Source organism: Phaseolus vulgaris, chromosome 9, assembly GCF_000499845.2.
Source record: "Phaseolus vulgaris cultivar G19833 chromosome 9, P. vulgaris v2.0, whole genome shotgun sequence".
Classification (NCBI taxonomy): Eukaryota; Viridiplantae; Streptophyta; class Magnoliopsida; order Fabales; family Fabaceae; genus Phaseolus; species Phaseolus vulgaris.
In genome coordinates this window covers 10,025,980-10,170,158 of record NC_023751.2, presented here as the reverse complement: position 1 = coordinate 10,170,158, position 144,179 = coordinate 10,025,980, and the positions used below count along the sequence as shown (strand labels likewise).

Sequence of the window (144,179 nt, the reverse complement as noted above, 5' to 3'; positions counted from 1 at the left end):
CATTTTCTAAGGTGAACATTTAGCTTTAAAAGATAAAATAAACAACTTCAGTCATTAATAGAAAACTAATTATCAACACTACATATCTATATCTATCTATATTTATCTCTCTCTCTGTATATATATATAATGCATAAACTATAATTTATCAATAATTAAAATTATTTAGTTTTATAGTAAGATTCCAATAATTTCTGGAATTTTTACTAATTTAATATAATTTTATCTTTTAATTATTATAAATTATGCTATCACAATTTATCTTTTTTTTTAAAAAAAATAATTAGTTTAATAATTAAGAGATAAAATTTCATGAGCTAAAAATTCTTCAACTTTTAGTGTGACCCGAGTCACAATCAAACTTTAAAATAATTTGGTTTCTGAATCCAATCACTAGATTCTAGTAAACTCAAATTCAGAAACATACAAAAATTGTCATTGCCATAACCTCGAAAATTCCGACTAAATGATAAAAATGAAGCACAAAGTTTACGTATGAGTGTAGATGACGAGATAACAATAGTATTTTAGTTCATTGCCGAAGATTGAACAAGAAGTTATAACGTGTACATCATGTTAAGTTTCAAAACAATGAAGACGTAATTCTTATGTATTATGTTAATCTTTTGTAAACTTGTTTTGAAATAATATTTATATACATAAATTGCTTAGTCTTAAAATAATTAAAAGAAACTTTAAATTATTGTTGCTGAAGACAAATCACAAACCTTACAAGAGGAAAGTGATTGACCATAAAGGATTGGCTCCCACCTCTCACATGAATCAATGAGTGTTGGGTGCAATCACTTACCTCATCACCAAAAAGAAAAAACAATCATAACAAAACAACACAACAAACAAAAAATAAATCTTTAGTTGGTTTAAAAAAATGAATACTAGAAAAGAATATTCACTTAACCATCATTAGTTGTTATTTATCAATCCTAATTTTTTATTTAATGAAATTACTCTTAAATATTTTTTTATTGCAATTTTACTTTAATGATTTTTTATTCTTAGTATCAAATTTTAATGAAGGATGGTGTTTTTAAAAAAAATGAAATTAATGTAACTGAAATCTGCTAATTAACTTTTCTTAATTAACGTGCATTGTTTTTTTTTTTAAATAGTTCACACTAAAAAGAATAAAAATAACAAAACTATTATTTCATTTATGTGTACCTCATAAAGTCAATAAATATTTGGAGATATTGTTTACAGATTTTTCTTGATATGAGTTTCTTAAATGTTTTTCTCTTAACCTATCTTTATTTTTATTTTTACGATACTTTTATGCATCAAAATCTAGTGATTCTGTTACATGTCCAATTTTTTATACACTAAAAAAAATCATGAAATAAAAATTATTTTTAAAAATAAAAAATAATTAATTGTTATAGGGACTAAATTAGATATTAGTTTAGATACTAAAAAAATTGATTTCTAAATTAAATGGTTTCTAAATTGGTATCTAATTAGCAATCAAGGTTTTTGCTACCAAATTTAAAATTTAAAATTAGTAGTTAAAACTTTGGTAGCTAATTAGATACCAATTTAAAAACTATTTAACAATAATATAAACTGATTTAGAAATCATTTTTTTTTTAATTTCTAACATGATCTCTAATTTAGTCACTATAACAATTAATTATTTTTTGTCTCTAAAAATTGGTTTCTATTTTATCATTTTCTTGTAGTGATAATAAATCATCATACTGTTCTATGTTGAACAAGGTTTTATTTGTTTGAATTAAAGGGAGGTGGAAAATAAAAAAAAAGAAAAAAAAAGAGTGAGCAAGAAGAAAATTTGTAGCAAGTATAATTGATGTAGTAATTTTTATTTTTGTATATATAAATTTTAAATTAAAATAAAAAATATTATTAATCTTAATAAATAAAAAAGATTCTTCTTTAACTTTTGGAGTGATAGATAAATACTTTAATAAATAAGTGTTAGGAAAAAGGCAAGAAATTAAGAGTAGGTAAGGGATTAATTGAATTCATAAACAATTTCAAATAGGGAATGTTGAGTATATGGACAATCCTATTATAGGAAAATTCTACATGAGGTAAACACTTTTCCCAAGTTTTTATATTTTTTAGAAATTTTCATAACACACGATTCATTAATCTTGAGGTGATCCTAAAAGTTAAAAACAAAATATATATTTTTTAGCATACCAAGAATAAGTTGATCATCCCTACTAATAGTTATTTATATGTTTTGTTTGAATATAGGGTTAGGGAAAATAAGTGTTTACATAATCTTTTTCCACCACATTATCTAGGCATATGCAGGACTAGAAGTTATCCACTAAACGTTCTTTAACAAAAATGGTACTCACTTGAAAAGTTACCCACACGTATCCTTGGGAAAACATTTTTATTTTTTAGGTTTTAAATTTTAAATAAGATAATTTAGAAAATATTATTTAAAATATAACTCAAATAAAAATTTATCAAAAATTATAATCCAAATAAAATTGTATCATAAAATGTTAAGAAAAAAATTATTTGTTCTGAAAATAAATTTAAATAAGTTTGCCCCGTGAAGTATAAATTTAAGTAAAATTATACTCTTTTAAAACAATTTTAATTTTATAAGTATAAATAAAAAAATGAATCCATAAAATCAAGCTGTAAATAATTATTCAACTATTAATATTTTTCTCATTACTAACTAGATTTTCTGAGAGGTCTAACCGAAAAATTACACTCAAAAGTATATATATATATAAAAGTTAAATGTAAAAAAATATGTATATATATAAAATAAACATGGTTACTGTAGCAATGTCCAGCATGATAAAACCCAAATTAATAGGCGTGTGTTTAAAAAGATATTAGGTACAAAAAGAAAGACCCAAGAAGGTTATGAGTCCAATAAGAAAACATTATAAATAAGAAATCATTCTAAGAGGTAAGTAGAGTGACTTTTATCTGATAATTACATCAAACTGATTCTGACTTTGGCATCAGAATGTCTTGCAGGTACACATACCCAACCATGAGAGGAGACCGAGAGGAGAAGCCGAAAGGTGCAGTTGATCCAGTCCAGGAAGCTTGTCAAACTTAGGTTCATCTTGAAGCAGGAGTTAAGAGTTCAACCCTAAAGCCCAATCCAAAAAATCAACGTATTATACTTGAAGAGAAAGTTTCTAGACCCTTTATAGTAACACTAACTTTACTTTTATTACTTAATTTAAGAAATATGTATCATCAAATGAAAACCACATGTAGTAGATTTCTACATCTTAAAAAACATGACAATCGTAATTAAAATAATCACATTTATTTTCCATAACCATCCACTAAACGTAACTATTCAATATATATTGTGTATCGGTATGGGCGAGACCGACCCCTGGTCTCCCTGATCGAGACCCACCTGGCTGCCCGAGACCTTAGAGACTTGGTCGAGACGACCGAGACCAGGGAAACCTGGCCGAGACCTAAGAGACTTGGCCGAGACGACCGAGACCGGAGAAGCCTTGCCGAGACCTGAGAGACTTGACCGAGACGACCGAAACCTGGCCTACCTGGCCGAGACCCTAGAGACTTTGCCGAGACGATCGAGACCAGGGAAACCTGGCCGAGACCTGAAAGACTTGGCCGAGACGATCGAGACCAGGGAAACCTGGCCGACGGCCGACCCATATTACCGCTAATGCTCAAACCAAGGTCAGTGAAGTTAATTTGTCATTAACAATTAGGTAATACAAACCTAAGGAGGGTCCACTCCGATAAACGCGCCCAACAAGGTAGGCCCATTAGAATAATATAAATAACACACATCCCAAGGAGTAAGGTATGTCATTTATTACTGTTCACCTACCTGAGAGCTGACTACCCGCTTTACTGACTTGAGCGTCGAAGTGCCTTCGTAGGTACCCCCACCATCTGGTGTTCACCCGAGATCGAGTGCCGAAGGAGAAGCAAGAGGACGAGAAGAATCCCAACTCATCACCCTACAACCTGACCGACCAAAGGAAAGAGAATAAGACTTCAATAGTTCTCTAGGTCCCATCTCCCTAGTAGGAACAATTGGCACCCACCGTGGGGCCGAGAGAAACTAGTTGAAGGAAAAATGTAGATGGTCTCAACCAGAAGCATTGAGAGAATGACCGAAGCCGACCAGATGATGCTACTGCTGTCTCTCCAGAGAGAGATGACCGAGATGAGAAGGAAGACCGAGGAGGCTGCTCAAAGAAACGAGCAAGAGCTACAAGTTCTCCGTAGGGAAAACGAAGAGATGAAAAAGAAGCTGGGAGAGGGAGGACCTTCTGCCATACCGACGAACGTTGTCGGCAAGTCCTACATCTCTCCCCCCAACCCAGACATGGCCGAGGGGACGAGAGGCCGACCCCCTCCCCGAGAGATCGAAATGGACGACGAGTCGTGCCTGATAAGGTCCACCCGAACGACCGTGACGGCCGACTCGACCCACCGACATCCCTTTACCAACACCATCATCGAAGTCCCACTGCCTGAGAAGTGGAAGGGTTTCAACCGAAACCGATATGACGGGTCGACTGACCCGGACGAGCATATGGATGCTTACACCACCCATATGAGTCTTTTCACCTCGGATGACGTTGTGTTATGCCGAGTGTTTCCCACATCCTTGAAGGGAGCAGCCCTTAGTTGGTTTACCAAGCTCTCACCCAACTTCATCGACAGCTTTGCCACGCTCGTAGCAAAGTTCGAGACCTAGTTCGCGACCAGCCGACCGCACCACCTAACCTCCATCGCCCTGGTAGGCATCCGCCAGGAGAAGGGAGAGTCGCTGATAACCTTTGTTGATAGGTTCAGTAAGGTGGCAATGAGCATCCGGAATCTGAACCCGAACGTTGCCATGCACCACATGCTGACAGCCCTGCGTCCGGGGCCCTTTGCCGACAACTTGTGCATACAGTCGGCCGACAGCCTGGACGAGCTGAGGAAGAGGGTCGCTAAGTACATGCAGCTGGAAGAGCTCAGAGAGTTCCGCAACCAGGCCCGCACTGAGGCCGGCGGGAAGAAAAACAAAGAAGAGAAAGACCGCTAGGGGTGGCTGAGTCAAAGAAATGACCGACGCCAAGATAATCGGGATCGGTCAATTCAGTTCTCAAGATACACACCCCTGACAATCGAGAGGGGGAGGATTCTGGACGAGACTCCCAACGCTGAGTTGATCCCTCCTCCAAAGAAAGTGGCCAACCCAAACAATGTCGACCGAGGAGTGTCAGGCTCTAAAGGATAAGATCGAGGAACTTATCCAAGCTGGGCACCTCCGCCAATTAGTCAGGAACGGCCGAGACGCACCCCGCCAAGCGAATCCACCCAGGCGGACGAGGTCACCTCAACGTGGTCGAAATGACCGGGATATCAGAGGCGACCAACAACCCGCGAGGGACAACACCCCAAGGGAGGTCGATAGGAGAGGTAACCGAGAGGTTATCAACACTATAGCCGGTGGTTTCGCCGGGGGAGGAAGCACGAACAACGCCCGGAAGAAACACCTACGGGCGGTACACCAAGTAAATGCGGTGGCATTCCGACCGAGGATGTCACTCGTCACCTTCACGGATGAGGACTTCAAAGGCGTGCATTACCGCCAACAAGGTCATACTCAATGAGCTGAAAAAGCGTCTGAGCAAGGCAAAAGGCCGATGGATCGAGGAGCTGATAGAAGTACTCTGGGTGTACAGATGCACCCCAGACTACCATGCAGGAGACACCCTACAACCTGACATATGGGGCCGAGGCCATGATCCCGGGCGAGGTGGGCGAGCCCACCATACGAAGGCAGATGTTTAACCTCACCCTAAACGAGGAAAGTTTAGCGGTCAACCTCGATTTGGTAAGTGAATTTCGTGACAAAAGCATAATTCGGGGCACCGCTTGAAAGATCCGGGCGTCAAGGCGATACAACACAAAAGTCCGGTCGAGGAGCTTGCAGAAGGCGACCTAGTCTGGAGGATGCGCGACGATGCGAGAAAAAATGAAGGCAAGTTCTCGTCCAACTGGGAGGGACCTTTCCGAGTCGGAGAAGTCGTAAAGGGGGAACTTATCACTTAGAGTGGCTTTTTGAGAAAATTGTACTAAGGACGGCACGCACCTCAAGTTTTATTACAGCTGAATTAACTAAAGTCACACACTCTTTCCTCACCCTACCAGGGAGGTTTTGACGAGGCGTTTTCATCAAAGTACTAGCACTGTGCTCCTGCAACCCTTGGCTCGGTCTAGATGAAGCCTTAACCGGCATACCCTGCCAAGACCGATCAACTAGGTTTGGTCTGGATGGAGCCTTAACCGGCATACCCTGCCAACACCTCTCTCTCAGCTTGGTCTGGATGAAGCCTTGATCGGCATATCCTGTCGAGACCAACCCATTAGGTTTGGTCTGGACGAAGCCTTAAACGATATACCCTGCCAACACCTCTCACCCGACTCGGTCTGGATGAAACCTTAACCGGCATACCCTGCCGAGACCGACCCATCAGGTTTGGTCTGGATGAAGCCTTAACCGGCATACCCTGCCAACACCTCCCTCGGCTCGGTCTGGATGAAGCCTTAACCGGCATATCCTGCCGAGACCGACCCATCAGGTTTGGTCTGGACAAAGCCTTAAACGGCATACCCTGCCAACACTTCTCTCTCGGCTCGGTTTGGATGAAGCCTTAATCGGCATATCCTACCGAGACCGACCCATCAGGTTTGGTCTGGACGAAGTCTTAAACGACATACCCTGCCAACACCTCTCACTCGGCTCGGTCTGGATGAAGCCTTAATCGGCATACCCTGTCGAGACCAACCCATCAGGTTTGGTCTGGATGAAGCCTTAACCGGCATAACCTACCAACACCTCCCTCGGTTCGGTCTGGACGAAGCCTTAACCGGCATAGTCTGCCGAGACCGACCCATCAGGTTTGATCTAGATGAAGACTTAACCAGCATACCCTGCTAACACCTCTCTCGGCTCGGTTTGGATGAAGCCTTAACCGGCATACCCTGCCGAGGCTGATCCATCAGATTTGGTCTGGATGAAGCCTCAACAGGCATACCCTGCCAACACCTCTCTCTCGACTCGGCCTAGCCGAAGCCTCAACCAACACACCTCCGGCTGAGACCGATCGATACACACCTAAGTTAACATCGTAACTTGGCACAAACAAACTCACACACAATCACAGGTAATGGCCGACCGACCATTCAACTTGTTCGATTAAACAATCACAGTTAATGGCCGACCGACCATTCAACTTGTTCGATTTAAAGCAATCACAGTTAATGGCCGGCCGACCATTCAACTTGTTTGATTTAAAGCAATCACAGTAAATGGTCGATTGACCATTCAACTTGTTTGATTTAAAGCAATCACAATTAATGGCGCCCATTAGAATAATATAAATAGCACACATCTCAAGGAGTAAGGTATGTCATTTATTACTGTTCACCTACCTGAGAGTTGACCACCCGCTTTACTGACTTGAGCGTCGGAGTGCCTTCGCATGTACCCCCATCATCCGGTGTTCACCCGAGACCGAGTGTTGAAGGAGAAGCAGGAGGACGAGAAGAATCCCAGCTCACCACCCAACAACCTGACCGACTGAAGGAAGGAGAAGAAGACTTCAATAGTTCTCTAGGTCTCATCTCCCTAATAAGAACATATTGTAAAATTTACTTGCAAATGTCAAGTAAAGTCAAATCTGAAAGACACATGAGAACAACACAACTTAAAAAAAATAAAAATCAATTTAAGTAAAAATCACACTGTTCAAGACACACAAAATTATGTAAAATGAATGAAAAAAAAGTAAGCAATATTTTACGCAAAATATTATCTTTTTGTTTAATAATTTTCTCTCTCAATTTTGTTGCACTTTGACATCTAAATTTTTAAAAAATTCCCCTAAATATGTTATTTTTGCCTACTTGTTCTTTTACTTTAGTTATATGTTCCCATACTTTAATATTTAAGGAAAAAAACATTCAAACTCACTTCAACCAATATTTTATGAATCAAACACGTGAATACAGATGAATACAGTACATTGTAAAACTTTCACTAAAAAAATTATTAAATAACCAAAAATTTAGAAACAAAAGTCACTATATTAACTATAATCTATACTAATTTAAAAATTTAAAAAATTATTTATATTTAAAGTGATTTTTATTATTAATAAATATTTATAAAATAATTTTAAAATTTGTATATAAAGTGGGTTTAGATTTAGAATTTTAACGATAAATATTTTACATTCTAAATATAAAGTAGTGAGTATCTAAAATCTTAGAATTAATGGTTAGAAAATAATTTAAAAATAATTTTATAAATTTTTATTAATAAAAAAATTACTTAAATATTAATAAATTTTTTAATTTATAAAATAATTTTTAATTTAATCAAATAATAACTAATTATTTTGAGTTTTAAAATTATTTTTTTATTTAATGATTTTTTTTTTGTAATGTTTATGAAATAATTAACATTTTGATTTAACAAACAACCAACAAGAAAAATAAAAAAATGTCCGAACACCTGATTAAAATGGACTCTAAATAAAAATTAGAAACAAATACAAAGGCTGAACGGGATAATAAATAGATCTCATATTCAACGTCTCAAAATTTAAGGAAATTTTTTAAAAACAAGATAGAAAATCTTATGGGATAAACAAAAATGTAAAGAACAGTGTCACAAAGAAGGATTGATAATGTCAAGTTGAGAATAATTGACACACAAAATAGGAATTCTTTAGTAAGAAGCTAGGGAGGTTCAACACAACAACCACGAGAAATCAATCCTTACAATTGGCATAAACTATTTTTTTTTATTCATGTCGACTACAACTCTAAAATTTCTTTCATTTATAAACTAGGTTTCCCATAATGAGTTCACTAAGACTTAAATGATCACTATTGTTTAGAGATTGTGTTACGATTATTTGGTGTAATCTAGTGACTTTACTTATTGATATTGGTTGGATAAGGTAATTTCGGTACTTGAATTTCTCTAAGCAAGATAAATAATTGGTTAGGGATTACTACCAAAAACTCATTAAATAAAAATAAAGTTTAAAAATAAGAAATAGTTAATTATTATATTAAATAAATTAGATAATATTTTAGAGATAAAAAATTATTAATAATAAAAACTATTTTTTTAAAATAAAAGCTCATGTTAGACATCACTATGCAACTTGACATCTCAGCTGACACCTCAAGTCACCACAATCATTTGTCATCGCATGAAAAAATATTATTAAAAAATAAAAAAATATGAGAGACTAGACCAAAATATATTAACAAAAACGATACATAGTTAAACTATACATATTCATAAAGAATTCTAAGAACATACTAGATGGTAGCCTATTATACAAATGAAAACATTCTCTATTAATAAATATTAAATTAGCTAACTTATTAACACACATTCCCTTCACGAAAAATATGAGTAATCTAAACATGATTTTCTCACAGTAATTAAGACAAGTATTTTATCATTTACTACTTTACATATTAATAATTTTTTTAATCTTAAATATTATTTAATTTAATTAACATAGTAATTATTTTTTATTTAATGATATTTTTAGTAAATATAAAGTTTTAAATTGTTTCTTTAAGTGTTAGTCATACCCCATTATACTAATATATATTTATCTTATAAAAAATAGTCAACTGTACTAAAATTTCGTTAAATTTTATCAAATTACACTCACAATTATTGCTTTAGTTCCTTATAGTGATATCCTTTAAAGGAGTGAACGTGTATATAAAATGAGGTCCATGTATAATATTTTTAAAACTTAAAAGTTCACATGTGTAATACTTTTAAATCAAATAAGATATTTGTGTAAAATAAAAATAAAAAATTTAAATGTAATTGGGGAAAACTTCATAAGGTGTAAATAAAATTTATTTAAAAAAATTATTGTGCCTTACACTCATGTTAGATAAAATTGCGTAGTTATCTAACCGGATTATAATGTAAAAATTGTCAATAAAAAATAATGTAAAAAGTTAAAAATGAACATAATCGGTTACTTTATAAGAACAAAATGCAAAATGCAACACACAAACGACATGAAATTGAACAAACTAAAAAAAAAATAACAAATAGAAGGAAATGAAATAAGTCTATATGTCTAAAAAAATAAATAACAAAAAATAAAATTAGGTTATTTTAATTTGTGATGGCGGGATACATGGATAAAATTAAGAGAAGAAAATGTTCACAATAGTTTGGATAATTTTGAGTATGTGAAAGGAGAAATTGGAAGGAAACAAATGGAAAGAGAAATGAACAAAATGTGTGAATACATTATAAATGTTGTGGTTTTTTTTATCCATTTCTATTCGTAGGATGTTGCTTATAGAAATGAATAATACTCTCTTTTTAATATTTATTATCGGTTGTTATTGTAGACTTTGTCTACTTTTCATAAAACTAGACCGTCTATCCTTTATAAAAATAAACTATTTACTTTTTGAATATGATTGATTGTCTAGTGTTTTTTTTTTCTTTTATTGGTTTATACCCTGCTTTTCCTTCAGGTGATTTTTCCTGCTACTACAATTTTTCTTCTTGACAAAAAGTGCTACTCTACTCATCCATGGATGTCATGTTTGAATATGGTATTAGAGCGAATTAAGTCTCCATTTGCTTCCGTCGTTTATTCTTTCCTTTTCTTTATATATTAGGATCATTTTTTACTCCTCTTTTCTTCATTTTGTTATCATGAACAACATCATCAAGGATGTTATTTAAAATGCAATGAGTCCTTATTATCTTCATGCAGGTGAGAACCCTTCAATGGTTTTGGTTAGTCTGCAAATCAATGGTCATAACTATCATTCATGGAGTAGAACTATGAAATATGTCTTAGTATCTAAAAACAAGTTCAAGTTTGTTGATGGCGACATAATGGTTCCATAATAAAATGTACCTCTTTATGAAGCATGAGAGAGATGTAATATGACGGTAATCTTATGGATCACTCGTGCAGTCAGTCCACAAATAACATAGAGAAACATATACATTGATAATGCAAAAATTATTGGGAGGATCTAAGATAAAGATTCCCTAAAGGAGATCTTTTTAGAATTTTAATATTCTTCAAGAAATACTTTCAATGAAGAAAGGTGAGAGAAATGTTCCTGAGTTGTTCATTGATTTGAAGATATTATGGGTGAAGTTTGAATCTCTAAGACTGATTCCACAATGTGTTTGTGAAGTTAAATGCAATTGTGATTTTATAAAATTTTCTTCTAAATATAACTATTCTGAATATGTGATTTGATTTCTTTAAGGATCTTAATGATACATATGCTACTATCAAAACACAAATTCTTCTTTTAGATTTGTTGTCCATTGATAAGGGTCAAATTGTAGTAAAATTCATAGATCATGTAATTTTTGTAGAAAATGTGAAAACAAGTGAAAAATATACCAAAAGCTCTCAAACTCCAACTACACCTAAGACAAGGAATAAAAGAGGAGATAAACATAAATCTTGCAGAAAAATTAAAAGAACAAGAAACAAGGATGGAGCAAAAAGAATCAATCTGACTAACATGAAAAATGGCTAAGTGGGTTGAGTGCAGATAACAAGCTTAAAGAAATCACAAACTATACTTTGTTTTTAACATTCACCGTCTACTATTACTGTACATCGTCTACTCTTTGTAAAATTATATCATTTATCCTTTGTAAAGATAGACCATCTACCCTTTGTAAAAACAGACTGTCTATTCTTTCCTTGCTTGTTTCTTTTCTCTATTATCTCATTCCTTTCTTTTACTGGTTTATACCCTGTTTTTCTTTCACGTGATTTTTCATGTTAATGCAAATTTCCTTCTTGACAAAGGACGCTACTTTGATCGTCCACGAGTATCATGTTCCAATAATAAATAATGTGATGATAAACGAAGAAATAGGTAGAAGGAAATGTAAGACTTTAATTACTCCTAACTTTACTAACAGAAAAGCCTCTTTTTTGTGTGTAAGTGCAGGGCAAAAGGCCAAACAACAGAAAAGCATAACATAAAATATACATAACATAAACTCTGACACTGGAATCTAAACAACTATAGAGGTCATTAAGTATCCTCTAGCATAATCCTCATACCTTCAAACTTGCAAGCAGCAAAAGATGGCCGAGTTACATATATGTTACTACACTCTACTTTCATCTCTTGTGTGTGTGTATATATACACAAAGTGCTTGTACAAAGCTAACCTTGAATTCGAATTAACAATTCAAGTGAATCATTCGTACCCTTAGGTTTATCTACCTAACTAGAGAGAACTTCACTTGGTAGCTATGGATTTGCAAAACCAGGTTTAGAAACTTTGTTGGGGAACCAAAGACCAAACTATATTCTTGTCTTTGGCCCCGCACCTAAGGCCATCTCTTGACAGAAACGATATCAAGAGACGAAATCAAAGATATCTATAAACTAGTACATAGTATATAGCATCTTTGGTGAAGCAAAACCTCCCAAACTCACATATCGGACTCTTCAATTTCTGTTCTTACAACAAAACTGGGAAATGCCAATGTAATATCCCTGCAACATGGGAAGGAGACATGCATTAAAAAAAAAGTTTTCTGAAATTCCAGTTACTGAAAAAATAAGGTTCATGGAGAACGAATATACTAACTTCAGATAAGGAAGAGTCATATTCTTTATCAAGGATGGATGTTTGGACACAAATGCTTTCCACTCATCTTGATCGATCTTTCCATCACCATTTATATCAGCATCACTGAAAGTCTGTGGGTAAGAAGGTAGACAACAACGTGAGGAAGGCCAAGTTCAGAGGGAGCTCATCTTAGAACTTAGAAGTAACAAAAATAAGGTAAACTTTCTGTTTTGTGAACCTTGTCCACAATGCTTTCAATCATATCATCTGAAAGCTCAAGATCCGACTCGTGCAGAAGTGCCAATACCATCTCCTTCAACTGCAGAGATAAACCAGACCATTATGCTAAACAGTGAAAGCAATGGGTTGATGTAAACTTATACAGAGCGAGCATAAATATATGTATCTATCTATGAATATGGATAAAGCTAAAGAAACATAACGTAACATTAAATTAATAACCCCAAAAAAAGAATTCAAATTGTGATTTTAACAAGGAAGGAAAACCTTACCTCTTCTCTTTCAATAAACCCTGTCTGCCTCAGATCATACAGCCTAAAAGCAACTGCAAAACCATTATTCCCAATTTAAAGAAAGGTAAGTATCTTGTGGGTGACTGAAAGCATTAATCAGTGCATATACTTAATATAGGAAAATCCAAGACTAGAGGAAAAGAAGAAATTAACATGAAATATTTATGTTGTTGGAAGGTCAATCTTACAAGTAATTTTGTCTTCTAAAGGTGCATTTGGGTGAAAAACTCCCAATGATCGAACAAATTCCCCGAACTCAATGACCCCATTGCGCTTGAGATCAAACAAGTCAAAAATCTGTGGAGAAACAAATTTGAGTATGCATCAGAATCAAAAGAAGTTATATGACTGTAAATGTAGAAAAAAATAATACATCAGATAAAAAGATTTCACTGAAACAAGTAAGCAACTTCGGATACTGTAAGTATAGCACATAGTCTCCATGAACTTTACGGTCAAATAATCTTAAACTATAGAACATGGATTAGATTTACAAACCCTATCTGCAAACAGATTTTTCTTGTTTTTATTCCTGAATAGTGCCAACTGGAATTCTTCCTGGAATGCAAGATGATCAAGAAGTAAATCATCAGAGAGATTACTTAGGTGTCGACTTTAAGGACATCTCATCCAAACACTGGAAAACTTAAATGCCTAACTTACCCTGTGAATAAGATCATCTTCAATAATTGAATTGCTCAACTTCTTGTAGAGTTCATGCAAGGCTTCTACTTCACTAACAGTAACTAAGAAAGCAAGAAAGAAAGATTCTTTTTATCAGCTTTGAAACTTAATATTGAAATCATAAAGAATGACGAATTACTCATTAGGAGGTTTCAACAAATAGTTCTGTTAGAATCTTATAAACCTAATAATTGAGGATATTAGGATTAAGTAGATTGATTATATATCCACTGCTACTGTATTTATAACATTCTAACAAGTTGTATAAAATATAAACACTTCGAAAGTTTGTGATTATAAAAACTTTTTCTATAAACATTTCTGTTCCTTTTATAAACAATTAATTTAGAATTTCCCTGACCTTGAACTATCCTTTGCGGAAAACATAAAACAAAAAACAGAGTAAAGAAACTATCCGTGGCAAAATGAGGTACTGCTGTCTACGAATTGCATGTTAACTGTATATAAGGTGAAGAATCAGATTTCAATACTTCGATGCGCCTATAGAAAGTTCTACAATATTGAACAACAGGGCCATATTTTTTCAGACATGATCATTAGATTATAATTTGTCAAAATCAACTATCAGTAATTAGGAGTAATCTGCGTCAGTGAATTTGGAAAGTTTCAGATTTTGTGCTTATTCTGTATTGTACATAAAAAAAATGATCAAGTCTCAGGCAAACTAAATCATAAATTGAATAAATTTACAAAATTGAAACTGGAGATGAAATGCCCCTAAGAGTTTAAGATCAGTGGGTTAGTAAAAGGACCTTGATGGTTCTTAGCAGAAACCAATCGAAACTTGAACAGCAAAGCAGCAAGGATTTACCATTCAATGATGGATCATGATACTCACAGGGTGTCTGAGATGCAAGAACGGTGGGTTCCTCGTAACCTGGTGTTCCGGTTCTCTTTGAAGTTGAATAGCAGCAGCCCATTAAAGAGAACTGCAAAACTCTCTTCCAAATTCTTTGACAAACGATGGATTCATTCCAGGGAAGGGCCTAAGTTTTAATCACATTCATCTTCAGGTTCAAGACAATTCACTTGTGATTGAAAATTGGACAGAAAACATACATAACATAATTATATAAATTTTTACAACCATCCAATGTAAATTAAAAATTCAGCCACAGATAAATTGCGTGAAGTTGACTAGAACTTTAAAACAAAAATATCTTAATTTTACTTTCCAAGTTTTCAAAAATGTCAAATCAGACAAAGGAAGAAAAAACTAGCCTCTCCTTGTGTATTTTGGGAAAAAAAACATCAGATAAAACAACTCTGATGACCCAAACATGCTCTTAGATTCAATGGACAGATCAATTTTTTACCCTTCTTTGTAATATTTCTTTTCAGATCTTTTAACGCATTTCTCTAGTCTCGAATATAAAAAAAAAAAAAAAAAAGAAGATGAACACACACTAATTAAAAAAAAAATCTAACCTACTCTTCCTTCAACTTGATATTAAGAATAACATTTTTTTGTTTTTATTCAATACCGGATAATAGTCAACTGCTCTCAAGAGTGAAAAAAACTGTAATGAAAACATCATAACACACCCCCAACATGCATATTTTTAATACACTTCCACTGTCTTAATTTTACTTTTGAAAAATTTAACTGATGGCTCAAATTCTTTTTCCAAAAGGAAAAGGACATGAAAAACAAAAGAGATAACAATCCATGTTCTCTTCGTAAAGAAGGTATTTAAAAGCCATGAGAGGAGCTCAAATCAAAATCAAAATAATGAAGGAAATAAAAAAATCAATTCTTACAAATAAAAAGGGAGGTGGTAACCAAAATCAATGAGAGAACAGTAGCAGCTCGCTGAGTCGTATTCATTCACTTTCTATATTTTTCCAAGATCGTTTATTAACACTTGAAATAATTTTCAACTCCTAGTAACAGAAAAAAATAAATTATATAAAATGATAAAAAAAAAAATTTAATATAATATTTTAAAAAGAAAGTGCCTAAAAATTATTTATATTTAATCTTGACCTCCTTTGAGTAGGCAAAAAATGGCAATATACTGAAGGTTGTATTGTAGGTGACGAATCTGACGAGCATATACTACAGTTAAAATTCTAAGTTAATATTAAGTAGTGGTGTATCTCAACAGTGGAGAAATGGAGAAAGAAGAAAACAGGGAGGAAGAGATAATTTAGAGGAGACTAACCTGTTAAATATGTTGGAGTTGAATGAGGATGAAGATGGCGCAGGAGAGAAGAAGTTGTTTGTGAGGTTTATTTATACTTGAGATGCAAATTCACTTGGGGAGTTGTATATTTTATTTATAATTAATGAACCACCAGACTATAGAGTTTTCTTTTTTTCCTCCTATTCCACCTGCTTTACAATAAGTATGCAAAACATCCATCAACTATTTAAACAAAAAATACTTTCTAAAATGTTGGATTTAAGTTATAAGCCTGAGATTAATGTTTATTATATCTATTTAATCGATTTGTTATTGTATTTTCATGATAAATTTGATTTCTTAGGACAAATTTTATGGAATAAAATCATTTTTCACATGTTTGTATTTGATTTCTCACTCGATTATATCATAGAAATTTTCATCATATTTAGATTACTTTTATGCAATAATCATTAAGTCAAAAGTATCTCTTTGCTAGTACTAATTTTTTTATATCACATCCTCGTAAAAGAATGTATTTCAATCGATCACATTTTATTCAAACATAGACAACCGCTTAAGTGATGAAACTTGTTGTTTGAACAATTAATTTAACACTTCCAATAATAAAGAGGATTTTTTATAAGAGTTTTTGTTTATTCAAGTTATAACTTATTGTTTAAATGATTAAACATGTTACTATATTAACTAAATTATATATTATTTTAGAAATTAAAAAAATTATTGATATTTAAATTAGTTTCTATGGTTATTTATAAACTAGTTTCTAAATTATTATCTAATTAGATATTGAGATTTTAGTTACCAACTTTAGAATCTAAAATAATTAGTAACTAATTAGATACCTGTTAGAAACTATTTTATAAATTTTATGAATAATATAAACTACTTTAAATATCAATAATTTTTTTGTCTCTAAAATAATATTTAATTTAGTTAATATAGTAATTAATTATTTTTTGTCTTTAAAATTAGTTTTTATTTAGTAATTTTGTTACCGTTTATGTTTATTCCACCAAAGAGCACCTCCATTAAAAAAACTTGGAATCTTAGAAGAATGAGAAACCTTATCCTAAGGAAAAAATTTCTATTAAGTTAAACCTTATTTCAACTATCCATTAGCTCACAGCTCTATAAAAAAAATAGTTTAAAAAGAAGTTAGAATATTTGAGATTATAAAGAGATAAAAGGAAGGAGGACGAAAATATTTTAAAAAAATAAAAGAGTTGAGATTGTAAAAAGATAATAGTTTTAAATAAATAAATAAAGAATTTATAAGTTTTATAATGTAATGTAGAAATACAATTATTAATGTTCGTCAACTATGAGCTTTCAAGTTTCAACTTTGTCGTCTAATACTTGTAAAAGTATTTCGTTGGATGAAAGAGGCAAGGATATTATTTAATGACGTTGAAGATCTTTGTGCGGAAAAACATGAAAAGGGAAAAGGGAAAAAGGAGAAAGGTAGAAAAAAAGTAAGAAAAAGAAAAAATGTCAAAAAAAGAAACAATGAACAGAAGAAAAAAGGGAGGTCACAGCTGTGCAGATATCTACAGTGATAGCTTTTTCATTTTCATATTTGTATTTGATTTAACAACCACTATAAAATCTATAATACTTTTAAATTACTTGTTTTAATTTTATGACTAAGTTAAAACACTTTAAAATAAAGGATTTAAAAAAAATCACCATATAGAAATTAATGCATAAAAACTATAAAATTCCACCAATATAAATTCATAACATATACTCAAATTCTCTATCCACTTTCATATATTTTCCTCTATTTTCATATATTTTTATTTTAATAATATCTTTTTAGTATAGTGGGAGTAAGATTTTTTTTCTTTGCTTTTAAGTGGTAACTGATATTAGATATTAATAATAGATAAATTTTGTGATATTTTAAAAAAAAATAAATAAAGTATACTTAATCTTCTCACCAATTCTTTCACATTCTCAAATAATAAAACTATTATGTGAAACCGAAAATGAAAAAGGATGTATAAAATGTTAGGTGTAACTTTTTTATTTAAAAAAACTAATGTTATATCTCATTTAAAATTATTTAGAAAATAAAAAAAATTAAAATCAATTTTTTCAATTAATATAAATATATGAAAAAGGAATTTACGAAGCTTATATTAATGAAGCATATATTAATAAGTCGACAAACCCATAACTTGTATAAAATACTCAACTATAAGTGTTAAGGAAGTCAACATATTGCCGCAACTTTATAATCCGGCGTTCAAAACCTAAGTCGAAATTTATATTTTAACCTAATCCATAAATTTAAACTTTAAATTAATATATTTACTAAATAAATGTCTATTGGAATTATTTGACCAAAAATGCCTATTAAAAAGTTTCTCCGACATTTAAACAAGTTATCATATGTTTTATTATTTCACGACAGAATATAATAAGATCGTATGTGCTTGAATTCATCAACCTGTTATTTGTACTTCATTTGACTTTAAAGATAATTAAATAATAAAATAAACTTATTAAAAAATTCACGATATCTTCATATCTTTAGTTGATCTAAAAGCATATTAATAAATAAAAGTCTATGGACTGTTTTATGTTAAAAAGTTAATTAAATTCATTCATTTATACTCTAAGCTCGTCTGACTTTAAAAAGTTATATGGAATATGTAAACTGAATTAGGCGAGTTTATTTAAAAAGGGTTTATTTGTAAAACTTAATCCGAAAGCTATTAAAATAATAAAATCTTAATTTAATTAAATTATAACCATCTCATAAATTTTAATATTTTTAATTAAATTTTTATTAAAATATTCATTCTATTAATTAATTAAAATAATTTTAATTTTTATTAAGTATGTTCCGTCAATTACAATTCATTATTTTTATATTTTTGTTTTTATTTCATTCATCAATTTAATTATTTTATCTCAATTTTTTTTTCAATTTACTATAATCTCTTTATTGTTTTAGTTCTAATAATACTCTTTTTTTTAGGATAGTGAGGATAATGTTTTTTTCTTCCTTTTTAACTGTGGTTGTTTATAATAGTTGATGATTGAGGTAAGTTTTGTGATGTTTTTATTGATGATGATTGTATTTTTATTTGCTTATTTTTTTTATTTTTTTGAAAATCACAAAACGTGAAAAGAAAATAACAAGGTGCAAAAATAGTATAAACCTAAAAAAAAAATCGCACTGAGAAATTTCAAATACAACGAATTTTCTCGTCAACCTCTTACACACACTCAAATTTTACATCACGTGTTCAATCTGCAGTTGAAGAAGAATGGAGGTGTTACACCTAAAAGAAGGAATGTATGCAATTGAAAGGAATGTATTGATGCACGATGCAACTCAGAATATATTTCATTTAGAATTATTTAAATTTTGAGAAAATATTAAAATTTATTTTTCACAATTAATATAAATGAAGAATGAGAATTAGTGGAGAGAGAATTTAACTTCTAAATATTGCTTTCAAATTTTTGCCGCGTTTCATATTTTATTTAAGTAACAGATTTTATTTTCGTCCATCTAAAATAGTTAAACGTTAGTTTTTGTCACTCCAAAAAGTTTAATTAATTTTGATAGTCTAAATTTAAAATGTATCGGTTGATAGAAATATTGTTATATATTTCTCTTACTTTTTTTAACAATATATCTCCTTCCTCATTAAATTTACACTCCAAATACATAATCATATGTAAAACTTCCCCAAACCTTTTGGTTGGATACATATAAATAAAATATATTAGTTTAGCACCCGTAAATTATCCGGACTTGTTTTTTTTTTATATGTATAGGTATGATCCTATCTCTATAACAAAAAAAAAGAATAAATGTTTAATTTGGTATATGAGATGTTATTAATTCAATTATTGAATGTTTATTTTAGTCTCTAAATATATAAGACTATTTTGTTTTTAAAATATAATTTTATGAATCAAATTATGAGTAAAATACAAACTATATTTACCACAAAACTATGATATTAGGGATTAAATTCACAATGTCTCATAAGTTCAACAATGTTGTATTTTGTGTGTGTTCAGTTATGATTCATGATATTCCTAATTTTTTCCCATTAGTTTTTAATGAGATGAGATTGATGATATTTCTTTTATAAAAAGTTTTCATGTTAGACATCATTATGCTACTTGACATTTCAGCTAGACTAATACATCAAGTAACAACAATCATTTGTCATCACATGAAAAAAAAATATTATTAAAAGATAAATAAATACAAAATACAAAAATATGGGGGACTAGATCAAAACTCATATGTTAACAAAAACGATACATAGGTAGACTATACCTATTAATAAAGAATTCTAAGAATAGACTAAATGGAAGTCTATTATACCAATGAAAGGATTAATTATGAATAAAACCTAAATTAGCCAACTTATCCGCACACGCATTCCCTTCACGAAAAATATGAGTAACCCTAAACCTGATTTTTTCACAATAATTAAGACAAGTATTACATCGATTACGAAGCATACAAGGAATATTTGTCCTAACAGTAAACACAACACAAACCAAGGTAGAGTCACATTCCAGTCAGGCATTAGTAAGACCCAACTTTTGAGCTTCCTCCAAAGCATATATAACTCCATAAAATTCAGCAACCAAAGCAGTCTGAACGTGAAGAAACATAGATGAAATTCCAATAAACTCTCCCATACTTCCACGGAAAATACTTCCACAAGCGGCAAGATCTCGATAATTACTCTTTCTATTTTGTAAGTGTAATTTAAGATAATTGGTTTTGGAAAATCAAGAAATATCACTACAACAAAATCATGAAATATAAACAATAATTAGTTGTTATAGTGACTAAATTAAAGAGAAACAAAAAAAAATGGTTTCTAAATCAGTTTCATTATTGTTAAATAGTTTCTAAATTGATATCTGATTAGCTATCAAGGTTTTTAACTACCAATTATTTAGATTTTAAATTTGGTAGCAAAATTCTTGATTGCTAATTAGATACCAATTTATAAACCATTTAAAAATAATATAAACTAATTTAGAAAAAAATATTTATTGTTTATTTATTTTACATAATATATTGTTTAATTGTTAAGAAACATTTATGCATATTATAGGTGATTAACATAAGATTAATTTTATTTAAAAAATATATAATAAAAGAAACAATTAAATTTAGATAAGACAAAATAATAATAATAATAATAATAATAATAATTTATACATCTATACCTATATATAAAGGAAATTTCTCATTATAACCGTTTTTTTTACGTAAAGTTTTTTCGATTTTATCCTTATTTAATATATCTCATTTTATTAGTATAAGGAAGTATTTTGTCATTTTATATGAATTACTTAAAAAATAAATTTATTTTTAAATTTTTAAATTAATATTAATGTATCCGGTCTTTTCTTAATTTCTTATTTTAAGCCAACAATGTAACAGTGCTTTTCTTTTTAAAAAAAGACAGAACCCTCCCCTTGCACGCTTTTTTTTTTTCTTCTTCTTTTCTTCCTTATCTCCATCTCTCTCTCTCTCCATATTCTCTTATCTCCCTCTCTCTTAATTTTCTCTTCCAATCTTCATCTATTTTAGAATCTGATCGGACCACGTTGTAGCTGGCGAGTTAAGGAACATTTTTACCCGATCAGATTTTTAAACAGAGTAAGTTCATTTTTACTCTAAATATCCTTTGTTCTTTGTTTTTCCTTAGAATTTAGTCATCAATATTGGTGGGGTCAGTTGAGAAGTTTAATCCTCTCAACTTATTCTACTCTATACTGAATTTTTGTTATGTTTGGATAACTTGCATTAGGCCCGTAAATCTTGAAGCTTATCCAGACCGTGGGAAATAAAATTCTAAAAGTTGCTTGGAAAGCAAGCAATTGAGGTAAGGGAAGCTAAATTTAATTTTTTAATAGCACTCTAGGATAGAAGATCTGAATGCGGAAGGGACGTGGTCCCAATATTCAATTTTTCATGTAAGGATGTTGTGTGTTTATATATTGGGTTGTTTGTTTGTATATTATTTAAATTTAAAAATATTATATTTTGATGATTTAGTATTAAAGTGTTATCTTTTCTTATGTCAAATAGACTTTTGAATATTGTGGATCACTTTTTGAATGATATTGTATGATGGAATGATATGGAATTGAATTCATACATTTGGGATAATGTATGGACTGATGTTTGCTGTGTATTAAGTATTGATGCCTATGTGGTAACGATCTCCGAGCTTCACTGATGATCTAAGTCACATAGACTAAGATATCAGGTGGTGAGAAGCTGATGGGGGAGTTCATGCACACCGTGACATATGACATGCACAGCTTGGGTTGTATTGAACTTATCCTGATCCTTTCTGTTGGATTCGCTGGTAATCTTTAGATCAGGTGTTAGTCTCTGGTAGGACTTACTTAATACGGGTCTTCCGGAAGACGTTGTTTGTTGAATATTCTGGATGTGTAGATCCATGTGAGATCTATGTGATTGATTTATGTTGGGATTTCAAGAAGATTGAATAATTGAGAAATTGGCCATGTAATTTTATTTTCTCTTTTAATTTAATTTCGTATATTATAAAATTTTATTTTCACTAGCTTACCCTTTCTTTTTGTGTTGTGTTTAAACTGCGATGACTGTACTATGTACACGAGCAGATGACCATACAGGTGCAGGAAAGCCTTAGAGGTTTCAGAGTTTTATTTTGAGTTATGGATATGTAAATATTTGTATTTCTATAAATCCTAATCATGTATTAGGAATGTTTTGAAAAACTCCAAGTTTGTATAGAAATACGTAGAACTTATATTGAAATATTTAGATGTTATTTTCTGGGGTGTTACATTTAATGGTATCAGAGCAGTTCATCCTTAGGATAACCTGAGGGTAGTGGGTTTATTCTGTTTCTCCTGCGTGTAGATTTTTGTTTAAGTCTAGTCTCAAGACTTAATTAAAAGTTTCTAATAAGATGTTTGACAAAGTTGTTTTTCTTGAAATCTTGTTTATGTTCGAGTCAAGTTAATTGTTATGAATAAAGATGAAAGTATTAAGAATGAAAAGAATCTTGATAGAGTGGTGAGGGTGCACACTCATGACTAGATCAAGATTATTTTCTATCTTAATTCTAAGTAGCTAGAGTACATTTTAGAGATAAGTCTTGATTGGTTTTGTATCTATTTTGTGTGATGATTTCTTTTAAGTTAATTTGTCTTAAAGATGTAGTTGGAAATTTTTAGTAATTTCTAACCCAATTCTTTACGTGCTTAGTAGATGGCACGTAGACCACCTACTCCTCCTCCACCAGTAGATATGCCCAACTTAGCTCGGGCAATAGAGATGATGGCAACAACCTTGCAACAACAGAGTGCTACTATGGCACAACAACAACAAACTACCCTTCATCAATTAGAAACTACTAGATTAGCAGCTGAAGCAACTCAGCTTCATCAACAACCTCATACCTTTAGTCTGGAGGATTTTCTGAGACACAATCCGCCCATATTTAATGGCAAGGTAAATCCAGATGGAGCAGACCAGTGGGTGAGAGACATAGAAAGAATCTTTGAAGCTACTCAATGCCCTGAAGAGAGAAAGTTATCCTATGACATTTATGTACTAACTAAAGAAGCTGAATTCTGGTGGATAGGCATGAAGCAAAAATGATGGAAGACAGAGGAGAAGATGCCACTTAGGAGAACTTCAAAGTAAGATTCCTGGAGGAATATTTTCCTGACAGTGTCAGGTATGCAAAATAATTAAATTCATGCAGTTGGAACAAGGAAATCTTTCCGTCACTGAATATGCTACTAGGTTTAAACACCTAGCTAGATTTTGAATGGAGTAAGAATATTTTTCTTTTAGATTAGAAGAGAGAACATAAAATAGACCAAGAATAAATATTTTAATATTTTAAGTTAAGAAAGTGTGTGTATATATATATATTATAAAATTAATATATTTTCATTTATTGAAAATTTTATTTTTCTAAAATGCTTTGTTTAAAAAAAATAATAATTATATGTTTATGTTTTTATATATTAGCTTTACTATAATGAAGGTTATCAAGACTATAATAAGACTAGTTAATTAGAATTTTAATCAAATGAGTTTTTCTTGTTTAATAAAGATTTGTGATCTTTGTGTTATGTGTAATAAAGTTTTTCTTGTATGTAATATGTTTGGAAAAGATGAACTTGAGTGTGTTAAGGTTTATAATAATACTTTTAATTTTCTGATTAAATGACGTGGGATAAAGTGAAGACTTCTTTCACTTTCATATAAGATTATAAGGAAGTTTTAGAGGACGAAATAATATTAATAATAACATGTAAAAGAAATTAATTAAATTCGTAAATTAAGTTATATAATTAAATTTCTTAAATTTTTCTACTGGTCTCTTTAATGAATTGGATTATATTATAAATGTTTCATAAATATAAAGTGAATATTAATTTATATATTCAATTGATTTATAAGAAAACTATAATAACTATACTTTTTACAGGAATATATATACGTATAAATATACGTATAAATGTCGAAATCATATCTAGAATTCACCAAATAAATTATTACATAAGCGACATCTAAAAAAAATATTTTTTAATTCTATTTTTATAAATATTTATATTTATACATATATGATTATATTTATATATTGAACTACTATAAACTTTATACAACTCTTTAATGAGTTTATAGTAGCGTGGATAGTAAAGTTTTGGGATGTTAGAAATATGTTTTTTTATTTATTAGATCTAAAGAAGAATTGTTAGAAGAAATAAAGTATTTATGATGAATCAAATTGAAAGAAAAAGTAATGAGGGTTTAATTTCTTTTGGCTATTCCCAAAAGGACTCTATTATTTTGCGGAATTGTCAGTATATGAATAATTGCTTAACGAGTCAGAAAATCGTGGATATCATATTAATCCTACTCTTTCCATGGTAGTGCGACTGTAGTTTGATTAAAATAAATTAAGAAAATGAATAAAAAGTTATTATATTTGTGAAAGTGATAACTTCTATTACTTTAATCTAAGTTTCAGTATTATAATTCAGTATTTAATTTATTAAGTTTAGGACAGATTGTTTTTTATAATGTTAATATTAGAATTTGTGTAACAGCGTTAAAAAAAAATACAGAGCCCCCGCACAAATTCTTTCTTCTTCTTTTTCTTCCTTATCTCCATTTCTCTCTTTTCATATTCTTTTCTCTCTCTCTTAGTTTTCTCTCCCAATCTTCATCTATTTTAGAATCTGATCATACCACGCTGTAGCTGAGGAGTTAAGGAACATTTCTACCCGATCAGATTTTCAAACAGAGTAAGTTCATTTTTACTCTAAATATCCTTTGTTCTCTGTTTTTCCTTAGGATTTAGTCATCAATCTTGGTGGGGTCAGTTGAGAAGTTTAATCCTCTCAACTTATTATATTATATACTGAAATTTTGTTCTGTTTGGATAATTTGCATTAGGCCCGTAAATCTTGAAGCTTATCCAAACGGTGGGGAATAAAATTCTAAAATTTGCTTGGAAAGCAAGCAATTGAGGTAAGGGAAGCTTAATTTAATTTTTAATAGCACCCTAGGATAGAAGATCTGAATGCGGAAGGGACGTGGTCCCAATATTCAATTCTTCTTGCAGGGATGTTGTGTGTTATATATATTGGGTTGTTTGTTTATATATTATTTAAATTTGTAAAAATATTATATTTTGATGGTTTAATATTTAAGTGTTGTTTTTTTTTATGTTAATTACGTTTTTGAATGTTGTGGATCGTGTTTGGGATGATATTGTATGACGGGATGGTATGGAATTGAATTCATACATTTGGGATAATGTATGGACTGATGTTTGTTGTGTATTAAGTATTGATGCCTATGTGGTAACAGAGATCTCCGAGCTTCACTAATGATCTAAGTCACATAGACTAAGATATCAGGTGGTGAGAAGCTGATGGGGGAGTTCATGCACACCGTGACATATGAGATGCACGGCTTGGGTTGTATTGAACTTACCCTGATCCTTTCTGTTGGATTCGCTGGTAATCTTTGGATCAGGTGTTAGTCTCTGGTAGGACTTACTTAATACGGGTCTTCCGGAAGATGTTGTTTGTTGAATATTCTGGATGTGTAGATCCATGTGAGATCTATGTGATTGTTTTATTGTTGAGATTTGAAGAAGATTAAATAATTTGAGAAATTGATCGTGTAACTTGGTTTTCTCTTTTGATTTAATTGTGTATATTATAAAATTCTATTTTCACTAGCTTACCCTTGCTTTTCTTGTTGTGTTTGAACTGCGATGACTGTACTACGTACACGAGCAGATGATCTTACAGGTGTCTGAGGATCAGAAGAGTTTTAGGGCGTTGATTATGAAACTTATATTGTAAATATTTGTATTTCTATATGTCATAATCATGTATTAGGAATGTTTTGAAAAACTTTATGCTTGTATAGAAATAAGTAGAACCTGTATTGTAATAGTTAGATGTATTTTCCGGGGTGTTACAATTTGTGGGTTTGAATAATTAATTTGTAGTTAAATTATTAAATTTTACAAATTAAATTATATGGATATAAAATTTCAAAAACTAAATCAACCTAAACTTCTAATTTAGGATGAGAAAATTGAACTACTTTTTTTTAAAATAAAAGCTTTCATGTTAGGCAGTTCAGCTATGTTGACACCTCAAGTAACAACAATCATTTGTCATCGTATGAAAAAAATATTATTGAAAAAAAAAAATACAAAAATATGGGGGACTAGACCAAAACTCATATATTAACAAAAATGATACATTAGTAAACTATACCTATTCATAAAGAATTCTAAGATTAGATTAGATTAAATGATAGCCTATTATACCAATGAAAAGATTCTCTATGAATAAATCTTAAATTAGTCAACTTATCAGCCCACGCCCTTCACGAAAAATATGAGTAACCCTAAACCTGATTTTCCTACAGTAATTAAGACAAATATTTCATCGATTACGAAGTATCCAAGGAACATTGGTCCTAACAGTAAACGCAACACAAATCAAAGCAAAATCACATTCCAGTCAGACATTAGTAAGTCTCATCTTTTGAGCTTCCTCCATAGCATGTATAACTGCATAAAAATCAACAACCAGAACAGTCCGAACTTCAAGAAACGCAGAGAAAGTTCCTATAAATTCTCCCATACTCCCACGAAAAATACCTCCACAAGTTGCAAGACCAGGATATCCCCTAGCAGTCCCATCAGTGTTAATTTTAACCCAGCCTGGTGAAGGAAACTCCCATCTAACAGGAAGAGGACGAAGAACTTTATCAATACTAGTATTAATACTAAAAAACTTGATCACATTGAAATCCAACATATCATTCTTCATTGAAGTTTTAGACGAATTACCCACTAGATGAGTTAAATCTTTAATAACTGAAATTGCCATAAAAACCTCAATCTTATCCTGGAAACGAGCATATGTCCTCATACGTCATATCATCCGAATAGAAAAAATTATCAAAGCAAGCTTAATCAATTTAATCAAAGGACTAACTACCTTTTCATTTTTACTTTTTATTGAATAAAAAGTTTTGGCAAGTTGATCTTGGAGGTTAAATAAAGTTAAGAGAAATGTTGTAAAACTAGAGAAGCAAATATGTAATTTATACATTACCGACTTGTGCGTGAGACTATATATTATGGATGATCCGATAATAGTCCGATAGCGGGTGACACAATAGGCACAACAAATTATTGCTATAATATATTCTAAATTATTTTGATAGCATATTAAGAAATAGACTTTAAACCTAACTCAACTTTATAAAATTGATTATAAGATGGATTTGCACACCAAAATATATATTGTAAAATATTTTTATCTATAATGAATTGGATGTAGTAGGATTTCCAATTGATAATTGCTTAATAAATTAAACATTATGCTATATTTATATTACAGAGTTAAATGCATCACATCAATTTTAAATATTTGAACTACTTTTGTTAACTTTTAAGGATGATGTGACTAATGAAATAAGGCGTCAATCATGTGTTATCTACATGTATATGATTCAATGAATCATTCATTTCGATTATCATAATATTAACTAAAAGTATATATTTATATGACTTAAAGTTTTATAAATTTAGAAGGAGCAAAGTTTGTTATAATAAGTATTGTAAACGTGAACCATAAACATTAGGATATATAAAGAGAAAAAGAAAAAGAAAAAGAAAAAGGGGGGAAAAGAAAAAGAAAAGTGTTTTATGATAAGCGAATAAGGAGTAAGTTTGAACCATACATAAATTATTAAAATTTAAAATATTGAATAATTATATCACTGATTAAAAAAGCGCATAATTTTTGTGATATAATATTAATCATTATGCAAAAATAGGTAGAGTTGTGATCATCTAATATTGTGATGACATTTATATATGACAAACAAAAATAAGGTAAGCTTTTATTTCTGAAAATTTTGGTGTTGGAATTTTTTTTAAGAATATAAAAAATTATTTTTATGATTCCATTCATATAAATTTTTTGATTGAGCAAACTTTAAAAAAAAATCGTTCCTTTAGCTGAACGAGATTCTTCAGGAACTTTTCTTTTCAATTTCGAACAGTATCTACTATACAAGAATGTATTTGATTGGAAAAATTACTCAAAAACTATAAAAATCAATCAAACTTCTAAGCCGAAGTTTAAAACAATTTAATTTAACAAAAAAATCTTGATCAATTCCAATTATCATATTAAAAACATAATTGCCCATTCCTTCTACAATTCAAGGCACACGCAAGAATTCAATTATGCACAAGCGTTGAAATTATAGATTTATTTCATCACTCATTGACTTATCCATTCTCATAATTATTTACAAAATATCAATTCAAAACTCATGAAATAATCAATTCTTAAAGCATAAAACAACTTAGAAGTGTAATCAAATCAAACTAAATTTTTAGTTTACAATCCCATGTCCAATCCAATTATACGTTCTAACTCAAACATCACACTCAATTTTCAAGACAAAGAATAAAACAATAGTTTAATAATAATATATATATATATATATTATCACTAGTTATTCATGAAATTATTCTATCAAGATTTAAGTATAGCAATAGTTATTCATGAAATTATTCTATCAAGATTTAAGTATAGCAACATTGCATTCAAGATACATAATCATTTCAATATTTACCAATTGAAATTCAGATACATTTGGAGATCTCACATCGGCTAGAGATAAAGATTTTTCATAATATATAAGTAGGTGCAAAACTCACCTTACAAGTCATTTTATAAGGTTGATTTAGGTTTAAATTTCATCTTAATATGATATCAAAGTCATTTAGAGTCTATCATAATAAGAGTTTGTTGGATTTAACAGGTCACTTGCTATCGGACCACTATCACACCACCCATAATTTATAGTCTCACGCACGAGTTGATGAGTTGGTAGGTCTCTATATAAGTGGGGTACAAACCTCACCTTATAAACGAATTTATAAAGTTAAGTTAGGTTTAAAGTCGACTTCTAATAGTTACATTCAATTACTAATACACTCCTCAAAACCAAATAATTCAAAAGTTTACAAATTTTCTAGTTCATTCATTGACGTGCAAGGGTTTCAAAATAATATCAAAATAAATTATAATCTAATCATTCTCAAATATCTTACCCTAGTTAGGAGGGATAACATTTAAAGAAAATATGTACTTATAAAACTTACTTAAACCAAGTTTTGTACAAATGTTTTACTCAACTACTTAATCACTTCCCAAGTATTTTTTTACATTTATAATGGATCATAAAAAAATGAAATATGAATATGTATGTTTAATAAAATGAGATTGAGTCTTATAGTTGTAGATCAAATTTTATGTTCTCGTTGTCTATATTGCATGTTAAGTTTATTAATACTGATATTTAAGGTTTACAAAGATCGAACATATATTTGTGTTTTTCTTTTATGTGTTTGTGGTATGAGTAGAAGAAAAACATGTTCAATAAGAGTTATTTAAGAAAATTTATGAGGAACTTCTCTAGAACGTTAACTCATGAACAATTTGATTCTAACATCATTGGAATATATGTATTAAAAATATAGATAATTATTTATTTTGAAGTAAAACTCTTATTATTACACAAAATTTATTTATTTTTGTAATATATTATAAATATATAAATTGTTGTTATACATATAGGGTTAATGTCCTTTATAAGAAAATATTTATAGACAAAAAAATTTACTTATAACTTTTAATTAAATAATAATTACTTATATAATAATCTAGATATTACACATTGCATACATTAATTATACAATAAACGCAACTAAAATTCAAGTTTAAATTAAACTTAATTATTACTTTTAAACTAACTCACACACTTATTAACCACATAAAACACAAGTTTTTATTATTACTATATCAAAATATATGATACTTTTTCTAGAGTTATTTATGAGAAGAAAAAGTCACGTTGATTTGATTCAAAGATAAATAAAATTTAACTCTCAAAATTTTATTTAATGTTATTATCTAAAAAAATATCTTGAATTTAATTTCAAGAATTGTTTCCAATAAATTTGACTAAAGTTAATTTATATATATATATATATATAAATCAAGGATATTAAATGAAATTAACTAGAATTCTTAATATGCGTAAAGTTAGTTAATTTTGCTTGTATATGAGTCCAAAGTAAGTATTTATTATTATTTTTTATTTATTACACTGGTAAATTTACATATTTTTTTATTTTCTATAGTTAAGTTCATAAAAATGTATAAAAATATTAGAAGCAATTATAAAAACTTAATTGTTGAGTTTTGGATAACTCAAATTCCAAGTGATGCTTAACATGTACTTTTTTTATTAAAAAAATATAAGAGCTTAATTAATAAATGATAATTTTTAAAAATAAAATAAAATAATAATTGATATTATTTTAGACTTTTAAAATGACAATTGAAAATAAGTTTTTTTTCTACCAAAAGTCTAATATTCGGAATGGCCATTCAAGAATTTATAAATACTTGGTCAAAATATCCATTAGTCCCACCTATATATAATAAATTCTCAAGTTGGGGATATGTTTAGCAAAACAGGTATTGAATGTATTAAATAGTTGTGGAGATTATTAAATGTTGTTCTAAAGTCTAAATTGACTTCAAACTATATAGTATATTTATATTGTTGAACACACGAATACATTATATATGTTATGAATATTTTAGAATTTTGGTCTCCTTTTGGGAACTTCGATATATATACGACTCTATCTGTTTATCTAAAAATAAACATATTTGTCCATTCCAAATCTTTCATAAAATGTCCTTTCCTTAATTATTTATGAACCCAAAGATATGCTTTTAGCAAGTCAATTTATAGTTTAGGGTTTATGAGTGTTTAGTGTCTCAACATATTAACAAAACTAATACTTTTACATATTAAAGTATATAATTAAAATAAATAATTAGAACTTAATTTGTATTCATGATTTAAATTACAATATTCTTTTCATGTTTATATCTTCAAGAAAAAAATATAAAAGTTTCAATATTTTAAATTAGTTTTATTTTAATTTGAAGTAAAAAAAATAAATGAATGGGTTGAAATTTTCAAACCACCCCCACCAAATCAATGGAAGATTGACGCACCCTACCTACGAGGCTTCACATTCCTTATGATCCCTACTTCTCTTTATATACCCAAAAACACAAGTTACCCCCAACAATAAATTCTCAAAAGGCAAAGTCATCCAATTACCCAAAATGTAATGTCACCACACATCACAGAGGTTTGGACACTTATCTTAAATTACATGTCACTGTTGGACATACGTATTGAATATCGACATTTGAAAGACACTCGTATGATACATATCGGTGAAATGTCTAATTCAAAAAGTATTTATTAAATTTTTCACGATTTTAGCACGATTCTAACACAATTTTAAAAAGGAAAAACACATTAATTTTCTAAAAATTCAAATTTATTGTATGAATTTTTAGTATGATTACAAAAATAAGGAACAAATCTTTTTGAACTATCTTTTATGCTAAAAAAAAACTAAAACATACTTGTGCAGATAAATCTTTATTATCAATTTATATAATTTATAATTATATAATATATAGATTCGTGTCCCGTATCCTACATTTTAAAAATTATACGTATCTTTCGTGTCTGTGTTTGTATCGTATCAGTGTACTTGTCATATATGTATTACATTACTCACAACCCAATTTTGATATCACCAAATTTGTTAGAGTGATATATATTAACATCCTCGACAATAACAACATATACTTAAAACCTTAATAAATTAATACTTTATTCATTTTTATTTTTTTAATTTAAAAATATTATTATATCATTATCAATTATATAACCTAAACCTAAGCCCTAAACTGTTTATAGTATTAACAAATTTTTTCTGAATTTGTTATACCTAAAATAGCATAGTCCCATAGTCCTCACCATCAATGACGAAGCATGTCTCCAGCCACCCATACTCATCAGCCTATTGTTGCAGCCCCTTCTAAACCCTAAGTTACAAATTTAAAATAAAAAAAATCATGTTTAGATTTTATAAAGACTAAATTAATACAAAATATTTTAAAATCATACTTCTAATACATATCATAATTTATCCAACATTTTTTAAAGAAAAATTCAAATAAATATTTTAGTTAAGTATTTTAATATAATTGTTATCATATTCATAATTTCATTTTTCTTTTATATACTAAATGAATTAGATAATCTTATAATTAAAAATTACTGTATAATTTTGTTATTATATTTTGACGAGTTTTTGATTATGATGGTTTTTTTTTTTGTTTTTTATCAAAATGGGGTCTGTTTTAAAAAATTACAAATTTAGGCAAGTCGTGTCAATTCGGCACGACTTCATATGCACAAATCGTCCCAATTAGACACGACTTTGTCATGTAATACTAAAGTCGTGTCAACTTTGCACGACTTCTGTCCTGCCATACTGAAGTCGTGCCAACTTGACACGACTTTTGCCACGTCATAATTTTTAATTTTATTATTTATGTATTGAGTAATAAGTTATGTAATGTTAAATATTAATTTGATACATAATTTCCTAAGAGTGTTAGTTTTAAGGAACAAAAAATTGGATAATCGTGTATGAATCATGTTTGAATTGAATGAATAAATACATAGAGGGTCCTAGCTTGGCAGGTTTGCTTTGTCAGGTTTGGTTTGTATTTTCATAACACTCTTAGAACATTCATTTTCTTTATCTATGTATTTATTCATTCAATTCAACCATGTTTCATACACGATTATCCAATTTTTTGTTCCTTAAAACTAATACTCTTAGAAAATTATGTATCAAATTAATTTTTAACATTGCATAACTTACTACCCAATATATAAACAATAAAATTAAAAATAAATAAATTATGATGTGGCAGAAGTCGTGCCAAGTTGACACGACTTCAGTATGACAGGGCAGAAGTCGTGCCAAGTTGGCACGATTTCAGTATGACATGGCATAAACGTGTCTAATTGGGACGATTTGTGCATATGAGGTCATGCTGAATTGACACGACTTGCCTAAATTTGTAATTTTTTTTTAAACGGACCTCATTTTAGTAAAAAATAAAAAAAATAATCTCATCATAGTCAAAAATCCTATTTTGACAAATACAAATATATTGTAAGTAAAATACAATTAAATAGTAAGATAACCATAGACATTCATATTTATTTATTTGTTACTAATTAACTTTAGATATATAATATTATATTTAAATAAAATAAGCACTTTGGTTTGATTATTGATTTTCAGTCTCAATTTAAACAAAAATCTCAAATTTGAAAAAAATGTCAAAATTATTTTTTGAATTTTGAAGATTATGTATCTTAGTGCTTCAAGAAATAACTTCTTATTGCACAATCCACTATACTTTTTACTGCTCTGATCTCACACTATATGATCACTCTTCTCTACATAATTGCCCCCACCACGAGCTTGCAGTTCAGTATAAAACTCTTACTGCATATTATTAGAATCCAAATAACATGGCCTAAATGCATTTTTTTTGCCCTTGTAACTACTTTTGTTAAGCTATCAAACACAATTCACATCTATTAGGGCAATTGAAATGTATAAAGTAACCTATTATTAAATATTGTATTTAATTAAATTTGAGTATTTTTAATTCATTTTTATTAAAATATTTTTTTTTATTTTTTTAAAAAATATTTTTATTTAAATATTCTATTGTTTAGTTTTTGCTGTCAGCACAATGCTATAAAAGACATAATTAATAGACGAACTGTAGACAAAAGATAAAATTAATGACAAAATCAAGCAATAAAATATTTAAATAAAAAAAAACTAAATACTCAATGAAACAAAAGTTTCTAATAAAGACTAAATTAGAAAGAAAGAACCAGTTCTGTAAGCCTACACTTTATGATTAAGTTTTATTAGAATATTTTGTTTTTAAAATATATTTTTAAAAGGGACAGTAAATAAAAAAAAAACTATTTTATTATTAAATTATAGTATTAAGATTAATTTAAAAATTCTAGTCATTCAAGATTTAAATATTTTTTTTTATATTTTAAAAGAGTAAATTGACAATGTTTTCCTTCATTAAAAGTCAAATTGATCGTGCATCCTACTTATTTTTAGGGAAGACAGCTTGGATTGTGGATAAACAGAAAAATGTCTGACAAAGCAATTATTATTAAATTATTTAAAATAGTGCAACTATCTTCAAACAATACTACAACTCACCTTACCTTATAAACCGATTCTCATTCTTAATACTCACATTTGTCATACATTCCTTTGTAACCAGGGATACATTCTTACAAGTCTCAATCACTCACTATTTCTTATTTTCTAAGTTAGACTTTTCTTGTTTTGTTTTCAAATATAAGGAATTTTCGGTTATTCTTATTTTATTTAATAGCATTTTTCCTAAAATAATATATCTTTAATTAATGTCTAACTTTTAATTACTTTTGTTTTATGGGAACATTATTTTTAAAAATATGAAGAAATTAGTAAAAATGAAGGCATTTAAAAACTATTTTTCTTAATGCGTGTTAAGTTAGATTTTTAATATATATGAGAAAGGACATGATAATAAGTAAATGTGGAAATTTTCCTCTCCTTTGGACCCGTTGGCATAGGCCCATAGGAGCATATATGTTAGTACTAAGTCCTAACTTTTACATTTCTCATCACCTTTGTTTGTTATTGCTACTATTCTTATTTACTATTTTTAAAATTACCCATGTGTAATTTTCAAAATAAATATAGAATTTGACATGCCAGATTAAATATTTCAATTTATTTAAAACAATTAACCCGTATTAAAGTTACTTTTAAATTAGTTTAATGAATTACTAAACTATCTTCAAAAACAATTTTATCATTTTCTTCCTGCACCCTTAAATTTTTCTTTCTGCACCACTAAATTCTTTAAAATACTACCGAAATTATTCTTTCACAAAGAAAAAAATGTTTTCGAAACAGAGATTTCATAAACAAAGAGTGTTTCAAGAGTGCAGAAAGAAATGGCCATTAACAAGAGCCCAAAGCCCAAAGCCCAAAAGCCGAAATCTCCTTTCGTCACCATCATCACAATCCCTCTAACTAAACCCTGTCTGAACCCTATCCAATTCCAAACCCTATCGCACTCTCTCTAACATGGCTCTCTCCAAAGCCTCCTTCTTGACGCAACTCAGAGCGGTGGCAAACCCTCGCCGGCGCCCTCCCTTCTGCGTCTCCCTCCGTTTGCTCTCCTTCTCCTCCCCGGAAGAAGCCGCGGCGGAACGCCGCCGCCGCAAGCGTCAGCTCCGCATGGAACCCCCCCTCTCAGCCCTGAACCGCACGCAAACCGCGCCAAAACCCCAACAACAAACCCCGTACTACCTGAATCCTAACAACCCGAAGCTCCCCGAACATGTGTCCGCACTCACCGGCAACCGCCTCAACCTGCACAACCGCATTCTCGCCCTCGTCCGCGAAAATGACCTCGACGAGGCCGCGCTCTACACACGCCACTCCATCTACTCCAACTGCCGCCCCACCATCTTCACAATCAACGCCGTACTCGCCGCCCTCCTCCGCCAATCCCGCTATGCCGACCTCCTCTCCCTCCACCGCTTCATCACGCAGGCCGGCGTCGTTCCTAACATCATCACCCACAACCTCATCTTCCAGACCTACCTCGATTGCCGCAAACCTGATACCGCTCTCGAACATTACAAGCAGTTCCTCAACGACGCCCCCATGAACCCTTCCCCAACCACTTACCGTGTTCTCATCAAAGGCTTGGTCGATAACAGCAAGCTTGAACGCGCCATGGAAATTAAAAGCGAAATGGATTCTAGAGGGTTTGCACCTGACCCTCTCGTTTACCACTACTTGATGTTGGGCCACGCTAGGGTTTCCGATGGTGATGGTGTTCTAGTGCTTTATGAGGAGCTGAGAGAGAGGTTGGGTGGGGTTGTGGACGATGGGGTTGTTTTTGGGTGTTTGATGAAAGGGTATTTTATTAAGGGGATGGAGAAGGAGGCTATTGATTGTTATGAGGAGGCTTTGGGGAAGAAGATGAGTGCTGTGGGGTATAATTCTGTGCTTGATGCACTCTCTAAGAATGGGAGGTTTGATGAGGCGTTGAGGCTTTTTGATAGGATGATGAAGGAGCACGAGCCTCCCATAAAGTTGAGTGTTAATTTGGGGAGCTTTAATGTGATTGTTGATGGGTATTGTGGTGAAAGGAGGTTTAAGGAGGCGATTGAGGTTTTTAGGAAGATGGGGGAGTATAGGTGTAGCCCGGATACCTTGTCGTTTAATAACTTGATTGAGAGGTTGTGTGATGATGGGAGGGTTGTGGAGGCTGAGGAGGTTTATGGGGAAATGGAGATGAAGGGGGTGAGTCCTGATGAGTTTACTTATGGGTTGTTGATGGATGCTTGTTTCAGAGAGAATAGGCCAGATGATGCAGCCGGATATTTTAGGAAAATGGTGGACTCAGGGTTGAGGCCTAACTTGTCTGTATACAATAGGTTGGTTGATGGGTTGGTTAAGGTAGGTAAGGTTGATGAAGCCAAGGGTTTCTTTGAGTTAATGGTGAAGAAGCTCAAGATGGATGTTGCTAGCTATCAGTTCGTGATGAAGGTGCTGAGTGACGCGGGGAGGTTGGATGAGATGCTTCAGATTGTTGATACGTTACTGGATGACAATGGGGTTGATTTTGATGAGGAGTTCCAAGAGTTTGTTAAGGTGGAGTTGAGAAAAGAAGGGAGAGAAGAGGAGTTGACGAAGCTGATGGAAGAGAAAGAAAGGTTGAAAGCTGAAGCTAAGGCTAAGGAGGCCGAAGCAGCCGAAGCTGCCAAAAGAAGTGCAAGGGCTGCAGTAGCTTCTTTACTTCCATCCAAGTTGTTTGGAAACAAGGAAACGGATTCAGAATCTAAATCAGAGGGTGATATTCAAGCTCTCAATAAAGAGAGCTCTGATGATACTGTTCCTGAGGCAGAGTTGGCAGAGAAAACGACTGAAACTGAGGGTGATAGAGCAACTGAACATGTAACAGCTTGAAGTTCCAATTTCTTGGTGCTTAATGTGGAGGTATAATAATAACTTAATGGTGCTTGGATGAGGAGGTATGGTGTCTGTGTCTGCCTAAATAGTTTTGAATCATCAATTTACGTTACCAACATTTTGAATCATACTACTTGTAATTAAATTTGTTGGAAAGGATTACGCAATCTATGATTTTCCCATTTTTACAGTGCCGTACTATTTGGGGTGTTGGTCTAAACCTTCTTTTAAGTTGAAACCCCCTGTACTGGAGCAACAAGATCAGCCATTGGAACTATGACATGTTTTAATTGTAAAATGGAAGTGTTTCTCTGGGAAATATGATGGATTTTCTTGAATTGCAAGTGAAGTAATATTGACATTGGGGTAGATGACAGGTTAGAACTCAGAAGAAAGATGAAGCAACTTATTTTATATTGTTCACTGTAACTGCAGTGAGTTGGGAACATTATGGTGCGTAAAAAGCGTAGTTCTTTTCACTTCTATGCAGTGAGCACCTTGGTTCAAGCAGTATCTACTCCTCCAAACACAATTTAGTTTTGAACAAATGATGTTGAAACAAATCTAACAGTTCGGTGTGGGTTGGATTGGGATAGTTTTAGTGATCCATTTTCGTTAATTGTTATAATTGATTGTATGAAAAAAGTGTATGGGAAAGTCGTTTTATGAAAATATATTTTGTTTAGGTTATCCAACATAACAAGTTTTTTTATGCTGAGAATGGTATGCTGTTATTTTCGATGTTTAATTTTGCATATACGAGAAAGGACTATAGAATTGAATCGTGATGGGAATCGAGAATTATTGTTCGATTTAAACCCAAGAAAAAACCACCCTTCTTGAAAGTGACCTCCAAAACTGATACGGCCAATGTTTAATTAGAATGTGAAATAAAAGTCTTAGCAGTTGAGGACAAAGTTAGTGCTCATGTATTTTTGGCAAGGGAAAAAAATACGTATTTCTTTTTTTCAGTAAACTTGATCTTGGTACTGTATTTTAAATTTGGTGAATTACTTTTCTAATTTTAAAAAAAATATAAATTAGTTTTCTCTAACTTTGTTTATTTTAGTCCTCAACCGTGATAAGAAATACTATTATTAAATATTAATTTAAGTATTACAAAACCAAAACTGTTTACTTCTAAAAATTAGAAGATTAATTCATCAGTTTAAAAATACAAAAATAAAAATTATATTTATAGGACTAAGTATTATTTTTCTCATGGGTGATATTTGACATTTTCTTTAGTTTTCCACTTTTCTTTTTTTCAAAGAGGCTTTCATGTCAGATATTAAAAAAAAGTTTGGATCAAACAATTATTTGGTAAGAATTTTTTAGATACTATTTCTAATGAAGAAAATTACAAAAATGAAACCTATAAAAGTTAATTTTAAGAGATTTTAACTTTTACTCTTTTTTTTCTCCTTTTCAAAACATTCAACATCACTTAAGAAAATACAATTCAGCTTAAATGAAATTTTAAGTTTAGTAAGTTATAAATTACAAAAGAAAATTAGGATTTTAGCTTATAAGAATCTTCTAATAAAAATGTGTTCTATTTAAAACGTTTCTTAAGCTAGAATTGAATCCTGGTAGAATTTATTTTCATGCAGTTTGAAGAGTAACCAACCAGATGTACATTTATCATCGTAAAAATGACAAAACTTTCCCATCTACATCCTAAAAAAAAGCAATTGAGCTAGTGTATTTCTCTTGGCTTGACTCAGATGTTGAGAGCAAGAAATAATTCAAACTCCAATCAAACAAATTTTAGAGGAAGAAAATGTTGTTTATTACACAGCTTATAAAAACTGGACATTTCAGAGTCACTTTGATGGTATAAATATATAGCAGCCCAAATGACGAAACACAACTGATAGAAATGCCCTTCAAATAACATGTCAACTACAGAGATTCGGCATGCACACACCAGCATCCGAATTCTGTTGTTCCTTCCATATTCTTCCTGTAACTCTGAGTTTCAGCTCCTTTCTGTCCCCACCAGAGAAAAATAGAGCCATATTTCTTTGAATAATGAGCCCATCATGGCTATCCCTGACTTTACGGTGGCTATCTCGAACACTCCGTGGAGTACCCTCCCAAATCAGTTTCCTACCATTCGCCCCAACCTCTAGGCTATAGCTATAATTTCTAGCCTCATTCTCATCACCCATAAAACGAAGGAATGCCATGTAAACAGGTGCCATGCCAAGCTGGAAAGCTTCAAAATGAAGGCAGAAATATTGGCCAAAACAATGAAACACCTACCAAACAAAATCAGTTTTCAAACAAAAGAATCAGAGGAAATTATCAGTATAAGTTAAACTCAGATAAGATTACAGTTGCAGCTACAACATGAATTAAAATAAAAAGTTGTCATTAGCCATCACTCTTCAATATGGGAACAAAAATATTAATCGGATGGAACACATAAATTTCAGTCATGTAAGTAACAATTATCACGAGAATCTGTTCCCTTAGCTCTTCCCACATCAGAAATTGAATCCCTATAAACAATTTTTGAACTGCAAATATACGACCCAATGGGGAAAACAATCTCCCCCACCCCACCCTCTTACCCCCTTTCTAATATTTCAAAAATGAAAGAAAAATCAGATAAAAAGATGTAATAGATACACTTACTGTGAGCATCCAGGTTGCATTCTCCACTTCACGCGGATTTGACTTCACATAACGATGGTTGAATGTGCATCCAGTGTGCATGTCCACTTTATGATCGTCCCTTAAATGAGCAACAAGGAAGGGAATATCCCCCACAACAGAACACTCTGATCCAGCATAAGGGCAACTATATGGTCTATAATTGCACACTGTCTCATGCTTAAGTTTGCTGTAATATGGAAAGATTTCTGAACATCCAAGGGCGTAGTACTTGCAAGGTAGCTCAAGTGATTCAGCCACCTTTTCCAGTGCCAGACACCTAATATCTCCAAGCTCTTGTCTACAAGTGGGACATCGGTTATGCACCCTTGTTTTACACGTAGAACAGAGTGTGTGGCCATTGTGGCACTGCAAAAATAAACTAATTTGTTACATTTTTCCCCCTTTCAGGAATATATACAATACACTTTTTTGCAGCTTCAATCATGACAAGATCAACTTTTAACTTGAATGAAAAAATGAACAATAGAATTGTAGAAGCAGAGATTGGATCAAGTTTCAAATATGGGAAGAAACTCACTAGCTTGACTTCGTATGCCTGAATGTAAACATACAAAAATATTGACTATCGAGCACCTAAGGACCAAGAAACGTGAAGAATTAACCTCATTATATACTAGTAACTATTTCATATTCCAAGACAAGTTTGAAGGGAAAAGACCAACCAGAGGTTGTTTGGATGAATTGAAAGATTATAGAAATGAGGGGAAAATAAAATAATTTTATTTACTAGTATTTTTCAGTTTTATTATTATTATCATAGAAAAAACAGAAAAGACACCCATATTTGATTATGGGTGTTCCCCACTGGGTTGGTCTTGTTTAGTTAAAGTCAACTAACTCACACGGCATACGGGGTGAGTTTTAACCGAGCTGACCGGGGTGAGTTTTAACCGAGCTGACCGCATGAGTCTATAGTCTACCTCTCCTATCCGCTTCTCTGTGAGGTATACTTTCTACTTCCTTCAAACCGGGCCAATCCTTTAGTTTAAGTATTGGGCTAGGTCATTGCACTCTCGTAATCAATTATGTATACAAATAACACTTCAAAATACCTATATGTTTGAGTCTTCACTTACAAGCCACAAGTCCACGTGGTTTTCTCTTCATTTCTTCTCAAATCTCACCTCTTCAGTCCAAAAAGCATGAACTGGGACCACATAATATGCCTCTACTTTCCCAAGTAATTAGGTGTTCCAAACTACTAAAATAACACCATTTCTACGCCTCTCCATCTGCGGTAACAGTAGAACTACCAAGTAACAGTAGTATTTAAAAAGGGGTAATACATCTGTATTTGTTTAATCCCAATGATTACCTCAGCAGTTGAGCTTAACATAGGTTGTAGCTGAAGAAAGGTGCATTAGGTATGAGAATATTAGGTAGATTTTCAATCTAAAGTTTTTAGTTGCATGTCTATTTTGGGAGGGGCTTGCTTTCCTAGGCTGTATTATTTCAGTTCATTGATATTTAAAGGGCATAAGGAGGTATGCGACGAGATTGGAGATCCTTTTTGAGTTGATGGTCGGCTCTTTTGGTCTATGTTCTTTTTGGCCTTTTTTTTTCTTCTATTTCTAGTAATATTCTCTGTCAGCCATATGAAATTCCTGATAAAATCTTCTGAGTGCTATAGTCACATATACATAACGACACATTGAATTAACCACTTTCAACATTATCAACAAATTTCAACAAAGACAATGCATCTAGCCATGATACTAGCATAACATGTGTTCTGCATTCTGAAAACTTTGTGCAACGCCAAAATTGACTCAACATGAAGCATTTTTCACAGGATATAGGATTAAACGAAGGCTCGTTACAATATTGGGTCTTGCTCTCACTAGAAACAAACGATAACGCTTTAAAGATCATAACTTCATTTTAACTAACTCATAAAAAGTCAAATACATGGTTCAAAGCTCGGAAGCAAAATATGTAAACTATCCTAAAATCAACCTTCTCTCAAATTCAAAATTATGTATACAAATGGACACAATGAAAACTAATTTTGTAATCTTGTATGCACTAAACTGAAACAAGAAGTGTTAAACATCAGAATGAAGCTCTCCGTAGCCAAATTCATACAACCAAAAGGAGATTAAAATTTGACAACACAACAAATCCCTCTACATGACACATATTACCAAGAATTGCAAGTAATGCCATAATTCCACAATCATCACTGAAGACTCATCAAAACCAGTCAAAACCATATCTAGGTCGTCCTTGTCCCTTTATAAGAGCCACCGATCAAATTCGCCAAAAGAAGGCAAGCATGAGATGAAAAAAATTGAAGAAAAAACATACCTGGTGAATTGGAGGGTACATTGAATTAGTACACACAGGACATTCCAGCAACTCGTGGACGCTGGTTGCCGGAGCAAGGGCGGTGGAGCCCACAGAATTAACGTTATTGGTGCCTCCATTGCGAGGCTTTGTGGAAGAAAACTCAGAGTGATGATGATTGGTGTGGATCTCATCCTCTTCCATGCCATCCGAGGATGACACACACTCAACGCTTTCCAAGTCCATCAACTCAGAAAAACCCCTTTCCACCACTGAAGGTAAAAAGATGAAAAGAGAAACACCCAGATATCAAAATCAAAAATTTCACCGAACTAATTACCTGGGTATTCCCTCTTTCTCAATCTTCCTCCTTCAATTCTCTATGTTCTTCTTTCCCAAGCAAGAACAAGAACACGAAAAAGAGAATAGGAGAAGGAAGACGGTGATGGACGTGGATCGGTGAATAGAGAGGATTCCTATAAAACCAAAGTCCATTCTGATGACCAACAGCTTCTTTTCTTCGTTGTCTCTCTTTCTCTCTCTACCCTGCTGTGAAGAGAGAGAAAGTGGATGAGGACCGTTAATTTCAGAAATTAGATAGTTCATGCGTTCATCCAACGGTAACTAAATTTCTTCTATTTCTTTACTAAAATAACAATCTCAATTTCTCGTAATATTTTGTTATTAGTTATTTTGTTAGGTCACATGTTTGTTTTAAGAAAAAAAATATAACTGACTCCCTTTTACTACACCAATTTTCAATTTCAATTTCAATTTCTACTCTAACGTGTTTATACTTCCTCAATTATTCAATTGTTATACCAATTATTGCAAATTTGAAGTGAAAACTTGGCATGCAATCGAAGAACTGAATTGGGTTATCCACTTTATATTTTTCTTTACCCCATTAATCTTTTTCAGTGAAAAGAAAGAGAAAAAAGCCATTTGATTCGAACTTTTTTTAATTAGAAGCAATAATCATTATGTTGGTGGTGTACTCGATTATTTGTCAATTTCTTCTAAAATAAGTATGCCGTATAAAAATAAAACAAGGCTAAGAAACAACAATACCAAATGAAAATATTGTCCTTAAGTAACATTAGACCTAATCAAAGTTATTTTACAAAGCATTTAACAGTTAGGGGTTAATTAGTAACATAAGCAGTGTTGTTAATAAAATTGAAATTTGAGAAAAGGAGCAAAATAGAAGAGGCAAAGGAGATTTCTTATTCGTGTGGATGCAAAGCCATAATCACAGGGTGAAGATCCAATGGAGAGAGGTTGACACCAAGAAAACGAAGTGGATTTAGTTCTCAAGTTCTGCACTCTCACCCACTTTTTTAGAGCTCTTTTATAATATTATTAAGTAACATGGTGAGAGATAGAGACTTTGGCACCAATGATGAAGTTTATAGGCTTTTGGTACCGTTTCACAACTTCATTTGGGTGCACGTGCTGCCTTCGCCTGCTTTGGTGTTATATTATTATATAATATTATCGATTCATATTGATAGCAAATAATACCAAATCATAATTGTAATAAATATGCTAGACGCATAAAGCTGACAATATCAAACTAATGGGCATCATTAAAGAATCAAGATAGTAGTAAGAAAATAATATGATTCAATTATTTCATAACAAATATATGTTTACACTTTTTTATCTCTCTTTTTCTTCTTATTTTCAAATATATGTTTTTCATAAGGGGGTATTAATGAGTAAAACTGTGATTTTTTTAATATAAATATTATTTATTTTTCCAAAGAGCATAAACAAATGCAAATTAATGTGAATCAATATGCATACGTAACATTGCTTAGTTCAAATATTTAAATGATATTGCTACAGAAAGAGAGCTACTAGGTTGTATTCGCTTAACTCATTCTACATTTTGGCAAAAGGTGATTCACGTTGGGTAGGTTTATAAGTGATGTATAATGGATTTGCTTTACACTGGTTCACCATTTCTTTGCTGTTGTTTGCAATGGATTCACAACAAGTTTTTCTGTCTATCAATGTGGCTCTGCAACATACGATAAATTGTTCGAAGGAATGAGGTAAAAGGGAGCAATGTTGAAACAATGAGACAAATGAAGGAGGGTAAAGAAGTCGTGAATTGTATTAACATTCTGTTTCAGTTCAGGAAAGTTAGTGACCCAGGTCAAAACAGATCATACAGACCAATTTTGACAATCCTAAATGAAACATTAAATATCATCGTGCTGTTGAACTAAGGGGACATTGCTGTACTCAAAATGTTAAGTTGAACGACCAATGTCTAAACAAAAATAGGAACGAAAATGAATAATTCATTTAACGATACACATTTTGGTTCCACCAATAATGCCACTGAAAATTTACATAAGAATCAGGTATTGCACAGTTATGTGGCATTTAATTTAGCTCTATGATCAGTGGAAACGAAACTAACCACGGAGGTGACTGTAGAAGAAACCAACCTTGTATTTATATTATTCAACAATTGTGTCAACCATATGTACAAAAATAACAAACAGTAATATTTGCAACATGTTACATGCTGGCAACAATGGAAGGAAGTTCTGGATCTGCTTCATGATCCGTGGCTGATGTCTCCATGGTCTATGCACAAACAAAGTATGATTAGTTTAGGAAGTAATTTGACTGAAGCAGAGAGAAAAATCATGCATTACAAAGTATGCACACCTCTGAATCATTTTTCTGCTTCGTGAGATAACGATCCAATGCACCCTGACCATAAAGGATTTTAGCCCCTCTCCCACCACACCCCACACTTCCAACTGCCTCCTCATCGACGACAGCAGCATCAATAACATCATCGCCTGTTCTAACATCAGGAATCTGCACAAAAGGTTAAATAAGCAAGCTGAATAGTCTATACATTTCATGACACAGTACAATCCAATATGCCTATTTTTTAATGAACAGAATCTATTGTGTCTATATTCTTCAAAATAATAACAGTTGCAGTAGTAGTAGACTAGTAGTAATGGTAGCAGTAGAGGTTAACATGCATGTAGGTGGGTGCCAAAACCCAATGCTTGAAGATTCTGCGGTGTCATTAACTTTTACTGTTTTTAATGCAATGAACCATCACTAATTCTATAAGCAGCACCTGCACTCCATGTCACACGACAAACAAATTACTTATCGAAAAGAAAAGTTATGGCATACCTCATACATAGCATCTACCAACACATTCTCTAAGATTGATCGTAATCCTCGAGCACCGGTATTTTTAGATATTGCTTTTCTGGCAATTGAACTTAGAGAACTTTCTGTAAAATGTAGCTTTACCTGAAGTTACATAAAAAATTTTGTCAAAACAGTCCTTTCCATGCCAAAAAAGCCTATGATAGTCATTCAAAATTCAATCGATATAAGGACCAAATATTAATATACTTATTGGTAATGATGATGGTGGTAGTAGTAGTAATGGTTCCGACAATAACAAGATGATAACAATAATGATAGTGAAAGTGATGCTAATAATGACAACAGTAATTCTTGGAAATAGGATTTTAACTTAAAGCCTAACTCAAGTTCAAAAATCCGATTTGCAAGATAAGATTTTACACTCACTCATATACTATAAATTTAGTCATAATTCTTAGAAATAGGACTTTAAACCTAACTCAACATCACAAATCTGGCTTGCAAGACAAGTTTTGCACTCAATTATATACTATAATTTAGTCATATATTTAGTTAACGTGGGATCTCAAACAAATTCTCTCATGTCAAAGACTAGAGATCTCAAACGTGGAAGTAGAACTTTGGGCTGAGAGCAAGTGACACAATAGGCCCCACAAAACTTGCTAAGATAGAGTTGGATATCATCTTAGAAAGTGATTTCAGGTCTAATTCTATCATACAAAACCAGTTAGCAAAACGAGATTTGCACCTACTTATATACTATAATCTAGTCTAATATTTGTAGTTGATGTAGTATCTTCAATAGTAGTAAAGAAATGATGTGGATGATAACAATGATGGTGAGAGTCATATCAATATTGACATAAGTAGTAATGATTATTATGACAACAAGGGTGACATTGACAATAATGATGACAAAAGTGGTAACATAACCACAATAGTAAAAATGTTGACAAGTTTTGACAACAATGGTGGAAGTAATGGTGGTTGCATAACCATGATGGTCCTAATAGTGGTAGTGTAGTGGTTACTATGATGGTTATTGTTCTCGTCAGTTGACTCAGTCGTCGTTGACTTCAGAGGCAGATGGTGGCTCCTCCTATCTCCTGGTGGTTTTCGCTCTCTCCCTGGTAGTTGAGAGTGGCTTTGTTGAAACAGAGGGGCCCCTACCTGTTGATTGCACTCCGACGATCAAGTCAATATTGGGCTAAGAAACAGTAAAGTATGTAAAGCAGTTTCAGTCTTAAAAACGGCGTACCTTTTCTAGGGTTCTTACCACCCTTTATATAGGTTGTATCTAGGTCAACTCCCTATCACACGAGGATCTTTCCTTTAGTGAAATTAGGGTTACAGGTGAAACATTCTGTGACCATGGTTATCAAACTCGCGAGTCAACTCGTTGACTCGTCCGAGTTTACGTGCCCACTTTGCCTTACCGAGTTAACTCGGTAGTAAACTCGTTTTTGGGGTAAACTCGGTGGACTCGGCGCGGACTCGGTGAAATCGCGGTGGACTCGCGACTCTAGTCCGAGTTGGCGAGTCCAACTGGGTTTTTTTTTAAATCCAAAACGGTGTCGTTTGTGTTTGCGTGTGGACTGCGTCTTCATGTTCTTCTGTGGAGTGCGGCGGTAGATCGAGCGGAGCGTGCGATGGTCGCGGGTTGCAGGTGGTGGCGTCACGGTGGTCGCGGGTTGCAGGTGGTGGCGTCGCGGTGGTCGCGGGTTGCAAGTGGTGGCGTCGCAGTGGTTGCAGGTTGCTGCTTGAGATGGGTGGTGTGAAATTAGGGTAGGGAAGGGATTAGGGTTCTATTTTTTTTTTATTGGGCTGCTGCAGAATGAAGTGGACTTGCTGCACATTAGTTTTTTTTGGGCAGAAGTTGAATTTGGAGGTGCAGTATATTTTTTAAGGAAGGTCTAGGAGGGTGTGGATCAAATTCAAGTGAGGCCAATAGAACTACATATTCTAATAGAAGTAAAAATGCTCTAAAAAACTATTAATTTTTTTTATTAATTTTTTTTAATAGGAAAGTAGACTCTTACGAGTTTACGAGTCGAGTCTGCGAGTCGAGTCTACAGAGCTCCCACGAGTCTACGTAGACTCGCGAGTTTGACAACCTTGCCTGTGACGCATTGCACAAGCTTAGTGCAGCCGCGGCACAAGACTTGCCTCTTTTGGAGTGCAAAATCTCTAACAGTATGGCCGCCAGGGTATCAACTCATGTGCCAGTGTTGCGAGGCCATCTATTCTATGAGTGCCCTAAGTATTCACGTACCATGCATGCAGTCTACCCTTGGGAAACCCTAACCTAACGGGCCTTAGCGCCTCCAAGGGTTATTTACTTGTGCTAAACCTGTACGTGCTATACACACCACATGCATGAATCCTCGTGACTTAGGTCCCTATCTCGTATGGATAATAACTCTTTATTATTTTTGGGGCCCACCTACGTGGCCCATTAATGTGACTGGACCGCCGAGGTCCGAGGTCATGTCTGATGCCGATCTCTTCAGCCGATGTCCAAGGTCTGGCCAGTACACAAGCCTCCAGGCTCGAGCTGTAACTTGTTTCAGTGAAGAGGCTAAGTGATCGCCCACGGCGACCTACATGGCGCTAGAGTGATGGGACATGAACAGTGCATCGAGGTGACATTTCACCATACTCTTTCATCAGCGTACACGTGGCTAGATCAACAGTGGAGGCTTGCTGTCGCTTGCGCTCCCTCTATACGTTAAACCCTTTGATTCTCCCGCTCGTTTGCACTGTTCCATTACTTCACTTGAGCATTTTGTCTCTTCGAAAACCCTATTTCTTAGAGCGCTATGCCCAAAAGAATGTTATAGACAGAGGGACCATTAACAACAAGGTACCTGATGTTAGTAAAGGTTGTCCTCAACTCTACGTGTCCCCGCACTTCTACCTGGTCTCCCGCGAAACCATACAGGCAGCCATCGTAAGGCCTCAACTGGTCGGGAGACCGCTGCAATTTGTTGAAGGTCGACTAGAACATCACATCGGCGGCTGAGCTTCCCTGGTCAACTAGGACGTGGTGTACCTTTCTACCCACTGTTACTACTGAGATCACCACTGGATCATTGTCATGTGGGACCACATCCTGCAAGTCGATCTTGGTGAAGACGAAGTCGAGCTTGGGTGTCTGGTCTGGACTTCTGTGCTTCTACTGTCATCACTCCCCTGGCGTATTTCTTACGCTGGGATGCGGTGCACCCTCCTCCTGAGAATCCTCCAGAGATGGTGTTGATCTCTCCGTGGATGGGCACCTCATGCCCCTGATCTCCTGCTGGAGTTGCTGACGTCGGGGCCCTCTGCGGTTCTTGTAGGTATTCCTTCAAGAAACCATTCCTTAACAGTTCATCTAACTGGAATCCCAACGCCAAACAGGTGTCCTTGCTGGGCCCTAGCCTCTTGTCAGTCTTCGGTGGAGACTTCAGTCTGTCTGCCACGTTAAGGATGGCGATAAGCTCTTTGAGATCCATTCAAAAATTGTGCCTGGTGGGAGCGTTCTCCCTCGCACGTGCCCTGGTTTGAGGCTTCCTTCCTTCATATGGCGGTTGTTTCCCCGGGGCTTTCTTTTCTGTCGTGGCCTCATGTACCCTTAGGGGCTGAGGACGACCAGTTCCCTGAGGTCGGACTGGGCTGATGCTTTCGCACTTCTCTATGACCTCTTCTTCTGCAACGATGTGGGCAACAGCTCTGTGGCGGATCTCGCTGAACGTCTATGGGTGGCACCTCAGTGAATCACTGAAAGGTCCTGGCAACACCCTTCGTTTGGATCTATGAAGTTGGCTGGTATCACAGTGTCCATGATTGCTTGTGAGAACGACATGGGGCGAGCCCTAACTGGTACGGGCAGAATTCGCTCACCAGTTGTGCGCTCACCCATGCTTTGCAAATCTCTGCGCAGTTCTTCCTTGGCTGCGTGTGACGCTGCCAAGTCGTTTTGGTAGCGGTTCTGGCTAGCCACCTACTCGGCTCGAACTTCAGCCAGAATCCTGTCCTGGTCAACTTTGGACGTCGCTACAGTTTGCTGGAGAGCGTGAATGGTCTCCATTAGTTGCTGTATGGAGACGCTGTCTCCTCCTTCTAGTGCAGATCCACCTTGCCTCGTACTCCTCATGTTGCTGGGTGGCTCTCAACACGATTGTGAATGAGACCTAGTTTTATCGGGCCCCACAGTGGGCACCAAATGTTCTCGCCGATTGACTCAGTCACCGTTGACTTCAGAGGCAGATGGTGGCTCCTCCTATCTCCTGGTGGTTTCCGCTCTCTCCCTGAGTAGCTGAGAGTGGCTCCGTTGAAACAAAGGGGGTCCTACCTATTGATTGCACTCCGACGATCAAGTCAGTACTGGGCTAAGAAACAGTAAAGTATGTAAAGCAGTTTCAGTCTTAGAAACGACGTACCTTTTTTAGGGTTCTTACCACCCTTTATATAGGTTGTATCTAGGTCAACTCCCTATCCCACAAGGATATTTCTTTTAGTGGAATTAGGGTTACTGGTGAGGCATCTTGTGACACGTTGCACAAGCTTAGTGCAGCCACGACTCAAGACTTGCCTCTTCTGGAGTGCAAAATCTTTAACAGTATGGCCGCCAGGGTACCAACTCATGTACCAACGCTGCGGGGTCATCTGTTCTATGGGTGCCCTAAGTATTCACGTGTCATGCATGCAGTCTACCCCTGGGAAACCCTAACCCTAACGGGCCTTAGCGCCTCCAAGGGTTATTTACTTGTGTTAGACTTGTACGTGCTATACACACCACATGCATGAATCCTCTCGTGACTTAGGTCCCTTTCTCGTATGGATAATAACTCTATTATTTCTGGGCCCCACCTACGTGGCCCATTAATATGACTGGACCGCTGAGGTCCGAGGTCACGTCTGATGCCGATCTCTTCAGTCGATGTCCGAGGTCTGGCCAGTACAGTTATGATGATGATATGGATATGAATTTGTAACAAACAACAATGTTGGTGGAGTGGCGTCGCAACTAGGGATGGTTGTGACAAAGGTAGTGGTAGTGTGGTAATAGTGGTTGTAATGGTGTTGGGTGGCGGCAAGGGATGGTTGTGACAAAAGTAGTCGTGGTGTGGTAATAGTGGTTGTAATGGTGTTGGGTGGTGAAAGAGCAAAAGGGAGGGTGACTATCTTATCCTACTGTCTTCTAATCAGCCCCCCCTTAGGATAAGAAATACACCACATTTACAAGATAGGATGGACGATAGGGTAAAGTAACCATATTTTATCGTTGCACCAAACAATTGATTAGAGTAGGATATGATTATCCTAGCTACCAAATGGGTCCTAAAACTACAATAAACAAGCAAGAAACAGAATTATTTATAAGTGGAAAGACCCATGAACCTCATACACTACAGTTTTGTGCCAATATATCAGGCCAACTATGGTATCTTCTCATACTTAAACCATTGGAAACAAAAGATGTTACCTATAAAATATACAAGGGAATAGAAAGACGTTGGTAAAAACTTACCCCATTCATTTGGAACATCTTCTGGTATTGCTTACCTAGAGCATTCTTTGGTTCTGTGAGGACCTATACAAAGATAAAATCATTAATGGCCTTAGGTAGAAAGAAAAATGACCTTGTAAGGTCTTAAAAAAAGCAATTAAATTATACCACACAATTTAATTGACTTATGAAGAAAAAGAAAAAGGTAAAAACAATGTCATTTCAGTCTATACTCTTTGTTCGTGAGAATACCAGTCCTTCTGACCTTCTAACCATTTCCCATCCAATTATTTAATCAATCAAAAGATATCTAATCTACTACATGATACATCATTCAGTTGTGAACAAAGCCAAATAAGAAAAGCATTACAGGTACAATTTTTCTGAGCAACAAAGTTGAATTGTTACACACAAAGACTACCTGAATGAGTTGATTTTCAGTTAAAGCCGACAAACTAACAAGGATAGGAAACCGTCCAACAAATTCAGGTATTAAACCATAAGCAATAAGATCACTACTCTCAACCTGCAAAATAATAATTTAAAAAATTGTAAAGATCCAAGTTGAATCTAGTGAGATTAGTAAAAGCCTCTATGGTTAGAAGATCTGCCTCACGAAACTTACAGTTTCTAACAAGGATGATGCAACAGCAGCTTCTGTGACTTTACCAGTCCTCATGTTTGCACGTATAGGTGCCCCAAATCCAATAGAAGAATCATGACGCCTGAAGGGGAATCAAAAGTTACTAGTTAGATACAGAAACACTTGATACTCCATATTATCAATGTCATTACTATTAAATTTTCAGGATATGTGAACCTTTCTGAGATTGTTTTCTCTAAGTCAATGAAGGCTCCTCCACAAATGAAAAGTATATTCTTTGTGTCAATCTGTGAAGACAAACAGATGGCTCTATATAAATAAAATGAGGACTACAGAAGCCTCTTAAGTAATATAAAAGGATACCAGAAAGTAAATTCAGCCAAGCCAAAGTGCATATATACATAAACATTTGAACAAATTGGAGAATGAAGAGAGAAAAAGAACAAGAGAGATCAGTTAAGCTCTCTCAAAGGTTTAGAACAAAGGACACTCTTAAATATTGAAATGTCATTGTGCCCATGTACCAGCACCTTAAATATAAGTCCCAACAAGCATATAAATACCTAAAACAGTAAAGCACAAAATACTAATATACACATACCTGAATATTGTCACCTCTGGGATGCTTTCGGGCTCCCTTCTCAGGAACATTGACAATCTTGATTGGGAAGAATGCAACAAGATCAATATAAATGAAGCTAAAATACAAAATTAGAACAAAAAACAGCTTTGTTAACTATCCACTAACTTTCAATGTTGATCACATGAAAAGAACTAACCGTTCCCTCAAGCATCTTTAGTAATGCCTGCTGAACACCTTCACCAGAAACATCCCTACTGATATTAAGGCTCTCCGCCTGAAATGTAAAGAGTAGATGTAGAAAACAGCAGACAAACATTTGGTTTTGAAATTTGGCAGATGGAGGGAAAAGTAAAAACAGGGAGAAACCTTTTTGGTAATCTTATCAACTTCATCGATGTAAATAATGCCTTGCTGTGCAGCTGCAACATTATAATCTGCAACCTGGAAATAAACTCATGCAATGTTGATTCAGAGTACAGTTTGTGATACTATGTTCATTTATGACACTTTCATCAAATTGCAACCACTCTATTTGACGAAATAAGCAATAAAAATTGTAAAGATTAATAGACCATGCAGAAAACGGTACTACAACAAACATAGAAGAGAGTTAAAGATAGAAGAAAATAATTCCCATTAACAGAAATTTTTTCTAAAAGTGTGCACAACAATAAATATGATAATGCAAAAACTCCTTGGGCCAGCAGAAATCACAATATCTCGAGATATACATAAAAAAAATAAGAACTGAAACCTTATTATGACCTACCAAAAGTAGAATTATACATCAAACACTTTAAACCCAGTTTACATTTGATTTCTCATGGATAAGCTTTGAAATATTAAAAGGCAAGGAAATATGAATTTTATAAATTTACATTCTTTTTCCAAATACCAAATTAATCCCTCAAAGATTGCACATAGAATCATTGGTCTTGTTCAATCGATCAAAACATCCCCAAATTACTACTTCGTATTAAAAACAGTCATCATTCACCAGAATATTTTACCATGAGGAGCTTGTATAATATGGATTCCACATCCTCTCCAACATAACCTGCCTGTTCAAAGGTGACATTGGGTTAGACACTTAAGATAAACACATCGCTTCCACAGAAAAGAAAAAAGAATTAGGATGAAGATGTTTGTAATAAATGGAACAAGACATAATAAACACAAGAATTATAATCACGGTATAAAAGGAGAAAAATTACTCCAAAGTACCTTAAGGGCACATTGAATTTGATAAACGGAAATGTTTTGGAATTATATCTCAATTTCCCTATGATCAGAACTTGCAGAAATTATCTACACCTTTTGAGAACATAAGATTTCAGGATGGTAAAATGTGCCTTTTATGCTGAAAAGTTAGAACTTATTGGGGAGCTTAACAAGTCTTTGAAATGAATAAGCCTACAAACATAAACAATTTCTTTCCCCCGTCCCCACCCTGCTACTTTTATTTTATTTTACTGGACAAAAACTCAGAAAGCAAGAATAAAACTCACAAACTTGCCTGAGTGAGTGAAGTTGCATCTGCAATAACAAAGGGAACGTTTACAAACCGAGCCAAAGTTTTGGCAAGTAATGTTTTCCCTGTCCTTGAAACAGCATCAAAGAAAAACAAGTTACACTAGTAACCAGGAGTAGACATGAATGAAATGTTCACAGAAACAAAGATATAATAAAAAACAAAAGGTCTGAAACTAGCCCACCACCCCTACCTCAATTATTCAAAAATATGATTTCTTGGTACTATATAGCTATATACACAAAGGGCTCAGCACAAAAAGTTAATATATTAGCTAAGCATCATCAATTCTCCACTCACTCAAACAATTTGTTATTCCAAAACGGAAGCAACAAACATCATATCATACACTATAATTTATACAAAAACTAGAGGAATATAAACACTTAAACACTGAAACAGAAGGCAAGAACTGATTTACCTGATCCTGTTGGCCCCATTAGAAGGATATTACTTTTCTCAAGTTCAACTTTATCATCTTCAACAGCATCAGCCTTCACATTATCATCCGAATCTCCTGCAGGCCTAACAATCCAAATAGTAAGAACATGTAAAAATCAATGTACACATACATACAATCAATCAACATAATTGAAAAAAAGTGAAGTTCAGTAAAGAATAATAACACTAACCACTTGGGTAAAGAAGACTCATTAAATATCCTCTTATAGTGATTATAAACCGCCACAGAAAGAACCTGAAAAATGCAATCGAAGCACAAATAAGAATAACAACAACATCAAGACTCCGAGAGGAAAAAGAGTCAAAAAAAAACACCTTCTTGGCCCTTTCTTGCCCAATAACGAACTTGTCGAGCCCCTTGCAAATCTCCTTCGGCGTTGGGAAATTGGTCCCCAGATTGGAGCCCCCCCAACACCCTTCTTTCGAATCGCCGGTGTTGGGGGCGCCGCCAGCGACTTCAAAGTTTGAATTCCCGGGACGAACGACAATCCCGCCGCCGGACCACACCTCGGGCGGGTCCCCCAACGAGGCAACAACGCTGTAGCCTCTCGAAACCCCGAAGGTGGCGCGTGGAGGGCAGCGAGAGTTCCCGGCGCGTGTGAAGTTGAATAGCAAGTGGTTGAAGCGGACGAGTGCGAGGGTCGCTATTTCCCTGCAAGGCTTGGATCGAAACGCGAGCATGGTTTGCGTTTGGTGTGCAAGATTGAATTGTAAAGTTACGATGTTTTGGGTGTGGGAAGAATGGAAGAGAGAGAACAAGACATTGAGTGTGGAAGGAACAGAACAGAATTAAGGTTGCCGGAAAGTTATTTGATAATTTTGATGATGTTGTTGTGAGTATAAAGCCACGCCACACCACACCACTCTATCGAACTCCTCCAAAATCTTATTCCTTTCAACCCACACAACACAACACTTTGAGAAAGTGAAGTGAGAAGAACCGTAACAGTTGACGAAATAGAGTAAGATACGTCTCATGGACTCAATTTTTTCAAGATAAAATAAAATAAAATCACCTTCTTTTAAATATCTTATCATTTTCAAAGATTTTTCTCATCTTCAGATAATTACTTCTTTTTTTGTTAGGCATGAATTCATGTACACCTAATACAAATAAAAATTATATAATATTATTAATCAAAACAAAAATTAGGTAAAGATATTTATGGTGTCAAAAATGTTCATACCGTCCATAACTCTCACTGTATGTTTACATTTTAAAATTGTAAAATTACTAATATGTTAGCCATTATATGATTTAAACAACTGGGTCCTGCTAATTAGTTCTTTTAGATTCTAGTGATTAATTAGTTCTTTTAGAACACTGATTAAAAAGTAAAAAATGTTTTTTTTATTGAAATTCACAGAATGTGTTGGAAATCATAATAGATGTACCTTAATGCTATTTTATTTAGCATGTAATGGTTGCAAGTTTGCCATATTTAGTGCAGCTATTACACGCCATGTTATGAGGAAAGTAAGTAAGTAAGCAACTCCATGAACAGTGGAGGTTTAGACGTTTGAGGAAGGAAAACAAGTCGAGGAGAAGATTCGGTGATGGACCCTCTCTAGTTTTGGTGGTTATGGGGGTGTGGTGTTTTCTTGAAATTGAGGAACACATTTTGGAATAGGTGATTGTATTGCCTAAATTTTGGAACTATAATTTCTTAAAAGAAAAATTCATTTATGGAATAGGAAGTCTTTTATAAGTGAAACTATTTTTCAAAAATTTTATTGGAAAGACAAAAAATTATTTTAGAATATTCTTTTTAAAACATGTTTTATAAATTCTGAATTTATTATTTTAGAAGTAAAAAAATTTATTCCGGAAAGGATAATCTAGAATGATTTTTTACTTTCTAATTTTCTATTATGAAAATAATTTTGTAAGGCTTTGTTATCCTTCAAAAAAAAATTTGGATTTCATGTTGGGAACATGTTATTTTGTAGGAATATACCAAAGGATTTTACAAAGACTTACGTATAATTATTTTATTCGTTTTTATATTTAGGATCAATATTCAATTTAGTAATATGGATTTTAAAAAAATCAATTTGGTCCCAATGTTTTTTAAAATTAATCTAAATTGATCATTTCTGTTAAGTCTCACCTTACAGCGTTAAGTGCTACTTATGTGGCAGAGAGAAGTGGGATTAGGTGTTGTGTGAGGTGTCAAGCATGGATTGACAAATCCAAATTAGGGAAGCAAGGCTCATCCTTCATCTTCCCAAACATCTCCAAAACCCTTATCAACCTCCCCAGCATCACCATCCCCGGCACACACAACCCCAAACCACCACCACACTCTCCACGCTATCCTTCTTACACAAAGTCTGAATCAACGCATTACACGTGGCGACACTGGGAGCCAACCCTCTTTCACCATCTCATAAAAAACCCTACGAGATTTTTTAACCTCACCCGCTACCCCAAACCCGTGAATCATACTCATGTACGTCACAACATCAATCTCACACTTCCTCTTCTCCATTTCCAAGTAAAACTCCCAAGCCTCCTTAATCTGACTATTCCGAAAATACCCTTCTAGCAATGTGTTGTACGTGACCATCGTAGGGTTTATCCCTCGCTACACCATTTCCTTCAGAACCTGCAACGCCATCGGCGTGCATTTGATTAAGCAATAACCATTTGCGATAATGTTGTAGCTCACGCTATCGAGTCTGAATCTTGATTTGAACGTCTTGAGCAAGGTGTGTGCCATTTCCATGCGCTTCGATTTGCATAGCACGTCTAGGACGGTGTTGAATGAGTTCAGGTTTTAATGGCAACGTACTCGTGCATGGAGAGGAAGGTTCTGACAACGCGATGAGGTTTTCCGTTCGCGTCATAGCGCTCGTCGAGGATGGCGAACGTTCGGAGAGTTGGGTCACGGCGGAGGGATCGCATACGACCCACTAAGGCCTATGTCGCGTTGTAGTCACATGCATACAGACCGCTATGTCGACGACATGGTCGAACGACGAGGAGTAGTTGACTTTACACTGATTTGTAATCCACACGACTTGACACCTCACACAACACCCTATCCCACTTCTCTCTGCCACATAAGCAGCATTTGACGTCCTAAGGTGGAATTTAACAGAAATGACTAATTTGAAAAAAAAATTAAAAACATAAAGATCAAATTGATTTTTTTAAAAAATCACTGTACTAAATTGACTATTGACCTTAAATGTAAGGACGAATAAGGTAATTATACCAAAGACTTATAGACAACATTTGTATTTTTCGGTTTGTAAGTGAATTCATAATTGAATATATAAGCATTTGTAATTTATTATAAATGCACAATAAGTAATTCACTCATCAGGTTGTAAGAAGTAATTCCATTACCATTCAAAATATCATCATAAACAAAGTCTAGACGTTATAATTTCAAAAAAAAAAAAATCTAAAAACATAAATAATGTATGTCATCATCGGCGTCCATGTCGTCGTTTACGGACATACATAGACATATCATTAGTGGTTGATCAGGCTAGCATAAGAGTTGTTTGTGTCCCTTCCAACGCAAGTGAACCCTGGACGACATGACCTTCGTCCACCATCAACTACAACGTCGTTGCAATTCTACGACAAAGATCCTACAATCATACAACAAATTATATTAATCAAAAGTCAACATGTATAATTTAAAAAACAAGTTATAAGTTCTAACCACTGCGGGATACTTAGTGTCATTATCATTCGCTCTTGATGTCATCCCACATGTCCATGTGCATCAAGGATTATCATCGGAGACGATCACCCTCGGTCATTTGAATGATATAGGGATGTGATACAGACCGAAACCACTCCAAGTATTCAGGGATGCATGCCCCAACATCAGTTGCTAAGGCGACATCTTGGACAACATAATCATTAAAATGTAACCATCGTTGGTCCAACTCAGTTGTGGAGGGATCGCCATCTATCATAGTAGCTGGGTGACGAGGGATAATTTGTACATATCCATGTTGTCGGAGTACACGTTCAGGCAAATATAATTGTTTGCATGCCCTCAACCGAATGTACCCCGAAAATAAAGAAATCAACTCGAAAGGACGCACTCCCTTGTGGTCTTCATATGGCCTCCATCGCACTGCACCTAAGGAGATGGTATCTAATTGCATCCGAACAGATGCAAGTAATGACAACCTACTCCCAACCACATACCGCATGCACCGGGGATCATCCTCAACATACTCGTCTCGCACCTGTCTGTTTCCAATAGTAGGGAAATGCTCGTATATCCATGCTTGCAATAAGGTGGCATACCCAGCTAGTTGCTTTGTATTTGCATAGCTAGCCTCTCCTAACTGCTCATACATGTGGGTCAAAGCAGCTGCCGCCCACGAGTATCTCCCAGTGTGCCTTAAATCTATGAACAAACCCATATAACAAACACTAACTGATGTAGCACTTTTATCTGCAAAGATGGTGCAACCTACAAGGTGGAGCAAATACGCCCTAGCAGCCACAGTCCACTGTCTCTTGTTGCATGCGCCCTCGTATATCTCTCTCAACCAACTTAGACGCACGTGTCCACCCCGGCAATGTCGTGTCTCAGCAGCTGCTGCTCCCCGATCCACACAGAGTGACTCAACCAACAAATTCGTTGCAGAAGTTGCATCTAAACTCGGGTAAGTGTAGAATTGCCCGATAATCGGAAGATGCAACAAATTTGACACATCATCCAAAGTGATGGTCAACTCCCCTATAGGCAGATGAAAGGTATTTGTATCTGCATGCCACCTCTCTACAAAGGCACACAACAATCCTTTGTCTATCGTGTCATAGCTTGCACCAACAAGACTAGCTAAACCCGACAATTTCACTACATCCAGTATGTGTGCATGAGGAGCACTCATCTTATTTATTTTTCTCCCATGAGAAACCAATTTCAACTCACCACGATCCTACAATAACCAACCAAAATAATATTAAATTTCCAGTTTAGAAAAAAAAATCCATTTTACAAAACAACTATAATCACCACGTATCATATTTCAACATATTTACTTACCACACCATTCCACAGTTGCCTCGCCACATGGTCCTTATAACCTCTCAACAATGATCCATCCACTGGCCCTCCAGGATACGCTTCACCCTCCACATTGAATATACCTTTATCCTTCACCTCCACATGGGGTTCAACTTCATGTTCAACATGTTCTTCATCTTCATCAACATGTCTTCTTTTTTTAACCGATGTTGTCAGTCGTACACGATCACCTTGTATACCTCCTCCCACATTTCTCACCATTTTGATCTGCACATACATAATTCTAATTAAAACAAAACAATACATTACCCAAAACCAGAAATTCATTCAAGAAAAACACTAAAACACTAAAAAGTAGTCCCTAACACGTTCCTGGAATTGGTAATCTGGAATCGCTTCTAGAATAGGAATACCAATTCTGGATTACCGATTCCAGGAATGTGTTATAAACTGACCAATCCGGAATACTATATGCATGCACCCCTTTTTTATTCCAAATTTCCAATTCTGCAAATATTTCGAATTACCATTGTCGGAAGCCCAAAAAAACAAACTTAACTTTCTTCTTCAATAACTTCCAAAACCACCTGTAACCACCACAATGTCATCGGAAAACACCAAGGTCTGCCTATGTCCACTAACAACACACCAAAATCACCAAGAATAGGAACCAATCTCATTGTCGTTTTCTTTCCACAATGCTAAGGAAAATAGCAAAGAAGAAGGAAGGAGCAAGTATGCGTTGGCCTAAGGATTCTAAAAAGTCTCATGGTTAATTTTGTCAATTCACAATAATATAGGGGTGCAAGAAGAAACACCCATTTCTATTTTGCTCTATCCTTTTTCATAACATATAGTAAATTTTTTTTCCAAAAAGAGTTTAGACTTTGTAAGGAGGCACCCAAGTCCAATATCAAGAGGTGCATTGGAATATTGGTTGAATTAAGGCAAATTCTCCTTACACCTCCATACCTCCCCCTTGCACCTCCATTCTTCTTCATTTTCAAGTGGTTGTGGTTGCTTGTGGTGGTTAATGATGAACATTGGTGGTTGAGGTAAGTTTTGTGGTGTTTTTAATAATGATGATTGTGTTTTTGTCCGCTTATTGTGCAATTTGAAAGCCACAAAATCCATAACAAAAAATCAGTGAGGTGCAAAAATGGAATACGAAACTCAAAAAAATTATTGTCGCATTGTAGAAGAAATGTTTGGTTCTTAGGGTTCACATAATTTGCTTCATGTTGCATTAATAGTTCACTTTATGGAACCATTACAATTGTAACAATAATTATTTTCTTGATATAATTTCTACGATGTTGCCTAAGGAAAAACTTATAACTACAAGATACTCAAACTCTCAGGTAAGTGTAAATTTATCTTATAAAATAAATTAAAACATATTAAATTATGAAACTGTTCTCTCAAACACTGTAGTTGAAGAAGAACGGAAGTGTTGCGACAAGAAGAGAGGTACGGGGACACATGGATGCAACTGAGATTATTTAAAAATGTGATATTATATTTCATTTAAGATTATTTAAAAATTTTAAAAAGATTTAAACCGATTTTACGCCATTAATATGGAGGTGGAAGGTATGAAGATGAAATTGAAATATTGGCTTAATTAATTGGAAACAGAAAATGCAATTTTTATATCCTTTGTAGGTAGGAATTTGCGATGACATAGTAATGACATACCTATCAGTTATGTATTATGTTATATTTCATATGCTTATTATATAATTGACATTTTATTTATATTTTCCCTTCGATCTCCTTTCTCGTCAAACAAGTTTACATTTCTCTCCTTTTCTTCTCTTAATACCAAACTAAATATAGAAACCCCTCTTTACATTCCCTCCACTCCTTTGGACCAATATTGGATTATGTGAGACAACCTCTAATCCAAATCCAATTATCAAATCAAGTACCTAACCGAACCAAACATAACGATTGAAAATATATTCAATCCACTATAAATACATAATTTTGCTCTCGTTTTGGCAAATTAAACCCATCCATTTTTATCAAAGCATTTCATTCAATCTAAATTTTCCACGAAAATCATTTTACCCCACTTTAAATGATTCAGACATTGTTAAAGAATCAATCGATTTCACGGCGAGGAGAAAGAAAAAGGAATTGAGGATGTTCTCCAATCCTGCAGAAACTGCAGAAAAAGAATGGAAAACGAGGAGCTACAGTTAAATGTTTTTTTTTAACTAAAAGGGGAGATGTATAATGTTCACAGCCTCTAATCAACACTCAATACAGGAGTATACAAGGAACCAAGAAATAGGTTGTCCTAGCAAGTATGTTTGGTCTTGAAGGGGTAACCAGGTATACTGAGGCAAATCTGATAGCAGTGTCATGGAGGCTAATCTGAATTTTCTTCACAAGAAAACTTGAAGAAAAATAAAGCCTTAACGGGCTCCAGCTTCAAAAATCAATGTGCTTGTTTTACTATCCAAAATTTTTATCTTCCAATTTAAGACACCAAAATGGGAACTCTCCTTCCAGAGCCAGATAACGAAATGGATGTAGGTACAAGATCAGGAACAAAACAAGTTGCCAGCCACAGGCTCTTTTCTTCGTTGTATGCTGTCAGCCTTAATTCAATCATCTACTAACGAATCTGTCAGAACCAGTTTGAGCCTGATGGTATCATTCATTAAAGAAAAATTACCACGGTGAGTTATGTCACAGTTCAAGATTACAATTTAAAGTCAGATATGGAAAGCTCCCATCAATTGAGACCACTATGTGAACTTGAAATGTAATAAGCTTGCAAGTACATAATTTAGCATGTGCATGCATCAGTATTTAGAAAGAGACTCTTTTTGTGGGGAATTAATAGTCAACACCCACTGCTGACTTTGATAGTATTTTAGAATATACCTCTCCACTAAAAAATAATTCAAAGCTAGGAGCTGAAAACAGTTAAATTAGCTTATTAAATTGTAAGTGTTTTGTAAACCTATTTCTTAAAGTCACTAATATATAAAATGACAAATATAAGCATGCTTACATGATATTTAATATAATTTTTTTATTTCATTGCTAAAATATATTTGAGGTAATTATAATTTTATTTATTGGTTAACTTTAAACTCTTGTAATTTTTATTTGTAGATAAATTATTTTAATTACATTTTTTTAGTTTTAATTATTATAATTTTTCATATTATATATTACTATTAATGTTATTTATATCTTAAAATTCAAATCCAAATTTAAAATAAAATCAATTTTAACATACACGTAAGTAAATGTCATACTTTCATTATGTTGATTAATGTAATGGTTAAAACATATTCAAGTTTAATGTTAAAATAAAATAATAAATAATATTTCAATGATAAAAATAACACATGTAAAAAGGGGAGCAAATCCTATTTTGTAAAATAATGAAAAGGGCATAAAATACAAAAGGCACGAAAACACGAAGTAGCATGTAAAAAGAAGCCTATAAAATACTAAAAAATGTGTTTACTAAACACTATTAAAACTTCCGGTAAGCTTTTCAGCTAGGACAAGAAACTAGAAGCTGACTGAAAGTTCTTGTCAAAACATAGCCTTAGTAGAAATAACTTAAACCGTTCTAACACAATCAAAATGAGTTGCGTGAGCTCAAAACAACATATGAATAAATCACCTACGATTAAACATCCAATTTCCAGATAGATTACCTGAGTTGCATTTGAGGAACTTTGCGCCAAATACTTAAGATAATCACCCTTCTTTTTGTTGAAGTTGAGCCTCGTCATGTCCAACAACGTCTGCTCCCTTTTTAATTCCTCCAGAATCTTTTCTTTCTTCCATTTGACTTCTTTCAACTGTCTGGAAATTTCACCGTGATGGTTATCAAGCTCCATTGATCTTTCTGGTCGGGGGAATCTTACATCAATATCTTCCCTGCAAATTCCCCAGATTTTTTTAATTCACGTATTTAATGATTGTATTCTTTTGAAAACAGATTACACGAAACAGCAGTTCAAAATGAAAACCTTACTTTATTAAGAAAAAAAGGTTCTGAATTGAAAAACATAAAACAGTTCTTTATCAGTGAACAGAAAAAAAAAATGTATCAACTAAAGAACCTACAAAACCTTAAATTCACATGTTCAAGGACCATACTGTTGAGGTTCCATGTTGTGTGGTAACAAATCAAGACTTGCATAATTCATATCATGAGTTTCTATACAAATTACAGAAAAAAGATAGAGATAATTGACATTGTTGGACCTCATTATGGATAGCATTATTCTTGTATACTACAGTTAATCCAGCTGAACCACCTACACTAAATTGAAAATTTTTCAGTGGGATACAATTGCAAGAAAGATTGTTCTCCTGTCACTATCTTCTGTTTTCTACCTGCCATATAATTCTCAAAAGACAAAAGAGAGAGAGAGAGATCACACGTCAAGTTACCTATTGCCCAAGGTAAATACACCACAACTCCTAATTATTCCTCCATCCAAAGAAAGAGCTCCTTCACTTATGCATGGAAGTGCTTGTATCATTTCAGCCCTGGTCTTATACACTTGTAGACGAGAAAAGAGATTATAAAACAGAGTTTCTCTGAGACCATAACCATTGGGAGTTACGCAAAATAGGTTTGAGCTGTCTACGTTAATCATATTCACTGCAAAGCCAAGAAATCCAGCTGGACATTCCCCATTAGGCAATCTTGGGTTTAAAATATCTAGCTTCCGTTGTGCATCATCAACCACATGATTACCAGCATAAGGCCTAAAACATACAAAATGATAAAAGTTAAAAAAAAATTATCCAAAACAACAAATTAAAGGTATAAACACAAGACTCTTGGAAGTCATGCCTCAGATATTCGAGGCATATCACAAGAAATCGACCATCCAAAGCCCTTCCAATAGAAGCACCTAGCCCATGAAGTCCATAACTTTTGTTTATGCAGCCTTCCTTATCATACATTTCAAGAGCTTTAACCCCTTCATACGTTTTACAAACAATTGCCAGCATAGTCTCCACTCCCAAATACTCTGACAAAAGTCTGCAACCAAATAAGTACGTGAAACTACCTGCGTGTGCTTGCATATTCATAGATAATCGCAAATACAACATGAGTTTTCTCATTAGGTGAGGTTGTCTATATGAATCACACAACATCATTTGACTCGGTTAAAAACAAAATCTTCAAACAAATTAACAAAAGATGAGAAATACATTATTTTTCATCCTGTTTAAAGATAACACTGCTGAGGCTTAGAAAGAAGAAGTTATTACAAGTTTGATATACAAGCAAACCTTCACAAGCCAGAAAGAAAATATCTTTGCCAAATGTACCTGCTAAGATTATCATCCTCAACTTTGCCCAATGTAGCAACAATACCCACAACATCCTTTGTTGTTGTAAGATGAGAAGCCTGAGCTCCATGACGAATCTTCAGCTGGCACAAGATACCAGCAGCAGATTTTTCATGTTGCGATATTTGTTTATCTACTTCCTCGTCATTTGTAGAGGGGGGATTGTCTATATCACCAGCTGTGGCCTTACTTGAAGACTCTGATTTCCCAATAGTAACTAAGAATACAAAAAGAAAAAACATAAATGATACTTGAAAGTTTATTACATCCTAAATAGAAAATTAATACATTTGATATATGCACTTAAATTTTCAGTCAATACAAATTGTAAGCTGTAATGTAATATGACTAACATTAACACAGCTCCATTTATAACCAAAAGTACCGATGTTAAAATATCAGATAAAACCATTGCACCACTAGCCAGCAACAATATAACTGAACTGGCATCTTACATTTTCGTCAATGGAATACCTACTTCGTAATTGCATTCAACCATATAAAAGATTACAACATTGGTTCATTTAATGCACCTTACAGAACAGAATCATAAATATTTTCTTTATACGTTTTACAAACAGAGAAAAAACCCTTAAAATGGACAGCAAATGTACCTTGCAAATGAATAATGGAACCGTCTAATTTGCTTTTTTCAGAGTTCAAGTGATTTATGTTGTTCTCACGCTGCTTAATTTGTGTCCCTAACATGCGTAGGTCATCTTCTAGTTTCTGCAAGTATTAGATGGGAATGAGGTAATTGAAACCCAGAACATAACAAAACAATGCATCTGGCATAAAGTTGGATAAAACAACTTGTGCACACAAATAACTGCAATGATATTTTATTAACATGCAATTAGTAGAGGAAAAGAGTAATCCTTTTGGTTCATAAAAACAGCATAAGCAACCTGGGAGTGTTGCATGATGGATTGTGCTTGTAGAATTTCTCCATTTTGCATTTCCTTTGCCTCAACAGTGCCTTCATTCAAATCCACTTGCATCATTGCTGAAGAAGCCCCTTGGATGGATAGTGCATTTGTACGAGCAGAAAGCTACATAGATGAAGGTAACTGACATTCATAAATACGGACGGAAAATGCTTGCACGCAATAAAAAGCAGCAAATTAAGGAAACTCCAATGTATCCTTGGGGCAATCAGCCATTATGCTTTTACATCAAATTTGCAAGGATTCCACTAATACCTAAACCTAAACATTACTGCATAAACATGCCTTGTAGGAGTCTTACTATTTCTATCTTCTCTGATGCAAAATCATCACCACCAACCATGTGTCTCATAACTTTCTAACTCAATTTTATTCTTTCCCCAGTTAGACAAAACAAGTAGAGAGAGCAATGCAAGCAAGAGGCAATAGTTTTGAAACAAATGTAGGGCATCAAACCAAAATTATTTGAAACAACCATTTCTTCTTGTTTTCCAATTCTATACTTCATGAAGAGCAAGTATGAACAAAGATAACAACTCACCAAAATCATGCTGAGTCAACACAATACAGCAGAGCAACATGCAACATGAATGTAAGTGTTAAAAAATGCAGGTTACAGGTGTGTCCGACGTTTAATCTTACCTTACAGACAAAGAATAATTATAGTTATAATCATTACCATAAAAACCTAAAATTAAATAAGAGATTGATCGTGACTACAATCGGCAGCGCCGAACAAAATTGTCCGGTCCATAATCCTCTAAACCCTTCTAAACATTGGGCTTGAATTTTGAAAACACGCGACGACATGTTGTGGTTAACCCAAACAGTTAATTTAAGAAAACGAAGCAGAAAAGTAGAAGAAAAATTGGTGGAGAATGCATAGGGAGACAAACCTTTTTGGAAGAAGTGGGAGTGGGTGGTTGAAACATAACTCTGTGAATGAAAGTGCAGAATGTGAAAAGTGAAGTTTAAGAATAGAAGAGAGAAACAGAGAAAGAATCTCTCTTCTCTTTCTTCTTCTGTCTGCTTTCCAATTGTACTCTTCACTCCTCCCTCACAGTGCTTTCCAAATTTCAATTCCAAATGCTATTTTTTCAATTTCATTAATTAATTATTCATTATTATACCAAAATTATATTTATGATCATTTTTCTGCTTTTGCTTACATCACTATTTGTCTGAATATGTATCTATTATTAATAATTATACATATATACTTAAGAAGCAATATTAATATAACAGTTAATATTATTAATTTTTAGTCATACAAATATGTAAATAAATATTTTTTTTAAGTAATATGAGATAATTTTGTTATTTAATCAATACTTTGTAAAAATTAGTTCACAAAATGGATTATGTATATTAACATGGTAAGTTGGATTTCAAAAAACGTATTACATTTAATGCAATTAATATAATATATACACATTTTTCTTTTCCTCAATTTTTTCACCGAAGTTAGAAACGTAAAATATATATATATATATAATAAAGTTAAATACATTTTGATCCTATAATTCCGTGAGGGTGCATTCTCATTCCTATTAAAATTTAATTATATATTTAATTCTCTATTTTTTCTAAAATTAAGCAATTTTGTGCATTACTCTATAATTCCGTGAGGGTGCATTCTCATTCCTATTAAAATTTAATTATATATTTAATTCTCTATTTTTTCTAAAATTAAGCAATTTTGTGCATTACTAATATGTTTTTAAATTTCTACGAGAAAATGATGATGTGTTGGTAAATGATAACAGAGTTAATTACTTTATGTATATGCAATATTAATAATAACTATTACTTATAAGCTTTAACATTGTTAAAATGTAAAATAATTTTTTTATTAACCATGGAATTATATATTATATTATACTAAAATTATTTAAATCAATATGTTGTTAAATTTTGAGAGAAACTAAAATTGCACATTAAAAAGCTATAAAACTAAAAATTTATTTAAATCAACTTTATACATAATATGTCACAGTTTATTATTTAATCAAAATTAATTATAAGGAAATATTTAAAAGTAAGTAAAAGGTCCATTAAGTTAAAATAAACAAACTTAAGAAAAAATATTGTTGTTGTACTTAATGTTATCTGTGTGTAATATATATATATATATATATATATATATATATATATATATAATTTTTTAATTAAATACAACACAATTATTTTTTTAATTAAAATTTTATAACATATTGGGTAAAACATATTTTTTAAAAAATATTATATGTATATTAACATAATGCATAATAATTGACACAATGAAATAATTATCTTTCAATTCTTATCATTAAATATATTTAAATTATTTAATTTTAATATCAAATACTAGTTTTAAATATTTACGTTAAAAAACATGTATATAAAAAGAAAAGAAAAATATGAAAAGTTTTAAATTCTTAGTTTTTAAAATTTTACATTTTTTAGTAATCAAAATGCTCTGGAAATTATTGAAAAAATCAATTTACTCTTAAACTATTTATTCAAAATTTTCATAAAATAAGTATCCTCTATAAACTATTGAATCCAAAATTGTAAATACTTTATTTCAGTATATTGATTATGATATTTATGAAGTTAAGACACTTCTCTTAAATGGTATGTCGGTGTCGGATACTCATATCGAACATTGACATTCGTATGACACTTGTAGGACACATATTTGTGAACTGTCCAATTAAAAAATTATTTGTGGGATTTATGACAATTCTAGTTTGGTTTTAATACAATCTTAAAAAGGAAAAATACATTAGTTTTCGAAAAAATCAAATTTATTGTATAATTTTTATTATGATTATAAAAATAAAAAATAAATTTTTTTAACCAATCTTGAAAAACATCTTTCTGCTCCAAAAAATAATTTGAAACATACTTGTACACATAAATCTTTATTATCAACTTATATAATTCATAATTATATAATATATAGATTCGTGTCCCCGTGTCCTACATTTTATAAATTATACGTATCTTCGTATTTGTGTCGTGTCATATCAATGTTCGTGTCAGTGTCTATGTTGCTTAAGTCTCCAAATTTAAGATAAAAACTCTCCCTAATCTTGTACTTTTTATTTTGTTGTCAAAACAAACAAAAAATGTTGTGATACAATTTTTTTATTATTACAAAATGAAACATATTTCAATTGTTTTTTTTTTTATGAAATGCAAATATAAAATGGAAATAAGTTTCCACTTTGTATAAGATTTTATTTTTTTTTTACGGAAAAAACATGTTTTCACACCATGCATTGTCATTGCATACCACTTGTTCAACAATGAAAATAAATTATATTCTAAAATAAACTTACATACATAATAAAAGAAAACTTAATTTTGTTCTGTATTTCACCTAGACAAAAAAAGTTTATGTACCCTTAACAAAAATTTCATCATTCTTGGTGGGCCTTTAAGTTAGTGATTAAGATTCTTCGGACAAAGAGATCAAGGAAATAAGAATTTCTTGTTCTAATCTGTAAATTCAAAAAATAGTATTATGAAATTTATATTTTTTTTAATTTTAGATTGTGAAATTCGAATACTTTTTAATTATAAAATTTGAAATATAAAAAATTGTATTTTATGTATTTGAAATTGTGTAATTGGAAATAAAAAAATTATATTACGAATCAATTGGAATAAAAAAAATTATTTCAAATCGTTCAATCTTAAAGATTTTTTTAGATTTGGAAATATGTTTTAGATTTTACAATAAAAAATCCAATTATATAAAAAAAATATTATGGATTGTACAATCTAAAAATTAATTCGAGATTTAAAATAACTTTTAAGATTGTACCGTCTAACATGATGTATTTTACGTTGTACAATCCAAAAGGTATTTCTAAATCCTAATTATTATTTTTTATTGTACAATATATAATGCATTATGGTAGACATACAATCAGTAAGGTATTTTTAAATCCATAATAAATTTTTACTTTTTAAATTGCACAATCCATAATACAATCGATTTAAATTTCCCTTTTCTTTATCTCATTTGTTTTATTGCATAAACTGAGCTACAAGAGATGCACATCAATTCATGTTATTTCTTACTTTGATTGTCATGAATGGTTTATTTTAATTAATTGTGTTTATCAAATCAAAGGACAAATTCATGTTGGTTAGAAACTCAATAAAATTATACTTTTACTTGCCTCGTATATAATTGAAGGTGTTAATAATGAGGTTACATTCTCAATTTGTAAACTACATCATATTTCTTTTACATAATACAGTATAGTTATACTTCGTGGTTGGTGAGGGTTAGTAATTGTGTTGTTGTGTTTGTTATGTTTGTTATGTTTAGGCATGTGTTACATATATAGTTTTCTCTTTTATCTCTATTCTTTCTCTTGCTCATTTCTCTGGTGCGCGTCTTCTCCTTGGTTTAATCCAAATCCATTTAGGTTCCATTTTCCTATTGCAGGTGTTCTTCGAAATCTCTCATGATATCCTATATGTTTGGTGACTATCAAGTAATCTCTCTTTGCTAAACCATCATTGTTACCTGGTTAAACGCTCGACGATGGGCCCTATCGCGTAGACGCTAAAAACTTACACTCTTCTTCTTCCTCAGACATATGCTCCTCGATGCTTTTTTTTCCTTGCGATGGACGCTCCTTAATGGTTTTCTTCTTCCTCGTGATAGATGCTCTCTCTTACAATGATGTATATACTTTTGTTAAGGTTGTTTAGGATTACTAAAATGGGAAGAGTAGGAGGATTGGTAAGTTATTTTTTGTTATGGAGTTGCGATTGTGACGAAATCAATTGAAGGTTAAGTGGCTTCCTTGGCCATTAATGATCACTAGAAAAATATAGGGGCTCGGAAGATGAAAAGGGAATGTTGTGAGTTTATTTATTGTTAAAGATAAAATAAAAATTTCACCACCCCTATGAAGACACAAGAAGAAATCATGGGTGTAGGAAGAAATTCCCTAAGGAAAGTTGTGGATAGGTTGGGCTCAAGGTGTGTTATGGTCCAACTCAAAATAGGTTGCTTCTTCCTACACCCCATAGGTTCTTTCAGATAACTTTTGAAATTCCAAAAATACACAATTGTAAAAAAGTTAAAAAAGTTTGAAGTGTTTTGTACCCTTTACATAATTCAAAAGTATTTTTCAAAATTGAGATTAACTTTCAGATTATGTAATCCGGGATATATTTTTTCAAAAAACACATTATGGATTACATAATTCATAAGTTAATCCCAGATTTGAGAAAAGTTGATTTATTGTGTAATTCGAGATGTGTTATTTTCAAAAAAATGAATCCTAGATTACATAATTCATAATATTCTCAAAACACGACAAAAAAAAATTCAATGCAGTGAAACCAGTGCAAGAGAAAAGTGACATACATATGAAAAACTAACATTTTCCACCACACAACCACAAACGCATTATAAAAAGTTCCCAGATTTAAGTTCTCATGTTTTGTATACAACCACCAACCTTCAATTGATGAAAATCACATTTTGGAGGTTTCTTGGGATGGATGGGGTGCTTGGGGTGCGCCCTAAGAGAAAACAAAATAAGGGGTGATTTTCACCGATTGAAGGTTCTTTTGTGGTTGTATACAAAGAACATTTTACAATGCGTCGTTTGTGGTTGTGTGGTAAAAAAGTGTTAATCTTTCATATGTATTTCACTTTTCTCTTGCAATAGTTTCGCTACTCTGTTTTATTTCACGTTCTAAGAACATTTCATATTATATAATCTGTAATTCATTTTTAGAAAAAACACATTTCAAAATACTAAAAATCTGAAAGTTTTCCCAAATTCAGCATTAGCTTCAAAATTACGTAACCTGAAATGTGTTTTTTCAAAAAATAAATTTTAAATTATATAATCTGAAAGTATTTTCTGAATCCATATTAGCTTATAAATTATGTAACCGAAATATATTTAAAAAAAACACATTCTAATTACATAATCCATAAACTAATCCTAAATTCATAATATAATTTAAAAGATAAATATCAAACATATGAATCTAATAGTAACCCAATTACTTAATTAATTTAATCTAATCCAAAATACATCAAACTTAAACTTATTGATTAGTAAATCAGCACAGTTAAAATATGAAAGGTGCATCTCACCAAACTTAATCATAATCATATCAGATGCATGAAAAAAGAGGTCACATAAATAAGACAACTTGATCTCCTAATGCATACCTTTTATCTTGTTCCCTTTCAATGCAAGCAAACAAATAAGCAATATCTTCCATGGCCAAAGCCTTTTTGGTTCATAAATTTAGTTTCCTTTTCTTTCTTTCACCATAACCAGAATAAAACCTCTAAAGTGTACAATGTAATAAAGAAACGTTAACATCATTACACCCAACAAGGACAAAGAAAGATACACTTACTTATGTCATGTTAGTGTTTGTAAATATTCTAATTTGTGTTATTCCTATAAAATGTTCTTTTTTAGTACAACTTAATATGTCTCTTTTTTTTAATTCTTAAAAATATATTAGTTTTAGAATTATTATAAATGTATTTTTTTAATCCTTTTTTTTTCAGTTTCATTTATTGATTTGACACTTTTTTTAAGATGTCATTATCTTGCCTACTTTGGACTTTTGATGATGATAAATGTTACACGTAAAGGGACTAAATTATCAAGGGATACTTAAAAAAATCATTTTTCAATAAGAACAAAAAACCATTTTTTGATAAGAACAAATAAACCATTTTTTGATAAGAACAAAAGAAATCATATTTTATAAATTAAAAAGGTTATTTAAATCTATGTAATTTTATTCAAATATAAGTCTATGTAATTTGTTAAATTTGTTGTATACAGTAGGTATGTTACTTTAATATATGATCTATAGAAGAATAATTTTATTGTTTTCAATATATTTTGTTCCAGCATGTTAATTTTTGTTTTCAATAAATTTATTGTCTTTTATAATGATATTTTAAATTTACATCTAATAATTACTTTTTTATTAATTAATAATATGAAAAATTACATTTACAAATATATATATATACTAAAAAATCATTAAATAAAAAATATTTTAGAGAAAAAATAATTAATTAATATATTAAATATATTATATGTTATTTTAGAGACAAAAAATTTATTAGTATCTAAAGTAATTTTTATTATTAATAAAAGTTATAAATTAGTATCTAATTAATTATCAAGGTTTTACTTACCAACTTTAGATATTAATAATTTTGGTAGGTAAAACATTGGTAGTTAATTAGATTATAAACTATTTATTAATACTGAAAAATATTTTAAATATAATAATTTTTTTATTCTATAAAATAGTATTTAATTTATACAATATAGTAACTAGTTATTTTTTTGTCTTTAAAATTGATTTTTATTTAGTGACTTAATTTTAATGATATATATACATATTAACTAATTAAATCATTAAATAAAAATAATTTTGAAAATAAAAATAAAAATAATATATATATATATATATATATATATATATATGTGTGTTTTGCCCCCATACATCAATCAGTATAACATGTTATACCATTCAAAGTAGTAGTGTAAAATCTATAGCTCTATAGTGATGATATGAGTACAAAGTGCAAATATGGCCATAGGTATTAAGCCCTTGAATTCTCTTTACCATTGCCATGTGAATGTTTTCTCTAACATATACAATTCACACAATAAAAAAATTTAAAACGAATTTTAGTATAAGATAAAATGGAAATCATTTAGAAACTAATAAGGTGAAAAAAAGTTGTAAGTATAAACTAATTTAGAAGAATTTTCTATTTAAAAACTCTTTTTAAATATGCATTTCTCATTTATTTTGTCACACAATAAAAAAATTATAAACAAATTTTGTTATAATATAAAATGGAAATTATTTTTAAACTAATAAAGTGAAAAAAGTTGTAGGGAAAATTAATTTAGAATATTTTTCTCAATATTAATTTTTTAAAATATGTCTTAATGTACTCATTTTTGTGTGTATGCTTTTATTGTGTAATATAATATTTTTTTTCATTCTTATCTTGTTGGAGATTTCACATCGACTAGAGATTAAAGCCTTTCATTGTATATAAGTGGGTGCAAACCTCAACCCTATGAGTCAGTTTGATGGGGTTGAGTTAGACTTAAAGTCCACTTCATAATATATCTCACATTTTTATACTACAACTAACTAACTGATAGTACAATTATTTTTGGTTTTTTTCTCATTTGAATCAAAGTCAAATTAACATCATTGCATTGTTTGGTATAATGGAAAACTCTTAATAATTTTCAATAACATAATTTATAATATTTTTTAGCCTATGAAAAGTTTTATAATATGGATAATTGATACTATGACAACAAACATTACTCAATTTTTAATATCTTATGATGACAAATAATAAATGCTTTCAAAGGTCATAATTAGAAAACTCATATATCAAACAATGTATTCATTTTTTTATAATAAGAACAAATACAAAATGTTATGTAACAAAGAAATATATTCTTCATAAAATTTAAAGTAATTATTGACACATCCCACATAAAATATAATAGCATATTAATTTTAAATATATAATATCAAAATATATAATAACATTAATTTTAGATATGTAATATAAAAAAATATAATAGCATATTAATTATAAAATATGAAAAAAATTGGAATTAATATCTTAAAATCACAAAAAATTATACATATGCAAAAATGTTAATTCAAGAGTAAGTCTCGATATTTTTATTCATAGAACAAATACCATCCAAAATTACTAATTAATTATTCTTTTAAAGGTATTTTTTACATTAGGTGTTGAAAGCAAATGTATATAGTGAACCTCTTAACAACCAATATCAATCCACCCAAAAGTTAGGAGATAAATACTACATGGACATTCACATATCATTAATGGTGTAGCTTATGAGTTAGATTGCAAAATAAAAGTTTCTAGGAGTGATCAACCTTATTATTTTAATTCTTTATGTATTTTCTTCTACATGTAAAAAGAGTAATATATATATATATATATATATATATATATATATATATGATATCAAAAGTTGATAGTTAAACTCGATCAAAAGTTTACATAAAATAAAATAAAAAACGGATGCTATTTGAAAATTTATGTTAGTTTTGCGTTCTAAAGAAAATCAACACTAAAAATATAGAAACTAATAAATTCACGTCGATTTCAATATATGAACGATAACACGGTAGATTGAATCAAAATTGAGAGTTAAAAGAGAATTGAGTATAGCTAAATGGAACACTACTAACAAATTATTTTATTATTAATTAAGTATAGAATGGGTTAAGTTGATATTTAATGATTCAAATGTTTATTAAAGATAGTATTGGTTAAGTCAATGGTAATGTGTCATATTTAGTATACGAATAAAATGAGTGTATATGAATAAATCTTAAGTTAACTAGTATATTCATATGCATATTTTTTTACGAAAAATATGAATAACCCTTAATCTTATTTTTCCACCAATATCACACTAATATTTAAAAGTTAATTTAATATGTTTTTAAGTATACCTTAATATAAATGAAAAAAAGTTGTTACTTCATTGCTATGAATTCCAACTCTCTCCTCTCCCTGGCTTACGCAAAGGAGCATGTACATTTATGGCACTTCACCTTCTTTCTTCGATCATCTTTCGCAATTATTTGCAGATAAGGTGGCAGTTACAACTATAGTAGTTTGCATTGGAGCAACAATAACTGTATTAAAATCGTTGGCTAGGATAACAATAGATTCCTAAGACGTCTGCAAAATACTTTCCATATCCCAAACAACTTCTCATACTACAATGGTAACTTCTCATAAATGTTTCAAATTGTAGAACTAGTATAAAAAAAAAAATACGGATAAACAAATAAGAAAGCTTTTCTTTCAAGAAGATAATTAAACTTTCTCCAAAAATACTTAAGTATAAATAGAGATAACATGATTAAAAAAATAATAAAAATATAGCCATTGGAACAGTTAAATAAAATATTATTAGCTTTTTTGTGAATAATTTGATATTAATGTACTGTATCATAAATTCCTTCCAACTAAAATATCTTAAGACAAAGTTGATGTGAATATTATTTGTTGTGTAGTGTTATTATACGAAAACCATTACATAAAAATTAATTTTTAAAATAAAAATAATTAATTATTATTTAATTAAGTTAAAAATATTTTATAAATTAACAAAATTATTAATATTTAAATTAATTATATTATAAATATAAATTCATAAAATAACTTCAAAATATATTTATCATTAGTTACAAATTTTTAATTATTCACTACTTTATATTCTAAATTAATTTTTATTAATTTTTTAGAGATTAAATTAGAATCTAAAATAATAGTGACTAAACATTCATAATTTATTAATAATAGAAACTACGTTAAACATAAATAACTTTTTAATATCTTAAATAATATATAATTTAGTTAATATAATAATTAATTATTTTTATTTCTAAATTTAACTTAACTTAATAATTTTTTTAATAGTCTTTTTTTTTTCAACTCATTTCTTACCTATTATGGGAGAGAAACTCACATTTAAAATTTTAACAAATATAATTATTAACTATTAAATAAAAATAAATAATATTAATGTTATTAATATCTAACGAACAAGTTAGTAATTTATTATTCACAAAAGTCCAAATATAAAACCCCCAAATACCTTACAGTGTGAAATATAAGTTTTTTCAATTCCTCAAATATATTAAAACCTACCAGTAACCAATCTAAAGAGTGAATTTTCTAAACCTATAAGCCAATCTAAAGGAAGTTACCTTTTGATATCACACGCACCCAGATGATCCAATGCAAAAAAAATGGTTCTCTCAAGATTCTCAAGAGTACACATTCTAAGATAACATGATAGGATGTAAAAAAAGATGTCAAGAAAAAACATCCAAAAAAGACACTAATTAATTAGTTATTTGATTATGTATTACGAAGTGGACTTTAAGCCTAATTCAACCTCATAAAACCGGCTCATAAGGTTGAGGTTTGCACCCTCTTATATACAATGCAATGTTCTTATATCTAGTCGATGTGTGATCTCCAACACACCCCTCACGCCGAGAGTGATAGATATAAGCTCGTGCGTGAGATAACATATTATAGGTGGTGGCCTGATAAACCCAACAAATACTCGCAAGGATTTGATCGAAAATGACTCTAATACCATATTACAAAATAGAATAGAGATGAACAAAAGAGTAAACTGAAGACAAAGGATATGAGAATGAATATCTGTTCTTTTTTGTTATTCAAATCAAAACAAATGGTCTGAATATATACAAGTAGTACACTCATTCTATGTTTAACTAAAAAGGAAAAGAATCAATAATTAAATATCAGAATCGTAACACACCAGACAAAATAAAAGTTATTCACCAACTAACTGATAATTAGAAAAGACATCAAATTATTCTCCTCTATTAAGATAAACAACTGATAATTAGAAAAGACATCCAATTAATATTAGGATACTTCTAGAGTTATATCTGTATCCTTTAATTACAAGTTTACTATAAAGGAGTGTTGTATATCGGATATTGGTGTCCATTCATTTTCACCCACCACTTCTTATAATCTGTGTCTCCTTTGTGATTGATTAATGATGAAATGGGAAAACTAGTTTTGGTTTGCATTTTAATCTGTGTGGTTTGGCAGATTTTAAAATAAATTGCGTGGGACCAATTGTTGAAGTGGACAAGCCAGCGTACATGACGTGCTACAAAGGGTTCGTGCTCGTGACTAGTTACCTACTTCTCAATCACATGAACAACTATATACATTCATTATTACGTACCTATATATTAGTATAAATCTATCTTACTTTTATTCATTATTTCAAACTCTTGCTCACATTTTCTTATATAACCAAGAGATTATTACATTATTCTTACTTTCAACTCAAATATTAGCAGTATTTCTTTTACATACTATTCAATTTTTCATTTGTGCTTAACAAAGAAACATGTAAATTATAACCATTTTAATATCATAATTATTAAGATTTAACATAATTATTTGTATGCTATGACATATTAATAAATATCACAGTTTTATTTTAAGATATATAATTTAAAACCGTTATATTATGATATATCATTTTCATGTATTGTTGTTTTCTCTATATTATTCATTTTTTAAGAAAAAAATAAATTCTCTAAAATTTATTAAAAAATTCTACCACATTTTCATTATACAAAATCTTATTTTTTTTTTCTTCTCTAAAACTTTTCTCCAAAACGATAAAATAAATCATACCCAATGTTGTTTCGACATTCTTGTTAACCTTTTACTACAAGAAAATCATGAAATAAAAACTAATTTTAGAAACAAAAAATAATTAGTTGCTATGCTGATTAAATTAGAAACCATCTTAAAGACTAATTTTTTTTGGTTTCTAAATTAGTTTATATTATTGTTAAATAGTTTCTAAATTGGTATCTAATTAACTACCAATGTTTTAACTACCAATTATTTAGATTCTAAATTTGGTAGCAAAACCTTAGTAGTTAATTAGATACCAATTTAAAAATCAATTAATAATAATAGAAACTAATTTAGAAACCAAAAGTTTTTTTAGTTTTTAAAATGGTTTTTAATTTAGTCACTATATTTTTTTTTATTTAAAATTGGTTTCTATTTCATGATATTTTTGTAATGTTTCTTTTTATTCTTAATATACTTGTATACTTAATAAATTTTTTGAAATTTTGTAGTTTTTAATGTTGAAGTTTTTATCAAGTTTCATAGTAGATAAATTATTGTTGTATGATAAAAATAAATTAGGTGCATGATTATGAGACGCCATGAGTTCTCTAGATAGAATTTATATTGTGAAATTGGATGAACATTGAAACCAATCTCAACATTTAAATAGTGATGGAAATATAGGTGATTTTATTTATGAAAGAAACAAAGAATGAGCAAAACATTGTTAAGAGGAGCCATTTTCCGTTCACATTGCACACACCACGATATGAATGCTTAAACTATTAGTAGTTTTCAAGCTACAAGTTATCTGATATTAAGCTATGGCTATACATGCACATGCAGCGTATTTAGTACGAAATTTTTCTTAATTTTTTTTGTCTGTAAGAGTGGAAAAGTAATGCATATTTTCATGATGATAAGTGAAAACAATTATTGTATAATAGACCTCTTCAAGTGGTGTGTGGCCATCTATGTATAGTTAGATTTTCAAAATTTATTATTCTCGTGATAAGAAGTGATGGTTATTTATCATATAGCAATAATCATATATATATATATATATACATATATAGATAGATATGAGGATAAAATTAAATGTTTTTTTATAATCACATAGCTATAGAAAAGTTATATAACTTTTCCGAAAAGATCACATGATTTCCTTTGTTTTAATTTTATGATTAATATTAATCCTTTTCACTACTTGGCTTTTTCTATTAATCTAATCAAATTTAAAGGTAACACATTCAAAATTTGAAATTAAACTCTATGGAATTTATAAGAATGGGTTTAACTTATGTTTAGGTGATTTTAATTTGGTTTAATCTTTTTTTATTTACTAACAAAAACACGTATCCACATTTTGATTATATTAAAATATATACAATTTTATAATTTTTATAATTTTATTGTTTTTATGAATAATTAATTAAAAATAATAGAATTTAATATATATTTTTTAAAATAATATTAAAGAAAATTACACAGTCGATATTTTTGAAAAAAAATTATTTAGTTATTTTGAAATAAAAAAATTATTCAATTATTTATTTTATTAAATAAATAAACAAATTATTTAAAATTACATAAAAAAAGTTAGCAAAATGGTGTATCTCTTTCTATATAATGGTATATATATATTTAAATTATATTTTTTTACAATTTTTAATTAATAATAAATTAGTATTTAATGGATAATGTTTTATATTTATCAATATTTTGAAAATCAACTTGAAGTGATCGGTCAAACTACAAAACCAATTCAACCAAAAAAAAATTGTAAACATATTAAGTAGTTCATTAAAATTAATAAGAATTTGGCCTAAAGACAAAACCAATAAAAATAGTTCACAATGGCTAATAAAAAACTTAATATAAAATTGTTTAAACCAATAACAAGATTATCCAAAAACTGATATTATGTCCAAACACCACTTCATATCATTACACGATTATCCAATAACAAGATTATCCAAAAACTGATTTTATTTGATATTTTACATAACTTTAATAATAATAATAATAACAATAACAATAGTAAGTGTTGATATTTATTATTGAAGCCTAGATTTAAACTTTTGCATACAATTAAATATTAAATATTTTAATTTTTTCAATATTATAAATTATGATATTATATATAATATTATTTAGTAATTATTATTTTAATACTATAGTTGAAACCATTACACTGTAACTAAGTGTTCTGAGGAGTGAAGTAACAATGATTCTAAAACAGTCAATTTAATGAATAAATGTGACAGATTGTAAACATGAAATTTCTATATTAAACGATTTACAGACATTGAGCATAAACCATTTATCTGTAGTTGTTTAAGATTGAAATTTAACTTAAGAAAACTATTTTCTTTTTTTATATTTTTAATACAACTTTAAAATGAAAATAAAGATATAATTGAAAAGAAAAAGGTTTAACTACTGAGACACCATTAAATGAAGTAGCTTGTTTCTTAAATCAGGTGGAGAAAGTTGAATTAATAACATTAAATAAGATTATAAATGCATATTATTATTTTCTGCTGCTATCTAGATTCTCTTTTCTCTCCCACTGTAGTGAATACGGTTACTAACAAATCTGTCTCTCTCAATCTCACCTCATTCTCATGTAAACACTCACAATCTCTTCTTTCTTTCTTCCTCTCAACTCTGTTTCTGCATCACTCCACTTTACATTTCGCAACTCTTCTAAATCCTCTCTCTTCAATCTCAAAAATACCAACTAATGTCCAAACACCACTTCACACCATTACACGCCGCGTAGCGTGCCGTGTCCTAGGATGTTTTTGGTTGTTCCAATGAAACATACGATGGAAACAAATCATCTTCTGCTGTTCTGTCGTGTCTGAATTTGTAATGCACGTGATGGTTATGATGATGGTGGTTGTGTCGGCTTAAGAAGCAGATTATTTCCTCAACCATGGGGAAGAAAGGAGGCAGCTGGTTCTCCTCCGTCAAAAAAGTTTTTAAATCCTCTTCTAAGGACTCGCCGGTGCCGGAGAAGAAGGTTATCTGTTCCCTCTCTTCTCACACAATTATCTTCTATTCACAATTTTTATCACATTGTACTTTCATACTCTCTCTGTTTTCTTCTTTTCCATTCGTCTAAATTGGTTTTTCTGAATTAGGATTTTCGATTTTCATTGGAGTTCTGTAAGCATAATGAAACTCTCGCCATTTTTCACGGTTTGAAGATTTCCATTTTAATGGGTTTTTTCATTTTTCGCAAACAAGCCATCGTTTTAAAAAAAAAATTAATTGGAATGGATAACAATGTTGTAAAGAATGATTCTATTATTATCCAGTTAAAAATTTTCATGTTTGTTGCCTTTTATCACAATGAAAGACTGAGGATGGGAGTTAACCAACTGATTTTTTTCCAATGACATTATTTGAAGACTAGTTTAAGGTATTAATTTTCGTACGATGAAATTCTAAGAATGTTTCATTCTACTTAGAGGAGTCTCTTTCATCTTATGTTATGTTAAAAACTAATCTGGTTAAGTTTGATGATTATGTGTGCATCGATTGCTGTAATAAGATTGTTCAAATTTATTAATCAGTAATTTTAAAACTAAGGTCATTAATGTAATGGTGGCATTTTATAGAAACACACTAGTTAACCTTGAAGGGATTATTTATTGTATCTTATAGGTGGAGGAGTTAATTGTGTGTATCACGTCATTAATACCGATTCAGCTCCAAAGTTATTGAATCAGTCACGAGTCATGATCATGACCTTTTACTCAATCCCCAACAAACCTAGAAGAAAGTAGAAATTGCTTAAGTGCAGCATAATTAATGCTATCACTGCGTTCTACCTTACACATTGAAGGCTAATAGCACCTTCCTGTGTACAGTAAGTGGAATTCTTAGTTGTTGTTGTTGTCTTTTGTGCTTCCACATAAAAAAAATGAGTGACCTGATCCTTAGGACCATCGACCCAATACAGTGTGTAATTATGCGAATATGGTCCCCTATCATGTGAAGATGTATCAAATAATTTTACCAGTATTCGTGTCACATAGTTATCATACAACCCAACCCATCACATCATTCATCTTGACCATCATGTGCTTCCCATGATAGATCTCCATCATGTTAATTAACAAAACACATTCTGTTTCATATTTTGTTACTCCTTGATTTCCCAAATGATTGCTAATTAGGACATGATGGATGTTGGGGTTTCCACTTTCAGAAAGACAACAAGGAAGGGCAATGGCAGCACGAGGCGCCAGAGGAGGTGTCCTTGGAGCATTTTCCTGCAGAGAGTTCTCCGGATATTACATATGAAGGGAGTGCCACGTCAACACCAGTGACTGAAGATAGAAGCCATGCTATTGCCTTTGCAGCAGCAACTGCTGCCGCTGCCGAAGCCGCAGTAGCAGCTGCTCAAGCAGCCGCTAGAGTTGTGAGATTGGCAGGTTATGGACGGCAATCCACGGAGGAAAGAGCTGTAATACTCATTCAATCGTACTACAGAGGTTACCTAGTATGTCCTCCTTTGTCCTTCTCTTACAAACCGAGTAATTAGTTTTTTCCTCCTTTGGGTAAAGTTGTTGTTAATTGTTTAATATCACAGTGTAGCAGGTCAGTTAATTGGTTTGGTATGGACCATAGATACGCCACCCACCCCCAAAGTTTTGCAGTTGTATTTATAAGACATGAATGACACTTGCAGTACAATATGATCGCCTTCCTCTGCTAACATCATTGAAGTTCACGCTGATTTATAATTTATAAATGGAGAACTTAATGGAATATTTATTGAATTCAGTGTACGGAATAGCATAATAATGGGGTTATCTGCAAGTACACTATCTATGCATTCTCATCAATAGCTTGCTTCATCTTTAGAAATTCTTGCGTGGCTGCATTAGTTACAAGCTCAGAATGGTATTAACTATTGCGATAAGTTCAGCACAAAATTATACCGTTAATTACTGTATAAGCTTTTGACTGATTGTGTCTATGCTCATGCAAATTATTTCCTTGATCATTTTAGTAAAGAACGAACAAGTAAATAACTTGATCACTGGATTTGTTCTTTGAGATTACTGATGATTGAACAACTCAAGTCATCATTTTTTTTTTCACCAAACATTAGTATCGTTGAACTCTGCAGGCTCGGCGTGCATTGCGGGCTTTGAAGGGATTGGTGAGGCTGCAAGCGCTAGTGAGGGGACACAATGTGAGAAAGCAAGCGCAGATGACAATGCGATGCATGCATGCATTAGTCCGAGTACAGGCAAGAGTAAGAGCTCGAAGACTCCAGTTGACTCAAGAGAAGTTTCAGAGAAGAGTTGAGGAACAGGTCCAAAGAGATCTAGAGGAACAAGAACAACCTAAGCTGCTTTTGAGCCCCATCAAAATGTTAGACATGGATACTTGGGACAGCAGGCGCCAAAGTAGCCAACAGATCAAGGAAAATGATTTGAGGAAACATGAAGCTGCAATGAAGAGGGAGAGAGCTCTTGCTTACGCTTTCAACTGCCAGGTATTCATTTTTGTCCTTCCAAAATCAAGCAGTCTTGAACATGTAGTTTTGTTCAATCTTTAAGGAACAAGTATCTAAGTTTTTCAAAAATTTAGCATGATGTCTCCACTGTATAACATGACATAATCCTAAATGCATTTTCATTTTTGATTGTTGATGATTTTGTATGCAGCAGCAGAAGCAATACATGCACATAGACCCAAATGGTGATGATATTGGAAGCTATACGAATGAGCGTGAAAGAGCCCAAATGGATTGGAACTGGTTGGAACGCTGGATGTTATCACAATCACACAACTCAAGGCACTTTGGGCCACGGGAGAACCTTTATAGAACTCTTGCTACCACAGCTTCCACCACTGATGACATGTCTGAAGAAAAAACAGTTGAAATGGACATGGCTGCAACACTGGACTCAGCTCATGCTAACATGGGCCTCATCCACCGAGAATCTTTTGATACAAGCCCAATATCCAATAGGCACCACCAGCGCCACCACAGTGCAGGTGTACCTAGCTACATGGCCCCAACCCAGTCTGCAAAGGCCAAGGCTCGTAGTCAAGGCCCGTTTAAGCATAGGGGTTCACCTGGGCCTCACTGGAACTCGTCCACGAGGAGAAGTTCTATGGGGCTACCCTGTGACTCATCTAGCTCTGGTGGGCCCACTGCAGCTCATGTGTTCCCAAGAAGTCCAAGCCCAAATATTAATGAAATTCGCCTCCAATCTAGACGGATTTCAGGTGGCAGCCCGGATAATGTTCACATTGAGGATTGGGCCCTTCCCCTTGGAACCAATGGTTGGACGTGACTTTGTTAATTTATTTATTTTTCTAAATATCCTAATAATAGCATATTTTTCTAAATAACAGCATGCTCTGAACTTTGGTCGTTCACATGCAATGGTGCTGTTCAAGGACAGTTTAATATGTTGTGTTGTTGTCGTGTCATGGACAATATAATCCCTCGTCCTGAACCACCCCAAAACTGGGATTGTAATGTCTAGGAACCCCATGTTGAGAAAATGTTTGAATTTTGTTTTCCCTAAAGGGAATTAGTATTTGCACGAGTGTTTTGTTTTCATTTTGAAAAATGTACCTTGTTTGTTTGTTGTGTTGAATACTATCATACTGGTGCTTCATTAATCCCATGGGATTAACCATAAACCAAAATAGTTGTTCTGTAAAAACTAAAGCGACAGATACATATTTCCAAAAATAGAACACTTTTACTTTTGTTTCTCACCTTAGATTTTTTTTCTCTCTCCGTTGTTCCCAATCACTTGATAAAGGATAATTTTTGCACACCCTACACCGCCAGTGTTTTTTTTTTTTTCTCTCTTATCTAGTTACAACGGGATATGAAACTTGTTTTGTCAGAAAAGTTATCATTAAATAAGGGGTGGAAGATTGAACGGATGAAAATATCACATTAAATTATAAGTAACTGACAACATAGAAATTATGATATCATAAATAAGATTTGTTATATATGCATTTAATATGTAATTATTATTACAATATACTTTTTATCCGTAGAATTATTATTACAATATAAACACCTATCTTATATATGTTAAAAAATAAAAAGAATTTAAAATTTAACTTCTTAAAATGGGACAAGATGATAGTGATAAAATATACACATTTAATAATATAAACGTTACGATGCATCTTATGTTTTGATGTTCTCATAGCTTAAGCAAGAGATGAAAGAGTCAGAAAAATAAAATTAAAATAATAACTACGAAAGTTAAAACTAATTAAGACATATGTATAACTACATTATTAGCATAATAATTTTGGATTTTGATTATATACGTGGAAAATAAAAGGGGAAACAATCTATGGTCGTTATGCATTTTGGCGCTTTTTCTGGATCTGACGCGATGTACATTATCTCTTTCCAAATCAAATTTATACGTCATGTGAAGTGTGTAGTGTTTGAGAGCCTCTTTTTGTTCTTTTCGCAGCCACTTTTCTTCTTGGTTCACGATCCCTTCCCTCCTGCATCAGACTTCTCTTCTCATGGACTCTCTACAACTCCATGCTCTTCTACATCCGCATCTATGCGCATCATCATCATCACCATCACTAAGGCAGCTGCGTTTCCCTCTTCCGTTAATACGAAATTCAAGAAATCGCAACTTCCGATTGTTTTCTGCTCACAATGGCGGCGCTGCTTCGCAAGACGGTCCCTTCGCTTTTGAAGAAAAAGTTGTCTCTTCCCCCAAAGATGATAGAGGTCTCGTGCTGGCCAGAGAAACCGACGATTTTGGTTATCTCGTTGGCTTTCGCTTGATTCCGGAGTCAGGTTAGATACCTTTCTTTCTTTCATTACCTTTTCATTTCCACATTAATAAAAACTATTTTTTTTACTCATTTCATTTTCATGCATGCGAAAATCTCTATGGGCTTGTTCTAATTCAATTTTGTTAGTTAAACTCCTCTGCTTTTTTAGAGGATTGAAAATATGGTGTATCAATTTTGTTATGTTACGATCACAATAAAGAATAGTGTTGCATCCACCAAGTTTCATTTAGAGGATGTTATTTTTTGGTCTTGAAGAGTTCTTGAAAGTGTCACAGGTCTTGAAGAGTTGATGAGTGTGCAACATGCAATAGCTGAGGAAGACTCTAGTAGCGACTTGGCTAAAAAACCTGGGATTAAGGATACAGGTGAAGAGGAAGCCGAGACTAGAGTGTCCCACAACATTATTTTTGTGACTGCTGAAGCTGCGCCATATTCCAAGACTGGTGGTCTTGCTGATGTTTGTGGCTCTTTGCCAATTGCTCTGGCGGCTCGCGGGCACCGTGTGATGGTTGTCACGCCCAGATACATTCATGGTACTTCTCAGGATGCTAAGTTTGCTGGGGCAGTTGATCTGGAGCAACGCACCAAAGTGTCGTGCTTTGGAGGTGCTCAAGAAGTTGGCTTTTTCCATGAGTATAGGGAAGGGGTTGATTGGGTATGAAGTTAGAATTTTTGGATTTTGGCTTTTGTTACTATTGAGTTGTTCAAAACCCTTTGACTTCTTACATCGTAGGATCTACTTTGTTTCATAGCGGATGATGCTTGGTGCTTCTACCTTGTTGTTTCAGGTATTTGTGGACCACCCCTCGTTCCATAGACCAGGGAATCCGTATGGGGACAAGTTTGGGACTTTTGGGGATAATCAGGTATATTCTTGTTAATTCTAGCTTTGATGCTAGATTACCATTATACATTCAAGAATAATGATGAACTTCTTTCTCATTTGGTTTTACAGTTTCGGTTCACTTTACTTTCCCATGCAGCGTGTGAAGCGCCATTGGTGCTTCCATTGGGGGGTTTCACTTACGGAGAAAAATGTTTATTCCTTGCTAATGATTGGCATGCCAGCCTAGTTCCAGTGTATGCATACCTAACTTTATCCACCCTTTTACCAATCTCTCTTTCCCCCTCCCTTTTCTTTTTCAAATGAAGAAATACTGTGTGTTTCCCAAAGCTTATGATTTCTGTCAATATTTTTCTTTACTAAAAATAAAAGAGCAAATACAGCCTTATTAAAATCTGTCTTTCTTCCAATGGTTCCACTAAAGTCATGCAATTTGTTCTTTATTTTTGGAAACTTTACACTTCCCTTTCTATAATTAGATGAATTATGGTCTCCTCTCATTATAGATGCTTCAATCGCACTACCTTCCAGAGATCAAGATGTGTCATACTTTAATCCATTCAGTTGTAATTTATGCATTTAGTTATAATTACGCTTCATTATGGCATGTGGCTTTCACATTTTAAAGTTTCCTTTGGAGCATTTTGTGATTTATCTAAGAAGATATTATTGTCTTACTGAGGATGAGCCTAGTACTTGATTCTGGTGCAGACTTTTGGCAGCGAAGTATCGTCCACATGGGGTATATAGGGATGCTCGCAGTATATTAGTGATACATAATATAGCACATCAGGTAAGATGTTTCATTTTATTTTATTTTACTAGATAGAGATATTACTAATAGCAGCAAAATAACATCATGCTTTAATCTATCTGTTTCTTAAAATGACATTTCAAGCATCATCAACAAAACAAGGGTCTCTATAAGTTATATTTTATACTTTCCATCTAGATGCCCTCAGCTTGGCTGCCTCTTATTAGTGTTCATTAAGTCACATTCTAGAAATTAGACAGATAGATCCTGAATGGCCAACAATAAAAGGTTCGTTGTTAAAAACTGAAATTATTACTTTTATCTTGGTGTGAGGACTTTATTAATACGTAAAATACAATTGTGTTGGTTGTTCTCACATTGAAATGAATGATTTGAACATGACAGTGGCAGTGCATGCATATCAAAGATGCTAATTTGTGTAGGGAAGTCTTGGAAAATAATGTAGTCTTTGATAGGTAATGCTACAAATAGGTTTCATAATACTTTGCCAAATATAATGTATATTGATATTAATTCGGGAAGTTTGTAACATATGTTTTAGTCATTTATATCAGCAAAGAGGCTGATGAAATTATATGTTAGGGAGTGGAACCTGCAATTACATACAGTAGTTTGGGGCTGCCTACAGAATGGTATGGAGCACTGGAATGGGTGTTCCCTACGTGGGCAAGGACGCATGCTCTTGACACAGGTGAAGCTGTCAACTTTCTAAAAGGTGCTGTTGTTACAGCTGACCGGATTGTGACAGTAAGCAAGGTACTAATACTGCAAACTACATATTCTGCTCCCTTCTGTTTTATCGTGTCAAATATTGGGTGTTTCTTTATCACCCACCCTGAAGTTAAAACCATACACCACTATGATATCTAACAAATTATCAATATTGTAGAAGACAATTGTCTTGTATTTACTATGTAATGATATGCAATGCATAAAGATCTGCCTCTCTTTTCCAGGGCTATTCCTGGGAGATAACTACAAGTGAAGGTGGAAATGGTCTACATGAACTATTAAATGGTCGAAAAAGTATTCTCAGTGGTATGCTTTTTTTTAACATTCTCTTTCTTATAGCATACATTTTGAAGCTCATCCTTTGAAAGATTTATTTGTGACTGAAATTTTAGAGTTGGTAACATGTGGTTTATTTATACTCCTAAAGCACACTAATTCTTTGAGAAAGTTAAACCCAATCTTGGGCCAAATAATTATCTTCAGTGCAAATCTGTATTTATTATGAAGTTTCAGATTATATATTTTATACATTTGATAGTTTGACACTCAGAAAAGTAAGCTTTATTTCAGTGTCTTACGAAAACTAATCAATAGGGTGATTAATAAATTTTGCTATTCTTGTTAAACAGGAACCTTTTGATCTTCTCAACTTAATGAACAATGCTTATCTTAAGTATTTTTTTTCTCTGCTGTGAATCAAATCCTATTCGAAAGCTCAAAGTAGTATTTCATATTTACTCGATTTGATGGCAAAAAGCTTGTACCACAAGGCACTAATGTGACTAGAAGTATTCTATTGAATTGATTAGAAGACTTTCATATTTGTATATCTAATGCAAGATTTTTTTTTCATAAAAAATTAATAGAACCCAGACCAACTTTCAATTTCTGAAATATCACACCTCAGTTTTTGAATAGTTGTTTTTTGTTCATTGACTAATTTTAATAGACAATGGTTTCTATCCACACACCAAAAATAATGTGATGCTTTGATCATTGGTGTTATGTAATAACAGTTTGTGAACAGAATTAAAGTTATGTTAGTTGTTGCTTATCTGATTGTGACTTAGGAAAAGAAGTTTTGTTGGAAGACAGAATTATTTATAGAACCTTTGTTCTGTTTTTTAGAAGATAATGAGAAGTCTTCTAGTTTTCTGTATGCTCTACAATTTCCTAAGAATCGAGAGTGAGTGTGTTCAGTTGAGTGAAACATGCCAATTTCTGAAGCATGTCATGTTAGGATCATTCAAGCATAATACCATGTTTGTTGTTCGGAAGGAGAGAGAAAATAGAGGAGAATGAAAACTTTTGAAATTTGAAAAATTCTATCGTTTCTAATTGAAGAAAAAGTGGAAAGAAATGTTTTGGACTAATAAAGAAAGCACTTGAAGTAATTATAACAAATTCTTTCCTCCTTTATTTTCATCCTCTCATCCAAACATAAGGTAAGTGTGGCATTGATGACAAATCATTAAGATAAAATAGACAACTTGAGGAGCAGGGGCTTATCTACCAAACAGGGAAAAGGGCCACAGGTAAGGAGGGTTGAATTCGTTTTCTGTTTTACTTTTCCATCAACTTGTATTGTTCAGATAACTTCTTGCAAGTAAATTAGGTAATGAATTTGAAGAAAATACTAATGCTTTGCTTTGTACTTGCAAAGTTGAGTTTTCGTTTATTTGTTTTGCTATCTTGTCTTGACTTGTGCCATAGAATCTGTTGTAATGATACTGGCCTGTATTTTGAACAGGAAATTGTTGAAAGTCATTCTAATTTATTGTCAGAATAATATACCAATTTGATTTCACAAATTCATCAACTTAGTAGCAAATGAATTGTTATTTTCCTAAACATCACAAAGTCCAGAAGCTTCTTTTGTCATTATTTTATTTTTTTCATGATGTTTCCTGATGCTTTCAGCTGTACAAGTAGTTCTGAGTCAATGTATGTGAATTCGAAAGCAAAACAATACTACATTGTCAATTGCTTACTCAATGATGTGCCTTGATGCTCAAAAAATCATTACAATTTTAATGTTGACCAGGGATCACAAATGGAATTGACGTCACTGAATGGGACCCATCATGTGATAAACATATTGCTTTCAACTACTCTGCTGATGACCTTTCCGGGAAGGTTTTACATCTTCCCTTTGTCACCCTTCCTTTGTATCTTATTAGCTGAAATTCTCTTATCGTAATTATGTGTAATGTACAGGCCAAATGCAAGTATGCTTTGCAGAAGGAATTGGGTCTTCCAGTGAGGTCTGATTGTCCATTGGTAAGTTTGTTATCTGCATGCAAAATTAGTGCTCACTCTTTCTGGTAAGGGGGGCAGAAAATCCAAATTACAAAATCCAATCCATAATTATCCAAATCCATATTAGTTTTAATCCATTTAAATGGATTTATCTCAAATCCAAATCCATATTTTTGGATTTTAAATCCAATCCATTTAATTGGATATGGATTAGATATAGATTGAATACATTTTTGGATTATCCAAATTGCATTTTGGGTTGGATTTGACTTGGGCCGATCCAGGTTGAGCCAAGACAATCCGAACCCAGGTTGAGCAAAGTCGAGCCAAGTCCATGTCGAGCCAAGACGTCCGGGCCCAAGTCAAATCGAGTCAGTATGGGCCAAAATTGAGCCAAGTCGTTCCAGGCCAAAGTCGAGCCGAGTCAACCCTGGGCCAAGTCGAGTAGAGTCAACCAAAGCCCAAGTCAATTTGGCACCCAAACCAGGTTGAGTCGGCACCGAGCCCATGTCGAGCCAATTCGTCCTGGGCCCATGTCCAACAGAGTCGGGCACATGTCGAGACGAGTAAGTCCAAACCCATCTGGAGTCGAGTCGACCCGGGCAATGTCCAACTAAGTCGCCTCGGGCCGATGTTAAGTCGAGTGGATGCTGGCCGATTTCGGGCCTAGTTGGTGTGGGTCAACATTGGCTCGAGCTGATGTCGAGTCAAGCGGGCTAGGGACGATATTGTACATAGAGGGCCCGAGCCGATGTTGAAACGAGTCGGCCAAAGCCGATATCGAGCCGAGTCGGTCCAGGCCCATGTCGAACTGAGTCTTTCGGGTCCGATATTGAGTCTAGCGGGCCCGGGCCAATATCGAAACGATAGGGTCAGGGTTGATGTCGAGCCGAGCGGGCTCGGGTTGGTGTCGGGCCGAGTGGGCCCGAGTCAATGTTGAGTCGAGTAGGCCCGGATCAACGTCAGGTCGAGCGAGCCTGGATCAATGTTGGGTCGAGCGAGCCCGGATTGATGTTGGGTCGAGCGGGCCCAGATCAATGTTGGGTCGAGGGGCTCGGGACGATGTCGGGTCGAGCGGGCCCGGGGCGATGTCGGGTCGAGCGGGCCCGAGGCGATGTCGGGACGAGCGGGCTTGGGCCAATATCGAGCAGAATCGGCTTGAGCCCATGTTCGGGTCGATGTCGAGACGAGTCAGTCCAAACCCATCTAGAGACGAGTCAGTCCAGACCCATCTAGAGACGAGTCGACCCGGGCAATGTCCAACTAAGTCGCCTCGGGCTGATGTTAAGTCGAGTGGATGGTGGCTGATTTTGGGCCTAGCTGGTGTGGGTCAACATCGGCTCGAGATGATGTCGAGTCAAGCGGGCCAGGGACGATATTGTACCGAGAGGGCCCAAATCAATTTTTGGTCGAGGGGCTCGGGCCAATGTCGGGTCGAGCGGTCCTGGGCCGATACCGGGTCGAGCGGGCTCGGGCCGATGTCAAGTCGAGTGGGCACGAGGCGATGTCAGAACGATATTGTATCGAGAGGGCGTGGGCCGATGTTGAAACGAGTCGGCCAAAGCTGATATCGAGCCGAGTTGGCCTTAGCCAATGTAGAGCAGAGTCGGGTCGAGCTGATGTCAAGTTGAGCCGGTTCAGGCCCATGTCGACTTGAGTCTTTCGGGTCCGATATTGAGTCTATCGGGCCCGGGCCAATATCGAAACGACGGGGTCAGGGTTGATGTTGAGCCGAGCGAGCCTGGGTTGATGTTGAGTCGAGCGGGCTCGGGTTGATGTCGGGCCGAGGGTGGCTCGAGTCGATTTTTAGTCGAGCAGGCCCGAATCGACGTCAGGCTGATCAGGCTTGGATCGATGTTGGGTTGAGCGGGCCCGGATTGATGTTGGGTTGAGCGGGCCCATATCAATGTTTGGTCGAGGGGCTCAGGCCGCTGTCGGGTCGAGCGGTCCTGGGCTGTTGTCGGGTCAAGCAGGCCCGCGGCGATGTCGAGTCGACCGAGCCCGAGGCGATGTTGTGACGAGCGGGCTCGGGCCGATATCGAGCAGAATCGGCTTGAGCCCATGTCCAGCCGAATTTGTTCGGGTCGATGTTGAATCGAGTCAGGGCTAATGTCAAGTGGAGTCGGCAGGCCCATGTTGAGTCGAGGGGGACAATGTTGATTTAAATTGGTCCAATTTTGGGCCGAGTTGGTCCGCGTCCAGGCTGAGTCGGCTTAGGCCCAATTCGAACCAACTTAGTTGTGTTCATATCAAAATGATTTAATGTAATTGATAAAGTGAATTTAATCTAATTAACAAAATGAATATAATCTAGATTTCATCCACTTTAAATGGATTTAAAAAAAATTCAAATAAATTTGATCTAGTTAAAATGGATATGGATTTTAAGTTGGGATCTAGATTGGATTTTCCAATCCATGACCACCCCTACTTTCTGGTATTGACTATTGCTGAAACTTGCAGATTGGGTTCATTGGAAGACTGGACTACCAGAAAGGTATTGACTTGATCCGCTTGGCAATGCCAGAGCTCATGGAAGCGGATGTTCAGTTTGTAAGTTATTTTGTATATCTGTTCTATAAACACACGTTGTCGCAAATAATTAAATCCATGGAGTGGTGATATCTAAATGTAGGCTGTTTACTTGTAGAGTATAAAATATATCTTGAGACATTGCAGAATATACAAACTAAAATTTTAAACATCTCGATACTTACTTTAGAATAAAACGATTGATCATTTTTCAAATGCAACCTCCTTGTGTGAATAATTTCATTTGAGAGAAGTTGAGGCCTCCTGAATTCTAATTGATAGATGTAATTATAATATGGAAGTTCTGAGGAATGTGTTGTATGCTTGTGACCCTCCTATATGGTTGACAGCCTCTAGTTATTTTTTGCAGGTAATGCTTGGGTCAGGAAACCCTATTTATGAAGACTGGATGAGAGCAACAGAGTCCGTTTATAGAGATAAATTTCGGGGTTGGGTGGGATTTAATGTTCCAATATCTCATAAAATAACTGCAGGGTAATCCAAAAATCTATGAATCCTTTATAGGAAAATTTGAGGTCATTAAAAATTTCCATACTGAATCTACATCAATCTGCTTCTTACTGTACTCCTGGTTTGTCAGCTGTGATATATTGTTGATGCCATCTGCGTTTGAGCCCTGTGGACTGAATCAGTTGTATGCAATGAGATATGGAACTATACCCGTAGTTCATGAAACTGGGGGCCTAAGAGTAAGCCATGAAAATATAAGAAATTGACTTGTTCAACATGATTTCTTTGCCTTAACGACTTTCTCTTTATTCAGGATACTGTTCATAATTTTAGTCCATATACTGAAGACAGCAAAGCTGAAAGCACTGGGTATGTTGTCCATGAGCTTTGATTTTTTATTCTTCAAATATCCATTGCCATATTTTCTTAATAAACCTAGCATGTATTTGGTCCCAGTGAAACTAACACAGTTATATCATAGTAAAAATATAGAACGTGTATATTAAGCGTGGCTCTTATTTAAATTTCTGGCTGTGAATCATGGAAGTAAGAGATTTCCTATGCTGATTACTAAGTATAATACAGTGATTAGAAATAGTTTAAATTTGTAAAAGTAATGTAAGTCTATTAAGTGACATAAACTTTCATAAGCCTGTACAAGCCTGGATAAAATGAGACATGTAACACTTCCAATTACAAACGGTTAGCTTTTGTGATATGTCAAATGAAAGTTAACAATCCCAGGACTCAACTCATACAAAATGAATATGCTCATCATATATTGTTTGATATAATTTTGAACTTCACTGACAGGTGGACGTTTTCTCCACTAACAAAAGAGAGCATGTTAACGGTAAGCTTGATTTCTTGCCATTCAGATTCATTGTTTTTTTATTAAGCATACTTTGACAGCATCTTAATATTTTAATTTTGATAATTCTATATAATGTCTTTTGCAAATTGATATGAAGACTGGAGTTGTCTTTTGCCTTGTTTATTATCAAAAGGTTGTGTTGAGAAGAAAGGACGAGATACATGAGATGAATTCTGTGTATTTGAATTACGAAGCAATGCATATATGTATATTTGGAGCCATTAATACAATGGTAATCACACATAATTACAAGAATATACACAAATATCTTGAGATGTCTATGTCTCAATGTGATGTGAAGGAGTATGTTGGAGATCCGATTAAAGATAAGGTCAATTTAGAGTATATAAGTATATAAGTGGGAATAATCATCACCTTAGAAGTTACTGGTTTTGTAGGGTTGAGTTAGGTTTAAAGTTCAATTTTTAAGAAGTTAGTGTGATTAACATAAATCCATAACATATATCTGTCCTATTTACATAATTACTACAGTTACATTTTCTAGCAGTGTTCGTATTGTGAGTGTCTTCCTCTTCCTGTTGTGTATGGGGGAAGGGACCATCTTGGGATGGAAGCTATGGTCTAATATATATGGGTAATCATTATTTCTTTTAATATACTTGTCTGAGCTCATTGGGTTGCTACCCTCAGTCTACTGACAATCATGGCATGCTTGGTTTAGTTTACTATAGCTTATGAAATGGTTCTTGGTAGGGATCATGAATCTCTAATTGACACCATTGGGTTGGCTTTCTGAATCCTTTGTCGGCCTCTAGATGTTATAAACAGCCATACCAAGTTACTAAAACATCAAGGAATGTGTACCAATCTCATCTAACAGTCCATACACATACAGTCTATGGTGGACATGTTGGAATGTGGAACTATTTGCTAACTTTTCTCAATTGTGTGACGTTCTGACAACATTGTTTCTCCACTTTTGTCACCATGATGTTAACTTTTTTACTAATTTTGACAGGCTCTAAGATATGCCATTCAGACATACAATGAACACAAGTCTTCGTGGGAGGGATTGATGCTAAGAGGCATGACAAAAGATTACACATGGGTAAATGCAGCTACTCAATACGAGCAAATCATTGAGTGGGCATTCATCGACCCACCCTATTGCTGAAATGAAGATTGCATAAATGATCCACGCAAGGATTTCTCCAATACCAAGCTACTTAGAGGATTATCATGCTCATAATTAAGTCATAATAGTTTCCTTCAAGGAGGCAGATGTCTCACTTGTCTAAGCCGTACTCCTTTGATGATATGATATTGGGTACATAAACTCAGCTAGGCACTCTCGAGGAATTTTTTACACTGATTGGAACTCCAATTTGGAACCACGCCAATGTATAGTGCTGTTAGAAGTTTTTTACCTTTTTTGTTTTTTTAAAGGGTTTTAGAATGGGTCATGTGACACATGGAATTTGTACCATGTGAGAGTGTGCGTGTATTGGCACTGTTATTGCGAGTGACCGACATGATTTGTAAGATGCGTCAATCTCTGTCTTGTGCATGCATCTATTTGGTATCATCCAGAACCTGACCCACTTTTGCGTTAAAATTGTTTAGGCAACTCCCTAGTCGCCAGCAACCAAGTCATTTTTGGAATACTTTTGTCTAATTCATTTGGCCAACAAGTCATATATGGTTGGGATCCAAAGGGTTGAAGTTAAAACTTTTAAGATATATACATTAGGTTTGCAACTCCTCTCATCCATCATTCATTCTCATCCAGTATTCAACTTTTTTATTTTTACTTGTATTTTCAACCTATATAAAGATACTTAATACCTAGATTTCATTGTGCGAAAACACATTCTTGAAAAGGTATAAAGAATTTTAAGCATGAGTAAGTATTAAATCGAATGTTAGTCATGTATAACTCGTTTCATGAAACGAAACGTGTGGGGAATGAAGATACGTAATGTGTAGTTTATTAACTTTTAAGATCAAGTCAGATTTTTACCTTTTTTGTATAATTTCTTTATAGGTGATAAAATACATTTGTGTTTTGTACATATACGGCTTAAGCTTCCTTAGTTAAAAGTATACAATTGAATATGAAATATAGAACATTGATTCGGTTTATATTGTATATTAAATTAAAACATTTAATTTTAGTGTTTTTTCAAACAAAAAGAAAACTAAACTACTTGCGAGTATTCATAATATATTTATCCATAATTTATGCGTATAAAACCTAATCTCATCTTCAAATTCCAAATAATAGAACAATATTTATTCTCTTATATTCAAATTCCATAAATAACCTAACTAACACCTCAGATAAAATTGGTCCAGCATAATTTTTTTTATATTTGAATTCCTTTCCAAAAATAGAATAATTCTCACATATTAATTATAGTGGAAGGAGAGAGAGTAAGATCTGTTTTTGAATACAAAACTTAGTTGGTGTGATGTGAGGAAGAAGATGTAAATGGTGAGTTTGTTATGATGAAACATAGGGTATTTTATGAAAGAGAAAAGGGAGGTAAGAGATTTGAGTTGAGTGAATGAAGAAAGGAATGAAGAAAGTGGATATAAAAAATAAAGAGAAAGAAGGTGGGACAAGAGAGGAGAGGAGAAGTTGGTAATTTAGAGGTTAGGAGAAGGACAGTTCGGTTTGCGGTGTGGTTGGGCGCGGTGCTCAGCCAATCCCGTCGCATCATCGCCTACCCTCGCCACCCTCTCATTTTCATCAATCATCACTCCTCATTTTTAGTAACCTCCATGCCCAAACCAAAACCCTAATCATTCATATTCATTCAATTCCAATGCTATAGAAAAAAATTATAAAAACAAAAAAACTCTTGATCCCAGCTTCACAACAATTGCCATGATTTCGAATCCCGAATTGATTCACTACGCCTGCATTGCTCGATCGGACACCATCCTGGCCCAGCACCAGAGCGAGAACGAGCCGAACATGGAAGCCCTTGCGGCCCAATGCGTGGCCCAAGCCCCGCCCAACCACACCCTCTTCACCCACACCGTCGACAACCGCACCTACACCTTCCTCATGGACCCTCCCTTCGTCTTCTTCGCCATCTCCCACCACACCCTCCTCAAATCCCAAACCCTCCCCTTCCTCCACCACATCCGATCCTCCTTCCGCCAAACCCTACCCTCCTCCTCCCACGCCCACCACCACTTCACCCCTCTCTCCTTTCAGCCCCAATTTCCTTCCATCTTCGACGACGCCCTCCGCTACGATTCCAAAGACCGCAGCCTCAGATCGGAACCCCCACTCAACCCTCCGCCGCAGGGCCTCAAGAAGAAGAAGAGACCCAACGATGCCCCCGCCACGCTCGATGTTTCCGACGACGTTTCACTGTCTCCCCTCAAGCACCAGCCCCACGACCGCCACACCAAGGCCAAACACGTCTGGAAGAAACACGTCTGGGTCCTCCTCCTCCTCGACTTGTTCGTCTGTGCCGTCCTTTTCCTCATCTGGTTGTGGGTCTGTAGCGGCTTCAAGTGCATGACCTGATCCCACTTTTCACCTCTCCAACAAGAAAAAAGGTTCTCCTTCTTGTTCTTCCTCTCGCTCTCGTTTCGCCTTCGGTTTTTTTGTCCCTCACTGAGGGATTCTTAGCTTGTTTTTTTCATTCACACTTGACAAAAAAGTTGCAGATGCAGGGCATAAGCATGCATGCATACCTGTTATGTATATGTATGTAACTGGGGGGTTCTGTTTGTTTCTTTCCCTTTTTTTTTCTACTTTCCATTGGGAATTTCCTTCTTTTTCCTTAATGGGAATTGCATATCAATTATGAAGATCATCTTAACTTCTCATCCGGCCATGCTCAATTGTTCAGGATCACATATTCCAGGTGTTGGTTATCCTATACTTTTTTTTTTTACTTTCTTAACATTGTTGTTACTTTAGCTTCCGCTTCGTTTAAGGTTTATCTCTTCAATTATTTAGTGATTTTGTTCTTTGCTCTGAAATTTGATAGATGTGATTGTTCCATGTATGATGTGAAGGATGTAAATCTGTTTTAGAGATTGCAGAAGAGTGTGTGATTAGTTTTTTTATTCTGTTTTCATCTTTAATCAATCAAATGAAAATCTCATGTATCTCCTACCAATTTAGGAATCTATCATCGTCTCAGTTGTGAGAGGGTTAATTTCTCTGGAAGATCAGTTCTGGGATTTGTAAAAAGGTTATGAGTTACATTGTTGATATTTTTTAGAGTTAGTTAAAATTGTAAAAATATTGGGTAATGTTTGATTGGTGAGTTTAAGTACATGTTGGGTTATGTTAGGTTAGGTTGGGATTGTATAGGTAGCTTTCATAGCATAGTCACAAACAGAGAAATCTTTCTGGTACAAAAACTGAAAGTTTGAGCTCTCCTCGACCAACCCAAAATGAGATGAGGAAAAGTTTAGCTATGCTGTCTTTGGGGTCGGTGTGGTGGGACTGGGAAATGACAATTTCTGTGCTGGCACATTGATGTGTCCAACTGTGGACATCTTTTTAGGAAGTGTTCTTGCATTGGTCTATGATCGACAAATAGTTTCAGTTTCAGGTGCCATCACATGGGCATCCAACACGTCACAACCGTCTAGATAGAGATAAGGCAGGGTAGAGGCTTGCTTAAATTACAAATCCTTTGGAAAATAAAAAATCACAATTATTGCGCCAAGTTGACACTCACTACCTTTAGATCTAATAAATATTAAACATTACCATAATCTGATTCACATTTGCAGTACTGTGTAAATATATATGACCTTTTCATTGTTGATCATGTCTTATATTTCACATCAATATCTAATATCAATCTAACTTTATCTTTTCTCACTTTTTTTTTTCATCTTTTGTTGAACATTTAATGGCCTTAGTATTATGCAGATCATGTAAAATCTATCTGAAGTTACCACACGTATAAATTTATAAGAGTATTTGAAGAAATTTAAATTTAAATTATAGATATTTATGAGAGTATTTTAATTATTTAAAATTGTAAAATTTTAAATCATATGAAAGCAAAATTATATCTATTTTTTTTTCTCTCTCTCTTCCCTCTGTCTATACTCTCTCTTTACTCTCTCCCTTCTCTCTCTTCTTTATTTCTTTACTTCAATTAATAATAACGTAAAAAAGTGTAATATATATGTATATATATTTAAATTAGTCAATATTATTTTTTATAGAACTTAATATTACAATTTAATTTAATTTAGATATATATCTATTATTTTTTTGCACATAGTAAAAGTTAAATTATTATAATCAAACTTATAATTTGAAATGTAACAAATTTAAGTTTATTTATCCAATAAAAAATTATTTAAATATATTTTAGAAAATAAATTTAGAAAATAATATAATTTAATCATAAATTAAAAATGAGAGTAGAATGTAGCCAAAAATTAAAAACATTATAAATACGGAAATGAGGTTGACACTAGACATGATTAAAATGTTCACGGCCAACACAGGATGTTGGATATTTGGTCAAAACTGGATTTTTTTAGTTTACGTGTTTTTGTATTTATTATCTTATTTCTTATCTATAATTTCCTTCCACCAAATGGATTCCATGGTGTAAAATTTTGTTTTTTCTTCCTAAGTTTAAAAGGGATCCACTCATTTTTACAAGTATGTTAACAAGTTATTGCTACGATGATGATAAATATAGAGTAGTTTCTTGCTAACACATTTTTCTAATTAAGGAATGATATGTTAACAAACAATAGCTATAAATCATAAAAATACATTTAAGATGTAACCATGACAATGTAATTCTTTTAATAAATAAATTTAAAATGCACACAAATAATTTGAATGTGCGATCTGAAAGTATGGGCAGTGGAAAAAAAGGTAAAAATATGTTTTGTTTGGATTGGGGAGTAGAAATGTGAGGGAGTGAAAGTGGGAGGATTGAGAAGGAAGTGTGAAAAAAGTTTGGTGGATTTGGATTGAGATATGTTAAGGTGGAAGTACGTGAGCAATGTCGTGATTTTGAGAATAAAGTTTGGTAGGTTTGAAATGAGATATGTTCTGCTTTGTTTGAATTGGAAAGTGAAAAGTTGAGGTTTGAGGAAGTGAAAGTGTGAAGATTTGAGAAAAAAGTGTAAAGAGAGTTAAGGGTGTTTAGATTGTGGTATGTTAGGGTGTATGTATGAAGAAAAAATATTAAAATATGTGAGTGATGTGATGATTGTAAATATATTTTAAATTATTTTTAACTGTAAGATTACACATTTACTCTTGTGTATAAAAAAAAGTGATAATTAATTTTGTGCACCTTTTAGTTAATTAAAATCATTTAAAATTTAAATATAATTATATTATGTTTCAATTTATTATTTTATTTTGCTAGTTAAATTAATGTATTTAGATAATTTTAATATTATTTATTATTTTTTAAAATATATATATATATATATATATATATATATATATATATATATATATAAAGTAATGTTCTCAATTCTTCAATTAGTGAAAATTTGATTTCATTATAACATTATTGCTCCATCATTTGACAAGTCTAAGTCATACACCTGCATAATTCGTGTTATCAAAATGTGATATGATAGAGAAATGTTGTTATCTTGACATTTCATTTGCATGATGTAATGAAACCAATTAATTAATATATTATTTTTTATGCACCACAACATAAAAATGTCTTCATCAATAAATATAAGCAGAATATTTTTTAAATTTGATTGTAACAGATGTTTGAGCTAATAAAATAAGAACAACTGCATTATATTTAAAATGAATTTTAGATTAAACTTTAAAAAATTATTTAAATGGATTCTCAATAATAAATATATTTAATTTATGAATTCAATTATCAATAATATAACATAAATTTTATTATTATATTAATATTTTTTATTTTAAATAATGCATATAATTATTTTATATTAATAAAACAAAATTAATTTATATTAATAATAATAAGTCTTAAGATTTATTTTAACTTTTAATTAGTATATATTAAAAACTGTATACATATATAAATTAATATCTTAAACTAATAAAACATATCTAAATTAGTATATATAATAATTATTTTAATATGCATAAATATTGAATGATTGGATAGGGAAAAAATTATTAATTTTAAAAAAAATAAACCTTTTATTTCATAAACAATTAAGTAATAAAAAAATACTTTTGTAAAAAAGAGAATCTAAAAAACAAAAGGAATAATCTAAAAACAGAAAACAAAATTAAATGTGTTCTGATTAATATTAAAATTAATTCATTCAAATGATTCTCAATGATAAATATATTTAATCTTTTAATTTAATTATAAATAATATAACATAAATTTTATTAGCAATATTTTCATTTTTAAATCACAAATTTAAAACAAAAAACAAAATATACATTAAAAAAGAAAACCACATACCGGAAAGAGCAGAACAAGAACACACAACTGAGACAAAGAAGAATTTGTGCCCGAAAACAATACACATTTCATTAAAAAAAAACAAAAATAACGCAAAACAGAAATTCACAAATCTGGAAAAAAAAATATGAACATAATCGATTATCCACTGCCTTCAAAATACAACATAATCGATTATCCAAAGTTTTCATGAGCATAATCGACTATACCTTCAATTAGAAATCACACATAATCAATTTTGCTACAACATAGTCGATTAAGCTCATATTTACACACATCAGATAATTGATTATGCTCCCAGAAAATAACACAATCGATTATGTTATTTTCAGTAACATAATCAATTAAGTGTTGTGTAATTTTTCAGTGCTAATCGATTAGGCACGCTATGAAAGTCACTGAATACTAACCTGACATGAAAAATAAAGTACCAAATTCACTCTTGTACCACTCTACTAACCCACAAACCTATCAAATCCCACTCAACCAATGCAAACACCTGTTTCAATGAAGACTTTGTTTGAATGCATTGTTAACTTTCCTAGAACCACTCTTTTATATACGTCATGAATGAGCACTGTATATTAATGACCTATCTTCTATGAACGACTACATTCATTGCATTCAACATGTTGATGGTCAAAGAGATAAAGTTAGGAATATCTGAAAACTGTGTTGTGCATGACATGCGTGCTCCTCTTCTCGTTATGCATGCAATGACAGTGTAACTGTGTTGCTCGTGTAAGATAAATTTCAGTTTCAAAAAAGTGAATCAAGGATAGCATGGTTTAGGTGTGCTTAGTAAAGCTGAAGGTATGGGTGGCCCAGCGACTGAATGCGAAGAGGAAATTGAAGGAAAAGATGGTGACGCGGAAGGGGTTGGAACTGCGACTATGTCTCCATCTCCATTTCCACACCCTTGCTTTTCTTTGAGGGCGTGCGGTAGGGCTGCTCAATCAGCAGTGGTGCAACAGCAGGAAAAGGATTCGGGCATCCTCCCTTGCCACTAGGGATGGCAAAGCGGGCCAGCCCGCCCCGCAAAGTTATTGCGGGCTAGAATTCTCGACCCGTCCCGCATAAGAGCTGGCCCGCGTTTTTTTTTTAAATTAAATATTTTTTTTTATATTTTGTTATTAAAAAATTGTCAAATTAAACCTATATATTTGTTATTATCAAATCTAATTTTTTTTCCTTCCTTTTCAAATATAGTCAAACATCAAAACATTAAGATAAATATCAAATATCACTATTCTTCCACTTCCAAAACATTAAAAATACCTAATTCCAAAACATTAAACATAAACATTAATTGAAAAACATTAAACATAAACATTATTGACATTCTTCCATTTCAATAACATTGGATGCCACCTTAGTAGAACCTTCATCCATTTTTTCATAATTATAATCTTCCCCGTCATCTGCATATATTAAAACAATGACAATTAATTAATTAATTTTTCATAAAAATAATACAATAAAAATAAGATAACTTTTGGCTCAATTGAAGACTTGGTCACGGGTAACTTCTAAAATACCCCTGCTTACTTCTCCTTCTCTGACTGGTGTCTTGCTCCTTTATCGTGTTTGAAATCGATTTAATTGGCATGACCCAGTTTAGGTTGCCCTGCTGCTACTAAGTGCCAATATTTTTTTCTTGCGGGTTTGCGGGCCAGCCCGCCCCACCCCGCTATTGGCCCGCGCGGGTTGCGGGCTAATGCGGGGCGGGTTAATGTGGGTTAGCGGGTTGAAAAGGTCATCCCGCCCTGCATTTTTTACCTGCGGGTCGCGGGCCGGCCCGCACGGCCTGCCCCGCTTTGCCATCCCTACTTGCCACACAACTCAACAATACAGCGAGGGATAAGACTCATCGACGGGAAGTTCCGACCCACAATCCAGCGGAAGTACGAATCGACGACAGGAGGAGTGTGAAGCCGGGAAGATTAATGGGAGTGAGGCACTAACCCACACAGTAGCGGAAAGCAAAACCTCGCCGGAATTTCGTAGACTTCGTCACCAGAGGGAGCACGATGAGCGAATTGCCCAACCGAAATGGAGATCCAATGGTGGTATCGGGTCCCTCCATAACGGGGTAAGTTCTTCATCTAGGTTAAGTCGCTGCTCCTTTGCGGAATCGACTAATGACATCAATCAGTGTAATAATCGTTTTAAGTCAGAAGAGAAAGCTGTTGAATCTGCTAGAATTTGGAATTTGGGCCAAAACTTGGGAATGCAATGCTCTGGGGAAGAGGGGGAGTGGTCGGAGAACTGGACCGTTTGGAGGAAAGGGACAATGAAGTTAAGAACAAGTCCCAGGCGGGTAAAACGAAAGTGGGTCCATGATTATTGTTAATCTCAATATAAGAGGGTTGGGAGGGGGGACGAAAGCACGGTATTTGAGACACATTGTGGCAAAGGAGGGAGCTGAGTTCTTATGTCTGCAGGAAGCTAAAATTTTTTCTTTTTCAGACTCTAAGTGCTTTTCTTTATGGGGCGTTAGCAATATCGGGTGGGTCCACTATGAAGGGGTTAATGGGGCAGGGAGTATTGTAACAATGTGGCACAAAGAAGCTTTCTCCTATGGTAGTCATGTGGTTGGAAATGGTTTTATCGCCATTGTGGGCCAACATCTCAAAACCAAAAGTCAGTGTGTAGTGGTGAATGTCTACGCAGCATGTAACCTAAAGGATAAGGTTGTTCTGTGGGAAGCCTTGACGACTCTCAAGCAATCATATGTTAACTTGGCTTGGTGTTTCTGTGGAGATTTCAATGCTGTTAGGAGTGAAGACGAAAGGAAAGGGATCAGAGGTTGCTCAAGCCCGAGATTGATGGTTTAGGGTTTAGGGTTTAGGATTTAGGGTTTAGGGTTTCGGTGGAGTTTAAATCCTTATCTTCTGAGGCTAGCAGGAATATGATAGCTAGCTTCTCTGAGGAAGAAGTGAAGGATGCTGTGTGGCAGTGTGGAGGGTCTAAGAGTCCGGGTCCAGATGGGTTTAATTTCAATTTTATCAAGTTTTGTTGGGATGTCATTAAATCTGATATTATGGCAACTGTGCACTTTTTTCACGCTATGGGATCCTTTCCGAAAGGTTGCAATGCGTCCTTTATTGCCCTTGTCCCTAAGGTTAGGGATCCATCCTCGCTTGATTAGTTCCGACCGATATCCCTTGTAGGTGCTATCTACAAGATCATTACCAAGATTTTGTCACGTCGTATGAAGAAAGTTATGTCATCGATTATTGATGATTGCTAATCTGCCTTCCTAAGTGACAGAGGTCTAACGGATAGTGTTGTCATGGCTAATGAGATTCTAGAAGAGATCAGGATAAATAAGAGGAGTGGGGTCTGTTTTAAGGTGGATTTTGAAAAGGCGTATGACTTCGTTAGGTGCTCTTTCCTATTTGATATGCTTCGGAGGTTGGGGTTCCATGACAAATGGATCACGTGGGTTAAAGGATGTATGGTGTCGTCGACTGTGTCTGTTTTGATCAACGGGAGTCCTACGGAGGAATTCAAACCGTCTAGGGGGTTGAGACAGGGGGATCCCCTAGCCCCCTTCTTGTTCTTAGTGGTTGCTGAAGGATTAGCAAGATTGGTGAGACAAGCGTTGAGAACGAACGTTCTCAGGGGTATAAAGGTGGGAAGGAACAATATTGAGTGTTGTCTACTTCAGTTTGCAGATGATACACTTTTTATGTGTGAAGACTCTTTCTCGAATATCTTTGCTATCAAGGCAATCCTTCGTTGCTATGAAATCTTGTCTGGCTTGAAAGTCAACTTTCACAAATCGAAGTTGGTAGGCATTAGTGTTGATAGCTATGCCCTGAGCACCTATGCGAAGACCCTAAACTGCAACACCATGCGATTACCCTTCCAATATTTGGGTGTTGAAGTGGGGAGAAATCCAAGGAAGAAACAGTTTTGGGAGCCGGTAATTAAAAAAATAGAAACCAGGCTAAGCTCATGGAAAGGGAGATTTTTATCTATGGCGGGTCAGATTTGTCTGCTCAAGTCAGTCTTCACAGCCATACCTTTGTTTTACTTATCTGTTTTTAAGGCCCCTACTGAAGTACATGACAGAATCAGTAGCTTACAAAGGAAATTCCTCTGGGCATGGGGGAAGGAAAATAAAACGATCTTCTGGGTGAGTTGGGAAAATGTTTGTAGGCCTCAAGAGGAAGGAGGGTTAGGGATCAAAGAGATTAGGAGTTTTAATACGGCTCTCTTGGCGAAATGGAAATGGCGGATTATGAGTGACAAGGGAGGGAAATGGAAAGATATTCTCCTATCTAAATATGGTACAGAAACAGAGGGTGGTAAGGTGAGGCAGAGATACCAATCATGTTGGTGGAAGGACTTAGCCAAGGTCTGTGGTGAAGGGGTAGAAGATGAAGAATGGTTTCACAAGGCTATTTTGTGGAAAGTAGGCGATGGAGGCTTAATCAGATTTTGGGAGGATACGTGGGTACAAAATAACAGCCTTAAAGTCTTGTACCCCAGACTCTACTCTTTGTCCCTCGATCAGGGTAAGAAGGTGGGGGAGGTAGGAGGATGGGAGGACGGTAGGTGGCGGTGGCGGCTAAACTGGAGAAGAGACAGGCACGTATGGGAGTCAAATTTGGAGGAAAATATGCTCTCAAGCTTGAATACGGGAGTTACATGTCAGGATTCTCATGACCACCTCGTTTGGAGGAAGGATCCAGCTGGTATTTTTTCAGTGAAATCAGCTTACTCTATCCTGGCTAACCATCAAGATATTGGTGAAATGAAAGGAGTTTTTAGTACATTATGGCAAGCAAAGGCCTCGCCCAAAGTACTTCTAACAGCGTGGAGAGTCCTTCACGACAGACTCCCTACCAGAGATAACCTATCTAGGAGAGGAGTGCCCGTGATATCTCCTCTATGCCCTTTCTGCAACCTATCAGAAGAATCATCCCAACACCTTTTCCTTGATTGTGCTTTTGCACAACAAGTTTGGTCCCGTTGCTACCGCTGGATTGGAGTTTTGGGGGTCCATAACAACGACATTAGGAACCATATGCTAAACTCTCACTTAATTCATCTCTCTAGCAAGCAAAATCAAGTGTGGATAGGAGTATGGGCGACAATTATCAGGTGCATTTGGGAGCAGAGGAATCTGATTGTATTCAAGGATGGGGTACCGGATACGAATTAAATCCTCCAAAATGCCCAAGTGCAATCTTGGTTGTGGATAAAACACAAGGCAGCGGATTTCTCATATGGGCTATCTGACTGGATCTTGAATCCAAATCAGTGCCTCCGTGTTATTCGTTGATAGCACCATTCCCACAAATGCTTGAGAAGCGTTACTGTTGCTGGTTCAGGTCAACGCTGAGATGTACTACAAGCTGTCGTGCGGGGTGCTCTAGGCAGGTAACCCCCAGTTTGGAGTTTTGTGACGAGTTTTTGTAGCAGTGTGTAGAAGCAGGTACTGAGCAGATAATAATCCTGGACGGTAGTATTTGGCTTGTTGTGTCTGTAGTGTTTGTGTTTCTGGTGCTTATATAGGTGGTACCGGTTCGTTGTTGTATGAACTAACGAGCATGCCCTGTGTGGTTCGAGATGATTTCAAGAAGGATCATCAGTAATCGATTGTGTGAGAGGTTGGTAGTGCTTAAGGTGGATGAGGACACGTGGAAGGCCAATATGATCGCCGGTCGATAAAGCGACGCTCTCCAGGCGTGAATAGTCGGTGGTCGTCGAAGGTATGCATCATCGCCGTTTTTTAAGAAGGCCAACATGATTGCCGCGATAAAAGAGGCGTTCTCCATGCGCGCATAGTCGGTTGTCGTCGAAGTTTCGATGAACCGGCGATCTCCGTGCGTACGTTGTCGGTGGTCGCCAAAGTTGTGCATCATCGTTGTCCTTGAAGAACAGAAGGTCATTGGAAGTGAGGGGCGATGTGGATGAGGACACGTGGAAGGCCAATATGATCACTAGTCGATAAAGCGACGATCTCTGTGTGTACGTAGTCGGTTGTCGCCGAAGTTTCGATGAAGCGACGATCTCCGTTCGTACGTAGTCGGTGGTCGTCAAAGTTGTGCATCATCGTCGTCCTTGAAGAACAGAAGGTCATTGGAAGTGAGGGGCGATGTGGATGAGGACACGTGGAAGACCAATATGATCGCCAGTCGATAAAGCGGCGATCTCTGTGCGTACATAGTCGGTGGTCGCCGAAGTTGTGCATCATCGCCGTCCTTGAAGAACAGAAGGTCATTGGAAGTGAGGGGCGATGTGGATGAGGACACGTGGAAGACCAATATGATCGCCAGTCGATAAAGCGGCGGCCTCCATGCGTGCGTAGTCGGTGGTCGCCGAAGGTATGCATCATTACCGTGACCAACATGATCGCCGAAGAGGCGGTCTCCGTGCGTGTGTAGTCGGGGATCGCCGAAGTTGTGCATCATTGTCGTCTTAGAAATGAAGTGGTGATCTCTGAGCGTGCGTAGAAAATAGGGTTTGGGTTTTGTAAAGGGTTGGGATACCCCTCTTGTATCCCCTTAATTTAAATTAATTCTTTGCTGATAAAAAAAAAAAGGATAGCATGGTATTTCAATGTGTTTGATGTGACTTTCTGCTTTGGGTTCTCTCTTTTCTCTTCATTCTTGTGATGAAACCCTAAACGCTCCACTTTCTCCGTCCACGCACCCTCACCCTCAACTATACATTGAACCAAATAGGGGTGGCACCCTCTCATTCGTCTTCGCTACAATGCCACCCCATAAACAAACACTGTGTTAGAGTGGATGTGTGGGAACAATTTATTGAAGTATATGAGTGATGTGATGGTTGTAAATGTACTTTGAATTATTTTTAATGGTGTAAAATGTAAGATTACAAATTTACTTTGTGTATAAAAGGAAATTGAAAAAATAAAATATGAGTTAGTTTTGTGTACATTTTAGTTAATTAAAATAATGTAAAATTATAATTATAAATAAATAAAATAATGTAAAATGAAAATAAATAAATAAAATATTCAAAATAATTTTTTTAGTTAAATTCATATATTTAGATAATTTTAATATTATTTATGATTATTTCATTTGTATTATATTATGTGATATATATTTTATTTATATAAGAATATTAATATTAATGATGATTTTATTTATTATTATGAAAATTTTAATATATTTTAGAAGTAAATAAGTATTTAAAATAAAATTTTGATATTCATAATTGTAAGATATTCATTGTAAAAAAATTTAGATGGAAAATTATCAATATGTAAAAATTTAAAATTATTAGATAAAAATAAATAATTTAAATATTCAAAATTTTATAAAATATCATTTGAAAATAATTTTGTATTGAATTTAAATGATATTATTAATTTTATAATAATTTTTTATAATAGTAATGAATTTAATATTTACACATAAAACTGAAAAAAATTTAACCATTTTCATAAAAAAAATAAAAACACATATCCAACAACATGCAACATGTATCATGAGGATAATTGATTATGTCTCATTTATAACATACTAAATAATCGATTATGTCCTATTTGTAACATATTACATAATTAATTATGGATAATTAATTATGTCTCCTTTATACAATATTACATAATCGATTATGAATAATCAATTATATCTCATTTATAGCATACTATACTTTTAAAACTAGTAGATAATATATTATGTTTCATTTATAACATACTAAATAATCGATTATGGATAATCAATTATGCCTGATTTATAACCTACTATATAATCAATTATATTTTTAAAACTAATGGATGATTGATAATGCTTCATTTATAACATATTACACAATGTGTAAAAAAAATTAATACTGAAAATTTTAAAAAATGTTTAAAAAGTGAGAACACAAAAGTCATTTTATACATTTATACGTGATTTTCTCTTCTCTCCTTCCTATTTTTCTGCAATGATGAGAGGCACCTTCAACCACCCATCTACCCATTTTTGTGCTTCCACCCCTATTCATTGCCTAATCCAAATAGGGGGAGAGAGGGGGCACCCTCTCACTTCCGTTTGCAACAATAATGCACCCCTCATCTAAACACACTTTTTAATAATTATATTTCTTTATTCATCAACAATATTAAAATAATGATTAAAAGATAACAAGGAAAATACGATTTCTCATTAAACGAAACCTATGCGAGTGACATTTATGAAGGAATGTATGCAAAAAGGTATTCATTTATTTCATTATATTGCTTGCTAGTAAACTTCTTTGTTGCTTTTTAAGAATATATATATATATATATATATATATATATATATATATATACATATATCCCTAATAAAATACTTCAATATTGTAATACCTATAAATCTCCTCTACATTATATTATAAATCCATTAAAGGTATGTACAAAATTTATATTAATTTAAAATACAAACTTATTTATTTAAATTATATATGTAAAAATATACATATTTATAAAAAGATGGTCAAATTATATCAGTCTTAGATGCTCATAGTCAAAACATTATAAAAATGAACCAATATGAACTTTGTAAATAAGCCTTTGAATGATCATACAACTTAAGAGATTATAAAAACTTTTATCTCTTCTTTGTGAAATAGTGAACTTCATCTTAGTTTAGTTTTCCTAAGTGGATTCTCTTTCTATTTCTCTTTCTTAGCATGATATCAGAGCCTCTAGCAAAGGATCAACCACTAGGACAATGACTAGTGAAATATAAGAAGAGTGAGACTCAACTACTCCAAGCAGAAACATACTCTTATACATTTTTTAAGAAGCCATGACCTAGTTATAAGAAGTAGAATAGGATTTAAAATTCTTGTTCAAAGAGTATAGATTTTTTGTTTGTATTTTGGCTTAATTAGACCAGGGTCAAGGTTAGGGTTTAAAACCTACCTAGGGTTTAATTGGGCTCAATTATGACCCATCTTAAACCCTAAGATGGTCATTGTAACCTAATTGGTGCACATGAAACACCTTGCACTCACATGACAAGTGTGACTTGTAAATGGCGCCTAGTTTGAATTCAAAACTCCCTCCACTTTTTCCTAACCTTGGTCGGACCCTTCACCTATAAATGGAGGTGTTTGGCTCATGATTTTTCAGATCAAATATATTAGAGTTCTGTTGCCAACATTGCAAGAAAAACTCTCATTGTCTCCTTTCGTTAGGGTATACACTTTATTTGATCCCTCTCATTTTCTCTATGTGATCAAGCCTAACCTATCACTCTCCACACTCCTCATGGCATTATAAGGATCCAAGAGTTCTTTGTAGCTCCTCCTTGCCTTCCATTCTTCATTGCTTTCGCCACTCTTCCATAATTATAGAATCAATCCAATCCATGGAGGTTTCAAACTATCATAGATAGTCTATCCAAATTTTGTGTACAAAGTTAAAGTTCTTTCCAACTCTATGAAATTATGTACATTTTTGGCAAAAGGTAAGTCACAACCCTTCCTTTGCCTTTTCCATTCTTTCATTCCACCATTCCATTTCTTGTATTTTCTTTCCATTTTGATTCTTTTTTTTTCTATGCTTGTGCTTATACCATTCTATACATATTCAATAGCATAACATGTCAAGAACCACCCAAAAGCACAAAATAAAGCTTCAACCAACATCCTTAAACAACTTTCCATTTAATTAAGAATTCCATCAAGATCCTTCTTCCAAATCCAAGAAAATAAAAGAGTGGATAACACCATTTTTCCCTTTTCCCATTGATAACAATCATTTTGCAATCAAGTTAAGAGAATTTCCAATTACAGTGCAAAGATTGTCTAAAAATAGTGGTAGATTGTCTAAGACCAAAAAGATGATAATATAAAAGTGGTTTGATGACCCAAAGTCATCTACCAACGAATTCAATAATGAATATAGTGAAACAGAGTTCAAACTTATACGCAAATAATGAAAGTTAGTAATAACAATAAAGTAAAAGGGGTTTGTGATTGTTAAGCAAAAAAATACAGTTGATTTTGTAAGATAAATAAGAAGCACGTGACCCTCAAGTTCTTCCACCAATGAATTCTTCACAAGTTTTCTAAAGATTGACATCCTTTAATTCTCACATAGGGTTAAACTTAATCAAACATGTGTTAATCAAATTCAACTGAATCTTAACATTAAAACATGTGTCTACTAATGTACTCAATACTTCATTTATCTCCATGCTTCTACTTTTGGGATGTTTAACTTTTACCACTTAAATCACGTATCTATGAGATTGATTAGAATAATGTGAACTAATTAAGAAATTCAAATTAGAGAAAAAAAAATTGAATCAAGAATCTTCTATCTCTCGAATCATCCATTTAAAAGATTGAATTGGTTTTATTATGAAGTGGACTTTAAGCCTAACTCAACCCCATAAAACCGGCTCATGAGGTTAGGTTTGCACCCACATTATGGGTGGTCCGATAACGGCTCGATAGCGGGTGACACGATAGACCCAACAAACATTCGCTAGGATAGGCTTTAAATGGCTTTGATACCATGTTAAGAAGTGGACTTTAAGCCTAACTCAACCTCATAAAACCAGCTCATAAGGTTGAGGTTTGCACCCACTTATATACAATGAAAGACTCTAATCTCTAGTCGATGTGGGATCTCCAACACACCCCCTCACGCCGAGACTGCCAACTCGTGTGCGTGGGATAACATATAATGGGTGGTCTGATAGCGACCCGATAGCGGGTGGCCTGATAAGCCCAACAAATACTCGTTAGGATAAGCTCGAAATGACTCTGATACCATATTACGAAGTGGACTTTAAGCCTAACTCAACCCCATAAAACCGGCTCATAAAACCTTCAGATAGCGGCCTGATAGCGGGCCACCCATTATATGTTATCCCACGCACACGAGTTGGCAGTCTCGGCGTGAGGGGGTGTGTTGGAGATCCCACATCGACTAGAGATTAAAGTCTTTCATTGTATATAAGTGGGTGCAAACCTCAACCTTATGAGCCGGTTTTATGAGGTTGAGTTAAGCTTAAAGTCCACTTCTTAACATGTTTCGATTTTTTCTTCCTCATAATGTAATAGAATCATCGAATCAATATTTTCCTTTTTCAAAATGGAGCATCCATCAATAGACGCTTCAAGAAGACCGACGATAACTTCAAACTCAAGGAGCATCTAGTCTTTTCGTAACCTAATTTTCCAATCTTGAAAGTGGCATAATTATTCATTGGGAAATCTTCAAAATATTGGCAAAGAATAACCGAATTTGAACCTTTCTCTATTGAGCAACTTTTCCAACATTATACGCTTTATGAAGACTGTCTAGTCCTTCTTCAACGAGACTCTCCAAACTTCAACGTGCTATAATTCTTCATTTGCATTATCATTAATAATGTCTAGAATCTTTGTAGAATAGTCAAGATCAAGATGAGAGCAAAATGTATCTAAAAACCATATTTAAGTAATGATTCTAATTATGATCCATTTCATCCAGTTATGTGAATCTCCTCTAAAAAAAAGTGGATTTTACTCTCAATTACAACTTAAAGCTATGTTGGATGCTTTAAGAGTGAATAGAAATATATTCACCACCCATTCAAAACCTACCTCTAATTTCTAAAACTAATGTCTATATCTTTCTTACACTATTTGGAACCTAAATGGTGTAATTTGATTTGGTATTTCTTGAAATGAGTATTTTATTTATTTATTTGGGAGTTAGACAAGTCATACACGTGAAGTAAAAAATAATTTAACAAAAATTATTATCTATGCTCACGATTTATGTAAAGTAGATTTTTTTTTTCAAAGAAATTGTTTATGCAAATACGACTTCAACATAAATCAAAGTCTGACAATATTTATGCGGTGCATACAATTTTAATTAGTAGTAACTGAATTTCATGAAAAATTAATTAATGTTGTATATTTTAGTGTCAAGTTGTTTTTGATCAAGGTTTCTAGTTAAGATTTTCGGTTGATTTAAGATGGTGATAGAAAAAATATATTGAATTTTTTGTCGTCAAGAAAGTAGGATTAAGTTAAATTTGTTTTTAATAAAATAAAATTAAAATTAATAAAAAAATTGAAAAAAGAAATAGTGAGAGAATGTATTTTTCTTAAGATCTGAAATGACAAGGTTTTACTAGAGGATGCATGTGTAGTGTATGTATGGTGTACCCTTCCACATATAGTACAACAGAGAGAAAGTTCCCTTCTGTCTTTTTAGTTCTTGATCTCTCTCTACTCCTTTTTTTCCTCCATAAACTCTCTTTCAGATTTGCAAATAACACCAACAACAATCGGGGTAATCCAAATCCTGCCGCAGAATGGAGGACATGCCGTTGCCGGCGCTCTTCGAGCAAGCCCGCAAGATCCGCGCCGCCGCCACCGAATCCGCCGTCGACCAGGTACGCTATTTGCATGCTCCTTTGTCTATTTCTGATTTTGGTTCTTTCTTCGACATGCTTCATTTTTTGGGGTTCAGGAGGTTGTGAAGAAGGGGTGCGAGGCCCTGCATAGATGCGAGGACATGGTGAATAATCTAGGTTTGTTCTCTCCCAACGAGACCAAAGATGATATCAGCACCGCCAATCTCAAGTACATTCTGGTTCGTTCTTCTTGCTATTCTCTCCCTAACCTAATTTTAATGGTTGCTTCTTTCCCTTGATTCTTCTTCTTCTCCTTTTATATGTTTTAGTTTGGGTATGTCAAGTTTTAATTCACGTGATTGTTTAATATATTCAAGGAAAATCAGTAGCACCATGAACTTATCTAGGTCGTGTTTGGAAGAGTTAAGCAAGCTGTAGTGGTTTGGAGTTGTTTTTGCTTCATAGCAAAAGAGCCTTCTTTTTAGGAGTATTTTGACTAATAGAATGGAGTTTCTGGACGGCCCGAATTGTATTCAGTTTTTCAAACTCTATTAAGTACATTGAGAGTGATTAAACAATCCATCAAAACATGTGGGTTAAGGTTGATTCACTTTATAATGCTTTTAAAGAGAAATACAAGCCACTGAGCATGCTGTATAATAATTTCTCATAATATAATAAACTATTATATTTTGTGTTTTCCCCTATCTTTCTGCATGAGGTCTACCTTGACATTTTAAAATCTTTACCCACTCCATTATAAAATATTGATTTGCAGTGCATAAAGTACTTTCCAATGCATTATACTTCACTGTGAAGCATCCGACTCTACTACTGATCTAAATACATGTTAAAAGATAATTTATGCGTTTAACTACAACTGATTCGTACTGAGAATCTGTTAACAAAACATATCCAAAATGGAGGAAAATGATTAGTGAAGTTTCTTTCATTACCATCATTGAAAGTTGAAACTAACTCTTGTTGTGCTTCTATTTAAAGTTCTTCTTTGAATGGTTTTGAATTTGTATCACATTCTACTATTGAAGGTAGATATAATGCAAGGTATTCTGTCAGTTCAGTAATTTAGGATACTATTTACTCTCTGATAGAATGTAATTGCTTTTTGTGAACTGCATTTGATGTTGAAAATATGTCTTTTTTTCGCAAAAGCACTCTGCTCAAATGCTATTCAACTTCTAGAAAGATTTAGTGGTGGATTTTCTAATGGAAAAAGTTTCATCATGGGAATGGTTGTCTACACTGTTTCCTGCTGTGCTTTACATAAAGGAATTTGCAACAACTAGTACTGGCAAATTGGTTAGTGTTTAGAAAGAAATCTAATCATCACTATGCATTTCTTCAACTGATTAGTTGAACCAAGCATAAGAGTATGTATAAATGTGGTAAGGGAAGACACATCACTGCCCATGGGATGGATATTTACTTCATTGGTTTTAACTTCTAATTATTACAGATATTAAACATAACTGAGCAGTTAAAATTGATAGCCTTTTACTATTTTATTAATTTCATGTCATAATTTCCTCAGGTGCCATTTTATCTTGCGGAGTTGATGGAAAAAATAGCACAGGAGGACAGGTTACAGATTCTAAAGGCTTCCCAGGCAAAATTAAAGGTGAGAGATGATCCATACAAAGGAAACGCCTGCTCCCTTTCACCAACAGCCAATTCAACATAACACGTAGCATTCCTTGTTAAAGCTTTGAAATATTCATTTTAATCAAAGCTTAGCAAAGACATTTTTTTTGTAGGAATTTATCTCATTTTGTGAAGCAATGGAGCTGGTCCCAAAAGAGGAGTTAGAATCTTATACTGAAGGAGCACCAAAAACTGTTGTGGATCAGAGAGCCAGGAAGGTGTTACTTTTTCTACATTTTTTTTGTATAAGTTATATATTATGATTTTGTATAGAATTCAGGCACTGTAAGTTTGTATCCTGTTGTGCAGATTGCTAGGTTCAAGCGTCAGAGAGCTGCAGAATCAAAGTTGTTAGAAATAAAAGAGCGAAAAGAACGGCGCGGACGTTCTACTAAAGCAGCTGCCCTGTCCACACCTGTTGAGGCAGGAGAGGAGGAAGTATTGGATGATGATGGCGAAGAAGAAAGAGAGGTTTGTGTCTGGTCTGCTATTTCTTTTAGTGTGACACTGTTAGTATTCTGTTACTGCTGCTTTATTTTGTGAGCATATGCTAAAGGCCTGTATTGCAGAAAATGTTTTAATGTGATTCATTTGCTTCACACTAGATAGGCTTAAATTCTGCTTACTTCTTCTGACAAGACAGCATATGTATTTATTCCTCACTGGGTATATTTAAATGGTTTGCATAAGGTTTTAAAAATTGGTTGCTGGGACCTGTATTGGTTTTATATGTACTTGACTCTGGCTTATATTTTTGAAATGGATTTTAGCTGTTTCTGATGCCTGAAAGAATTTGTGTTTGTGATTGCAATATTGTGATTTCTATGAAGTATGAGTTATATCTGCTCATTCAATCATTTATTTTTTCAGGCTTGGACCACCACCATATCTTTGGCAATCTGTAAGGTTGGTTTGTACTTACGCAGCAGTTTCTGTTTAGAACTTCTATTTCCATTGTTCTCATGTCTATCTTGTGCCAACTGAATCCAGGCCCTAGATCTGCTGGATATGTTGAAGAAAGAGGAAGAGATGCTTTCTGCTGTGAAGGATAGACAATCCGAGGTAGTTAAATGCTTGATGTGTCAAATACTTCTGAAGCACTGTTGTGTTTGCGTAGTCAGCTGTGGGCCTGTTGCTACTATTTTACATTGATATTATTACACTGGGAATATTTATTATTTTATGAAATGTGGTTAGTTAGTTAAAACTTGAAGACATTTTATGAAGTTGCAGAAGTTAACTTTATTGACACATCATTGCATGTTTCTCAAGCTAATTCTAGAACTCAGGCCAAATGTAGCACGTACAGTACTGTTAATTATAATAGACAGATTATATTTGAAATTGGAACAGGAAATTGTACATTTTTGCTGACTTAGGTTTGGTTTTATTTACTATTTCTTGTAATTTTGCCATGTTTTAGGATGGGGATGAGTTCTCTAGGGATGTTCTGGATGAACGTGCCAAGAAAGCAGAAGCTTGGCATCGTGATGCTGCAGTTCGTGCAAGGTACACTAAGCCCTCTCCACCAATTACATGTGCCACTTTTGCCCAAGATGTTCTAGAAGGAAGAGCAAATGTTTCACAAGCACACGATCACAAGCACCAACCACTGATATTTGGACCAGCCAGCCTTGTGAATGGAAGCTTAACAACAGATAGAGAAAGAATGGCTGCTCAGGTCTTCCAACCTAGTCATAGGTACGTATTACCACCTCTATCAATAAAATGCACGCAGCCTGTCTAATGAAAGGCTTTTGAATAGGGACATATAAGTGTGTTTTAAACAGACAGATCACATGCCTGAAAAGAGATGAAATAATTTTTATTTCCTTTTGTAGTTTTCATTGTTCTATTGCCTATGGTTGATTGAGAGAGTGACTTGGTTGAGTTTTACAAATCCTATGGGAACAAGGTTTAAAACACTCTGGTTATATTTTTTGTGATGCTAAGTTGAATATATTTTTGAAAGGATGCCAACTATGAGCATTGAGGAAGCTGGGCTAAAAGAAATGGAAATAATGAATAAATGGCAAGAGAGAAATGTCAAACTCATGGAAGAAGCCAATTCATCTTGGCACAATGATAGGAAGTCAAAGCCTGGAGAAGACGATGAGGAAGATGACGACGATGCAGCACAAGAGAAAGCAAGGGCTTGGGATGACTGGAAGGATGATAATCCACGAGGTGCAGGAAATAAGAAACTTACCCCTTGTGGGTAAACTGAGTTCTTCCCTCCTAGAGAGTAAACGGGGTTGGGATAAATGTTTTTGGACGAAATCTCGTAATTAGACTGTGTTAAGATTTTATGTGTACCATGATTTCATTTTATTACATGTGCATATTCGAGGAGTGCAAGTATGGTTTTACTCCATCATGCGAATATTTGTGGAATTAGTAGCTTGTTTTGCAATTTGCACCAAAGGTGATAATATGCCTTGTTAATTAATTATATCAACGAAGCTAATTATATTCGCGAAGCATGATTTTCTTTCTTACCGAATGACTGAATAAATTTTTCATTAAACTAAATTTTCTAGAATACAGATCCTTTGCTAGCTAAACAGCAAGAATTTCTCTCCAGCAGATGTTAACCATTGATCATATTCTCCCTCTTTGTTAATTTCTATTGCAATAGCCAATCAATGGTTCAGATTTTGTAGCATTGTGGCTGCAGAGGATCAAGTTCAGACCCTTTAGAGAATAAATTTTATCTGTTCATTTTAGCTACGCCTCAAATTTCACCTTTTGGACCTCCGTTATCCAAAAATAGTTCCCAGTTCATTGAAAAAATGTGGGATGGCTGAAATTACTAATGCTATCTATTGGTCTACATATGTGTACAGGATAATAGAATAATGATATTTTCAAGTTTTTGCTTCAATAGTTCTGTTTAATCATTCCTCTACAAGCGTGCACGGAGATTTGTGTATTTTGCTATGTATCATGATTTATTTGAGTCCATAGGTGCTGACTAAATGATTTCTGTAGGTAACCGAAATGTTTTTTTTTTGTTTTGTAGTACGTTTAACATATATTTATTTGTTTTGTTAGTTATACAAAATGTTAGAAAAGAGAATTTTAGTCTTAGACCATAGAAAAATGAGACTGTGCCTGACACTTTTGCGAGATTGATCATAAAAAAATTATTTAAATAATAAACTATATAAAATAAGTTTATATTTGGATAATAAACTATATATTATTAAGTCGGCTATATACGAAGAAAATATGATAAAATGGTAAGAAGAAGAGATGTTTGTTATTATCTTCATGTATAGGAAATATATAGGGAGTTTCTCTTTCCAATTTACAATCTAATTAGGTAGGGATATTAATCATGAGATTCTATCATTATTAAATTGATTGCATATAATTTGGTACAATATCGTACAATATTGCATATAATTTGATAATTATTATTTCATTAATACTCCCTCAAGTTGGTAGGTGAAGATCATGAACCCCAACTTGTGTCGTAGCGTCAAAAACCGTTTATTGCCTAATGCCTTTGTAAAAATATCTGCAAGCTATACTGTGTCGGTACATATGAAAGACTAATTATCCCAGCTTGTAATTTTTCTCGCACAATGTGACAGTCTATGTCAATGTGTTTTGTGCGTTCATGAAATACTGGGTTTGCTGATGCCGCTTGATTGTCACATAAAAGTTGAGCTACATGGCACCTTTAAATCCTGCAACAGATATCGCAACCAAATTATCTCCAAACAAGTATTGGCCATCGCGCGGTATTCTGCTTCCGCTGATGATCTTGATACGTTTGTCTGTTTTTTTACTTCCATGAGATAATAGAAGAACCAAGAAAAATGCAATACCCAAATACTGATCTTCGAGTTGTCTGACAACCTCCCCAGTCTGAGTCGCAATAAGCTGTAGGACTCGAATTGCGGCATCCCAATGAGGTTTCCGTGGATCCTATATATATTGACTTAGGGTCCAAACCGAAAATACTATGTCAGGCCGAGTAACCGTGAGGTATATCAGTCGTCCCACGAGTCGCCTGTATTTGACTGGATCCTTTAATAACTCTCTATCGTCTCGTGTGAGTTTTAGGTATTGTTCCATTGGAAATTTGTCTGGACGAGCACTTGTAAGTCCTGTATCCTGCAAAATATCAGCTTTGGAACAAGAAAATTCAATCCCTAGAAAATATTTTAGGTCTCCAAGATTTTTAATGCGAAATTGTACCATCTTTAACACGCTGAATTTCTGTCAAATCATTTCCTGTCAAAAGAATATCATCCACATAAATCAAAAGGGCAGTAAATGATGAGTTATTCTGTCTTGTGAATAAAGAGTAATCTGTCTTGGACTATTGAAATCCTACAAATTTAATCACATGAGAAAATGTTGAAAACCATGTTCGAGATGCTTGTTTGAGACCATAAAGGGATTTGTTGAGTTGACATACAATGTTCTCCCCTGTCAATGATGCCGAGTGACAAGTCCATGTAAATAATTTCATGCAATGTGCATTTTGCACATCTAGCTGGTGAGTAAACCAATTTCTGGCTGCTGCAACAAAGTTGTTAATTTTGCTGTTGGTGAAAAGTTTCAGAATAGTCGACACCTCCGATCTGAGTGTACCCCTTTGCGACAAGGCGCACCTTATATCTATCGACGCTACCATCTGAGTACTTTATTTTATAGACCCATTTGCATCCGATGGGTTTCTGGCCAGCGGGTAACGGTGTCAAGGTCCATGTTTGATTTAGTTACAAGGCGGAAAGCTCTTCATCCATTGCTTTTTGCCAATTTGGATCAAGGATAGCTTGAGCATAAGTGTGAGGTTCTTTGGTGACTGTTGTAAGAAATTATGTAAATTAATTTCTATAAAATGACTCACATGACTTAGAGTTTGGGCTTTGGGCCCAAATATGATTTAATAATAATAATAGAATAAAGGTCCATTGGTTAATGTGATATACCTAATGAAAACCTACATATGATGGAAATTGGGTACTAAAGGTTATAGGGTTCTGTCTCTGCAAATAATGTTGTCTCACTGTTAACCATCACGAAAGTGTGAGACAAGAATGGAATTGCAAGAGATAGATTGGGATAAAGGAGATAAAGTAACTGCTCAATTAGGATCACTCATGGATCAAGGTAAGTGCCTATTCCTTCTTGATTATATGATTGTGTGAGAATCATGATATGATCAGATCTATTTGTGAACATAACGTTTATTCATGTTTTGACTTACATGTGGTATCAGAGCCTGTTGCTCATGTTCTGATTCTCCATTAATGCTTTTCCAAAAATCAAAGAACCCTACTTTTAAAATATTTTCAATTTAAGAACTCTAATTTTAAAATTAGGATTTATAGATTAAGGTTTTCATTCCTCTATAATAGATCCCTAATTGTCCTAAACCATCAAAATTAAAGAACCCTAATTTTAATTAATCCCAAATTAAAGAACCCTAATTTTAATTAATCCCAATTGAAGAACCCTAATTTTTAAAATTAGGGTTTATGGATCAACGCCATTAACGGCGTAAAACCTTTTGAACCCAAACGCAAGAGAGTGATTGCTGCTGCTGTGACACGGTGACTCATTGTGAGAGGGGTGGTTAACGGCATCCCTGCAGCATAAGCAATTTTGCTTCATAAAAAAGAAGCAAATTTGATTTATTGTATCTTAGGTTATCAATTTTATTAATATTATATTAGAAATATAATATAATGAAATCCGTGAATGAATTATTTACACTTTACGTGCACATTAAAGTTTAGGAATGAAATAAAATATAATTAATAAATTCACGCATGAATTTATTCCTGCAAATTAGATCATTCATTCATGCACTTATCTTATTTTTTATTGTTTTTTTTTTCTAATTCACTTTACGTCATAATTTTATTTTATTTTGATTAATGTTTAATTAAAGTTTTTAATTCAAATTTACGTTATGTTATAATGTAATGCAATTTACATTTAAATTAAAGTTTAATTAATTAATTAAAAGTGAGTAGCGGAAAATTAATTTTTCTGTTTATGTATTATTATTTTTAAATGTAATTTAATTTGCATTAAATTAAAGTTTTAATGATTATGTTCATTAAATTAAAGTTTAATTAAAGTTTTAATGAAATTTTATTATATTTTAATGTAATTTTATTTGCATTAAATTAAAGTTTAATTAAAGTTTTAATGAAATTTTATTATGTCATAATGTAATTTAATTTGCATTTAAATTAAAGTTTAATTAATTGATTGAAAGTGAGGAATGAAAAATTATATTTCCGCTTTATGTATTTAATTTTAAATTGAAATTTTGGAATTACTTGTATGATGGATTTGTAATCACCAAAGTGATCAAATCTTTAGGTTTTATTTAATTCCAAATTATGGATGAAATTTTATTTCATATAATGATATTATTTATGGAATTATTTGTATGATAGATTTGTAATCACCAAAGTGATCAAATCTTTAAGTTTTATTTAATTCCAAATTATGGATGAAATTTTATTTCATATAATGATATTATTTATGGAATTATTTGTATGATAGATTTGTAATCACCAAAGTGATCAAATCTTTAAGTTTTATTTAATTCCAAATTATGGATGATGAAATTTTATTTCAATTAATGATATTATTTATGAAATTATTTGTATGATAGATTTGTAATCACCAAAGTGATCAAATCTTTAAGTTTTATTTAATTCCAGATTACTGATAAATTCTATTCCAATTACCTATAGAATGGATGCTAAATTATTTATATATATGGATAAATGGAAATTCATTATTATAGGGCATTATGGATCACCCAAAGGTTGATTAGTTGTCCTTATAATTAATGGATATGATTGTTGGTAGTGCGTATGTGTTATTAGTTTTGCTTGTATATCCAAAGATAACAAGTGTTTCTAGTTAATGCATACATCTTGCCAAATAAAGTTAATACTATTAGCATCATTATGTTTTGTGTATTAATGGATCTCCCAAAGGAGAACATTAGTATACATATAATGTTTTCTGAATCTGTATAGTATGTTTAGTTTATGACTCGAAGTATTAATGTTAAGCATGTGTGATTGCAGTATCTGTTCCTGTAGCCTTACGTTCACAAGTTACGTCTGTTCCAGTCTTTAATGCTTATTATGTATGTTTTGAATCAAACCTAACTGAAGTTCCACATAATTCTTGGTGGATTGATTCTGGATGCACAACTCATGTTTCTAACATGATGCAAGGATTCCTTTCAACCCGAACCATAAAGCCAAATGAAAAGTTTGTCTTCATGGGAAATAGAGAGAAGGTTCCAGTGGAAGCAGTCGGGACTTATCGTTTAATCCTCGACACTGGATTTTATTTAGACCTAATGGATACTTTTTACGTACCTAGTATATCTAGGAATTTAGTATCATTGTCTAAACTTGATGTTGCCGGATACTCTTTTAAATTTGGGAATGGATGTTTCAGTTTATATCAGCGTACCTATTTGATTGGATTTGGTACTCTTTATGATGGATTATATAGATTGAATATCGATAATCTATATGTTGAAACTCTTATGACCTCGCATCATGATGTTGGCATTAAACGAAGTTTGGTGAATGAATGTTCTGCTTTCTTGTGGCACAAATGTTTGGGACATATTTCCAAGGAAAGAATGGAGAGATTGGTAAAGTATGAAATACTTCCAAGTTTGGATTTTACTGATCTGAATGTATGTGTGGATTGTATTAAAGGCAAACAAACAAAACACACAAAGAAGGGAGCCACAAGAAGTACTCAGCTTCTTGAAATTATACACACTGATATATGTGGACCTTTTGATGCAAGTTCTTTCAATAAAGAAAGGTATTTTATCACCTTCATTGATGATTTTTTCACGTTATGGTTATGTCTATTTACTGCATGAAAAATCGCAAGCGGTGAATGCCTTGGAAGTTTATATAAATGAAGTGGAAAGACAATTAGACAGAAAGGTGAAAATTGTCAGGTCAGATAGAGGTGGTGAATATTATGGAAAGTATGATGAAAGTGGACAACACCCTGGTCCGTTTGCTAAGTTCCTTGAGAGACGTGGTATTTGTGCTCAATACACAATGCCAGGTACACCATAACAAAATGGTGTTTTAGAAAGGCGTAATCGAACCTTAATGGATATGGTTAGGAGCATGTTAAGTAAGTCAATTGTACCTGTTTCATTGTGGATGTATGCTTTAAAAACTGCCATGTATCTGTTGAACAGGGTTCGTAGTAAGGCAGTTCAAAAGACACCTTTTGAATTATGGACAGGAAGGAAACCCAGTTTGAGACACTTGCATGTTTGGGGATGTCAGGCAGAAGTCAGAATATACAATCCGCAAGAGAAGAAATTGGATGCAAGAACAATCAGTGGATATTTCATTGGTTATCCAGCAAAGTCAAAAGGGTATATGTTTTACTATCCTACCCATAGCACAAGAATTGTTGAATCTGGAAATGCACGGTTCATTGAAAATGGTGAAACCAGTGGGAGTAATACTTCACAAAATGTGGAGATTAAGGAAGTTAGAGTACAAGTTCCTTTAACTAGTACCTTTACTTCAAGTATTGTTGTTCTTAATGTAGCTGAGTCACTCAACGATGAAGAAGAACAACAAATTAATGATCATGAAGAAAACAATGAACCCGTAGTAGAACAACCACAAGAAATAGTATTAAGAAGATCTCAAAGAGAAAGAAAGTCTGTTGTTTCGAATGATTATGTGGTTTATCTACAAGAGTCAGAAAATGACTTAAGTATTGATAATGATCCAGTTTCATTTTCAGACGCCGTCAATGATAATAATTATGATAAGTGGTTAGATGCTATGAAAGATGAGCTTAAATCAATGGCACAGAATGATGTATGGGACCTTATAGAATTGCCAGAAGGATGCAAAAGAGTCGGGTGTAAATGGGTCTTTAAGACTAAACTTGACTCTCATGGCAATATCGAACGTTACAAGGCCCGACTTGTTGCCAAAGGTTTTACTCAAAAGGATGGCATTGATTATAAAGAAACATTTTCACCTGTTTCTAAGAAAGATTCCTTTAGAATTATCATGGCATTAGTAGCTCATTATGATCTTGAGTTGCATCAGATGGATGTCAAAACTGCTTTTCTGAATGGGGATTTAGAAGAGGATGTTTATATGGACCAACCAGTGGGGTTTATTGAAAAAGGAAAGGAACACATGGTGTGTAAACTTAAGAAATCAATATACGGGCTTAAACAGGCTTCTAGGCAATGGTATCTTAAGTTTAATGATACCATTGTGTCCTTTGGGTTTAAGGAAAACATCGTTGATCGGTGTATATATCTGAAGGTCAGTGGGAGCAAGTTTATATTCTTGATTCTGTATGTTGATGATATCTTGCTTGCAACTAATGATCTTGGTCTATTAAGTGAGACTAAGAAGTTTCTCTTTAATAACTTTGAGATTCTAATAACTTTGAGATGAAAGATATGGGTGAGGCATACTATGTGATAGGAATTGAAATATTCCGTGACAGATCACAAGGACTGTTAGGTTTGTCTCAGAAAGCATATATTAATAAAGTTTTAGAGAGATTCAGAATGGATAAATGTTCGACATCTCCTGTTCCAATACAGAAAGGAGACAAATTTAGTCTCATGCAATGTCCAAAGAATGACTTGGAACGGAAACAGATGGAGAATATACCTTATGCATCTATTGTTGGGAGTTTAATGTATGTTCAAACTTGTACACGACCAGATATTAGTTTTGCAGTTGGTATGCTTGGTAGATACCAGAGTAATCCAGGATTGGATCATTGGAAAGCTGCAAAGAAAGTTTTAAGATACTTGCAAGGAACGAAGGATCACATGCTTACTTATAAAAGATCTGATCATCTTGAGGTGATTGGATATACAGATTCAGATTTTGCTGGCTGTGTGGATACACGAAAGTCTACATTTGGTTATGTGTATCTTTTAGCCGGAGGAGTGATTTCATGGAAAAGTGCGAAGCAGTCAGTCATCGATGCGTCCACTATGGAGGCTGAATTTGTGGCATGCTTTGAGGCCACAATTCAGGCTAATTGGTTGCGGAATTTTATTTCAGGACTTGGAATTGTTGACAGTATTGCCAAGCCGCTGAAAATTTATTGTGATAACTCCGCAGCAGTCTTCTTTTCTAAAAACGACAAGTATTCCAAAGGTGCTAAACATATGGAATTCAAATACTTTGCCGTTAAAGAAGAAGTTCAGAAACATAAAGTGTCAATAGAACATATTAGCACCGATCTTATGATTGCTGACCCTTTAACAAAAGGGTTACTGCCCAAAACATTTACTGGTCATGTTGTAAATATGGGCATTATGTTTACTAGTGAATTATGAATGTTGTTAATGCTTATTTGACACTCTGAGCTCATTGATAAATAAAGTTTCTGAAATTTATGTTGTTTTCTACTTTATGTATATGCATGCAAATTATGTTATTATGGTGTGGAAAACAAATTATGTTGTTATTGATGACAATGACATTATGTTTGAACCTATTATGGATTTCTCACTATAAAGTCATATTAAGGAGAAAGAATGATATAGTAGTACATGGAAGGAAATGTGTTGATTCAAATGACATGTAACCGCCATGACTCTTATTATTTCTGTATTCTTGATTATGAATATTGATAGAACCAATTTATGTAAGGCCTTTTAAATGTGCATTTATGTAATTATTAAACCATGAAAGTATTATAACTCATATGAGTCAAGTGGGAGAATGTAAGAAATTATGTAAATTAATTTCTATAAAGTGACTCACATGACTTAGAGTTTGGGCTTTGGGCCCAAATATGATTTAATAATAATAATAGAATAAAGGTCCATTGGTTAATGTGAGAGAAATATATATATCTGATGATATACCTAATGAAAACCTACATCTGATGGAGATTGGGTACTAAAGGTTATAGGGTTCTGTCTCTGCAAATAATAGTTGTCTCACTGTTAACCATCACGAAAGTGTGAGACAAGAACGGAATTGCAAGAGATAGATTGGGATAAAGGAGATAAAGTAACTGCTCAGTTAGGATCACTCATGGATCAAGGTAAGTGCCTATTCCTTCTTGATTATATGATTGTGTGAGAATCATGATATGATAAGATCTATTTGTGAACATAAATTGTATGTGTTCAATTTACGTTTATTCATGTTTTGACTTACAACTGTGATGTTAGCAAGATATGCACTATGTGTAGAAGAAAATCGTGAATTAGAAAGAAAATGATGCATAGGATACCTGGTTCCATTTGGCCGATCTTGGGCAGTGGTCGAATGATTGGCTTGGGATCTCGTTACGTAGTCTTGAAGCCAGGAAGGTGGGGTTGATGTGCGACTGGATCGTCGAACAGGAAGGTCGGTTGGAGAAGGTTTGGTAATGGGTGCTAGACTTCTTGGCATGGGAGAAGAAGGTTGATCTACTGGAGGTTGATCGAGTGAAGGTTGGACAAGAGTGGGTAAGTCAATGTCAACAGTGGGCAAAATACCTTGTAATGGAGGTGAGGATTGTGTCTGTGACTGTTGGCAGAATGGGAAAACACTTTCATGGAAGATGACATCCCGACTTGTAAAAAAAATGTCTGCATCTATATCAAATAATTTGTATGCTTTTTGACTGTGAGGATAACCAACGAAGATGCATTGTCGGGCGCGCGAATCAAATTTTTGCTTAGGTGAAACAACAGTTGCATAACAGAGGCAACCAAAAGTTTTTAGGTGAGAAAGTGAAGGTGGTTGATTATATAGTAGCTTAAAAGGTGATTTATTTTTTAGTAAAGGTGATGGCAAGCGATTAATGATATATGTGGCGGTTAAAACGCATTCTCCCCAAAATTCTAATGGTAAATTGAACTGAAATAGGAGGGTCGTGCTGTGTTTAAAACATGTCTATGTTTGCGTTTTACTACTCCATTTTGTTGAGGAGTGTAGACGCAAGTGCGTTGACATTCAATACCTTTTTTGAGAAAAAAATCATACATTGAAATAAATTTCAGTACATTGTCAACGCGGATGGTTTTAATAGATGCCTGAAATTGATTTTGTGCAAATGTAATGAATGACTCTAAGAGATGTTGGGTTTCAGATTTGTGATTCATAAGAAATAGCCAAGTACATCTAGTATAGTCATCGACTATAGTGAGAAAAAAACGTTTTCCAAAATGAGTTGGGGTTTTATGAGGACCCCAAATGTCACAATGCAATAGATTAAATGGAGAATGAGATTTTATTGTGCTTGTTTAGCTTTGGGACAAATACTACAATTATTATGAATGAGAATGAGATTTTTAGTGATAGGGATATGTAGTAAGGAAGATACATGTTGTAGACACGCCAGAAAAGGATGTCCGAGGCGCTTGTGCCATAAATCAAGGTCGGTTGATATTTGAGATGCGTGGGCTTGGTTTGGAGGAGGGGACATGTAGTATAAGCCTGCGTGTTTTACCCGAGCCAATCATCCTCCCCGTAGCCAAGTCCTGTAAAATGCAACCATGTGAACTAAAAACGACAAAACAATTTAGTGAACTAGTTATCTTACTAATGGACATGACATTTAAATTAAAAGAAGGAACATCTTTGAGAGTGATTTTGTCATTGAATTTAATTGTGCCTGTAGATGAGATGGACGCAGTTGAGCCTGTAGGAAGATTAACATTTGAAATAAATGATGATGAAGTGTGTAGAGGAAATTTGTGAATCAGAAGCAATGTGATCGGTTGCTCCGCTATCCAAAATCCATGGTTTCGTAAAAGTAGAATTAGAAGAGGAGTTATGGGCAAACAGACATGTAGAGCTAACAAACGTGTCACTTTTACCGTTATTGTTAAGCGAGTAAATAGCATTTTCCAATTGCTAAACTTGTTCGGCACTGAAGGCTTGTACGAGGTTTCTATCGGACTCGTTACTGATGCCTTCTTTGCCAAACATGATTTTTTATTTAGGGGATAAAAATGGAGAGGTTGTCAGGGCACCAAGATCGGTGCTCTGATACCATATAAGAAAATGATGATAAAATGGTAAGAAGAAGAGATGTTTCTTATTCTCTTATGTGTATTGTTACATCACTTCATGTATAGGAAATATATATGGAGTTTCTCTCTCCAATTTACAATCTAATTAGGTAGAGATACTAATCATGAGATTTTATCATTATTAAATTAATTGCATATAATTGAGTACAATATTGCATACAATAATTGTATATAATTTGATAATTATTATTTCTTTAATAAGTCAAAACGAAGTAAGAAAAAAATAGAAAATCAAAGTTAACTTAAAGCAAGGTGCTGAAGAGTATGCCAGTAGTTTTTTTTTTCTTCCACCAATCATATTTTAATCTTTGAAAAAACCTTAATCTAAGTTTGTTGAGAATTGAACTTTTTAACCTGTAAGGAAGCGAAATCTTAAATTTAACTAGGGAGGAACCGGTTCAAATGGCGAATCCACTGTGTATTCTTTGTAGGTGTGAGGAGGAAACAACTTCCCATATCTTGTTAAAGTGTATGGTGACTTGGTGTGTTTGGAACTTATGCAATGGATTGGGATTAGAGCATCAAATCACAATTTGTTGTATGAACATTTTAACTAATTATGTTGTCCATGGTTCAACAAAAAAAGGTAATATTTTATAGTAAGGAGTGTGGATATCCATTATTTGGTGTATTTGGAAACATAAAAATAGGATAGTGTTTAACCAAGAAAAATAGATGCCGTGAAAATTTTATCCCTGAAAGAACTACAATTTTGGGCATGTTGAAAACAAGGCTCCAAAGGTTAGTTTTCCTTTTCTCTGACTGGGTACAGTTGCATTCTTATGACTTCTAAATTACAGTTGAAAAATAGAGGAAGGCTGAAGGATATTGGGATGTAGCTGAAACAGACAGTATTGGGGACCTAAGACAATATTGTTTTCTCCCTTTAAAAATCAGCAGAGAGTATGAGGTGTTGTTCATTGTTCGGGTGCAATTGCACAGGACTAAGGGTAGTTGCATAATGCCGGAATTTTGTGGTGGATATGCTGTTTGTGGCAGCAACTTGTTTATCTTTCTATCAAGGAGAGAGCACCTTTAAGTGTTATATTCTTTTAATATATTAATTTGTTGTTTGATGTAATAAACATTCACCATAAATTCTTTTGATATCTTTATATTAAATGTGAAAAAGTCAATTTTAATATTTTTAAATTTTTAAAATAATTTTAAATAAATCATAATCTCACATTTTCAAATAAACTCATGCATTTAGCTTCCTTTCAACATCATCACTTTCATTTTTTTTGTCAGTTGTAGCATTTAAAAGAACGGTTTCATCATTTGACATGTTTTAATTTACTCCATAAGATAAATTCACACTAATCCAAGGACTTGATATTTTGTAATTAAAAGTTTTTCCTCAGACAATATCGTAAAAATTCTATCAAGAACGTAAATATTGTTGCACTCACAATGGTTCCATGAAGTGGACTCTTATTGTAACCTGAAGCAAATTCAAATTACTAACCCTCAAAACTAGAATTTTTCTCGAAACTAGAATTTTTTTCTACTTTGCAAAATTTTTTTTTTTAGTTTTGCACTCCATTTTTATACTGCACTAGTTTTCTTTGGAAGGTTCGTGACTAAATTCAAATTACTAACCCTCAAAACTAGAATTTTTCTCGAAACTAGAATTTTTTTCTACTTTGCAAAGATTTTTTTTTTAGTTTTGCACTCCATTTTTATACTCCACTAGTTTTCTTTGGAAGGTTCGTGACTTATGGATCATACAATATGAGAATGAAAAATACACTTATCACTAGTAAAAATATTACAAAAATTATTTTAATTTTATATCAATTACCATAAGCCACCATCACCAATTGAAAATCACATATTTTAAATATTGTTAAAAATTAAAAAAAGTATGGAGGTGGAAGATGAATGTAGGGAGAATTTGCCACATTCACTCATCACCCAATGAACACTGCTATCGTATCAATTTGCATGGGCCCAATATAAGCATCATCAAAGTTCGAGATCCCTGAAGGGAACAAAGGCTACGATCTTCTTCCGCTAAGATCAAAATTTTCTCACACTTCGTTGTCGTACTAATACTACTCAATAAGGTGGATAAATATCACATCAGCCTTTGGCCCCTCCAATCTCCTTGTCTTTTAAAGTTTTAAAATCAAAATTAAAATTAAAAAAGTACATTTCTAAAATTAATGTATGGGAGAATTTGAAGCAGGCATTGCCGAGTTCACACTCCAATAACAGATCTTGAATTTTCCAAACTGCAAAATGTTAAAATTTTACATAGAAACTGCAAAAGGTCCGGTGAGTGATATTCAGGTCAATAATAAAGGCAAAATTATAATGTATGATATGATATAGCTATAAGAAAACAATCATTGTCTTGATTCCAATCAAAATAAATCTCACAAAAATACCAATGATACTTATGTCTGGCTGACTCTCCTATTAATTATTGAATAATCATTATAAGAGTCTATTAGCAATATACTTCCACAGGTTTACCATTAATTGCTTCAACTTAGGAAAGTGTTTGTGACTCAAAAATAAAAATAAAAATGTAATTTTAAGTAGTGAAAAATCATTGCAATGTATTACATAAAAAGAACACATATCAACCATGAAATTCCATAGAAGTTCGGTTTTCCCTTCAATTGTTTTGCTATGTGCCCTGACATAGTTTGCTGTTGTATAGCTTTTGTTTAACAGAAGGCAGCTTTTACAGATCTCTACAGTGAAAAGGAAATAAGTTAAAGAGAAGCATATCCCTCTAGTGCATTTGGGGTTCATGATGACCCTTTAACAACTTTATTGCTTGGAGTTTGAGAAATATATGTACTGAGGGCGACATATATATTTTTGCCCCACAACCATGAAGGATCTGAGATTGTAGAATTGGTGGAGAAGATAACTTGTGAAGGTATTATATTTATATGGATGCAAACAATTGGGCAGTAATCGTAGGATTAATTAACGGATAAGATAAGTGGGTGGTCCCGGTGAAGATATTAATTGCCTTGTTTGTATTCTTGTTTTTATACTATATAGTACCAATCACCACAGGGACCAATTTTTCAAAATTGGGTAAACAACGTTACAAGCCAACCCCTTCTTCTTCATCTCAACTTGTGTTACTTACTTGTATACTTATTATATGAAGAAGTGAAATTGGAAAGGAAAATATACTTCATGTACTGTTTATGATAACTTATTTATATAAATTTTTTTATACCCTGATGAAACTCTGGTCTTGAAAGACTATTATTTATTATTATTGAGTATTTTGATCATCAATGGACAGGTAAGCAAGTCTGATTTTGTTGAATATTCCACAGGCAAATTGATTTTAGATATCTATTCTTTTTGTTGCTGAGTTTCTCTCTCTTGCAATTAATGGTGACAACCATCCAGGAATCTAGTGCTTTTTGGTTGCTAAAATGGTTAAGGGCTTAGGCAAAGAGAAAGGAGGGTGAAGAGTGGGGGGTTGGTGGTGGTAGGAGAAGAAAGGGGAATTAAAATAAAAAGAAAGGGAGGAGCATGTGGGGTTGATATAGGGCAGTGTTTCACTGAAAACCAGGGTGCACAATTCATAGTTTTCTTTCTATTGAGTGTAGAGTGGTAGAGTGCCCTTTTTCAACCGAATGTGCAGTGTTACACGTGCAAGAGACCATCTTTTATGCATTTCCATGGTCCTTTTTTGGAAGATACCTTTCACATCAGTTACGTGAGATTTGCTGTTTGGTGTACGGGTGGAGTTAAATCGTCCGTTGGGATGCTTTTTCCCTAGCTGCAGTTTCTGCTTCATTGCCTTGTTTTTTCCCTGGAAGTTGCAGCAGTGGAAGTGTAAGTTGTTGAATGTTTTTTAAGGATACTGTTGCTTTAGTCACATTCTGCACCCATCAATTTCACCGGGTATTGCTGTTCCTCAATTATTGCACTGCCAATGTACTAAGCCTAGTTGGTTCCCAATTATTGAATCATTTCGTGATCTGTTTAATCAGAAGTGGGTCTCTGTTTTTCCCATATATGTGGTCTGAATCATGTGAGTTGTAAGGTAATGTGGGACTTCAAGTTTGCTGGTTTTGTTTTTTAACTTTTGGTTTTCAGTTGCAGAGGTGCCAGAGAATCCGATCTCACAGGAATGGGTGAGAAGGAAATTTCTGTTTTGGATAGAGTTGGGTGTGACAACAAGAGTGACACTGAAAGCATGTATCCCACGTATTTTGGTGTTTCTTGTGCATTCTTTGCGATCCAAGTTCTCACAGAAGTACCACAAGTTGAAATCGAAAGATGGTCTAAAATCCGCGACACCATGCTTCAAGGGAGTGCTCAGCTCTTGGGGTTGGCCGTGTGGAGGCTTCAAAAGGGAATGCCAGATGCGGGAGAGTGCCGACTCAAAAGTGCTGAGAGAGAGATTGAGAATCTGAAAAGGATGAGGCACGAGGATGCCAAGGCCAATGAGAAAGTTGTGGGAATCTTTGCAGCACAAGAGCAAAGCTGGTTGAGTGAAAGGAGAAGACTCCGCCAGCAGATTGGGGCTCTACTGAGTGAGTTGAGAGTTTTTGAGAGAAACAAGGATGCTGCTATTTGTGAATTGAATCAGAAATTGAAGGACATGGAGGGTTTGGTGGAGTCAAGAGAGAAGGAGATGGATCAAGAGGAGCAGAAGAGGAAGGAGCTAGAAGAAAAGCTGAACAAGGTTGAGAGGGATGCAGAAGAAATGAGAGAATCTTCTAGGCGTGAAGCTCAAGAGCATTCTTCTGATCTAAGGAAGCACAAAACTGCTTTCATTGAACTGGTGTCAAACCAAAGACAGCTGGAGGCTGAACTTGGTCGCGCAGTTAAGCAAGTGGAAGCTACTAGACAAGAACTTGCTTCTGTAGTGGAGAAGAAGGAGGAATCAGATTTGATGGTCCAGAAGTTGTCTTTGGAGATTTCAAAATTTCACAAAGATTTGGAACAGAAGGATAAAATTTTGTCAGCTATGTTGAGGAAGTCTAAACTGGACACTGCAGAGAAGCAAATGCTGTTAAAGGAGGTTAAGTTATCGAAAGCTAGGAGGAAGCAAGCTGAGCAGGAGACACAACGATGGAAAGCAGTTTCAGAAGGAAAACATGAAAGACATTCCTTAAAAAGCATGTTGGTGAACTTGAGTTCAAGGATGGATGTTTTCCCTAGTGCTAGAGGTATGCAGCATAGTTCCACAGGGTCCTCACACATTGCAAACGAACCAGACCAACCTTCTCCCTTTCCTGATCACTATTCGCAGCAAAGAATTGGAGACCTGTGTAAGAATAAATTCTTCAAAGTTCTATTGTATCTCATTTTATTTGTTGCTAGTATACAGAGTTTCCTTGACCCCTTCTCCCATTATTTGGTGTTCAGCCATTCCTGCTAATGCTAAACGTTTGGAAGATTGGATGCGAGCTGAGGCAGAAAGGTACGCAACCTTGATTAAACAGCGGCATCATTTGGAGCTAGATGCTTTTGCTGAACAAATGCAACTCAAAGACGAGAAAGTAGAGGCGTTTCGCTGGCAGTTGTTGAGAACAGAATTAGAAATGAAACAGATGCAGGCACATATGGAGGAGCTGGTCAAGGATGTGACACAGCTAAGACATGACAAGATGAGATTGGAGACCTTACTGTTGGAGAGAGAACATGAACTGACTTCCCTGCAAGAGAAATTTGTATCAAAATTGAGGCCCTTTAAAAGTAACTCAAATTTCCCTCCACAATCTTCAGAACTAGCCGAAGATGCTGTCTGGTCAAAAGTCAAGGTTGTCAAGAGAAAGCCAGGTGAAAAAGTGCTAGAAATGATGGAAACTTCAGTTGAGGAAGATTGTGAGAAGGAAGTACGCTGTCTGCCCGATGATCAGCTTAACAGAGCTAGTTTACTGGTTCAATCTCCAGAAAATGAGATTGAAGAAGAAGAAAAAGTTTCTTGGGAGGATAGTCCTACTCCTATTCAAAACCAATGTCCAAATAAAGTAGAAGCTGATGCTTCTGAAAAGATGGCATCTACCAGCCAGATCCCCAGTACAACAAAACAGCCCCTATGGAAGATGGATCTACATGCTCTTGGAATATCTTACAAGATCAAGAGGCTGAAGCAGCAACTTGTTCTTGTTGAAAGGTTAACAGGAAAGCAAGCGAATGAGGAACAAGCAGAAATTACTGATGATAGCAAAGTTGGTATGAAGGCCTATCTGTCCTTGACTACTTTGCTGAATAAGCAAGTTGGAAGATATCAAACCCTCCAAGAGAAGACAGATGATCTTTGCAAACGGATGGTAAGCACTAATTCTATGTAGTTCTATTTTTGTTTTTGTTTTAACAATACAATCCATTGCCTGACAACATGCTCAGAATATCCATGTGAACATTTTTGGCATCTTTTTGAAACCCGTTTATGACATAGAAAAATGGAGCAATGAAGCATTAACTGCTATCTAAATTCTAGTGTCCAACTCCATTTGGCATTGCAAAGTTGAGCATGAATCAATCATTTCTTGCACATGATTTCAGCACGGGAATGAGCTCTATGCAAACCGTGGAGATGTGAATGGTGCAAGAGCAAAGGAGAAGACATCAACACTGGAACACTTCCTAGAGGAGACATTTCAATTACAGAGATACATAGTTGCAACAGGACAAAAATGGATGGAAATTCAATCCAAGATTGTTTCTGGCTTTGTTGGAGTGGCTGAAGAGATGCAGAAAAGTTCTGGCATTGACATGAACCGGTTTGCCGACAGTATTAGAAATCTGTTCCATGAAGTTCAAAGAGGTCTAGAAGTTAGGACGGCAAGAATTATAGGAGACCTTGAGGGAACACTAGCTCGTGAAGGAATGACATGTTTTAGAAGATAGCAACCAATTCCTGTGGCTTAGGAATGACCTTCATGTGTTTATTTGTCTATACTATACCTATTACTCTACTTAATAACACCAATTTGTATATGGATTTCACACAAAGATTCCAATGGAATTCAAACTTCCATCATTTTTCCTGTCTCCTTAGTTGACTTGAACCAACTCATAGTCCCACCTTGTTAAAACTTCACAGGGCATACCATACCCCAACCAACAAAAACCCAATCTAAACTTCACCTCAGCCTTAAATTATTTGTTGTTTGTTAGGTTGGATAAATTAATGAAGATTTTAGTGCATTCTTGTTTTATTCCAAAATTTTCATATTCCCATTTATAACACACTCCACCAAATATACCTACCTATAATAATTATGTCGCTCAGATTTTTAAATAATCTGTTTTGAAATTATAATTTTTTTTTAGCATTTTCACTTTCAAAGTACAGTGAATGAAATACTGGAATGTCATGACATTATGATCTTTCTGAATAATTAACTTTTTTTAGGTAGATCTGTGTGGGACATGTGATTGGTGATAATTAATTTTCTTTGAAAATATGATTGAACATTTTCAATAAAAAATTATTTTTTCCATAGATCTAACTAGACTTATTTATATATATATATATATATATATATATATATATATATATTACACATAATGCTTCTTTAAAGTTTACAACAATTTCTTTTATAAAATGCATCACATAATGATTGTAACAATACATAATGCCCATACGTGTATAATTTTTTATTTTATTTTTAATAATATTTTGAAATCATAATATAAAATTTGTAATGAAAATACTGATATAAAAAATAAAATAAAATAAAAATATGGCAGAATAAATAAAGAAAACAGAAAATAAAGAAACACATTAGATTAAAAATAATTACTCACTTTTTAGGTATAATTAAGTTGTAAGTATTTACAATGGTTGATTTATATATATAATTTTCTAAACAACATAATTTTAAGTACACTATATTATAAATAATATATTCAATCATTTTATTTTTATATAATAAATAAAATTACATAAAAGAGATAATATAGAAAGAGAAGAATGATATGCAATTAAAAGAAACACCTCAAGCGGTATGAGTTTAATTTACTCTTCCACTCATAAGTCTCTGTCCCCACTTCTCATTTCTAATCACAGTTTTTTTTAATTAAACTTTGGTAATCACATGAGTTTTGATTAGACTACGTGAAATATCTTCATTTTGTTGAAATAATATTTCATCAAATAAATAAGGTGGGTATATGATGCCTGAGTGAGTGATGTAACAATCTCTCTCTCTCTAAGTTGAGTGAACAAGTCTCATACATCTAGCTTTCAAATTGAAAAAGTAGAAGAAAAGCATAAAAGCAAAAAAATAACAGCAAAAGTGTAAGCACCAAAAAAAAACTCATTGTCTATAAAAATCAGTTTCATTTTGAGTGGTGTAAGTGTGGAAAAGACGTCTTCAGTACAACATACTAATCCAATCCTTTATTGGGCCACTAAATAAACCCTAAAAGTTATCCTTTTGGGTTCCCTAACCATCCATATTGGCAAAAATTCTCCCTTCATCACCTCCATACATTCTTCATATTAATGTGAAAAGTTGTTCTTCATATTAATTGTCAGTGAAAATTTGTTTTTAAGTATCTTTTAAAAATTTAAATAACCTTAAATAAAGGATAATAGTATATTTTTAAATAACCTCATTTGTATCATCTACATGTACCTTTTTTCTAGTCGCATATCTCTCTTTCAGCCGTAACACTTATATTCGTCTTCAATTGTAATGTTTGAGAGAGCAGTTTCATCGTTAGAGTGTGTGAGAAAGTTGACGAGAAAATTCAATGCATTAGACGTTTCCTAGTGTAAAAATATTGTTAATTTTGTACTTCATTCTTGTATCTCACTGATTTTTTTTCTAGGTTTTATGGCTTTCAAAATAAGAAAAAAAATAAGCGACAAAAAACGTAACCATCACTAATAAAAACACTACAAAATTTACATCAATCACCAACATTTACCACCATTTACCATAAAAAAAAAAAACACTACAAACAAAAAGTCACCACTTAAAATAAATTAATTATAATATAATTTGGCTCCATATATACAACCAGTATCGTTCATCTTACACTTCAAATAAAAAATTGAGGCTATTAATATATTTTGTATAATTTTCTCAAGCCGTTTTAAGGCTGGACAAGCTATTTATCAGATACATTAATTCACCAATAAATATGAGGTGGACATTTCAGAAGTAGGCAAGTGTTTGGTATAAGTTGATTTTCCCTTTCACTTAAGTAGGTTGCTTCAAGAGAAAAAACATAAAAGGAAATGAATATTGGATTAGCATTAAGTTCAAAATAACTTAAACAAATCTACTTTTATTTTTTTTCCTGTTTAAGTGGCTTATCACTTCAACTAAATCTGCTTTTTTTCCTTTATCATCTTTACATACCATGTTTCTCTGCTTTTAGTGTCGCACTACGAAGGGAAAAAGAAGCAATAATAATTTTGAGAGGAAAGAAAAGCGAAAAAAAAGAAAGAAACAAGAAAATAGCATAGAATTTAAGTAGTGGATGCTTTGGAATTTAGACAATTTATTATTCTCCTCCACCAACTCGACTAGAGCTTCTTTCATATTTTTGTTATAGTACAAAGCTTTCTCAGCTCATGATAAATATATGAATGAGAGAGTTACGTAAATCCTAAACCTATATTCAAACACTATTTTTAGTGGCTCTCTCATTCATACTATACCACTGTCAAAACGTGGTTACAATCACCATTTGAAAATGTTTCAGCTTTATAAATTTAAATATTATAATCCTCACAATCTTTGATTTCCGTAAAGAATTTATTTATTGTTATTTCATAGGTTAAGTAAAAGGTTAATAATATATTATCTAACAGACTTTATTTATTTAATGTATACAAGAAAATTAAATAATAATTAAATTTAAAAATAAAAAATAATTAAATATTAATTAAATTAAATATTATTTAAGAGACTACAAAATTATTGGTATATTTCTATTATAAATAAATAAAATTATAATTTTTTAAAATTAGTATCTAAATTAACTACTAAAATTTTTTAGCTACTAATATTTTAGATTCTAAATTAATTTCTACAATACTAATTATTGAGACTAATTTAAAAATATAAAATGGTTAGTAACTAAAACCATAACAGATAATAGTTAAATAAAATACTAATTTAGACACTACTTTATAAATTTTTATTAATAATAGAAATTATTTTAAATATTAATAATTTATTCAGTTTATAAAATATTTTTAATTTAATAAATAATTTTGTTTATTTATAAAATTAATTTTTATTTAATAATTTTTTTTATAGTGATTTTACTTTTTATTTAATGAATCATCTATTCATCTTTTAATGCATTTTAACTAATAATAATATAAGATAAAAAAAATATTGCTAATATTCAACCAGGGAGATATATTTTTTACGCGTATTTACTACTAATATATTAAATAATATATTTTCTAATATAGTATTGCTTATTGAACAAACTATAAAAAAAAAAAAACATAAGTTCACTTTTCAAATGCATTATTTTTTATTTTCATTTTACAATCTTAATTTATTATAAAGTCTATTCATAAAATAGTATTAATTCATATCCATCGTAATTGAGTTGGATAATCTATACTTTTATTTATTTATTTTTTATAAAAAAAAACATAAAATACTATTAGTTTTTCGTAAAAATTAGTGTAAAATCATTGAACTATTAACAATTTGAATCATGCTTATCACTTAACAAAAATATCTCTAAATTATTAGTGTCAATTAATAACTATTAATTAAATTATTTAACTTATGATAATTTCTAGAATAAATTTAAATTTATAATAGTATTAGTTAAAACTAACCAATACAATTATTTTTTATGCATAGGACTACTGGTAATATTAAAAAAATATAATGTATATTGTAATGGATGCACTGGTAAATAACTTTGGGATTTGAATACTTATTATTATTATTTCTTACCCTATTTCAAGTACTAAGAATCTGAATCTGCGAATAGCCTGTGAAAATTCCTAAGACTTGTGCCGACACTGTACATGACTGTATGGAAAATTTAGATCATAATTTTAATCAGAATCGCAAGTTAAATGTTTTGGAGTTCTAAAATTTCTGGCATAGGAACTTTTCAAATCATAAAAGCATGCATGCATGCATGAGATTGGAAGACAGTGGTGACGATGGAGTTGGTTGTCACAGTCACCATGAATGAATGGGCATGTTCCCTATCGGTGCAACAGTTTCTAGCACAAGTTGTTGTGCTTTGGTTCTAGCCATTAAGTTCTGAGGAAGATTAAAGATGTTGTAGTTTCCGTTTACTTTTCAAGAAGCCCTGAATTTGGCCTTCAACTGATAAGGTAGCCTCATGCCATAACTTGTCGGTGCTATATCATAGCATTAATATTTTGAACTTGCTAAAAAATCAAACAATAAACCAAACTCAAAGAGGAAATTCACTGTATAAATTGTTGTCAGATTTATTACGATGGAGAGAGATTAGAAAACGAAAGCTTCCTGCACTGCTACATCATGTATCTTCAATAACCATCACTATACTGTTCTACAAATATATATATATATATATGCATACGTTACATCTTCATTACTTCATTTGACTTCAATTTTTCAGTGTATGGAATACGTATATGGATCAGTAAGGAAGTGATTGTTAGTATAACATGGCACACTGTTAGTATAAATCCATTGTATATATATGGTTTAATTTCCATTAGATAAATATGTTGGGAAATTCAGAATTAATTTTTCTCCTTTGGTGTAAATACAAAATAGGTATTTATGGAAGCAATAAACAAATAACAGAAAATATAACAAAATAAAATAATGACACTAAGAATTTTTACCGTAAAATTCCTTCAACTTAGAAATAAAAATTCACCGGACCTCGTCGAGAAATATGCTTTCATTATAAAAGTATGATTACAATATTTGTTTCTTTTCACTTTGTGAGGATAACACTCAATTCTATCTACTTTTTTTTTTCTCTATGTTGCTCTTCTTACTTGCTTTATTTTTTCTCTTTCCCAGAAGTTCCTTTTATAAAGAGAATGAAAGACTTCTTCATAAATAGATTAATGCTCATTATATTTTCAAAAGAGAATTACAATTTACAAAAAAAATAAAAAATATTAAATGGTCATCATTGAATATATTTAATGGATCAATTACCAATATTCATTGATCATAATCTCCCATTAAATTAAGGAGGGATTCTTAACAAAAGACTATATCATTAATGAAAGTTTTTTTAACATTATTAACCCATTAGTATATGAAAATTAAGTTCCTATGGAATAAGAATTTAACACGTCTTAATGTTAATTATGAAATGTTGTTAAGGGTAATTTTTAAATAGATTAAGCAATGATAAAAAATTAATCTTATGGTTGACATTTACTTAGATTTTAAAAAATATCTTATACACCAAAGTTAACCTGTAAATAACTTACTTTAAAGTATATAAATCTTTTATAAATTAAAAATCTCACCTACACTGGACTACTAGAAAATTATTAAATAAATATTAATTTAAAAAATAAATAATAAATTTTTATTATATTAAATAAATTAAATACTATAATTTTATAATTTTTTTAGTTTAAAATATCATTTTAAAACAAAAAAAAAATTAAAATAATATATTTGTATATATACACATATTTTAATAATTTTTTTGGAACAAATTCTAACATAATACTAATAATCGAATTAATTCTAGATACTAAAAAAACTGTTGATATCTAAATTAGTTTTTATTATTCATAAATAGTTTTTAAATTGATATATAATTAACTATATAAGTTTAAACTATCAATTATTTAGATTTTTGGTCATTAATTAAATAATAATTTAAAAACTATTTATAAATAATAAAAACTAATTTAGATACTAATAACATTTTTAGTATTTAATTTAATAATTATTCTTGGTCTCTAAAATTGGTTTCTATATTTTCTTATAGTAAGATTAGATCATTTCATAATATATAAGTGAGTGCAAACCTCATTTTATAAGTTATGATTTTATAAGATTGAGTTAAACGACTCCAGTTCCTAATAATATGAAATTAGATTCATTTAGAGTTAATCTTAACTAGAGTTTATCGACAACGAACTTTTATAATAAGTAAGTTGATGACACTTATAAAGTTGAATTAGACTTAAAGTCTAATTTTTAATATTATATACTTAATTTATTTATTATTTATTATGAACTTTATTTTGATTAAAATTAATTAATATTTATCTTAGTCTTCAATATGTAACCCTCACAATAATAACTAAGCGTATTACAAGCAATGTATTTATCTTACTAATAGTCAACATCACAAGTTCATGTGATTTTTTTACTAATCACTACAAGAAAATCATGAAATAGAAATCAATTTTTAGAAACCAAAATAATTAGTTGCAATAGTAACTAAATTAGAGACCATTTTAGAAACTAAAACAAAAATTGATTTCTAAATTAGTTTCTATTGTTGTTAAATAGTTTCAAAATTGGTATCTAATTAACAACCAAGGTTTTAACTACCAATTATTTAGTTTCTAAATTTGGGGTCTAAAATCTTGGTTGCTAATTAGATACCAATTTAGAAACTATTTAACAATAATATAAACTAATTTCGAAACCAATTTTTGTTTTAGTTTATAAAATGGTCTCTAATTTAGTTACTATTGTAACTAATTATTTTGATATTTAAAAATTGGTTTATATTTGAATGATTTTCTAGTAGTGAATTGGGTAATCCAACACCGTGTCTTCCTTTTATAAGATTGTGAAAACGTGTTCCATTTTTTTCTTCTCAAATTTATTTCCATGTTTTACAGTCACTAAAAGAGACTCTTAGGAAGAGGATGCGTAAATTTGAAAAGTGAATTCGAGTCTCAAATCCTCGTAAGTAACAATGATTGAGATCATTGAGTGAAAAATATTTTTTCTTCTTTATCTTCTGATTCTTGGTTTTGTAAGATTGTGATTTTGTATTTGGTTTAGCATTATAAACAACTAAACATATAAGACTATAATAGACTTTATGTATGAGATTTTTTTTTTCAATTTTTTTTTTCGTGAGATTACCTTACATTTGATTTCCTTTTATGACCAATTTTAAATTGTATTCTACTTAATGGATTATTGATGACCATTCATAGTCAATTAGTGGGAAAAATTAGAAATGTCAATGAAAAGTAAAAATTTGGAGAGGTTTTATAATATCAAAAGAGGAATATTCTGAAAGAAAGATAAATTCTCCCTCATTTGTGTGTTTTTTTTAAAAGTGCTTGCATGATCTGATAAAAATGTATTTAATTTCTTAATTTGTATACACAACTTATGTATAGTTTTCTTTTTGTATAAAAACTATTCTCTTTGCCAGTAAAAAAGACTAATGACCAACCAGGAAAATTTATCTGGAAAAAAATATTATTTATTGATGGTGCATATGACACCTGATATAAGAGATTATTGGATTTTTCAGGAAAACTTTGCATTATTATTTAAAAATAAGGTTGAATAGTTAAATATAAGGGAAATATTAATCCTTACATAATTGAATATTTATTGGCATGAATTTAATTATTACCTTTCTTCACTCTTGATATCTTTATTTAGATTTGCTAATAATGAATCTTTTCTTGTGTGAATTCAATTTCACCTTTTAGATTACTCTAAATAATAAGATTTAGACTAGCTAGAGAGCATGAAATTCTTTCAAATGTGGTAACAATTATTTGTTCTCTATGGGTTGACATTGACATTTAAAACTCTTTGATTCGATTAAGCCTACTCTATTGTATTTGTCAAGCTTTTGGCACCATTTAGTGGGAAACAAGTATAGCAATATCAGAGGGGGGAGGGAATCCTATTATACTCTAAATAATGATTCCATTTCACTTTATTTATTCTTATAGTTACTAGTATTTGTATGCTAATTCATTCTCAATTTTCTCCCTTATTATTTGCACTCCAAGAAAATTCTAAAATAGAAATCGTTTCTATTATTGTTAAATGATTTCTAAATTATTATCTAATTTATTATCAAGGTTTTTGCTACCAAATTTAGAATTTAAATAATTGGTAGTTAAAACCTGATTAGTTATTTAAAAGCTATTTAACAATAATAGAAACTAATTTAGAAATCAATTTTTTTAGTCTCTCCAATTGGTTTCTATTTCATAGTTTTCTTGTAGTGTTGGACCAGATCATGCTCTTGCTCTTTTTTAAAAAATTACTAAAACCACATCACTTTACACTTTAAAAATTATTAAATTAAAATTAATTTTTAAAAAAATAATAATTAATTATTATATTAACTAAATTAGATATTAAAAAATTATTAATATTTAAAATATTTTTTATTATTAATAAAACTTCTAAATTAATTTCTAAATTGTTATCTAATGAGCGACTAATTAATAAATTCAATATTAATTTAAAAACTACTTTAATATATCAACAATTTTTTAGTCTATAAAATAATATAAT

The 144,179-nt window shown here is 33.0% G+C and overlaps 11 protein-coding genes and 1 long non-coding RNA gene across 26 annotated transcripts; 7 read left to right on the top strand and 5 right to left on the bottom strand.

Annotated features, from left to right (window-relative positions):
- Positions 1 to 12,027: 12,027 nt before the first annotated feature.
- On the bottom strand, positions 12,028 to 16,179 carry LOC137820735 (calcineurin B-like protein 4). Of its 9 annotated transcripts, XM_068624963.1 has the most exons (11): positions 16,044 to 16,084; positions 15,866 to 15,937; positions 15,640 to 15,762; positions 14,690 to 14,864; positions 13,837 to 13,919; positions 13,672 to 13,731; positions 13,362 to 13,470; positions 13,153 to 13,205; positions 12,879 to 12,959; positions 12,659 to 12,771; positions 12,028 to 12,564 (listed from the first exon to the last, which is right to left on the bottom strand). In XM_068624963.1, the coding sequence occupies exons 4-11, from the start codon at positions 14,796 to 14,798 to the stop codon at positions 12,501 to 12,503; spliced, it is 672 nt and encodes a 223-aa protein (XP_068481064.1). In that variant the 5' UTR covers positions 14,799 to 14,864; positions 15,640 to 15,762; positions 15,866 to 15,937; positions 16,044 to 16,084; the 3' UTR covers positions 12,028 to 12,500. The 9 variants fall into 9 exon arrangements, with proteins under 9 accessions (XP_068481064.1, XP_068481058.1, XP_068481059.1 ...); XM_068624957.1 differs by lacking the exon at positions 15,640 to 15,762 and having other exon boundaries at positions 16,044 to 16,058; XM_068624958.1 differs by lacking the exon at positions 15,640 to 15,762 and having other exon boundaries at positions 14,717 to 14,864; positions 16,044 to 16,058.
- Positions 16,180 to 25,150: 8,971 nt separating this feature from the next.
- On the top strand, positions 25,151 to 26,596 carry LOC137821324 (uncharacterized). Its single transcript, XR_011082782.1, has 3 exons — positions 25,151 to 25,349; positions 25,501 to 25,575; positions 26,355 to 26,596. It is a non-coding gene; the product is annotated as an uncharacterized lncRNA (long non-coding RNA).
- An 8,924-nt stretch (positions 26,597 to 35,520) lies between these two features.
- LOC137820616 (pentatricopeptide repeat-containing protein At3g49240, mitochondrial) lies at positions 35,521 to 38,342 on the top strand. Its single transcript, XM_068624783.1, has 2 exons — positions 35,521 to 37,701; positions 37,831 to 38,342. Exon 1 carries the CDS (start codon positions 35,741 to 35,743, stop codon positions 37,634 to 37,636), a length of 1,896 nt encoding a protein of 631 aa, XP_068480884.1. The 5' UTR covers positions 35,521 to 35,740; the 3' UTR covers positions 37,637 to 37,701; positions 37,831 to 38,342.
- Positions 38,343 to 39,369: 1,027 nt separating this feature from the next.
- Positions 39,370 to 43,993, bottom strand: LOC137820734 (E3 ubiquitin-protein ligase SINAT5). Its single transcript, XM_068624956.1, has 3 exons — positions 42,632 to 43,993; positions 40,283 to 40,669; positions 39,370 to 39,903 (listed from the first exon to the last, which is right to left on the bottom strand). The coding sequence occupies exons 1-3, from the start codon at positions 42,854 to 42,856 to the stop codon at positions 39,541 to 39,543; spliced, it is 975 nt and encodes a 324-aa protein (XP_068481057.1). The 5' UTR covers positions 42,857 to 43,993; the 3' UTR covers positions 39,370 to 39,540.
- Positions 43,994 to 44,892: 899 nt separating this feature from the next.
- LOC137820732 (CLP protease regulatory subunit CLPX1, mitochondrial) lies at positions 44,893 to 55,438 on the bottom strand. 4 transcript variants are annotated; one of them, XM_068624953.1, is made up of 15 exons: positions 54,756 to 55,438; positions 54,611 to 54,675; positions 54,400 to 54,503; positions 53,964 to 54,043; positions 53,458 to 53,508; positions 52,814 to 52,888; positions 52,644 to 52,721; positions 52,466 to 52,522; positions 52,081 to 52,151; positions 51,886 to 51,985; positions 51,682 to 51,786; positions 51,282 to 51,344; positions 45,788 to 45,910; positions 45,299 to 45,454; positions 44,893 to 45,214 (listed from the first exon to the last, which is right to left on the bottom strand). In XM_068624953.1, exons 1-15 carry the CDS (start codon positions 55,119 to 55,121, stop codon positions 45,146 to 45,148), a joined length of 1,563 nt encoding a protein of 520 aa, XP_068481054.1. In that variant the 5' UTR covers positions 55,122 to 55,438; the 3' UTR covers positions 44,893 to 45,145. The 4 variants fall into 4 exon arrangements, with proteins under 4 accessions (XP_068481054.1, XP_068481056.1, XP_068481053.1 ...); XM_068624955.1 differs by having other exon boundaries at positions 54,400 to 54,495; positions 54,756 to 55,416; XM_068624952.1 differs by having other exon boundaries at positions 53,458 to 53,504; positions 53,960 to 54,043; positions 54,756 to 55,378.
- A 2,277-nt stretch (positions 55,439 to 57,715) lies between these two features.
- Positions 57,716 to 59,797, bottom strand: LOC137821850 (protein MAIN-LIKE 1-like). Its single transcript, XM_068626627.1, has 3 exons — positions 59,468 to 59,797; positions 58,121 to 59,360; positions 57,716 to 58,046 (listed from the first exon to the last, which is right to left on the bottom strand). The coding sequence occupies exons 1-2, from the start codon at positions 59,774 to 59,776 to the stop codon at positions 58,194 to 58,196; spliced, it is 1,476 nt and encodes a 491-aa protein (XP_068482728.1). The 5' UTR covers positions 59,777 to 59,797; the 3' UTR covers positions 57,716 to 58,046; positions 58,121 to 58,193.
- Positions 59,798 to 61,648: 1,851 nt separating this feature from the next.
- On the bottom strand, positions 61,649 to 66,861 carry LOC137821849 (protein DEFECTIVE IN MERISTEM SILENCING 3-like). The gene is made up of 8 exons (XM_068626626.1): positions 66,642 to 66,861; positions 65,707 to 65,850; positions 65,413 to 65,527; positions 64,778 to 65,015; positions 64,293 to 64,484; positions 63,884 to 64,204; positions 63,139 to 63,364; positions 61,649 to 62,104 (listed from the first exon to the last, which is right to left on the bottom strand). Exons 1-8 carry the CDS (start codon positions 66,675 to 66,677, stop codon positions 62,069 to 62,071), a joined length of 1,308 nt encoding a protein of 435 aa, XP_068482727.1. The 5' UTR covers positions 66,678 to 66,861; the 3' UTR covers positions 61,649 to 62,068.
- Positions 66,862 to 80,534: 13,673 nt separating this feature from the next.
- On the top strand, positions 80,535 to 84,564 carry LOC137821309 (protein IQ-DOMAIN 21). 2 transcript variants are annotated; one of them, XM_068625829.1, is made up of 4 exons: positions 80,535 to 81,014; positions 82,209 to 82,502; positions 83,136 to 83,507; positions 83,683 to 84,564. In XM_068625829.1, exons 1-4 carry the CDS (start codon positions 80,928 to 80,930, stop codon positions 84,313 to 84,315), a joined length of 1,386 nt encoding a protein of 461 aa, XP_068481930.1. In that variant the 5' UTR covers positions 80,535 to 80,927; the 3' UTR covers positions 84,316 to 84,564. The 2 variants fall into 2 exon arrangements, with proteins under 2 accessions (XP_068481930.1, XP_068481929.1); XM_068625828.1 differs by having other exon boundaries at positions 83,680 to 84,564.
- An 852-nt stretch (positions 84,565 to 85,416) lies between these two features.
- Positions 85,417 to 95,849, top strand: LOC137820385 (soluble starch synthase 1, chloroplastic/amyloplastic). The gene is made up of 15 exons (XM_068624453.1): positions 85,417 to 85,817; positions 86,092 to 86,471; positions 86,605 to 86,682; positions 86,772 to 86,896; positions 87,372 to 87,453; positions 88,018 to 88,191; positions 88,392 to 88,473; positions 90,212 to 90,303; positions 90,385 to 90,447; positions 92,890 to 92,979; positions 93,329 to 93,453; positions 93,560 to 93,668; positions 93,743 to 93,798; positions 94,243 to 94,282; positions 95,283 to 95,849. The coding sequence occupies exons 1-15, from the start codon at positions 85,532 to 85,534 to the stop codon at positions 95,436 to 95,438; spliced, it is 1,938 nt and encodes a 645-aa protein (XP_068480554.1). The 5' UTR covers positions 85,417 to 85,531; the 3' UTR covers positions 95,439 to 95,849.
- Positions 95,850 to 96,710: 861 nt separating this feature from the next.
- LOC137820283 (phytolongin Phyl2.2) lies at positions 96,711 to 98,241 on the top strand. The gene has a single exon (XM_068624269.1). The coding sequence runs from the start codon at positions 97,155 to 97,157 to the stop codon at positions 97,806 to 97,808; it is 654 nt and encodes a 217-aa protein (XP_068480370.1). The 5' UTR covers positions 96,711 to 97,154; the 3' UTR covers positions 97,809 to 98,241.
- A 15,558-nt stretch (positions 98,242 to 113,799) lies between these two features.
- On the top strand, positions 113,800 to 118,043 carry LOC137820282 (PP2A regulatory subunit TAP46). The gene is made up of 9 exons (XM_068624268.1): positions 113,800 to 114,062; positions 114,140 to 114,262; positions 115,576 to 115,662; positions 115,799 to 115,903; positions 115,995 to 116,156; positions 116,556 to 116,591; positions 116,676 to 116,747; positions 117,109 to 117,386; positions 117,658 to 118,043. Exons 1-9 carry the CDS (start codon positions 113,982 to 113,984, stop codon positions 117,905 to 117,907), a joined length of 1,194 nt encoding a protein of 397 aa, XP_068480369.1. The 5' UTR covers positions 113,800 to 113,981; the 3' UTR covers positions 117,908 to 118,043.
- Positions 118,044 to 131,792: 13,749 nt separating this feature from the next.
- LOC137820477 (COP1-interactive protein 1) lies at positions 131,793 to 135,914 on the top strand. Of its 3 annotated transcripts, XM_068624593.1 has the most exons (5): positions 131,813 to 132,031; positions 132,142 to 132,573; positions 132,838 to 134,018; positions 134,116 to 135,023; positions 135,259 to 135,914. In XM_068624593.1, the coding sequence occupies exons 3-5, from the start codon at positions 132,872 to 132,874 to the stop codon at positions 135,601 to 135,603; spliced, it is 2,400 nt and encodes a 799-aa protein (XP_068480694.1). In that variant the 5' UTR covers positions 131,813 to 132,031; positions 132,142 to 132,573; positions 132,838 to 132,871; the 3' UTR covers positions 135,604 to 135,914. The 3 variants fall into 3 exon arrangements, with proteins under 3 accessions (XP_068480693.1, XP_068480694.1, XP_068480695.1); XM_068624592.1 differs by having other exon boundaries at positions 131,793 to 132,573; XM_068624594.1 differs by having other exon boundaries at positions 131,901 to 132,573; positions 132,844 to 134,018.
- Positions 135,915 to 144,179: the final 8,265 nt, after the last annotated feature.

Excerpts from the sequence above, each read along its gene's own strand:
- LOC137820735 (XM_068624957.1), bottom strand. The coding sequence starts at position 15,934 with ATGCTCGTCAGATTCGTCACCTACAATACAACCTTCAGTATATTGCCA. Across the intron at positions 14,865-15,865 it reads TTTTTGCCTACTCAAAGGAG|GCCCTTCCCTGGAATGAATC; the intron begins GTCAAGATTAAA and ends ATTAAAACTTAG. Across the intron at positions 13,206-13,361 it reads TTTAGAAGACAAAATTACTT|TTGCTTTTAGGCTGTATGAT; the intron begins GTAAGATTGACC and ends ATGGTTTTGCAG.
- LOC137820616 (XM_068624783.1), top strand. The coding sequence starts at position 35,741 with ATGGCTCTCTCCAAAGCCTCCTTCTTGACGCAACTCAGAGCGGTGGCA.
- LOC137820734 (XM_068624956.1), bottom strand. The coding sequence starts at position 42,856 with ATGGACTTGGAAAGCGTTGAGTGTGTGTCATCCTCGGATGGCATGGAA. Across the intron at positions 40,670-42,631 it reads TGTACCCTCCAATTCACCAG|TGCCACAATGGCCACACACT; the intron begins GTATGTTTTTTC and ends TTATTTTTGCAG. Across the intron at positions 39,904-40,282 it reads ATGCAACCTGGATGCTCACA|GTGTTTCATTGTTTTGGCCA; the intron begins GTAAGTGTATCT and ends TTTGTTTGGTAG.
- LOC137820732 (XM_068624953.1), bottom strand. The coding sequence starts at position 55,121 with ATGCTCGCGTTTCGATCCAAGCCTTGCAGGGAAATAGCGACCCTCGCA. Across the intron at positions 54,676-54,755 it reads GGCAAGAAAGGGCCAAGAAG|GTTCTTTCTGTGGCGGTTTA; the intron begins GTGTTTTTTTTT and ends TGCATTTTTCAG. Across the intron at positions 51,787-51,885 it reads CATCATCCTTGTTAGAAACT|GTTGAGAGTAGTGATCTTAT; the intron begins GTAAGTTTCGTG and ends ATTATTTTGCAG.
- LOC137821850 (XM_068626627.1), bottom strand. The coding sequence starts at position 59,776 with ATGAATTTCTGGTTTTGGGTAATGTATTGTTTTGTTTTAATTAGAATT. Across the intron at positions 59,361-59,467 it reads GGCAACTGTGGAATGGTGTG|GATCGTGGTGAGTTGAAATT; the intron begins GTAAGTAAATAT and ends TGGTTATTGTAG.
- LOC137821849 (XM_068626626.1), bottom strand. The coding sequence starts at position 66,677 with ATGTTTCAACCACCCACTCCCACTTCTTCCAAAAAG. Across the intron at positions 65,016-65,412 it reads TTCCATTATTCATTTGCAAG|TTACTATTGGGAAATCAGAG; the intron begins GTACATTTGCTG and ends TTGTATTCTTAG. Across the intron at positions 63,365-63,883 it reads GTATTTACCTTGGGCAATAG|GGAAGATATTGATGTAAGAT; the intron begins GTAACTTGACGT and ends GGGAATTTGCAG.
- LOC137821309 (XM_068625828.1), top strand. The coding sequence starts at position 80,928 with ATGGGGAAGAAAGGAGGCAGCTGGTTCTCCTCCGTCAAAAAAGTTTTT. Across the intron at positions 82,503-83,135 it reads CGTACTACAGAGGTTACCTA|GCTCGGCGTGCATTGCGGGC; the intron begins GTATGTCCTCCT and ends TGAACTCTGCAG. Across the intron at positions 83,508-83,679 it reads CTTACGCTTTCAACTGCCAG|CAGCAGAAGCAATACATGCA; the intron begins GTATTCATTTTT and ends TTTTGTATGCAG.
- LOC137820385 (XM_068624453.1), top strand. The coding sequence starts at position 85,532 with ATGGACTCTCTACAACTCCATGCTCTTCTACATCCGCATCTATGCGCA. Across the intron at positions 86,472-86,604 it reads ATAGGGAAGGGGTTGATTGG|GTATTTGTGGACCACCCCTC; the intron begins GTATGAAGTTAG and ends TTGTTGTTTCAG. Across the intron at positions 93,454-93,559 it reads TCTCATAAAATAACTGCAGG|CTGTGATATATTGTTGATGC; the intron begins GTAATCCAAAAA and ends CTGGTTTGTCAG.
- LOC137820283 (XM_068624269.1), top strand. The coding sequence starts at position 97,155 with ATGATTTCGAATCCCGAATTGATTCACTACGCCTGCATTGCTCGATCG.
- LOC137820282 (XM_068624268.1), top strand. The coding sequence starts at position 113,982 with ATGGAGGACATGCCGTTGCCGGCGCTCTTCGAGCAAGCCCGCAAGATC. Across the intron at positions 114,063-114,139 it reads CCGAATCCGCCGTCGACCAG|GAGGTTGTGAAGAAGGGGTG; the intron begins GTACGCTATTTG and ends TTTGGGGTTCAG. Across the intron at positions 115,663-115,798 it reads CTTCCCAGGCAAAATTAAAG|GAATTTATCTCATTTTGTGA; the intron begins GTGAGAGATGAT and ends TTTTTTTTGTAG.
- LOC137820477 (XM_068624592.1), top strand. The coding sequence starts at position 132,872 with ATGGGTGAGAAGGAAATTTCTGTTTTGGATAGAGTTGGGTGTGACAAC. Across the intron at positions 134,019-134,115 it reads GCAAAGAATTGGAGACCTGT|CCATTCCTGCTAATGCTAAA; the intron begins GTAAGAATAAAT and ends TTTGGTGTTCAG. Across the intron at positions 135,024-135,258 it reads ATGATCTTTGCAAACGGATG|CACGGGAATGAGCTCTATGC; the intron begins GTAAGCACTAAT and ends ACATGATTTCAG.